Here is a 115,796-nt window from a genome sequence, read left to right on the forward strand (position 1 = left end):
GCCAATTTTGATTGCCTGTTACTGAGGTTGTGTGTAAAGCTGCAGCAATAAACAGGACGTGCCGGTTCTACCCTGCTGGCTGTATGTTTGGCACTCCTGCCTTAGAAGGCCAGTCTCTTATATTGTAAAAGGAGCAAGGTGTTCTGTGTGTGTAAGTTAACTTGTGATGTAGCAGGTACACATGTCCAAATCTCCCTTCCAGGCTGCCTGAATGACTGCCTTGCAGCATGCGGTTTGACTTACGGTGTTCTCCCTAACTGATATATAACTGCAGTACAACAGCAGGTGCAGCAGGATCTGCTAATGTAATCATTTTTGTCCTTTCGCTGGGTGTGAATCGTAATGCATGCAGCGGTATGCAGTGGGAATCAAGAGTGAAATTGTATTCCTAAAATATTTCCCCTAGGTCATATATAATCTCAGCCGGTATTTCACCTGGAATATTGTGGGCTGGATTTTGCAGGTACTGGATTTCTTCATGCCTCAGCTTTCTGCAGAATTCAACATTTTGAGGAGGGAGAATGATGGAGTAAGTGCTGTTAATTAAAGTGTGAAATGAATGAAATATGTTGGCGAGCAGCATGGCGAAGTTAGCTTTTTTATTTTAGGGTTCATTTCTGGGATTTGATTAACTGTGAAATATTTCTCCCATTTATTAAGTGCCAAAGGCATGAATTTCTCTTTGTTCAGTTGAAAATCACATTTTCAGACAGTTGCCCAGTTCCAGGTTCACCCATTTCTCAGGGATGGCAGGGTACAGCTGACAACATACTGCGCAGCAGATAAGATGGCACCTTACTCTGTGAATCCATCACCCCATAAAGGCCTTCTGGAACATTGGCCTGGGTTTTATTCAGTTTGTATGGTCCACTGCAGAATGTTCAGCATGGGTTCGCATGCGTAACTTTGACTGAACAATACAACAGACTCACCATGGATGCAGTTTCCTTTATAGCTCAGTTACTGGAAACTGGAAAGTTTGTCAAGAACTGCATTCACAGATAGGAACGCAGCGTGAGTTTCAGAGCATCTGATTCCATTGGTGGTTGTGTGTCCAAAGAAAGGTCTGTGTGAGCAATAGGTGCACCTTAAAGAAGCTGAAATAGCTCACCAAAAGGGGTGTCTGGATGTTTGTAGACGTAAAGTGTAGACATCTGTGGAGGCATGCTTCTTAATGGATATCTCCAAATAATAATTTTAAGGACTGAGCCTAGAAGTGGTCACCAACATATATAGTTATTTTATTAATAATATTATTGTTTGTTGCAATGCAAATATACTGTATAGGGTAACTTGGAGGCCCCTCCAGTGTAAAACCTATGTTTCAAATTATGGGGGTTGCAAGAACGAGTTTTCAGTGTGAAAATCTTCTTCTACTTTTAAGTGAAAATGTAAAGCTACACCTTTGGAGTAGGACCTACCTCCATAACAAGGTGCAAAAAACTCCCCTCGCCCTGATTGTGGGTCAGAATGCCCTTTTCAAAACAGAATTCCAGACAGTCTACCTCTCCTGGAAGTCCATAGAAATCTTCTAATGGCTAATCATCTCATGTCTAATAAGTTTTTATATAGAAGCAACCACAGCGTCAGCAACAATGGGAAAGGAATAAGTTAACAAACTGGGTCTTATCTCAGAAACAACCCCATGTCTTTTACATCAGTGTGTAGCAGTAACCTTGATGCTATAGATAATGTAAACAGTAATCACAGGCAGGCTGAATGTCAAAGTTTGAGTCAACATCACCCCGCTTGACTTTTAAATGGCCGCGCACACACTACTGTCTCTGTTTGGGATTTGATGGATGGCTGTTGATATCATCCTGAGCTGGTTGCCCTCGTGCTGCGATATTATATCTGCATGCATTGAATCATTCATCAGGCAGGAAGAGAACCTGCTTCCCCATCAATCCTACAGGAGCGACAGAAGAGCACATGAGTGCTGTTCGCATGTATCACCTTCATGCTGTAACACTTGTGTGCCTTAGGAATAAAACCTCAAGGAGAGAATAAAGAGGGCAGCCGTTCTGAAATATGGTCAGATGAAATTCTATCACAATTGTTTTGAATAATTATTCTTGATAGATAGTTTTGTAGTGGTGTTATCATGTGTTATAGAATGTAAAAAAAAACCTCAATTGATTGATTTAACTTGATTTAACTTGTTGACATCATTTGAATGTCAGTTTTTACACTATATTAACATCTCAGTAGAAATGGACCAGTAAAAATGCCAGTAGAAAGGGGGTTTCATCCTAGAGCTTTATTTCTTAATCCAGGTATGCTTACGCTGCAAATTATGTACCTTGTGGTCAAGTGTAAAAGCTGTTTTTGAGTCTGGGAGTGGTGTCGGGAATCAATCTTTGGTCCTCCTGAATTGGTTATGAGTTCGCTTCAAGCGGACTCTGCTTCGGTCTGCTGCGAATATGAAACTATCCGCTCCCATTGCCACATTTGGGGGTTGCGTTATTGGTTTATTGTGTCATGTGAATGCTTCAACTTAATGCCTGCATGGTTAAAGACCTTCTCCTGCGAGAAAGGCTCTTTGTTTGTAGGTTTTCCTGCATTGTGAAACATCATGACTCCAGAAAGTGCTGCTTTTCACTGCTCAAGTGTTTGTATTCTCAAGTTTGATCCCTGTTAATACCACAGACATTCATGGCTGGGAGTCCCAGCCCACCCCCTCCCTTTTACCTGTACATTGTTTGTACCTTGGAGAAACTTTTGACCTTCTGACAGTGTAACAAACATTTGGACAGAAAACACAACAGAGCCCATTCCAAAAGGCTCTTGAAGCCACCGGTTTGTTTATTAAACAGTAAAATAATTGTGGAAATACAGATGATGGAATCAGTTGAAGTTCAGCAGTCTTAAAATCCACATTACATCATTGGAGCAAGTAAAAAGCCTCAAACAGACAGCTCTCCCAAAACCCTGGACTTAAAAAATTTTGGAAGACATTTTTGAGTAACTGATTTATAAAATTCTGCAGTGCTTTGTTCTGTTCTGTTCAAAATTGCAGAATGCTGAATTGGCCCAAAATCAAAAACAGTGTGGAAAATGAATTTAAACCTCGAAGTCTAAAGCTGCCTTGCAACCTGCTCCATCGGCCTGTCTGCAGAGAATAACTGTGATCGTGTAATGGCATTTAAAAACCTGTTTAAATAATTTATAAGCTCCATTTTTTTATATATTAAGAATGATTCAATATTTTGTTTACTTCTTTAGCATTTAAAGTATACTGATGTCCCAGCAGTAATCACATAGTCATGCCCTCTCCCCCATCCCTGCTGCCCTAAATATTATTGCACTGAGAATATCCTTTCTAGTCCACCTTCAGTACAGCTTAGATTTTTGCAAGATTCGAAGGCTGTTTGGCTGTTCCAGGCATTTCTCCCTCTAAGTTCATAGGGAGACAAGTCTCTGAGTGTCAAGACACCTATATAAAAAGCCTCAGACCTCAGACTCCAGACTAGACACTCGGCCCCAGGGCTTTGGCACATAGGGACTATTCACCCTTCGCGCCACCAAAACCTGTCTGCGGTCCCTGTTCCCGGAAGAAGCTGGTAACGTGTGCATTGGCTGCAGTGGTGGCTCATCACGTGAGCGTCCAGCACCCTCGTAGCCTCCAAAAGCAGTGTTTTGGTACATTACAGGCCTGCTACCTAACCGGGGTACCAGGGCGGCATTATCCGGGCAGTGGTTGACGCAAGGGAACAGGTGGCACATGTCTTTGGAGTGATCGTAGAAGTGTGCAGGTCCTTGTGCCACTGGACCCACATATACTGGAAGGTCAGTATATGAGTTCAGGTAGGTGGAGTAATGTCTGTGCACTACGGTTGAAGAAGACCGACGAAGAGCTGCTGCATTCTGGAGAATCGCCTCCCGATATGAGGGAAGGCGGGTGGACTGAGAGTGCTTGAGCTTGTGGGGCTTGTACGGGTAAGAACCCATGTGGGCTGGGTCCAGGTAGGCCGGTTCTACTGCCATGTTGTAGCAGAGGTTGTTACCGGCGCTAGCGTACATCTTTGACGGCTTGGGATTAGCTACCACTACACGAGGGAACAAGTCAGGCATGGTGATGCGAGTGGAGGACGAAGCAGAAGTGGAGGGTTTTTCATCAATATGCCGGATCCTGTCACCACCCCATGTGGCCCTGAGGAACGAGGCGCGGCGGTTCAGCTTCTCCTTCCCCAGCAGAGGAACGTCATCCATTTCTGGTTCCAGGTAGGATTTCATGCAGGAGTTGCAGCTGGCACTGGGCCTCTGATAGTGGCTTCCCATGCAAGGTGTGGTATGTGCATGGTTATCCAAGAGGTGATTGGCTCTAAGTTCAGCTAGGCAAGACGTTGGTTCATCGTAGTCATTCCTGCGACGAGTTTCTGGGGACGGAGCCACGTAGCTATGAGACCTCTTCTTGCGACCCAAACCTTCGCCGTACAGTTTCTGGCTCTCAGGAGGTTCCTGGTGTTCTACGTAGATGTCAGGGACATGGAATGCACGGTAGGGGAAAAAGGGGGAGGTTGTTTGGTGGCAGGCCTGGCTGTCCATGTACAGCCTGTTGCTGTGGTGGGGTTTCGGAGCTGTTGGGGGTGGTGGGTCCCTCATAGCAATATGGGGACTGCTTAGGCTAGAAATAGGTAATGTTCGTTCATATATATGATGGTGACTGGTCCTTGCAGGTAGAGTGTAGCGTAGTGGGGTAGGCCTTGTCACAACCCGAGGTTTATCAAGTAAGGGCTGGGTGGTGCTATCTCCATAATGCAGGGGGAAAGTAGGAGTCAGTGCTCTCTGGGAGTACGGTGTATGGTTGTCTGTGACACTGGAGATGTAGGGCAAGCGGCCATGACTAGAATCAGTGCTTATCAAGCGGGTTGGAAGACAAGGCTTGGAAGGATCTGGACCTCGGCGGCTCCAGTTCTCAATGGTTTTAGTGGCATTGTCCAAGGAGTTCTCCACTCTGGCAGAGGACACAATGTCCTTGGCTGTCTTGAGCATCTTCAGCATGTTGGCCTGGGTGTAATGGGTGGTGGTGACATCTGGGCTCTGCATGCTTCCATTGTGGTCTGTATCCTCAACGCCATTGAAGCAGCTGTATATGCCCTGCAGAGGAGCAGTAGGAAAAAATTTACCTGCTTTCAAACATCTAGGACTGTGTCTATGCCTTTACAGGTTACATAAAATATGCATTACTATTATTTCCACCATGGCTTCATTGAATTAGATCAACCATGGTGATTTATTTTCTTTGACTGTATCAACGTTTGGACTGTGCATTTGACAAATGATGCGTAGATTTATCTGGGGAACTGACAGATGCAAACTACTGCTGTATAGAAGTGCTTGGAACCTTGTGTGAATTAAAATAGTATTTATTATATCAAACCAATAAAAAGAAGCTGACCATGCAATTATATTTTTTCCGCTATCTTATTCTGTTTAATAGATACACTTTCAAATTCAATCTCACACTGGAATGCCTAATCTAACATTATCTTTGTCAGTGTTTCCAGATGATACTCTTAATGAGGCTATTAATATTCCATTTTGAAAACACAACAGTGCTGAGAATCCCCCCAAAAAAGCATATGAGCATATTTCATTCTCTTTTTATTGTGTTCAAACATTTACAGTATCCATGACTTTTGTAGTTGGTATCTTGTGAGCTAGTTTGAAGCACAGCGCATGCTTCTAAATTTCTCCTGAATGCCTCCAGCCAGGATGTGGCTTTGTTCAATTCCATCACCAGCTTACCTGATTTAACATAATTATGCACTGATTTACTAAACTGGGGGTTGGATGATGACTATAACATGTAACATCAATGCAATATTTGCTTGTTAGATTCCTTAAAATGTCAGCTGGTTCAAAAAGAACTAATAACTAAGCTTTCATAAGCTTTCATATGAAACACTTTTTCTTACAAAGACGTTACAAGGTGTAAGTTTAACAACCACAGAATATCCTATATCTTATAAAGCTATATCTGGGAATTGCTGTGGCTCCAGGGTCAATGTGCACTTCTTGTTTAAAAGCTTTTGATGTTGCAATACCAAAGACTAGCTTGCAAGCCACAACATAGTAAAAAAAATATCATCGATCGATCAACTCGACATAAAAAATGTGAGTTTATTCCTTTTCACTAGTATTATTGTAACATAGCTAGATATTTCTTCTAAATCCTCGCTTTATTATTTGGTTATTAATCCTGTTATTAATGCAGAAGCTACTATGAATTATTTGGTAACAGTTCAGCAAGCAATAGAGTCCCACAGGGTTCTCTTTTAGGATCTATTGAACTGATGTTAATTCTGAGCTTAATGCAATTTTGGGGATGAAGAACTTATAAGTTATAAGACTAATAAAAAGAGCCCAACTAGCATAAAGCACTCACTCTGCTGATGGCCAGTAAGAAGTCCAGGCGCTCAGACTTGCGTACAGAGTGGCGTAATTTCCAGTAGAGCAGGTGCTCCCAGGCAAAGACCAATAGGCTGAGGCCCATGGCCACTAGCAGCATGTAGAACACTCCTGCCATGTTGTCAATATCCAGCTTGGAGCTCATCACTTCTTTCTTCTCGTTGCGGCAAATGCCAGTCAACCACACCGTCTGCAGCTTCTGAGTGTCGCCTGGAACACAAATAACACAAATACATTCCTGTCAGGAAATACTGTCCACACACTGAAAACAGGAGAGAGAAGGGACAGCAGCCAGTGCATTGTTGACAACTAACTGCAAATGACTTCCTTTATTCCATTAAGTTCCATGAAAGTTCTCTTATACTGAACCCTTTGAACCCTAGGTTTATTATTCTGTTGTTAATCCTATTATTAATGCAGAAACTATTAGGAATTATTTGGTAACGGTTTCCCATATTTTGTGAATCCTACAGGGTTCTGTTTTAGGGTCTATAAAACTATGTTATTTATAAGCATAATGCAGTTATGAGGCTGAAGAACTGAAGTGTGGGCCAGTGTATAGGGTTTAAGAAGTTTAAAATTAATTTATTGATTTTTGTGATGTCATGAAAACCAACACAATTACATATTTCTGCTTATTCAGCCACAATCATTTAGCCCCGCCCATTTATTCTGACAATAAAAGAGCTGCTTTTCGAATAAGGGCTAATGGAGGGCAGCCAATTCCTTAAGGGCCCAGTAATAAAAACAGCAAATTATGACCATATATGGTACAGAAACCATATATTATGACTGGAAATTTCCAGGGGGAAAAAATCAGTAACACACAACACATAGACTCTGCATGGAGAACTGCAGTATCACATTCTTTGACAAAAAAAGTAACTGTGAGGTGTGATCCAAACTGTTATATAGGGGTTACCGTCGGCAAGGAACTGAAGGAGAGCAAGGTCAATGGGCCGTTTCCAGCGTGAGCCCTTCTGTAAGGCAATGCCGTAGCCAGTAGTTGCGAAAACCTTGCCACTGCCGATGGTTACCAGCTTACAGCCCTCATCTTTACCAGCCATGTAGTTGAGCACAGCCGCATCGTAGATGAAGGCATCAAGTTTGCTGTTTGGAATAAATTCGAATTCAGGAATCTTACAGTGTTAACAATGGGTGAAACATGTCCAGCAAAAGAAGACATGAATGTGAATATGTACCCAGTCTTGAGGCTGTTAAGAGCATCCTCCACGCCCTTCTGGTTATATTTGACCATGTGGGAATGCATCTCAGGATAGTTGCTCCTTATGTTTCGCTCTGTGCTGCCGTTAGGCACTGTACCAAACCGGAAAGGTGGATACTGCTCCTGTGGTTTCTGAAACTGAGGTTGACAAGATACAAATGAACACATTAGAGGGACAAACATGGGTTTACTGGGGAAGGTGAATTGACCTCTTTTAAACCTGGAGTTTCCAGCCTGGCTTTGGTTGAAAATGCTGCACTTTTGGAGAAAGATTGATTTTGCACTCTAAGCTGGATTTCTGTACATGGATTTACTTTAAATGTACTTTTTGCCTTTTACTCTTTCATCCAAGGATTCTCAGGATTCTATCTCTCTGTATTTCATATGTGACCTGCAAATCTAAACCCAGCCAGTCGTGAGAATTTAACCGGCCTTAATCCTTCCAGCAGTAGGAGAGGAGAAAGAAAACTAATATTGAGATAAAAATCAGGCTGAAGACAAGTTGGTCATTATATCTCCAGTCTCTCTGCCCCCAAGTGCTACTCAGTCAATTAACTGGTCAGCTAAGGTTACGCTCTCAATAATTTCTCTTCTTGTTAATTCCAACACCCGAATCTCTGATTAGGCCACACAATGAACACAAATTAGCTCTGCTGCAAGGCCAAGTGTTCCAAGCCTTTTCAATATTATGTTCTCTTGCCTTTGTCCCTACTTAAGATGAGCTCATTTCTTCTTTTTCTTAGTTTGATTTTATGCAATTTTGCTCATGTTCATTGCTCTTGTTCCCGTGTCTCTAATGCTGCTTGTTTTAAGCTCTGTGTGCTTGTTTAACCCTTAAAAAGCCTAAAGCCTAAGTGTTATTACAAACTTCTATTACCAAAGAATAGCCCCACCAGTTTGTACAGGGGCAGTGGTGGCTCAGCGGTTAGAGCGTCAAGCTATCGATAACAAGGTTGTGGGTTCGATTCCCGGGCTCCTTGAGCAAGGCCCTTTACCCTCTCTGCTCCCCGTGCGCTGGAGTGACAAATACATGCACCTTTACTTTACAAAAGTCCCTGTAGTTACGGTAAGAGTAATACACTTTAGTGTGTAATAAGCCTTGGAGAGTTAAGGTGTAAAAAGATGAGAAGAGTATCTAAAATGCTAGTTTTACTTTGTGTGCTTGTTTAATCTTTGTGCTCAAGTGATGTGTTTCCCTCATTATTCGCTAAAACAGCACGGAAAGGTTTTGCTTTGCCTCTGATCATTTAATCACCCCGTCACATAACCTCAGTAGAACATTTCTGGCATAAACTTCAGTGCTGATTTATATTTATGACAGTGTAAACAAACTTTACTGTCTTTATGAGGCTGGAGTTATTTAATAGCTTCATATTGGAATTTCCACCTTAAATAGTTTGGAAGCTATGAGTGCCAACATGTAATTTAGGCGCAGTTTTAAGGTGGAACATCAGCTTCATACCTCAGAATAAGGCTAACATGGCAAACTTCACATTGTTTATATCTTTAAAATTATGATCTCAAACTTTTTATATCAGTCAACTCCAGGCAAGCCACGAGCAGAGTAGTCAGAAGTGTCACTACTTTATAAAAACAGGCAAAAAAAACAAAAAAACACAATATTCATGATCTGGTCTTGTCTGTACAGTTACTGCCTACTGATGCCCCACATCGTTCTACAGCTGCCATACAGCTGAGCTACTGAGTAATGGTCACATTGTCACTCTGTGTAGACTGTCACAGACATACAGGAGTCTCTTGCGAAAGGCTGAAGCACTTATACTACTGGATAGGCTTGACGCTGGGCTAAAGTTTATATATATTTAACAAATCAATGCAGTGCTTATCTGTCAACACGTACTCTAGCCCCACAATCAGTAAGCTGCTGTTACAGTAAACATGCTCAGCTACTGAAATTGTTAGAAAGTTCAGAGTATGAAGTAAGAGAGTAATCTGGAATATTAAACCCATGTCTCACAGCACTGTCTTCGCCTTAAGGCTACATGCTCATCCTTGAGCCATTTGTTTTAATGCTATGCCGGCAGACTTCCCTAGGGCCTAAATACACCCCAAATAATCAGCGGCTTGAGTTGATCACATTGTACCCTTGGGGATGATTGCTGTCATGTGGAGAGTGTGATGGAAGTGCAGCTCATTTAGTTTGGCCTCTTTGATTGTGCTACGAGGCATGAAACATTCAGATACTGTTCTTAATATTCAAGCTATGTACTGGTACAGATAACATTCCCGTCTGCACTGCATCACTGGACATTGTTGTAGAACTGGACATTATGTGTGCTGTATAAGAATGTATTGATTTAATTTATTGTTGGATTAGCTGTGTTTTAATTTCAGCTCATTTTATTAAGAATGAAGATCCTTAGGGCACATAAACTTCCTAAGGACATGCATAAATGCAGAGGACACATTTCGCTGTACAGTGTACACTGTACAGTGACAAATACATGCACCTTTACCTTTACCTTTATGTTCTTCTGTATAAAAGCCTCTGCACATTTAATAACTCTAATCGCCCCTCTGTCAGGCAAATATTACTTCACAGTAAGGCTGTCTCTCTCTCTCTCTCTCTCTCTCTCTTTCTCTTTCTCTCTCTCTCTCTGGATAAAGGGAATTTCTACTCAATACAGAACGCAGAAGGAATCTGTAATGAGTTTGCAGGGATCGTAATGAGGGATGGCCAGGTTGGTCTTTTTCTCTGAAAAGTTCATAATCCTGGCATGCCAAGAGCAAAATGTCTAGAAGTCAGGGCTCACAAACGGAATAAAAAATCAGTCAGTTCTCTCTGAGCAGAACCAATATTTTAACGTTTCTATTCTTGTGTTCCAGTCCCAACATACCGCTCTTAAACTAGTTAGGGTAAAGTGAAAAAAACAATACATTTAGTACCTTTTGCCTATTTTAGGTCAAATATAATTAAACAGGTTTGGAAATTCATAATTTGAATGTAAGACATAAATAATAAGCTAAAAATGGAACATCAAAAATTGCATTATTTCTAAGTAACTGACGAGTTCCTCCTGAACATTGAGAGCTGTGGTGTTTATGGGATTTTAACTTCCGATTTCTTGACATGCAGGCTGTTAGACAGTTGCTCCACTCCACCAGCTGTGAGACCACATACATAGGTTGCGTCCAAGCCAGATTTACTCAGAACTTTCATTCAGATTTATATAGTGTAGTTTCACAACACTGAGTGGCACAGTGCCTGCTCATTATGTGTCAAAGGTTTGCTGCTCTATGGTCAAAAACCTCCAAGTCTGGGGACATTCCCCTACAGACATGAATAAACAGTAAACACAGGAAAGGTGGGGATACACAGACAAGTGTATCCACAGGCCACGCAAGTGGCCTATGCCCGTGAGCTTTATACTTGTGCGATGGCGTGTCTGACTGGGCTACCGATGACTGGATTATGGGAGCCTTGAACCATTGGAGCCTTGAGCTAGGCCCCATCACCCTCACTACCCCCCAGGTGCCACAATGAAGACTGCTCCAGGTGCTCACTGTGTGGTGAATGTGGTAATTGTGGATTTTGGCTTCCTACAAACAATGGTGTAAATTTCTGCAAGGCACGAAGGAGAGAAGATGACAGTAAAGATGGTCCATACGGCCATTGAACCGATTCAGCTTTCTTAAAAACAGTACTACCAGGTGGACCAATCACAGTTGTTGCTGTCTGCATCGCCGTGACATGTAGTTACATTTCTGGTTAGGTGTGTATTAGGTTTTGGCATAGGCTATGCAGCTTCACAGTACCTACGCCATGCTTACTACGCTGATTCTAAGCAGAAGCATAAATTGGCTTTAGGTTGAGTTAACTCTCAGTAAAACACTCAGTAATCAGTTTCTTTTTCTTTTTAAATTCATCTGACTTTACATTTTATGCAGTACAGCAATATGGGTTTAATGAAGTACTGCAAAGTGAACCCTTTTGGTGCCAAATGATATCTTAAGTTCTTAAAGGACAATATTCAAAACATCATAGAGAACCATTTAACCAGGTAAAGAACCATTCATACATTCAAATGTCATGATTTGTTTTTATATAAAACCATAATGCTAACAGGAGAACCGTCGAAGAACATCTTCTATAAGAGTGAAGAAGTAAAAATGCCTCTTATTGGATTTATGGGATCCAACACATGGTTGGATGGTATTCTGATCATTTTTGCAGCCCTAGTTTTCATCAGTCAGGTTCCTAAGTTCTTTAAAAAGTAGGCACATTTTAATGAATTGAGACATCGTCAATATTTCATTACCCCCCACAATTCAGGAAAAATGCAGTTAGCAAGATTCTCTAACTGTTTACTGCCTTCTAAATTCCATTCTCCTCTGCCATCCATGATTTATACACAAACATAAATATTTAATTTTCAATCAGGGGATGATTTTATAGCTACTGGCAGTCTGTTGATGTTTCGAAGATGATGTGCAATTAATTATAATCTTATTAAACTACCCCGCTCCGTTTTAAGGACTTGAATTTGTGTAGATGGAAAGAGACAGTTACAAGTAACTAGCCTCCCTGTACTTACCTTTTTGTCACTCAGTCCAGAAACTGTGTCTATGTACTGCTCCTGGATCATGAATGCTGCCAGGTTGGCTGTGTAGCTGGCCAGGAAGATGACAGCGAAGAAAGCCCACACCAGTACCATGATCTTACTGGTGGTGCCCTTGGGGTTCTCAATGGGGACTGAATTGTTGAACACAATCCCCCAAAGCAGCCACACTGACTTCCCGATGGTGAAGGTCGGCCCACCGGGATCTTAAATGAAGGAATTGAATTTTGTTAATATATTATATAGAAACAAAACATCAACACTACATAAAACTCTTTTATAGACCCAAATTCGCTGCAAGCCCACTTGCCCTTTTATTGTAAATTAGTTAGTTCTGAACTCACAAGCTGATTGGTTGAGAAGCATTCTATCTGTATCACTCTGCTGACGAAAAAGACTGGCTGAGCTAAACCGCCTCTGGCTGAACTAAATACATCCACAGTTCTATGTCTCAGACTCTGTTCGTACCACAAAAGGTGAGCCTTATAGTATCAGCAGTTATCTTGGACTGCATACAGGGTTCAATGGGTACCTTAACAAACCTCCACTTGGTCTGTCCTTTTGAAGATACGGAATAAATGATGAAATTAAAACTTATTCAGTATGAAAAAAGGGCTTCTTTGAAAATGTTTGTTTTTGGAGTAAAACCTGTAGTATTTTAAAAAGTTAAGCTGTAGAACAACACAGCTGTGATGATCTACGGTAGGACCAAACTCACAGCCCTGATGTTACTCCTGATAACATATTCCCTCTTATGTTCTATTGCTTAACTTTCTCATTCAGTAGACCAACTTTGTTTGTGTGAATTTCTAAAACGACAGAATTCTTTTAATTCAAGATGTGTGTGTGAATGTGGAGAAACACCACATGGTCCTGAATATAAAATATTTTTCCAGTTTCTATTGGACAAACAAAAAATGTGATCAGCAGATATTAGTGAATTAATAAACTTTATGACAATGTTGATTTCCCATTATTTCAAAAGATTGCTTCTCTGAGCTTGTGAACAATAGTTGTCTAGACAGTTTGGTACCTACTACTTAAATAGAAATACTTAATACTTATAGTGGTTTACAAACACATATATATCTCTGAGCTAGCATAATTGCATAAAATGCTGAAATTAGTTACTAGTGCCACAAGTGGGCTCAGCAAGTACAAGCCTATTTTTGCCCATTCCAGTCTTCATACTGTCTGTTCATTACTTAATAAAAAAACAAAAATAAAACATAAAAAACATAAAAAGACATATTTTAGTGCCAGCATAAAGAAGTGTATCACTAAAACTGAAAAATATATGAGAAATATATAAGAGACATCTTTACATCTTTGGTTTTATCTAGATCTAGGTGGGCTTTCGGGAAGGGGGGTTGCACTGTGCATTATTACTAAGCATTCATTGCTTATCTGTACTACATAGTTTAGTGCTGAATTTAAAAGCCAAAAAAGGCCACTAATGGTGACTGAAGTGTTGTAATTTTAGACCAAATGTTCTGTTGTTAATCAAATCTACAAAAATGGCCAGACTTTCTGTCCCAACATTTGGAGCCAAAACATTAATCAGAGGCAGAATGGCCTAACTGGGACCTGCTAACTGCATATGAAAATGACCTTTTCAATCAGGTACAGGTTAATGTCAGGCCAGTCATTTCAGATTGATAGTGCTGCTTTAGGTTCTGATGCTATCTTTGACAGCTGTCCCCATTTCCACAGTGTTATCATGTGTAGTGAGCACTCACCTTTGGCACTAACCAGGCTGCGGTTGTACCCTACAGGACTGAAGTACTCAAACACGAACACGGTCACTGCCACTACTGTCAGACACATCACAAACATCATCACCCACACTGCAGGGCTGTAGGGTTCTGAGAGACAAAGAGAAGAAGCGAAGGCTCATGACCGGACGAAGTGTGCAGAGTTGCATAAGGATGATATGAGGAACTCTGCTTCAAGTGGACAAATTGAAATATGAAATAATCCTATTCGAAGAGGCTAATTTTTCTAGCTAATTTTCTAGCTAATTTTTCTTCTCTAGCTAAGTTGCCAGCTCTAAAACTGCTAGCCATATGTGAATAATGAGAGTTCAGTCGATGGAACTAAAATAACTTGAACCTTAAACACTATCAAGCCAGTGAAGTGAGTGGGTATAAGCTGGGTCTTAGCTAGGTACTAGGATATAGCTAGCTAAGAATTATAACTAAGAATAGACTAGGTGGCTCCTGTGAGCCGTTGCTGTGCCATAAACAGCCAATCAAAGCAGTTTTTTTTTTCCCACACAAAAACGTACACCAGCTGCAAATACGGCTATGTGTGGCTTAATTACACCACAAAACTCCCCATGTTCTTCGCAGTGTGGGGGGGGGGGCTGTGCAGTTTTGACCACATAGGAGATTTGTTGAGTAGCAAGTGTTCATGTTTTAAATGAGAAAAAAGGGGAACAATAAAGTTCTTACCCAAAAAGGCAGAAGGAGAGACTGTTCCATTGCTCCGGGCCACCATCACACTGATCCCTGTCTCCACAAACGGCACAGAAAAGTCAATGATCTCAGAGCGCTCCTCGTTTATAGTCAGAGACCCAATGGCCATGTCTGCTCTCTTGTAGACCACCTTAATAAGAGAGAAACAAGACATATTTATGAGGTGCTCCAGAACACAGAATACGCCTACTGATGTATTAATCTATCAATACAGGCATTGATCTGTTGTTCTTCTGCTAGTTTGAAGTAAATTAAACTTACACTGGTATTTTCTAAGTACACTTGCAAAAACTCAATATAAAATATGTTAAAAAGACATTGAAAGACTGTCTCACCTCTCCAATCATGCCATTCCAAATGCCTCGGACAAGCTTTCCATGTTTGCCGTTGGTTACCAGGTAGAGATCATAGGAGAACTTGATGTTGCGGGAGAGTTTCTTCAAGATGTCAATGCAGAAACCTTTACAGCACAGTTTGGTGTATGGCTCAGTATGTCCAATGATCCTACAGAAGAAAGAAAGGACATTAGTGTCAAAGTTTTTTTTTTTTATTTTAAACAAAACTATACTCATTCACAGGAGTGTCCAGATACTTTTTTTATGGTTCAACCTTAAAAGAAAAACAAGCCAAGAAATAAATCCACCCTTAGTACGAACACTGCACAGGCCTTATTTTAATCTGCTCAATGATTTACTAAATCATAGTGCCACATGTTTATGGTTTCAAATTCAATTGAAATTTAAATAGATTTTAGTTTTTAGGTATTATCATTTGATTGGTAGGCAATACAGAAAGTGGCTAGCTCAGATATTGTTAGCCATGTGTGAATAATGAGAGTTCAGTAGATGGAACCGACAGAATGTGAATCTCAAACAGTAGTGTGTCAGTTTTATGTCCTCAAAATGTACAAAAAGAGGCATTCTGTATACACGCTATTAGGGGTTGCCAGTTCAGCACCTTATTTACTAAGACCTGTCAGGCAAATGCATACAGAAGCAACTTATGCAACTAATGAACATATGAGCAGGGCTATATAACCCCTTGTTTTACATATAGTGTTTTTCATCTGTCAAAATTAAGACTTATTTTCTCTGCTTTTCTCTTTTCTTTCTATTTCTCAAGATTAAAAAAGTTATTTCTCTTCTGTGATTCTCTTATGTGATTGATTTTAGATTACTTTAGGAAATTAATACATTTCAGAAAAAGAAGTAATTATACAGAAGTAAATTTAGGTTATATAGGTTCACAAGCTTAAACGTTATACTGTATTTCACATTCATTTTGATTTAATCTTCTAAAACTACCTGCATTTTTGTCTGAGCTGAACTTGAGCTCCATGACAAAAGCATCTGGAAAGAGTGTGAGGTTGTAAAATCTCTGTTTTGTTGCACTGAGCACGTCCTGGTCTTTTCTTTTTTTTAATATATCTGTGTTTTGAACTTGTGGTGAATATGAGCTTTTTTGTGTGCAGTGCACTAAAGGCTATTACATTTCAGTGACAGAAGCCACAGCATACACCAAATGACAAACAAAGCCAGAAGAGTTTAGTTAGTATAATTTGGAAAAATCATTATTTGGGTTCAGTAAACAAATGATTTAGGTTCAATGTTTTTTCTTATGGCCCCTAAAACTCTTTTTATTGCTTATTTACATTTATTACGTACTAAAAAAGGTCCATTTTAGTCCCCGAGATGCAAATAGGGTAAATGTCTCCATAAAGATACAAAAGATTCTACATTAACATTCCCAGGAGAAATGGGCATATTATAAAGAAAAGCTACATAAGATAAAAAGCTTGGATTTGAGATAGAGTGTGTCATAGCAATACAACTTAAAAACTTAAAGCGTAGCCTTGTACCCTAAAAGGGCTGCTGTAACCTATAGCCAACATATTAAGAAACTAGTTCAAAAGCCTCAAACACATGTTAGAAAAAATGTGCTTTTCTATGCTGGACCAATGTATTGAATCCACCAAATCTATGTTTTTCTATTAGTACATAAGTATTTATGACTTATTAAACTCTATTAAGACCATTTAGGTAGATTTGGTAAATGTTTATGTATTAGGTTAATAGGTGTAGGTTAATATTGTTGTGTTGTTTTAGAGGTATTGAAATCTCTCCCACCCTCACACATACATATTTCCGTGTTCCTACAACTTAGGCCTACTTAAAGCTCCCTGGCCACAACATTCTAACCACGGTGGAGGCCTGTGTGTCCACAGTGTCCTCTTTTTTTTTTTTTTTTAACAAAATATAGTCACTCTATGATACAGCGCTATTGACGTTTGAAACACACTACTGTTCATACGTTTTTTTGTTAAATTCATCACACACACTCACAAAAAATGCAGAATTAGTTAGATCACATCCTTTAGAGATCAGAATGATTAGACCAATGACACTGTGAAATTATTATTAATGGAAAAACAGTCGGGCTCAAGTGAATACTCTTGTTGTAGATGCTAAAAGGCCTGCATTTGCCAATCATATTTAAGAAGACTTAAGACATTGAGAGAAAATATGGTCTTTTCTAACATTACTTTCATGTGGTTTCAACTTGTTATCAAATGGTTATCTTAATCCTTTGTTCTCACCTTTTGTTACCCTTCGCCTGCCGGCCTAAAGTGGTCACTCTAATAACCCCCAAAAGGTGACAACAATCAAGTGAGCATACCGATGACCTTTGATGTGTGATAACCCTCAACCCCCCCCTCAACTTCACCCACCTCCTACCCCTCTTTAAAGTGATAACTATGACCCCCTATTGTTGATACTCCAAGTGACCTATCCTTCATCCCCCTCCTACCCCTCCTTAAGCTCCTCTTCATCAACCTTTCTCCTCCCACAATTTCCAATGTTTATAAGGCCCTCTCAAAAAACCCCTAATCAGACTGGGTTGACCGTGACCGATCGAGTTGTACATCTCTGTGTGTACCAATAAACTCATCAACACTGAAGATCCAGTCTCCTGACTCCTGAATCTGTCTCCTGGACGCCGGATTTCTAACAATATATTTTTTCTTAAAACCTAATCTTGCCATTTTTACAATGTTTCTGACATTCATCAATGTTTTCTTTTATGGGGATTGTTCATTTGATGAGGACAATGGGATCCAATAATAGAAGAGCAGAGCTGTGAACAATTCTGTAGTTTAAAAAAACACATCATGAATCTGATGAAGACTTTTTGTGAGGACTTTTCTCAAGAACAAATTTAAGACAATGTGCCAATTTAGTAAACAATCACACCTATTTTTAACACCAATCTAATTCTTGGAATGATGTTGGAAAGTGTTAGTAAACCTGGTCCTTAGTGTTTAAACCTTTTGTGCAGCACTGGTTCAACCACAACCACAAGTCCTAAGGCAAAGCAGAGTTTTATCATCATCATCATCATCATTTGCGACATTCCACAGGCTGGTTTGCTGATTTGTCATTTGATTCTTTTTGCTGTGCTTCTGCTGGGGAACGAGTATAAATTAGGCTGTTTTGTGTGTAAATGTGTGGAATGGCAGAGGAGCCATTGCACGCTGGCTGTGCCTCATTAACGACACACTGTTTACGAGGCTGGGCTCATGTTACGTTGATTATGAATCTGCAGTGCATGACTGATGGATGATAGGAATCAAATGCACTCTGAACCAATAGGCCTGAATAAAAGAACCGCCAATAATCTCCATTCAAATGGCCTGGTGGCGCCAGTGGAGGCATACTGTTCTTTCTGTGGAGGAACGGCGAATGGCATCATGTTCCAAAGCTGTGACGGAGCACCTTCCACTACGGTTATAGCTCAGCTTTGGCTGTGTTTCTCTCCTAACCTTCAAGCGCATATTCACACACACACACACACACACACACACATATACACACACTCTGAGTGCCAGAAACTCAGTCAGTAGCGTAGAGGAGGGGAAAGAGGAAGACGAGGCAAATGGAAAGAAGCAGAGATGGACGGATAGTGGCAGAGTGCGAGAGGATGGGTGACGTCAGCAGTGGGCGGGTGGGTACCGGGCCATCGCGGCAGGTCCTCGTGTTATGTCACAGCTACAACAGATGGAAGGACAGCCGGGCCTGGCCAAAACAAATCCGACGCAAATTAATCACCAGCAAACAAAGGCAGGAGAGCAACTCTGGATTACTGCACTGGCTGATGGAGGGCTAACTCGTGCTGGATAAAAGCTGCTGCAGTGCTACAGCTGCCTCAGAGGCCTTCATAATATATATATATGTATCCATTGTTTTACTGTCAGTATCTCTTCATATTACTCATTCAGCCCTATAACAGTCACATTAAGAACATACATTTGAGTTAACCAGTCGGTTGACTTGCCCAGTTAGGGTAATTCTAGGCATGAACTATGAAGCATTACAGAGGAGTAATACAATAGAACTATATATAAGAGCAAGAACAATATAATCAGGTTTACTGGGCTAAATAGAACATGGACAAATATGTCGGCACTTCCATCTCAGTTATTTATGCTAGGATTTCTTATCCTGTGTGAATCAGCCATACATTTTAACAGATGTCCAGTAGTAAGATTTTATTACTATACCTTCCCGTGTAAAAGTAATCTCATCCGAATAGGGCTTTAGACACTAGTTAATGCAAAACCAAAATAACAACTTATGATTATGCAAATTATTTTTTTTTTCAAACTTTCCAAGTATTGTAACTACGACTTCTGCATCCAATTAGCAAAAATCTTTGATAAATGCTCATGCTGACCTACTTTATATGCAGTTGACTTTAACAGGGAAACGGTGAGTGAGCAGCCTGGGCTTTGCGTTAAAGATAGAGAGAGCTACGGTGGGATAAGAATCAATTCTAGAGCTTTATTGTATGGATTACTGGGACGTGGTGAGTGAAATGTCCTCCGGTTTCACAGTAACAGGATTATGGGAGCTGTAGCAGGGAGACCAAACAGTTCTCAGTTGCAGCACTGTGATAGCAAAAACGAAACGAATAGCATAAATTATTCCATCATGCAACTTAATCCTTTTTTACATATGACTCTATTACAAAATTAATACCAGCAATGTTTGCATTTTGTCAACATTCTCATTTTATTTAATATCTTTTGTCTTAATAATTATAAGTAATAAGTAATAATTCCTTTCTGGCCTGGTTTATTCAGCCTTGCATGCAGTGAGCCGATGGTGCGTTTCAGTGTGTGAATGGTGAAGAGGCTTTGCCCCTGTGCTGCAGGTTAATTGGCCATCATAGATTACAGCAGCAGGGTTCCAAACCAGCTAGCAGATTATCAAGAGAGCATGAAGGCATGTGTGTGTGTGTGTGTGTGTGTCTGTTCATTAATGAGAATAACCCAAATGATTGTGTTTTTGGGCACGACTTTAGTCCTTTTACCATAAGGACTACCATATTTACCAGATTTTGGCAGTTAGGAGGTATGGATCAATCGGATGTGTGCTAATACAATGCCAAGGAAGAAAGACACCAGCAATCACCAGTTCTGAAAAAGGTTAAGTTCATCATTCTTCAGTGAGAAAGATTATTTACAAGTGGCAAACATTCAAGACAGTTGCCAACCTTTCCAGGAGTGGATGTCCCAGCCAATGTACCCCTAAAATCAGAGACCCTACAGAGAGCTAGACCTCAGACTCTACAGGCCTCAGTTAGCATGTTAAATGTTGACGTTCATGACAGTACTATGAGAAAAAGACTGAACAAGTATGGCTGGTATGTTTGGAAGGGTTGCCAGGAGAAAGCCTCTTTCTAAAACAAAAAACATGGCAGCACAGCTTGAGCTTGAAAATTTGCATCTGAACAAACCACAAGACTTCTGAAACAATGTCTTTTGGACAGACGGGACCAAAGTGGAGATGTCTGGCCATAATGCGCAGTGCCACATTTGGCAAAAGCCAAACAGAGCATATCAGCACGGACATCTCATACCAACTGTCAGGCACAGTGGTGGAGCGGGGATGATTTGGGCTTGTTTTGCCGTCACAGGATCTGGGCACTTTGCAATCATTGAGTGAACCATGAGCTCCTGTTTACCAAAGTATTCTATTGTAAGGCGATCTATCCCACAGCTAAAGCTTGGACAATAATCCCAAGTACTCCAGCAAATCTACAACAGAATGGCTAAAGAATCAAGGTGTTGCAGTGGCCCGCAAAGAAAGAAAGAAGGCTTTGCATAAACCTCAATAAACCGAAGCAATATTGTAAAGAAGAGTGGGTCAAAATACCCCCTGATAAAGACATTCAGAAAATGATTACTTTAAGTTATTGCTGCCAAAGGTGGTTCTTTAAGCTGTTGATTCAGGGGGTGCACTTCATTGTTTTTTGGTATTTTTTCACTTCTTGATATGTAAAACCATAGAACTTTGTTGTTTACATGACTGTAAATGATCTTCTTGTTTGACTGGTTTATTGCATACTACACACTGAAAAACTAGTTAGTATTACAAATTAATATGCAATTGGGACGCACCCAAGCTGTGTCCAAAACTTTGCCCTATTCACTACATAGTTCACTACCTTGGGCTTCCGCCATTTTTTTTTTTGTGAAATATGCACTATGCATATTGCACTATAACAATCCCATAATGCACTGAAATATATATTATAAATACATAATGTACAGACAATGTACACTAAATGGACATACCCATTATCCATCCCAGTGTTTGGTTTGAAGATTCACATGTAGCTTTTCTGAGGAAGGCCGGCCACCAGACTTTACTGTCGCATAGCAATGGGCTCATGATGGGGTCAACAATGTTCACTACCAGTAGCGCTCTATTCAGTGATCTAGATTTTCGCATGTAGGGGAAATTGAATAGGGAGCAGTTTCTAACACTGCTCCAGTGTTTTGCTTGATAGTGTTTTGGTGCTTGTTGCCACCCTAGTCCAGTCTTTAGTGTTCCCACCGGTGCCTCATTTGTAGCCCTGTCCTCTATTCAGGTTGTCTGTCAAGTGGTTGTGATGTATCTTCGTCTTGCGCTGTTATTGACTGTGTACTGTTCTCTGTTAACTGCCATACGTTCCTCCGTTCTAGACGCTCTAATGAGAAAATTTGCATTTGCATTCTGCCTACTCACCATACTTGTCCCAGTACTACATATTATTTCTGAATATTTAACATTGTATTGCTTGTTTGCATCACTTTTGTTGTGTAATGGCTTTAACTGTAGCTTCTACTGCAGACCTGTTGGACTTTAGAAATTGAATTAAATTTTGAATCAATATAATTATCACTGTGAAGTATATTATTAACCCTGGTAAGCAGCCCATCCCCTGGAATAGGTGAAGAGAAAATGTGTTCCAGACATACAATAGACAGAAGAGTGTGAGTGAGTGTGTGAGTGTGTGAGTGTGTGAGTGATGTGTAGGCAAAAGCAAAGTGCTCTAATGACACATCACCTTGTAACCACCCCCAGACCTCCAGGCTAATGAACTGTGGCATCATGGGGTGGGCTTAATGGGTCGCATTAAACACACTAACACACGAGGCCTAGTCAATGGAAAAGAAAACAAGCAAAGAAAACGAATGAACTACTGGGCGTTAATGAGCGACTCCCTCTGACCAACTTGGTAAACATGCTTTTCCCCTGTCAGTATCGCACCACCTGCCAGAGATCAGCTCTGACGGTTAACTTTGGCTCCGAAGGCAACTTAATGTGGCTGCACACAATGTGTGAGAGATTCTGCTTCCAAGACTTGTCACCATGCAGCTGGAGGGGGTCTCACGTGAGGCCATTTGGGCCTGGCAGAAAGCCCTGAGAGATCCACTCTTCTGTAATAGAGTTAATTGGCTTATGTGTACGTTTGTCTGGGTGTGTTTGTAGGCAGACTGAGAGAGTCCTAAGAGGTTTCGGGTTTTTTTTCTTTTCTTTTTTTTCTTTCACTGAAAACTGAGGCTCCACTTTAATCAACTCTGCTAATTATCACCCTGCTCTCATCAGGCAGCTTCAGAGTAGTGGGTTTTTTTTATCTCTGATTGTAGCTCAGAGCCAGCAGGCACCTGAGAGCGCTTTCTACTCAGGAGCAGGTGTTTAGAGTTCCTGAGCTGACTGTTACGGCGGCAGCGTGGCTATGGTGTAAAATGGTTATGGGAAAGACGGCTCAACACATGCAAGAGGTTTCAATGAGAACAAAGCCATCCAGTCTCAAACGTTAACAAAGGCACTATAAATTACTGTGGATATGACTATGTCAATATGCCACAGCTAGCATGATATGGCAGTGTCAAGAGCAGTATGGCAAATTAGCTTGAGGAACCTGGGGTGCTGCCAATGATATTGGGCCCAGAAATTCTGCCAAAATACTTGATTAATGCATGTTTTAGGGTCGAGGGACTTTAGGAGCATTCAGACAATGGCTTTTTAAATTCACTCAAGCCTCTTTCAAGGTTGTAAACTGCAGATTTAGGTTGAAAAACATTCAGCTTCTCTGCTATGTGCCTTAAAAGAGAGCCGTCTGTTATCCACAGCCGACCATTCACAATCAGCTCTTCTTTGGTCAGCTAGTTTGAGGGGTTTTCGTACCTCCAGATCTGTACAACACTCAACACTCCAACATTACCAATATCAGAACATGGAAAAGAGTTTTCAGTTTATTACAAGTTAGGACCAGCACAGTTCCTGGCCTCCAGGACTCGACTTGATGACCCTGGCTCTTATGAAAAGCTGAAGGTTTGATCATTCTCACATGAAGTCATAGAATTAGTAGGAACAATGAGCACTTTTATACATACACGTTTATCTGGGTATTTAATGATAATTAAACAAGAAAGGGTCATGTATGACTTCAGCTGGCTGTCTTTAAAAAGGCCCAGCTATTGATCTGCACAGTGATGAAGACCTAGTTCAACAAATTGCTGCACTGTAACAAATGAGTAGTTCTTTGAAAAACATCTAGTGAACTACAAAAACCTACGGCTCAACTTCCTTAATGCTATTGGAGGTGCCTGTAAGTAACTTTTGGGATTCCTCAGCATGAAATCTGGTTCTTTAAAGAACTATTTTGAACAAGGTTCCTAGAGGATCTTTAGGCTACTATATTTGGCTCCAACTATGAGGAACTTCTTAAATTACCTAAATGAAATAAACTTTAGCTCTTAGCAAAGGCTTTCATTCTTAAGAAAAGGTTCTTCTAAGAACCTGTTCTTGAAAGTTTCTTAAAACATTGTAAGATCTTCCTCCACAGGTTCAAATTGAAGAATCTCCAAAAAAACCCTCAAGTTTCTTGTCATTTTAATAGAGTGGGAAGACTTATGTGTGCCCAGCTGACACAGCCAATGCATAGCAGGAAAATATAGTGAGGTCTAGATTACAGCCAGGAAAGTGGAACAGTTATGTAAAATGTTTGGTTCTCAGTTTTCAATTTTAGCAAACGTAGCAGAAGGATATTATGTATATAAATCAGCACTTTTATCTTATTGTAAATCTGACAACAGTGAAAACATTGTGTACTTTTATTGCATACAGCAATAAAAACATGGAGGCACACAGAAAGCACCAACTCAACATGCCAAGCTATTTCACTATGTGCAGCATGAACGTTTATAAGTGTTCGGTTTTAGACCTGTAAAAATGCCCAACACAGCAATGCCACAGTGGACTGGCCACTAGGAGGTCTGTGAAACAAAGTTAAAAGCTACATGTGTGAATGCCTGAACATTATGGTCAAAGGTGACCCGGTAATAGGTTTTTGATTGAAGGGCTTAAGATTGATCTAAAAACTGGCCTTAAGAGCATCATGCTTGTGCTTATTACATAATTCATTTGACATCAGCATCTTGCTATTCTGAATTCAGATAATGTCATTCCATTGATGTGTTTACTATTACTGGTTAGAAAGCTTTCCAGGTTTTCACTTATACTGTACTTGCCATACACTTTCTAAAAACGCTGTTAATAATACACCAGTGGCCTCTCTCTCTCTAATGAAGCCTCCGGGCTCCAAATAGAGATGCTGTGTCTTTCCAAATCTGTTAAAACCATGAAGCCCAAAATCCGAACAAAACACTGGTGCCTGTTTCAAATTAGTATTTTACCGTGACACTCAGAGATAATGAATATATGAGTAAGTGGTCATTCCTATCCATTACTGTCACATTATATTGACTGTGTCCTCTTGCTCTCACAACTAATTACTACTGCAACTCACTCAGCGATAAAACCTCCCAGTGGAGTCCATGCCTAGGGAGCTTAAGCCAAGTGGTGACATGAAGATTTCTTTTTAAGCGTTTTTAGGGGTGTTAAGAGCTAACCGAGTCAGCATGGAATTACAGATAATGTGTGTGTTGTGTTGAATAATCAATCAAAAATGATCCAGAATTCAGGAATAGACATTTTTCTTTAGTTTTTAAGCCAGGGGTGAGCTATTCAGCCACATTTAGATGTACAGCATAAAAAAAATTCATAATAATAATAAAAAGAAACAAAAAAAAAAAGTGAAAACAGGTAAACTCTAGGTTGCTGTTGCAGTGTTATTTAATAAACACCCATCACAGTTCATCGCATCGTGTTATATGATGTGGTTTACAGCCTTCATTCTAGAGCATGGGTATTTAATTGGAGTTCAGTAAGGTCCAGTTAGAAGAAATTTCATCAGGCCAAGGTCCAGACTGTCAAAATTTCTAACCTGTGTTATGATTCAATGCTATATCCTGTATACTGAAGTAGCCTAATAGTTCTATCAGCTTTTTATGTCAACAACTGAAAGACAAAACAAATTAGAAATATCATTAAATATATTTTAACAATTGGGCTATTAGATCTTTTATTTTCCGTGCCCTCAGTTCAGATTTAAGTGGCTATATTTGCTCAGAAGATTTGTGTTTTGTTTAGTAGTGGCGCTTCACGTTGCAGCTTTTAATTAGCACCACAGTTTCAGAACATATCAGACATGCTGGTTTTGTGGGAAGAATAAACAAATATGCCGTGGCCCATTCCTGGCTGAAAAGTCTGAAAAAAGCAAGCCATCTGAATTAGCCTTTCTTTGACTCAATTTATTCTCTGATTACTGCTTCTCGCTTCGTATCTCACGCCCTGTTCCCAAATCTGCACAACCGAATCTGGCTGAGGAGCCCCTTTGGTGATCTTATTAAGCATGCGATTGGTCTGTGAGTTTACTGCACCGTGAAGCCTGTTTCGTGAAGTCCGTACCTGTCAGGTCCACGTCATCGCGCCCTCCCCCGGGGCGGACTTGAGCAGGCAGGCTCCCTTAAGGACTTTTGTTATATTTCTGTTTTTGTATCGATTCAGTGACTCGGTTCTTGTTCATTTACATTCATGTGTGTTTGGTTCAGTTCGTTTTGTTCACGTGTGTTTCTAGTTTGCCATGTTCGTCATCTCTTGGTTCCTGATACAGATCTTGTCGAGATCTGTATCAGGATGTATTTGTATGTATTCTGTTTGTATTATTAAAGTACTTGCATTGGACCCATCTCTGCAAGTGTTCATCCCTCTGTGTCTGGCCTAACCCACCATGACAGTACCGTAAAGACAAGAAAAGTTCCACCGTATTCCTACCATATGTAATAGATTGTTTTCATTTTTTACTCGAGTATCTGAAATAATGATATTCATAATTACTTACGTCTCAGTCTTGTTTGATTGGCGTCTGCAGGGCACAGTGTTGCTGAGGCATGTGCCTGTGATGGGGTCCACAGCCTCTACTATCACAAAAGGCCTCTCTTCGAGTGTGGCCACTGTCAGATGACGGTTGTCAGACACTGGCTCCATGTACGTTCCATATCGTGGCCAGACTGGGTAGCGCATCTGTAAAATTCCTGATTCGTAACGTCCTACCTGCAGAGTCAGAAGGAGACAAGGATTTAGGTGAGAGGCAGTTTATAAATCCAGGTACTATTCTGTGCACATTTTTAAATTTCCAGTGCCATCATTCTGTACAATTTATTCATTTTTCTGCATCAGGAAAAACATATTTAACAGAACAGAACCCGCAACAACTAAATGTACTATCATATATCTAGTACTGAGTGTGTCCACCCTTTACCTCCATCACAGCTTCCATTTATTTTAGGAGACTGGCTATCAGTTTTTTCTGCAGAAATAAATCTACAGACATATTTTCCCCACATCTCTACAGTTCAGTCTTTGAAGACATTTCTGCTTCTCATCATTAAAATAAGCTCAAACACATTCAACAATGTGACTGGACTGGACTCTGGACTCTGGGGTAGTCAGTCTGTTAACAGCAGTTCCATGTGCAAATGTTCTTTTTTGTCTGTTTCCTTTTTTCAGTAAGAGCTTCAAGGTCAGCTTCACCTTTCAGACTCATGGAGTTCAGTTGCCTTCTCATGTCTCAAGGTAGACAGAAACATCTATAGTTTTTTTTTAGATCTGAAGCAAGATTCAAACTTTTGTCCTCTCTTATAAAAATGAAAGCGTTAAATGCGATGTATCTGAAGGGGGCCAGTTTGGTGGTCTACCCAGTCTGTCCCATTTTTGTTGTATCCATTAATGAACTGAACAGGCAAGCAGCTTTAGTTTTACTGATTCATTACATCTGTCTACTGTCTTCCCACAACATACAGTGCATCCCTAAAATGCAGAATGTTTTTGTTCCACCTTAAATGGTGCACAAGTTACAGAAAAAGAACTCTCTCAGGACGGACCAGAACCATTTTTGAACTATAGTTTAAACTCCTTTTTTATATCTAAAACAATCATATAAAATAGTATATATATATATATATATATATATATATATATATATATATATATATATATATATAATATAAAAATAAATCCAATAAGTACAATTTGTACTCAATTGTTGTTTTTGTTTCTTGGTGTTGTTTTTTGGTATCTAATATTTGCACAGTACTGTATGTATGATTCAATATGTGCGCATTATAACTGCATTCCATCCATAGTCTACATGATAAAATGGCTAATCATTCTACAGTCAGTTTAACAGTAACTACAGCACCATGGATAAACACAGGTAAACCTTATTGTTATGAGTAAACACAAGCTGTCGGTTGCTAATTCTGCAGATCACACCACCTGCATCCCTGTAGGCATTGACTTTCAGAGGTGTATTTCCTCTCTCAAATCATAATTAAAGATTTTGTTTTCATGTAGTGCAGCGGAGGGCACACTGCAGAAGACCCATCTCTTTGTCTCCATCTGCTTCAATTAGCGACTGTTTACTCTTTGGCCATTTCGTATGCATCATGCAGAATTAAGCCTCTACGGTTAATTTCCTTTTTGTTGTGGTGACATGGCAAATGAATGGATGTTTTTTTTTCAGTAGATCCTTGTCAGAACATAAGAGTCAGGAGATAAAGAGTGCTGCACATTAGCTGTTGTTGACTTTCAAAATAATGATGCCACATGTTCTTAAGCACTTGTCAGGGCAAACACTAAACACCCTGGTATCATTAACAAAGTTAAACATATTTAGATTACAAGTGTTTGAATAATTTATGGATAACAAGAAAATCTACTGTAAACTTTATTCTGGGACACAATGACGGGGTTCTGCTTGCAGATATGTGACTTTGTGGCTAATGGAGTGATCTTTTTGTATAATTGTATTCATTATATTTTCCTGTGCTTGTTCAAGGACATAATAGCATACATTGATTGGCATAATGTTTTCATCAATATGTAGACCACTAGCCAGGGAAAACATGCAATAAAAGCCTAGAGAAGGAAACTAATTAGCCAGAGACAAATCTTCCAAGCAAGAATGTCTGTATTATCCAAATCCTTTGAAACATTGAAGGCAGCAGAAGTTTTTGGAATTCAATTTTAACCCCCTGTCTACAAGGCTGTCTGAATAGGCACGTCATATATTCATACATATATTCATAGGTACTTAATAATGTGTGTAGAAAAGTGGTAAGTCCGTATTACTGAATAGCTTACACCGTGCAGCAATAACATTAGCCCCACTGACAAAAATACAATTATTATCTGCATCTACAGTGGTGTCTGTCAGAGGGTGGGATATATTAGGCAGCAGGTGAAAAGCCCATTTTTGAAGGTGGTGTGTTAAAAGTAGGAAAAATGGGCAAGCAGAAGGATCTGAGCCACTTTGACAAGGGCCATAGACTGCAATAGACTGCATGGTCTTATGGAGTTTTGCCTTCCATGGAAAGAACAACCAGTGAACCGACAACAGGGTCATGGGGACCTAAAGTTTAGACACCTTGATGCCATCTACAGAGACCCCACCTCACAACTAAGGACTAGAGATGCACTGATCCGATATTAGGATCAGATATTGGTCCCGGTATTAGCAAGATTAGCTGCATATTAGCTGGATCGGGTATCGGATAATTAGGCTGATCCATGGAACCGATCCTTTCACTTTAATTTGTTGGTGTGAGACTGCAGTAAATGTTTACATGTTTGCAATTTTTGATTAGTGCTTGTATATTTGACCAGGTTACTTACTTATTCTCAGGTTCAGCTAATTTTAATATGAATTAGGCTAAATATTTCAAAATAAGATTGATTACTGATTGTATGTTTGACAAAGTGAAGCTTCTCCTTTTCAGTTTTGTCTGATACATTTGATTTATTTCCATATATTTTAAGAAGTTTGACTTTTTTATTTTGAATTTGAATGCTGTGTCAAGGTCCTGAACCATTGTTTATTTTAGTGACAAAGAAATAGCAATTTAGTACATTTATAGCTATGTGTTAATTTGTTATATTTTGTTTTACAAAGTTAGTAAAGTAATGTTTAAGTCAATCCTGATGTCTTAAGTCTCTCCCACATGGTGAGGTATACGGTTTATTAATTCAACAATGGTATTTGATCGGTATTGGGTATCGACCGATATGCGAAGTTTGTGTATCTGTATCGGTATCGGAACTGAAAAAGACAGATCAGTGGATCCCTACTAAGGACCATTTCTGAATACTAGTGTTTGCTTTTAACTTCTACTTAAATTAAACTACAATACTAAATCATCTTGGATGTATTTAAAGTTTATAAGTAAATGACGTAATATTCAATACATCATTTTTTTACATGGATAAGTAACTTAAGAGAACTGCAGTGGAATCTTTTTGTTTTTTCAAGTACAAAATGTTACCAAGTAAAAAGGTTACTGGAAACTGTATATTGGAGTAAAAGTAAAATACTGTAAATTGGAGTAAAACTAAAAGAATTATCATTTGATTATCCATCAGTTTTAATTACATTCTTGTAACAGAGTGAATATAACACTTTTGCTTGTTTGAGATTTTGTCATTTTTATTTTTCTAAAGCTATAATTATGTGTACAGAACAAAAATACTGTACTTAAGTAAAAGTATCATTTGACCCTCAGTAAAAGAGTCAAAGTAGAAGTCCTTTATTTAATTTCTGCTTGAGTTCAAAACCAGTGTACTTTAAACATACTTAAACTCAACCTAAAAATGTAAAGTAAGTTAGTTTATGTCCTTGGTCATTTTGTTTACTATTCTCTTAATGACTTCTGATGTGTGGCAACATAGCCTTGGACAAAGAGAAAGGAAAAATGTATTTTGTAGTAATATCACGCTATGTTTTCCCTTCCACCTATCACCCACAAAAACACCAGTCATTACGTCCATTTGTGGCTACATGCACAGGCTTTAACGACCAAGGCCAGATCCCTGGAACAATCCCCCTCATTCAATATGAATGCTGATGTGGGGTAGAAGGCGGTAAGACTACCATCCAGGTCAGACTCAGCTCCCCTTTTTCTTCCAATTTGGTGCTACCAATGAACTCCTCCTAGCGCTAGCAGTGCTCCTGACACTAGAAGGGTACGGACTTAACAAACATCACAGCCACTGTCTCTTTACAAATTGTTGCCGATGCGGCTTTGCGGGGCAGCTGACACGCTCAGAAGTAAGAGTCCGGGTCATCAGCTCCGCCACACCAGCCAACAGATGCCTGTGGAGGCCAGCATCGCTTCAAGAGTGATGAGAGGAGAGAGCACGGCCAATTGTGCTCTCTCAGACGTCAGGCGCTGATGGCAAAGAATATTGACTTAGGCTACTGATAATCAGTCAAGCATTGCTTTTTAACTGTTTAAAGCGACTTAAGCTACTATATAAATAATGAATAGTTATTATGAAATGTAAAAATATGAATTACTATATACATAATAATAATTAACATATAAAATAAAAAATATATAAATAATTAATTAATATTAAACATAAGTAAAAAAAAATCAGATCTGGTGGGTTATCTTTGCACTGCATGCACCAGAAAAATACAAAGTTTTATATAATTCTTTTTTTTTTAACGTTTTTTTTTTTTTTTACAAATTTAACAAAGTTACAAATTTAAAGGCAACTCTGTGAATTATGTTATGTGGTTTTGATTATTTTCTTTTAAATAATTTCTTAGAAGGTATAAAGAAATAAACACTCTTTTCATTTCAAGGCAATTCCTGGAAATTATTTGATGTTTCAGGCTTGACGTTTCAAGCGCTCCAATGTTATTCAGTGCTTATGCATATGTTATGAATGGCACACCGTGCTGTCACGTTTGAATGGTCTGATGTGATAATCACCGGTGGAACAGGAAATAACTCAAACAGCACTTTCTGCACAACAACAACAAAAAGATCTAACTGCCCTGAGATTTCTTCTGTATTGATTTATCTGCTTGTTTAGCTCAGAGCAGCTTATGGGCCTTGTCTAAGAGCTCAGGAGCCTAAATCTCATCCGAATGCGCTCAGATGAAACAGATCTGCGCCCTGTGGCTTGTTAGCGGCCGTGCTGCTGGCAGAATTAAGCTGCTAAGGTCGCCTGCAGGGCAGCACTATCAAAAAGCCTTCACAAGCAACATGCAGTGCTTATCTGCAATACGCATAGCCGGCGTCATGCTTTAAGAATAGGAAAATGACGACGGCTGAAGTTTGTTTATGGCGTCGCTTCTCTAAACTGGTTTTTGCTTTGGGGAATTTTTGTAATCAACAAACAAAGAGGATTCGGACGGCTCCTGTGGAGTGTGGCAGTCTGGTATTTTTCGCTTGACAACAGTTGCAAACATGGATGTTTGAAAGTTGAAAGCAATGTTTTCTCACAAAGGCAGTGGGATTTGTCATGTTGGAGAAAACGGTAATTGAGTTTGTCGCCCTTAGAGTACATATCAGAAGGCCGTTATTGAGCGAATCTTTTGTCCGTGCAATTTTTTTCTCCTTCTAGAAACTAAACTCTCCATCCATCTGGCAGTGATTAAAGATCTTATAGCAATCACTCTGTATGTCTGCCTGTCTGTCTGTCCATTCATCCACAAATTTTATTTTACTGTGAAAACACGTTCAGCAGGAAAAGTTGAAGCCTTTGATCGCATTCAGCGAGAAGAGCATTATTGAGGTCAGGATGTTGGATGATCACCACCCCACCTCATCCCCGACTCCTCAGTTCATCCTAAAAGTATTGGCACTATCATTCCAGAGAGCTCAATGCTGGGAGGTTTTATACCCATCTAGCCCATGTCTGGCATTAGACATGGTGCCAATAGATTCATCTTTATTGCTCCAGGGAGTCCTATTCTATTGGCAGTACTTCTCTACAGGTACTAGACAAGCTGTGTGTGTGCGCATTTATGTGCATCTATGTCAGCAATGGGTGCAACTTAAAGTAGCATTCGTTAGAAGGAGTGTCCATAAACATTTGGACATATAGTGTACAGCTTGAGCTGTGACTTGTACCAAATGCTTTTATCCTCAGATTCCCCAGCCTTTTTAGGAGAGGAGTAAGAGTAAGATCCACGTAAGTCGTAGGGTTACCAGAACCTTGTGGTAAAGGAGTTTACCCTCCATTTCCCCAAGTGGCGCTGTTCAGTTGTTGATGCTGTGCATTATTAGGGAGCTGTCAGATGATGGGCATCTCAGAGTATATTCTCAAGCAGTCTGGCAAAACATATCGCAGACTCTGTCTGTGGCCGTTATGCCTATAGATGAAGCATGTATGTGACAATCTTTCCCCTTTCCCTAATGGTAAGGTCGGTTTCACATTTGAGTAGCCGTTAGACAGATTACATTTCTAGTTCCCTGATCAAATATCATTCAAACCAGGTGGCATTTTTAAAATGATCCATCGTCTTCTGTCTGTAATGTTAAATGGAGAGCTGCTTGCTTACAGTGCCTTGATGATTGCCCCTTGCAGCCATACTTGTTTTACTTCTTTAAAAAAGAGGCTTTTTTGAGCTATCATCATTAAACTGTAACAAGATTTAACCTTAGGCCTTGTAATTATACTGACAGACTTTTTTTGACTTTGGCCTTTTTTCAAGGTTGTTCAGCCGCTTCTTTTCAACATTTCAGAATTTCAGAAGATCAAACACATTGTCATAACTATTAATAGACAGAAAAATGCCTAGAAATAAGCCATTTATATCTGAGTCCCAATGGAATGAGCATTTGAAAGACAAAAACCTTAAGAAATAGAACATTGCTACCTAAAGGTAACCAAAAGTGTGGTGCACATACAACCTTGTTTTTAAAATGTATATTTTGACTTGTAAGTTATGTAAATTTATTTTATAGAAGAATTAGTTTCATCTATTTCTAGTTATGCTTGTTTATTTAATGCCAATTGCTCCTGTGCTTATTGCAAAGTCTGTCTTTTGTGTTTTGCAATTTTTTTGAGTTTTTTTTCTCAGGTTGTATGAGTAGGCCTACTTTGACTCTGACTACCTGTGTTTTGACCCCTGCTGTATGAAAGGACTGGCCAATTGACAAAGAAATAATGTCTTAGGCCTGACATTACGGATTCTGAGTCTAAATACAGCCTTATATATATTTGTAATAGAACAGCATTTACATTTATTCATATGTCAAAACATTTGAAATCTAGATGTAGTTCGTTTTATAGGGAGTAAGCAGATGTTTGAGATTCAGCCAGAAACATACAAGCATTGTGACAACGACAATTTTTTTTCATTTTCTACTCAATTAAAAAGGCCAATAACCCAATCCCCCTTCATCTGAAATCTGCTATCACTAGGAGGGTGAAGACTAGCACATGTCTCCTATGACATAGGTGAAGCCAATCACTGCCTCTTTTTTGAACTGCTGCAGATGCAGAATCATTAGGCAGCCTGCGCGATCAAAGAAAAGCGAGACTCTCCAACTCTGATACAACAGATGCCTGGTGCTGACCAACAGCACACTATGGAGGCATCTTGAGTCCACTGGACCATTTCGAGCCCCAGTATCAGCATTTTTCTAAAACTGTTGTCCCTGTCCACACGACAACACCTTGGAGAGTGTTTTTGAATAGCTCTGTTTCCAGTGTTTTGTGTGGACGGTAGGCCTTACTGCTTTAACCCCTGAACACTCCAAGGTGTATTACAGGGACTTTTGTATAAACTGGTGGGGTTATTCTGTGGTAACAGAAGTTTGTAATAACACCTTTGGATTATACTATATGATTTCTTTGGGGGTTTAAGCTCTCCTAAGTCTCAGAAATGAGCAAATTGGGCAAGTTCACAATTAGTAGTACAAATAAATAAACCTACAAGAAAAACTGAAATTACAAACCTTTTGTCCAGTTGATATAACTATAGAGGTAGAATAAATGCATTTGTGTGAATGTGATTAAGCCAAATCATAACTCAGCCCATCCTAAAACCACTGTAATGCCCAGCCTTAAATGATGTATTACTCTTATTATCCAACAAAATATGATAACATTAATAGATAATAATAAAAATAAGCTATAAAAAAATGATAACTAAACAACATAGTTTGTTAACAGTAGGTTCAGGTCACCGAGCAACACAACAACTTTGCAAATATAGAATTCGATCTATAGATGTGCTCATACATATGTGTATATGAATTATTTTAATACTTTAAATAAAAACAGTTTCACTGTTTCATAAATCAAAGGGCCCTTTCTGTCTTGTCAGTGTTCCAGTTCTCGGAGAGAGAGATGCAGATTAAGACATGTGCTGCTTTTTACAGCCTTAAATCAAAACGGAAGGCGTGAAATGGGACCAGCCTTTCCGTCTTACGCTCATTCTCCTTCTTCCACTCTCATCCGTCTGTCTCTCTCTGTTTAATATTCGCTCCGTGTGCCTGAGGTTGCTTTGCCATCTTTTTGGAAAAGAGGTGTCATTGAGAGACGATGCTGACGCAGTTATGAAAAACGAGTCATCGTCAGCTGTCAGCCAGACCGCTTTTGAAAAGAGTTATCCGGTGATTTACCTGCCTAATAAATTCCCTCTGCAGCGGGAGGAGAGTGCGGAGTGAGGAGTCGCTGGGTAGGCCGGCACACAGAGAGATAGATGTGCCAGGAAGATACAGAGAGCTGTACATCTCTCAAGTGAGCCAGAGACAATGAGTCCAGAGAATGGACTCTGCCCCAAGCGACACGGCAGGAATGAAAACTGAGATGCTCATGGATCTGCCATAGAGATCGCCAGCCGAGGCTGGAGTTCATTTTCCTAAACGTAAAAATGCTTTAGAACTTGCAGTGAGGAACTCAAAGTACATCAGTGTGTGCTGGCCGGCTCTCTCTGCTCCAAAAAGGGTTCTTTGGAGCAGCGCGCCTGCAGACGATGTTAAGGATTTTCAAAAACTGTCACAATAACGTCTTGTGGTCAACAAAAATGATCCCAACCCGATATGTTTGTGACCTGTCCTGTCCTGTCCATGTGCCCATATTTTAAAAAATCCTTCTTAGAAAAAGCCAAAAAAAAAGAACACACAGAATTCTTCACAGCTCTGCTCTTATAATGATAGATCCCATTATTCTCGTAAATTGAACAAATGGCAAAAAAGAAAACATTGGTGAATGTCTTAATGTGAAGTTCTCAATGACTCGAAATGTAAGTATTGCTACAATCATTTTAACATGCTAGAAGCCCACTGAAATGACACTGCATGAACATCAGGCAAGTACTGAACTTTAACACCAGCAACAAAAACTGTTCTCCATTCCAGCCAAACATACAACTGTCAACTACCAACTTCACTTGACAAAGCTTGCTGTTCGCGGAAGTGTTAGCTTACGTGTAGCAAAATTGACCAGATTTGGGCCTTATTCACCATCAGACTAATTTTCTTCTTAATCTCAACAGTTTTTATGAAGATTTTGATATCATAATTTGGATTTGTTCAGTTGACAATGACCATATCATTATGAGAGCATTGCTGAACAATTCTGCAGAAAACACATCATATAGACTTTTTCTTAGGACTTTCCTCAAGAACAAATTTAAGAAAATTCTTTCATGAATGAGGCCCAATATTCCCCCCTCACTCTAATCTGTCTGTTTCAGTCTTACAGAAATGAAGCTTAGGCCTTAGGACTTCATAATATGGGCATGACACCGACTACACACAACACAATATCAGTGGCCTGTCTTTGTCAGTCTCCTCTGTAACTATAGTACCTAAATAATGACTGAACACACACTGATAGTAGCTCATTAGGCATTAAGAATATATGGCTGTGTGATTTGAATTCAAGACTACTTGAATGGAGGTCTCAGGATGAGACAGGAATGACAAAATGCCTTAGCCAACTTAACATAAGTTTCACATTGCTTAGGGGTGCCACAGAAAGAATGTATCTTGTATTTTAAGTTGTTCTTTGACATAGAATTAGTATCAACGCTCAGATATAGCTTTATACGTTTATTTACAACCCTGTTAGTTTGCCCCAGAACTAAACAAGCTGCTTTTTCTTTTATAATGGGCTTGTAAATATTCAATGGGCTCTGCACTGACTGGCTGGTTTACAGTAAGGCAACACGATGGCTCCCATAGAAGCCACAAAGCATAGCATAGCGTAGCTGTACTGTTATCACTGTAACATGCACATTCTATGTCCTGTGGTACATAGTGGACAGTGTTGCTGTCCTCTCGGTGTGGTGAGAGAATAGAGAGCCAAAGCTGTTGGACTAGAGTTAGAGTTTAGCCTAGTGCAGTTACCTGCAGTGCTTTCCCGAGTGGCGCTTTTTTGAGTGGTGCACCCCTGAGACTTGTTAGCTAAGCACAGCTACCCGATCGGTTACCATTTTCTGGGCATTGCTATTTGGGTCATGATCCAAGGTTTGAGTAGAAACCTGTTTTTCTTGTAGAGTCTGATGGTTATGTGTTGTTGTACAGTGTTACTGATGACCATTTTGGGTTATGATTGTGTAAAGAAAACTGACAACAAGTAGCAAAACAAGCGTATTCTCCAGAAATGTGTAATGTATTTGCCCATGTTATAGGCCCAATATAGGCCTTGACTTTCGCTAGTGAGCTGGTTGTATGTTAATTTTCGGGGTTATGAATAGAATGGCTCAGGGCTGTTACATAATACTTCTGGTTGTGCTGGGTTTTCTTCTTAACAAAGAGGCAACAGTGTTCAGGGTTTACAGCATGTCACGTCCATGTACAAACATCTCATTATTTACTTATGCAGAGGAATGTACAGTTACACATGCACCTTCTATACTAGGGCACTTGTATGGTTTTGTGGTATTGCAGCAATGAGGCAGAACTATTTCCACTAGCTTTCCTCAGGAGGGCAAATTACCCAGATTTACATGTACCAATGCTAACAGAATTTAGCAACTGAATTCTATTATACTGCCATATGCAAAGGTTTGGACACCCTTGCTTATATAATATATATATATATAATATGAGAAATAATATATATATATATATATATATATATATATATATATATATATATATATATATAGCATAAGAAATAACTGTGCATTAACCTTTGTAAATGCCACATTTTATGTCTTTTCCAGTTCCATGTGAAATGAAGCAAAGAAACAGTCATTGTGCAATAAAATGTACAGCAGTGTGTTCAGCAGTGTGATCAGCAGTGTGCGGAGCATTTAGGCATCAGATTTCCAAGTACAAGGAAAGAGGCCAAATGTACCGTCTGTGGTAATCAGCTACACAGATTAGGAGAACTCTGGAGTATTCCCAAAAGAGTTACACAGGGATTGATGGAGTGCTGGGGGTTGTCACTTATTGTCACTGTGAGTCAGTCTTCACAGGTGACAGGAAAAGACCAGAGTTATCAATGACAAAGTGACAGCAAACAACTTGATGGCTGTTTGAGGCGGGTGAAAGATGTGACTCCAACCCCAAAATAATAGATTTTGTTGGATAGATTTGCTCATGGCGTATAAATCACAGCTGAGACGCCTTCGCTTTTATCAGTGACTTTGTGAGAGGGATGGTCTTGAAGTGTTTGCTTGTAATAAAACAATGCTTTACTGCTGACAGTTTCACCTGTATGAAAAATGACAGAATCATGTGAACACCAGACGAATCTTCTACATAATAGTTATTTTAAAATAACAGTACATTAAGAAAGTGTGGGAAATAATTGAACCACAGATATAGACATACATTTTTCATTCAAAGGAACAAGAAGTTCTAAAAGATCGTATGGAATGGCAACCTGTAGGCCCTACATAAGAGGATAAGCAGAAAACGATTGTCACTGCTGCTCCTATGGAAGCTTAGCATAAAGCTTAATTTCCTGCTAAACCAAAAAAAAGAATTGATGGGGATGATGTATTAAATTTATGTCTGGATAAGCGCATCAGCCAAATGTCATATATGTGCAGATTCTGCAAAGTAAAGTGTAAGACTGGTTTACCATATTATCATCTAGTACAGTTTAAAGCTGCCTAATTTAAATATGCATTCAGATGTCAGTGATAATAAATGACAAACATGTTCTATGTTCAGACTAATTGACATCCATGTTCAATTCCAATAATAATAATAATAATAATAAGACTGAGACTGAGTTTTAAAAGTGCATGACCATATAGTGCTCCGATGAGTCTATATTGTTTGGGCAGTAACTAGAATGGTTTGTGGGTGAGATATGATCCGCCGTGTGTCAAGCTTTGCCCCATGTATTCAAATCATTATGGCACATCCCTCATTTGAGGGCTTTGTTCTATATTTCATGGTGCCTTCCCTCCCCCACTTCACAGCACCACAGAGGCTGTCCTCCATATCGACACCTCACAGACCTGATTTAACTCTGCTCCACATCCACAACCTGCCAATTACACAACCCAACCTTCAAATGGAATAAACCACAGCTAAAATAAATAGGGGCCAACCTTAAGGAAAACATCAATAGATTAATAATTACTTACATACAGCTCAAGGCTGTGTTTGTGAGGAGCTAACTCTTAGCCACTAGCACGGACATGGACTAAGTCAGCGCAATATGGACAGCATACTGGCATGCAGTATATCAGTGGCAAACTGTGAAATTGGGTTTGGGGCATAAATGTCAAAACTCTGTCAAGTAAATGAGGAGGGGGGGAGGGGGAGTGTGTCTACAATAATGTTAATTTCTTCTATTTCAACCCTGTGGGATTCTAGTAATCCACTAGAAGTCTCGTAGTCCATTCGAACCAGTACAACACACACTAACACACCACCACCATGTCAGTGTCACTGCAGTGCTGAGAATGATCCACCACCCAACTAATACCTGCTCTGTCGTGGTCTCGTGGGGTTCTGACCATAGAAGAACAGGGTAAAATGAAGCTAACAGAGTATGCAGAGAAACCAATGGACTACAGTCTGTAATTGTAGAACTACAAAGTGCTCCTATATGGTAAGTGGAGCTGATATTATGGGCTGAGTTCATTCCAAACCAGGGGTTAACATCTGAATAAGCTGCATATATGACACTTTACTTGTACACCAGTTTAACAGTGACTCTTTCAGTAAAGGGCTTTTGCACAGACCTACTGCTGCTGTTTTCCATGTAAAGCAACTGACTGAAATCTGGTTAAGCTAATGCCCAGAAATCATTAGGCCTACTCTGGAAGCCCAGAGCATTCTGAGGGTTGCCCACTGCAATTCATTCACGGGTATTTAGTTCAAAGCATCAAAACATTCAACCACCTGCCTAATATGCTGTTGGTCCTTTACATTCCACTCAGAAAAGATTACTCCGAAGATCTCTGAAGGTGGCACCTAAGCTTTAGCAGTAGATCTTATAAGTCCTGCAAGTTGCGAGGTGGAGCCACCACAGATCAGACTTATTGTTCTGGCATATCTCCCAGAAAAACAGTTTACCCGACCCCCATGTGATGTAAAACAGGATTCACCAGACAAGGCAACCTTCTTCCATTGCCCCAAGGTCTTGTTCCAGTGCTTGCATGTCCACTATATAGGCAGGGGTTAGCATGGGTCGACGGCTACACAGTCCCATATGCTGCATGGTGTGATGCAATCTGCGTTGTGACACAACCCAACCATAACCCTTATAAAAATTTCTGTGACTTCACCCCAGTAGTCCTTCTGTCAGTTCAGTCCAGATGGGATAGCCTTCCGTCCGATGTGCATCAGTGAACCTTGGGCACCCAACACTCTGTCCAACCCAGTTTTTCTTAGACCATCATCGGTCATGTAAGGAGAAATGGGCAGGAATGAAGACCTGAGCGATATTGACAAGAGTCAAATTGCTATGACCAGATGACTACCACCGAAGTCATCTGTGTGCTCCTGGTGATTGGCTGATTGGTTGCAGAGCTTATCTACATATTTAACAAGTATCCTTCTGTAATGCCACACAAACCTTAGATATGGGAAATGGTTTTTGGTTTATATCCAAGATTTACTGTATTTTCAGCTTATGTTCTTGCTAGTGATATGTGATGCAGCAAACGTGCCACCGCTCCTATAATAATCAGTGTAGTCTTTCACACTGTTTATTCAAACAATACACAGACAATAAATACATCTGTGGATTGTATTCCATTGCAAGAATAATAGAAACCGCTTTTGCCCTGGGTCTGATGTGACATAACAAGCATTGCACACATGATGCACCAGTTCTGCTACATTACATGCACTGATAGCTAGATAGACAGAAATACAGACCTCATTCACAGCTGTAGAAATCACATGTTGGCTTTCCCTGCACATGCCATTAGGAATTTGTCATTAGTCTAGACTTTTTTATCGTATCTGACTGAAACTCAGCTAAGCTACTTGGTAAATGTGTAAAACTAACATGCTACATGGACGAAGCAGAGTAATGGCTTTTAGGACCACTAACCAGATACAGTACATCACTCAGCCCAGTACAGTGAGTATCAGAACACAACACAAAGGCAATTAGTCCATCTCTACATATGGCAATGGTAATAAATCATAAGTGACATCACTCTGGTCTCAGTGGAGAGCAAAGTTATATTTGAAATGTTACACCTTTACATATTATACATAAATAATATGATCATATCCTTGAGACCAAGAGTGGGGATAAGCAAACGTCAAGTGAAGTAAAACACAAATCTAGCAAATTCACTCACTATATTGGAGTGTAAATAAAGACTGTACTGTTATTGAGTGTCAATATAGCAAACACACACAGCATTTACATTTACAGCACCTGACAGATGCTCTTATACAGAGCCAGTTGTCTTACAATCATGTTATGCAGTGAATGCAATATTAGAAGTCTTGCTCAATAACTCTTTTTAGTGTAGCATGCTTTGCTTGCCCAGCCATGGAACCAAACCTCAGTCTGCAACAGCTGCAAACCTCAGTCTGCTAGGACTTTTCCTAAACCACAGTACATCTCCTTGATGGCATGGACTGAAGCCTAAATATGACATTTTCTTTTAGGTATATGAAAGTCTTCTGAAGCTCACCTTGTCCCATTGCCTCTCACGGTCCAGCGTGATGATTATCATGGATGGGTTCACCAGATATCCATCACTGTTGAAGGAGAAGTCTGTGTGCTCCCATGTCACGTTCAACATGTGTCTGTGTAAAGGAACATGGACAATGAGATCTTAGTGAAGGTTTGCTAAACGCATGCCAATTTAGGTTCTTTACCAAGCTTCACTAAAGCATTTAGACTATTGACTATACTAGTTTAGACCCATTAAAATGGGTTATGATGGAGCACGGCTATGAAATGACTAATGGGCTTAACTTTAACGTTCACATTACAAGAACATCCACAGGACTGGAGATCTGTTTCTGACATTCATCCACACTTTATATAGAATCATTAAACCTCAATGATGGAATAACTATTGCATATAGTTCTTTAACCCCCTAAACAGCCTATGTCTCACTGGTGGGCCGAAAGTGTTATTACCAAAGAACAGCCCCGCCAGTTTGTACAGACGTCCCTGTAGTAACAGAGTAATAAGTTTGGTACACCTTTGACAAGAATGTAGGTTGAAAGAGGGATCACGCAGTTTTTGCATATTTCCAGAGCGTCCCAGTGGGACTACAGTCAAGTTCAAAGTTTTATTTGTCACATAGTTACATAGATACATTTACAGTACACTTAGCAGTCCACTGCAGGATAGTATAATAACACTAACATAGCATAAGACTATAAGTAACAGCATCAACACTACTTTTACACTAAATACAAAAAAAAAAGTACAAATTAGAGATGAGTCCAATGGAAAGTGCAAAGTGCATGTACAACATAGTGTTGTGCAATGAGCTGGAAGTAGTAATTATAATAATAATAAGTAATATGTTCAATAAAAAAGTCCTGTGTATGTGTGAATTGGGTGGAGGGGTGTACTGGTTGAGAGTCCAAAGAGCTTGTGCAAAGAAACGTCTTCTCATCCTCTCTGTGTTTGCCTCAGAGAGCGAAAGCACTTCCCTGATCGCAAACAGGGAGAACAGTCCATGGCTGGATGACTGAGGTCCTTTACCATCCTCCTGGCCTTGGTCCAGCACCGCTTGCTGTAGATGGTCTGCAGGTCAGGGAGCTCGGTCCGAATGATGCGCTCAGCTGAACACACCACCCTCTGGAGAGCCCGTCTGTCCTGCTTTGGTGCTGTTCCCGAACCAGGCTGTGATGTTCGTTCATCGTCAGGATGCTTTCGACAGTGCAGGAGTAGAAGTTCTGCAGCACCTTGGAGGGCAGTCAGAGGTGGTACAGACGCTGACGGGCCTTCTTCACCAGGGAGTTGATGTGGCAAGACCATGACAGATCCTGCGGGATGTGAGCCCCCAAGGTGCTTGAACTTGCCCATTCTTGCTTTCTCTTTCACAGACTTGCAGATTAGAGGTGATAATGCTGAGCACTTCATTAAATTATCGTAAAATTATTGAAAGTAAAAAATGAAGTGAGTTCGAGCAAAGCCTCTTAGAGCATGAGGAGACTGTGTCGCCCAAAATTCGCAAAGTTAGTTTTCTTACACTGTAAAAGTGGGTCATTCACTGAACCTAAACAATTACTTGATGTAAAAGTTAAGGTCAGACCCCGATCAGACCCCTGCAATTTATCCAGAATGCAGCGGCACGGGTCGCCTTCAATGTTCCTAAATTCAGCCATGTCACTCCACTGTTGCGTTCTTTTCACTGGCTTCCTGTAGCTGTTGCCCGCATGAGATTCAATGGCAATGGTCAAAAGCCGATCTGCACCAAGAGCCCTTCGAGCTTCAAGTATGGCTCGGCTCGACCCGCCATCCCTCAAAATCCACAGAAGACAAGCATCCAGGCTTTTTTCTGTCCTGGCACCAAAGTGGTAGAACGAGCTTCCCCTTGGTGTCCGAACGGCCGAGTCGCTCGCTGTCTTCAAACGCAGACTGAAGACCCACCTCTTCAGAAAATACTTGGGTGAATAGTAGAATGCTCTCCTTACTGACTTGTGTTTAGTAGTGTCTTAACTTAGAGGTATATTTGAATTATTAGTCTATTCAAACTAGCTGAGGTTATTCTTAAGTAAATAGCAAAGCACTTTTGTAAGTCGCTCTGGATAAGAGCGTCTGCTAAATGCCTTAAATGTAAATGTAAATAGTTCAACATTTGGAGTTGCTGCAAGCCTGGTTTACTGTCAGTGGACCTCCCTGTGCCAAAATTTAAGACAGGAAATGATAGGAAATGAGTAACTATTGATAATGATAATGAAACATTATATTACCCAGCTTTATGATGAAGGTATTTGCTTTCCAATAGTACTGATTTAAATTTCACTGGAGGGACAAAAAGATGCTCATGTGCTCTGCTACTCAGAATCTCACAGCAGAAACAGATAGAGATTCAGATGCTGGTGCACACTGGACAGCCTATCCTCTTGTGACTTTTCACCTCAGTATCCACGAACACACTGATCCCAGCAGCAATGAGAGCCCCCTGGGTAATGTGAACATGGTTGTGTGTCATCTGTATGCAAAGCCTGTGTAATCTGGTAATCTGCTGTAATCTCATTAACAGGTGAAACGACTAAATCAGCAACTCATTAATACCAGACTTAATTACACGTGATTCAGCCCGCTGCCTGTTGGTGAGGGTGAAAGTGATGGGATTATATCTTCATGCTCTACATTATAACACAGAACAGCGGAGAAAAGCTCCAGTATTAGATACTTTATACAAAGACTAACAGCTCAATATTAATACCTGGCACTGGAGACAACACAAGTTTAATTAAACATTAATAATAATGATTTCTTACTTTCAGCTCAAACAAGCAGAGAAATGCAGCCTGAAGCATGGATTCTACGCTATGTTTTTTTTTTTTGATGAATGTCTCTGTTAAAAGTACTAGGTGATGTAATTATGGCATTGATTTTGTAATGGCATATATACTTATGTAATTATACTTAGCAAACCAAAACTAATTACTGGAGGGGTTACTATGTCTCTATAACCTTACAGACTGACTGAGAAGCATACATACAACAAAGCAAATGGTAAAATACATGACTGCAAGGGTCAAAAAGGTTAATTAAATAGACTATTAGACTATAATAGACTATTATACTGAAGACGACCAAAGACTGTGAGATACTGTATGGAAAGTGTAGCCTAACAGCAAATATTACAACAGCTATGAACCAATTGTTTTGTCTCTGAGTACAACCTACATTAAGCCACCTTAATAAGCACATTTTACAGGCTGCGTGCCTCCACTGATGTGAACGTGAAAGTGTGCACATTAGCATATTCTGTTGTTCTAGTAAGGTTGCTAAGAGAAGCTTGGTTTACTCTCAGTGGCTTTATTGTGGAGCTCCCTGTGCCAAAAAAGCAGCCAAGTAATGTGGCACTTATTTTAAAGATCATGTAAGCAAATAATGTAAAGGCCTTGTTTAACCTTGTCACAGTAAAATTGTAAAGTGTCAGCGACCTCCAACAATAGTCAGCTGCTCAAAAATCGTGTAGAGTGAACCTGACATTACAGAAACGTGAGTTAAAGATCACCTCTCATGCTTCCTCTGCCCAATAAATGGAAAGTTGCTATGCCCTAATTTCCATATTTGTCATGTCATCGCATCCGATTTACAAGCTGCCTAGTATCAGATGCTATCAGTTCTTTACATCTTAACCAAACAGACTATGTGCGTATTTCAAAAGACCTAAACCTAAAGGAGGAGGAAACGGCAGATTAGTGACTGGACCTTGGCAACACTGTTTGTTGCCACATGCACAGCTCATTGACCTCTATGTGCTGCTCTGCCTCCTGGAGCCGAGGAGAGCTCCAAGTCCCGTGCCTCTCGCAGTTCTGGCAAATCTCTTCTATAGGAAGTAGCTAAGGTTTGTACAAACAGTTGCCAGATTTGCCTGTAATCTTTTTTTTTTTAAAGAACTCTTTAGAAAGGTCTGAAATGTCGCTAAAGCTAGCGTCAAAATTGCTACATTGGCAACACTGCAATAAAGCAATGTTGAAACTGAACTTGTGTCACTTTTCATGTGGAATAATAGAGGATATTAGTATATTATATTAATATAATCCCACTGACTTATACTTTAAATATTATTAGTTTAAATATGTAGAGATCCTAAAGCAAATGCAGAACCCTTCATACACACACACACACACACACACTCTACCCACTGTTTCAGTATTTCTGTGACCTTGACTTGTGCCAGATTCTCCATTTCGCTCAGTCTTCTGTTCTCAGCTTCCCTTTGGCTGATTAAAAAATATTCAGACCAAATAGGATTTGCTCGGTGTTCCCTGCCACAGATGGCGCCAGATTGCTCTTCCAGGCTGCGCTGGCATGACAGGGCACATCTTATCATTCTATATTTCTGCCTCTGATCCCTGTGCCTAAAGCTGGGTGTGATACACACAGCATGGTGGCTTTCAGAACAGAGTGTGTGCTACAACCTTTGGCTCTCTCTATCAGCAGCTCTATCAGTTTAGTTTAAAGCCTGTACATGTTTCGCTCCTCTGTGATGGGAGAATGTGGACTGATCCCTGACTCTGAATGAGAACTAGTAAATTCCCAGATAAAGTCCAGAGTAAATGGTTCCACTGTCTGGAGAAAATGAAATTTATAGCCCAAATTTATGGCTTCTATCTAGCTGCCCCACTTTATCTCCCCCTCTCTCCCCCTGATTCTCTCTCTCTCTTTCTTTTTCCCCATCTCTCTCTCTCCCAATGTTTCTCCTTTTCTCTCTCTTCCTACTTCCCTTCCTCTCTTCTTTCCCCTCTCCTTTTCTCTATTCCTCCCTTCCCTCCCCCTCTCTCTCTCTCTCTCTCTCTCTCTCTCTCTCTCTCTCTCTCTCTGTCTCCCTCATTTGCATTTCTTTCTTTCTTTCTTTCTTTCTTTCTTTCTTTCTTTCTTTCTTTCTTTAGCTCTCTTTCTTTTTTCTCCTCTCTTTCCCTCCCTTCCTTCTCTCTTTTCTACCTCCCCTTCCCATTCTCTTCCTCCTTCCCTTTCCTTCTACAACAAAAACAGGACCAGTTGCAGGTTTCCCAATACTTTTACCCATATGGTGTAGTTAAGATGATAATGATGATGATGATGAAGATGCTCATGGCTGTAAATATGAAGGCTCACTAGTTTGCTAGTCTAAAAGTAAATTAGCCTTCTAATGAATTCAAACAGTTTAGCTATGCTTATATTATTAGATCTGTCAAAATAGTAAAAAAAAGAACCAATAAGAGTAATGATAAAGGTAAAGTAAAGGACTTCAAGGACTTCAGAGAATTAATAATGATTGATCTGAACTAAAACCAATACTGTCTGTTATTTATAGTTCTTTTAAAGGCAACATGATCAGGCCCCTGTTTATTACTTCTATATATTGTTAAGTTTTGGCTACAAATGAAAGGCTTACATTTACCTAGTCATGCTGTTACATCTCTTTTTATCAGTGTGTCAGAACACTTTTTGTTTTTTGCTAAATAATTTCAAAAGGCATTCTATTAAAACATGAAGGATATGAACACATACGCACCCTGTGTAGCTCTGCTTTTATAGAAAACATAAGACGTTTTCTAATTATCCATTAATAAACAATTCAGCTGAAAATGATGAACATTACAACTAACCCTGTAGGAAGGGTTCATTTTAACAGAATGAGGGGTTAGTGCTGACAAGTCTGGTAAAATGATGATTGCACAATTAGTTTAATATGATTGTCATTTGGAACCAGCCAACCTTTTAAGCTAAATACATAAAATATCTTCATCAGAATACATTAGTGAAGTGATTAGTGAAACGTGGGATATAGCTAATTTGTTCTTTACCACAGAGAGGAGGAGTTTTTATCAGACTGCTACAAGTTGTGTACACTATACACTGTAAACAAATAAGGCAACTATATACTGTTAAGTATAAATTATATATAAATTCCTTGAGAGTGTCTTCATTTTAAACCTCTTAAGGTGCTTTGAAGAACCTTCACGTAACTTTTTCCTTCTAAAAACCTTAAGGTTCCTCTACAGGTTCCTCAAGAAGTTTATACTTTTCACAGTGCATAACTGTGGAACCGTGTACATTTATGTGTCCAAGAAAGAATGGAAATGTACATTTACCCAGAACAGTGTTTTTATGTAGTGTAATTTCACAGCTCTGAAGCGGCACAGCAGACTGCAGTGGGAAGATCAGAAGTTTAAATACTAACAAAGGCTCAGCACTACACTGTCAAAAGCCTTTCTGTCTGGGGATCATATGATAGGGGATGTTGAAAACACCCAATGACATTTTACAGCCAACAAACTGCAGCTCATTTACTAGTGTAAATCAGTACAGTGTGAGACTACAAATATAATGTTGACTAAACTGAAAACTGTAGTCGGCACCCTGTTCTTCCCTATCTGATTTATTAAGTGTCGCTGATGAAAGTAGTACTACTGATGACTACGTCATAATGATACCCAACCCTACTGCAATGTATACAAAATCCTCTGTCTATTTTCCCCATTCCAATACTCACTTGAAGAGCGTGTCGTTGGTGTCTGGTCGCAGTGGAGTCTGGCAATCTGTGTGTCCATCAGGAATAAAGCCTTTCTGCTTGCGGAAGCTCTCCACCGCTTTCACCACGATGGCCACTCCATCCCTCACCCTGTTCCTCAGACTCATCTTCCAACGATCAGTGATGATGCTAATAAGCCCTACGGGAAAGCTGTCTGGCGGGGGGATGTTGGGGTTCCCCACTGCCAAGCTGGGGATGATCCAGATGTAACCAGGACCCAGCAGGCCCACCTCCTTGGCCATGGAGAAGAGGTACTGGGCTTCGTCGTGGGAGCAGTACACCAGCAGCACCTGAGCGTCGATCTGCTGCAGCAACCGGCGAGCGCGGAGGTCGTTCATGCCGTCTGCCGACATGTCAAAGGTCAAGACATCCTGCAGCTCCCACAGGAAGTAGGATGTGTCAGTGAAAGAGCGGATGTAGTCCACAAAGGCCTCGTAGCCAGGATACTGGCTGGTCACCACCACAAAGCTGTCCCAGTTGTACTCCTCCATCACCTTGAACATGCCATTGATCTGCTGCTCGATGGAAGAACCCAGCTGCAGGAAGGTGGAGCCGTCACCCTGAAGAGGAGTGAGTGAGTGTGACGTTAATAAGGGTTGAATTAAACCATTGATAATTGCAATCCAATCTATAGTGGTCAAAACCTTAGGCAGTGTTAAGTTGTGTAGAACAGGTTGCTCAGATGTTGTCTACCATCAGTATCATGTGTCTCTATATAGTCAAACATTAAATGTAGCTGCTGCTACCACATTAATATTAGGGGTGCACCGATATTACTCTTTTTTCATTTGAATACAATACTGATACTTGGCTTGTGTATCCAATACCGATCCAATACCATTTTTTAAACAATACACTATATACCTCATCATGTGGGAGAGACTTAAGGCAACAAAAGTCAAACAAAATATAACAAATGAACACATGATGATATGATATGATATGATATAAATGAACTGAATTACTAAGATTAATAATGGTGCTGGACCCTGGCACAGTGTTGCCTGGGCTCAGGACCTTTATAGGCTGGGTTAACACACCACGCTACACTTCACACTGCCTTTTTATTCAGCTGCATTAAAGTATACCTGTAGCTGACATGTTTAAATGCACACAAACAGCTTGTTTAATCTCTATGGAAAAGCACTCCTATAAAATTGGACACTCTGGAGCAGCAGTGTTTGGAGAACATGAACCTAAGGGCACCATGCAAAATAGCCAGTGTCGACTAGAGGGGTATAAAGTCCCCCAACATAAAAACCTCTTTCTAATACACTTGATTTTGAAAGAAACGTTGGATTAGCAGTTGTGCACAAATCTTTGGCCATATAGTGCATATTGACTACATTTAAGATTTAAGTATTCCCTTACCAAAATGTGATTTTGCTGTGTAGTGCACAATTAGTGATGTGCTTAATCTCAATTACTGGACTCTATAATTAGCCTTTTATAGCTTCATAAACGTCCAACCTATTAAAATTTACTCCCTAAACCCTGTTTGCTTGTTGAGCATGATATTGACCGTTGGCCTATCTGACAAGACATTAACTATTCCCATATTTCAGTTAAACGTCAGACATTGGGTGACATGTTGTGACCATATGATTTCATGAACCACATATGATTGTTTTGGAAATCAGCTGTGGCCTGGGGAACTCAGGTCCTGCTTTTGGCTGGAGGTTTCACTCAGACCTCCACCACCATGTCAGCATGTTCACAGTGCTCAGAAGTCTTTCCCAAAATGCTATTTCACTGTCACGGTCTCGTGTCCTTCACAGAAACTTCTGGCGCATTCTGAAAGTAGGCTAAGTCAGCTGATGAAAGTGGAAATGAGAGACCTTCTGGTTTATTCCACCCGGTATGCATTGACCCCTTTCAATGCTCTAAAAATCACAAAAGCTTTTCTCGCTAAGTGATCTTTGTCCTAAATATAAAATGTTCAAAGGATGAATTAGAGGAGCAAGGAGCAAGATATTGGAGTGTATCTGTGACAGTGTTCAGATACATTTTATTATTTCAATGCTTTTTGTTTGTCCAATTTTTCTGTTTTCCTCCCCAATGTGGAATTTGGTACTGCCAATTTACTCTTGTTTGTAGCTCCTCCTAGGACTAACAATTCCCCCAACACTAGGAGGGTAAGGACAAAACACATGTCTCCTCTGACACAAGCTAAGCCAGCCATCACCCCAGGAGGAAAGCCAACCAGCTCCAACCAGCTCCGCCCCCAAGCACCACAACAGCTAACGGACGCCTGTGCTGGCCAGCATCCTTTTAAGAGTGATAAAGGGAGAGAGAGCCATCTACCCACCTGGAGAGAGCAAGGCCAATTGTGCTCTCTCAGACTCCTGCCACTGATGGTGCCCCAATAAATCCTTTTTGAGAAGTGCTGCTAGTTTGACACAGTGTCAAGTGTATAAAGAATATGGAGTTTTTGCTTGTCAGCACTATCAGACTCCTTAATCTGACTCTTAAGTGAGTCAACAAGCGAGAATTTCTGACAGAGCTCTATTACAGTGTTTTATAGTGGCAGATGGCAGTTTTGTTGCCTTGAAAATGAATTTGAACATGTCCAGATGTTTTTCAATGACTCTTAATGTACTAGTTCATGTTAATATTCACATTTACAACTGGTGCACAAATGTATCACACTCTGCCATTAATATATAATGAGTTGTTCAACATCAGTACATTAATAAATAATTTCTAGAAGACTTGCTGTGATGTAGAACAGTGATGTATGTTCTGTGATTTATTTAAAGTGTTTATATATTAAATATTTAGAACCATGCACTACATTTTCAAATGTCAGTGGACACCCTTTCTAATACATTTATTCAGATACTATAAGTTGCACTCATTGCTGAACTCATTGGCAACTTGCCTAATGCCATGGAATTGGCTTTGAGCTGTGAAGCAGTAGAACTGTATTCTCTGGAATGATGGTGTTCAATCCAATACTTTTAAGATGGGTTGGAGAGTTGCGGGTGAGGTGGGGTGGAGGCAAATCAACACAGCGATGCTCCAAAATCTATTAGAAAACCTTATCTGGACAGTAGAGAAAGTCACTCCAACAAAAGCAGTATAAACTCTTTTTTTAATATCCTTGATTTCTGAAGATACCATGAATGAGCAGGTCTCCCAATACTTTTGACCATAGAGTGTATGTAAGTTTAAACCCATGTAAACAGGTGTATAAAGTGTGTGTTCTTCAATTATAGGCTGTTTTTTTTTGCAACAGTGGCAGTAAGGTTGAACATGTTTAGAATTAGTTTATATTTCCAAAGGCCTATAAGTGTGTCAGTCAAACAATGAGGTGTGTAAGAAATGTATATACTTACATAGTTTTAACAGTACCACAACTTGGTTAATTATTTAATTTTATCATATTTCTAAATGTGCAAATCTTTCCTATATACACCTTATCAGTTACATAAACGCGGCTGCATTTCCTATGTCACGGATGGAATGGGTGAGAGCCATGGGCCTTCCCACTGGATGGCAACACCATCAGGATTGAATGCAAGACAAGGTCTAAGAGGCCCCTGTATAAATCTTGTGGAAACAATGTTCGTCTGGCATCAATAAAGAATCTGATGTAATCTGATGCAAACAAATTCCCGCAAACCCAGTTTCATTGGCAGCTATAGAATCCCATGCCACAACAGTGCATTCACCATGTTTGACAGATGATATGGTATGCTTTGGATCATGAACCCTTCTTTCCTTATCCATATTCAAACTAATCTATATTTAAATGAATGAAAACATCTCTTGATTGTAGACTTGACATGTTGGGAAGGGCTTGTTTCTCACAAGGAAAGAATTCTGTTATCATTTACTTTGCATTCTAATGTTACGTAAATGCTGAATGAGAATTAAGGTTTAGCTATTTGTTGCCATTATATGACATTATGACTTTAACTACAGTATCTTGGTGGAAGAGTGATTTCAAAACAGCTGCAACACTGAAGAGCCAGAGAATTGCTACATTTGATTATTGAATGGTCATATATTGTACGCAAGTTAAAACCACACTTTCAATATATGGTTGTAATGTGAGCTAAGACATATGACTATGAGATGAGACGTCTCTGAGAAATTAGGCTGAAGTCCTGGACACCTTCTGAGGGGGAGGTGATGGGGTCTGAAATCTTCATTCAAAATGAAAATATTTGATGAAAGAATGGAGGAGCTTCATGTGGCGTCATCCTCTAAAACCTTAGCTTTTTCGCAACTGCTTTTAAAGCAAGTCATTTGTTTGGCATATGTAAAATAGAAACCATACTTGGTTGTTTGTCAGGGGTTCTAAGGTCAGAGCTAGGGACACTTAAGCTTAATCTGTGAAGGTCTTGCGGCTGACCTTTTATTTCCTTTAATCACAGCTTTCTAGGACGAACTCTTCAGGATGGCCAGACTCACTGAGTGTGGGGAAAACTCAATCGGAATAGGCCAGCACTCAGAGATAATAGGAAATGCAAAGACAAATCACTTCTGACCTCTTTCGGAATCAGAAGAGTCACTATCTGCTGCAGGCCGGTCATGGTGAATACTGAAGAGATAGCACAAAGCACAGATGTACCATTCCTTCATCCCTCCTTGCCTCTGCTTCTCTCTTAACTACTGTAGTCTCAGTGAGCAATCACCATTGAAACAGCAGTAAAATCACATACTTGCCAGGTTTGTACATACTGTTATACACTGATTATTATTATAGTCTTTCATAGGCTATGGGCTTGTTTCTCAGACTCCTCCTTAATATATAAAACTTATTATCGTAGTGGCTAGAGGGGTAAATCACCTCATAATGATTTGATTTAATTATGATTCTTTAGGAAATTATTCAGTTCATGGGATCATAGTGCACTGGAGGTGGAATAGACAGGGGGGTTGCAGCTAGCTCAATATTTAATAAGTGTCTGTTTAAAAAAAAAAAAAACTGATCAAAATACATTAAAAACAACTGAATGGTACATTTCCTTTCACAGATTCTGGTTTATGCTTGGAAAATGTAATGATAAACCATTTTGTATTGTGATACATGTGACTGTAAACAAAATGCAACAGTAGCAACTGATTTTTAAATACTCTTCAAATACTCTCCCATGCTGAGGAAATGTATTCAGTGTTGCACTTCATCCAGTTTAACCAGATTAATGACACTGTTTGTAGGGAAACGTGCAGAATCAGTGTCCTTTAAGCACTGATGATATCCTTGATATGCTTAGAAAAGCATAATGTGTATAAGAATAATGCAATTTATCACGATACGATCAAATATTGTCATATCGCCCACCCCAAAATGGAACCTAGAATAATTATTTAAGAAATGATTCAATGCATTATCAGATCCAAGTGCTCAGCAGACATTAGGAACATGGGTTTCGCACTCAACTGCACATTCAATAGGCTGCCTGCACCCCCAGCCAAAAAAAACCCAATAAAATCAAGATTCAAATAATATCTGTAAGGGAGTAATGTATTATTCATGTCATGTCATAAACTTGTCGGCAACAATTTCTATGACAACTGGCCTTGACTTTACTGTTGATTTTTTGAAATGTCGAAAGTTCCCAAGGTTTATATATATGTACAGTGAATAACATGGTACAGCAGCTTATTAAAGCAACAATATGTAGCAATTTTACTTCAAAATAATAGCTTTTGTACTATATAACTTTGGTGGAGTGTGCACAAGACCTCTCATGAGGACTGCGCACCACTGCATAACCCAGTCCTATTTGGGTAAAATCCTGTACTATTACTCTTCCACCTCAGTCCACAAGCTTCCTTCAGTTCAGAGGCTGGTTCTGTATTTTTCAGCTCACCAACAAACAATTGTTCCTAGCTGTCCATAGTGCAATCTGCATTTACGGCAGCAGCATAAAAGTACTGTAGGGGGAGACCTGGACTTAAAAATACCAACTGTCACATAATGCAGCTTTAAGATTTTTTATGCTTATCAGAGTTTAGATATTCTAAATCTGGCTTATACTGAACCTTGAGTTAATTGATTGCTTTCATTGAAGGGAAGGGCACTTTGCATAATACAGCCACAATATTGAGCACTCCCAATTAAATTTCATACCGTCAGTTGTCTCTGTCTGTTCTCAGTTGTTATTCATTTGACCTCCTCCTTCCCCCAAATATTCAAGTCTCTCGTACACCCCTGATGGCATCTCAGACATCACCATTAGATTATATTTTGTTTAGTTTTTTTCATTTAAAAAAAGAAGAGTGTACACATTTTAATGCTACTATAATTGGTTATAGTAAAGTTCACCATTCCTAGACTGACTTAACTGAATAAATGTACCACCGGCCTTGCAATGTAGTCCAGGGCTGGTTCCAGGAAATGGACTCTATATATAACCTAATCTTATCTTTCTATCTATCAGGTTCACTAGCCTCTCCTCAGAATGTGTGTGTGTGTGTGTGTGTGTGTGTGTGTGTGTGTGAGTGTGTTGTGGCATATGTGTTGCCCGTGACTCACAGCATGCAGCAGCTCATTCCTTGGCACTGCACTGCCCTTCCTTACTCATTCACTGCGTCACATGTTGTATCTAATGTACATCCCCTAGGACACTGCAGAGACACTGCATTAAAGCCACTACCACATGCTCTATCACTGGCAGCTCTATCACCGATATACCAGTGTTGATAGCATGCCATGACAGATGTCAAGTAATATAACAATGTCATGTCTCTTTTACTGGTAATTCTTATAACAGGTACTGTGACATTTTATTAATTAACATGACATAAAATATATAGATATATGTAATTATTTTAGCAGTGGCATCGGCACATGTGAATTAGGTGCAGGAACGGAGCCTTGTTTGTGTTTACATACCGGTCACTGTATGAGGTCATCCTGTCAGTCACTGTATGAGACACACCTCAACGCCCCATTACTCCACCCTCATCTCCTCAACACGCCATTACTTCGCCCCCAAATTCTCAACACCTCATTACTCCACCCCTTGCTTCTCAACGTCCAACTACTCCATTCCTATCTCTTCAATGCCTCATTACTCCACCCCCATCTCCGTCTGTTTGGCTAAAACAACATGGAGAAACCCAGTCAGTGCCTGTATCGTTTACACTTTTAACTCCTGTAATCTGTAGAATGTGCTGAACTGTTTGAGTGGCTGATTTTCTATCACTTAGAGAGCTGAGTAGAGAAACGTTTTGATTGAAATTCTTTCATTGAAATGTATGTAGTACTGGTCAGCTAAAGCTAACTATGCTGTCTAGCTAACACAGGTAGTGACTAATAAACAGTCAGCATGCTCCACTACTCTTACAGCAGAAAGCTGTTACAAAGTGACTTCCAAGTGTTTCTAGGTTTGTAACATGACTCCACAATATATTGTTTAAGCATTGCCATCGCAGGAAATGCAATGTCCAATTACATCAAATGTGTCATGTTACAACTTTTTTGCAGTGTATACAAAATGAAAGTTCAAACTGTTCTCATTGCCCATGACATATCTGCTAAATATAAAAAAAAAATACTCCCATCTTGGATTTCTGGAGACATCTGGTGAAATCTGATGGAAATGACCACATTTTTAATCACAGGATATACTTATCTCACGCAGCCCTGGTTATAGGGGTATAGGTATAATTTCACTATCAAAAAGCTAAATGTTGCAGTGGGCAGTGCTGCATAACAAGGTACAATGCTGACACCATCACACAACTACTTAACCACCAGAGCTTGTTGTTTCTTAAATCCTCTAATGTAATATGAGACTATATTTAATAGACATATTCTGTCATGGCTCATAACAGGGATGTGGCCAATCAAGGCATATTTTTAATAGATCAGGTATTGGATATTTTAGTCCCAATCCAGTTCTGATTCTTTGTTTTAACCACATATTCAGAACGTCATCTGGTGTCCTCAAGGCAGCATTAGTAGACATTTTTTCCAGATGGCAGCAGAAAGGACCTTCTTAGAAGGTAAATAAAAGAGGCTAATGCTATTGCTCATACACACAATCTATAGAAACCTTCAGATATGGGAGTTTAATTTGTAGCATATGTGGGGAGCATGATTAGATGATAAGTCTCTCTGATAACGAAAGATTGGAGGTGTGTTGTGTGTTCAACTACTTGAGCTTCTTTTTTCTTAAATCTTGCCTAATACTCCCTTATTGTAATGTTAGACTAATATTAATAGATATATTCTGTCACGACAGATTCATATGATATTTGTCATAAAATTATGCATAGTTGCATTATAGCATGGTTATGTCAATATTACATAGCAAAGTAGGGTACGTTATGAACTACAGTGTATAAAGTATATTGTTTGGTGCTTCAGTTTGTTTAAAATACATCAAATCAACTGAACAGTAAGCTCCCTTCCTTAAATGATGGTTTCTGATGGCTTGAATGGAATAGTTTAACCATATATGCTAATATTGCTAAGAATTAATGCATGCTAGTAGGCACTGATTAGCATGGTGTTAGCTGAATACTGCTAATTGGTGAATACTTGCAGCTATTTATATGATGGGAGTTATTGGATACAATTATTATTGTTATTATTATCATTATTATTACTGTTTTACAAATGTATAAAGCTTTTTCTATCATATTACTTATATAAGTAATAATTTAGAGAGACATATGATCGTTAACATGCACTCTCTCTTTAGCTCTGTCTATCTCTGTCACAATGACGAGGGCACAAGGCCTTGGAGGTTGTTAAGAGCTGTTTATGTTTTTGTAGGAGACTGACATGTTCTGCTAAAGACTGTTATCATGACTCTCAAAGATGGTTTTGATGCATGAGGACTAGTTATTCAGGGCTATGGAGCAGAACAACTAGATGGCCCAAAAATACTCTCATCTCCTCACCTTGCCTTTGTCTCTCTTTTTACTTATGTTTCTTTTTATTTATCTGTAGTATAAATATTATTATATACCTGTAGATATTTGTTTATTTATTTATTTATTTATTTATTTTTGAATATCTTTTAAAATGTAAACTTTTGACTCATGGTCATCTTTTTGTCAGGCTCTCGTTAAGGTCCTCATAAGTTTGTGTTGATTTATGTTCAGTTGGGTTTGTTTGTTGTTCATGAGTTGCACCTGGGACTGGGAGCATTTAATGAGCTCCACAACAGCCACTCGGGGCCATGGTATCCTTAGATCTCCAGGGATCTCCTTGACTCCCCACGTGGTGACCCCGGTTCTAGGCAGTCGCTCCTTACTCAGGTTTGGTTTGCCTCATTTTCTAGTCAGGCAGCTGGCTCTCTAGCTATCTCCGTATGTTCACAGAGCAAGGCTCTGGATCTAGTGTTCTGTCATAGTCAGGAGTATTCGTAATGTAATTCTATAGGCAAGTGAGGTACGTTCGCTTCCTGTTCATGTTCCTAGGCAACCTCAGTTCTAGACAGTCTCTGCTAGTTCATGTTAGGTTGGCCTCGTTTTCTAGTCAGGCAGCTGGCTCCCCAGCTACCTCCATTGGTACACAGAGCTCGGCTCTGCCCTCAGTTTATATCTGCCTTTTCTGCCCAAGCTAGGCTTGAGGCTTGATGTTTAGCCCCCCTTTTAGTTCTCCCCCTCGTTATTCACTCATTTAGCTCCCTGTTCCTCCCAGTCCCAGGTTTGTTGTGTTCGCCCTTTTGGTTGCCACGTTTGTTTTTTGAGTGTTCATCCCTTCCTCCACTTTTCACATTTTGACAGACTATCATTAGGACTGGGAGTTCTCACATAGTTTCAAGATCTCAGGCATGCTGTGGTAAACTATCCAACACATTGTTAGCAACATCAGCAGTATTTGCTGAGCCATTGCTTTAAAGTATACAGTAGTGTGTAGATGTTTCATTTTAAAAGAAGCAATACAGCAACAGACCCTAGCAGCCTCACCAAACCAAGCTTCGTGATGTGTAGATAGTAGAAGATAGCGGTATTCAGTAAGCAGTTAGTGAGTTTTATCTGTACTGCCCTGTGCTAACAAGTTAAATAATACTAGAGTTACTATCAAGCTGTGCCACGTTGAGAAAGTTGGTATTACCATTTCATTTGAGGGTTTCATGAGACGTGGATTGTATTAGATGTCTCAGAGCAGGAATGCTAATATAAGAACTAGGTTTTTCTTTCATGCACTTCCCTAATGAATATGATTATACAGTCTGATCCTGGAGCTTTTATTCTAGGACATTTGATCCACTGAGCACTGACGTGTATTGACCATGCTGTTTCCAGGCCCTGAAGTTGCCCTTCAACGGCTTATCAAATGCAATGTATGATAATTAGGCTGTATTTTTGGTTGACAAAAATATACAGAATGAATTAAGCAATTTAATTCCTATATGTGGGCAAAAAATATAATATGATATGTTAAACCCCATAACACAGAAAGGCTTATTACACACTAAGGCATATTATTCAGTAACCACAGGGATGTATGTAGAAACTGGTAGGGCTATTCTTGTTCACAGGCTTTTTAGGGGTTAAAACACAGATCCTAATAGATAATTTAAAGCTAGCATTTTTACATTCTTTTACAGATCTTTTACATTCAGTCAAGTAGACCAATAGAAATGCTCCAAAATGACTTGGAATTAAACCTTCTTACTCAGACTTCCATAGAAAGTTAGGTTTGCGAGACACTGACAACATGTTTGATGGTGTGTGAATGAAATAGGCCTTATTACATGCCATGCTGGAGTTTGTGTGCATTGTAATGAGGTGGGAGTGGTACTTCTTTTACTTTGTGAAGGTCAGAAAATGTCAGCTGTGCCGCTCAGGAGCCGATTCTAAATCTCTTTTTAATGGAACATGCAGTTAGTGGGAGTTGTGGAAGTAATGATCACGCTCATGATATACACAGAAGAGCTTAATGAAATCATATTGTCATATTGATCACTCTGATCATACACACTAAGGCAAATGGCACTGACACACACAGTCCTTTCTACCTAAAGATTTAACTATGTCACATGTAGAATGCATAATTATATATATATATATATATATATATATATATATATATATATATATATATATATATGTGTGTGTGTGTGTGTGGTGTAATCATAAATAACTGCCCTTAACTGCATTCATTAATGAACACACACACCCCCCACACACACACACTGGGAATTGTGCTTGTGTGTGTAGAGTTAGAAGATGAACTGCCCCAGTTTCAGTCGGGTGTTTTGGCGCTGCTTATTGTCCCAGAAAGCTGGTTTCTCTCTCGTCTCGTGTCTCAGGGGTTATAAGGCCAAATGAACGGAGAGTGTGACCCAGTGAAGAGGAGCCCCCCACACACAGACACATCTCTAACACATTATCCCTCTCTCTCTCTGCAGAAGAGTATCAGCCTGAGCACTGTGGTATAGCATTTGATCTGATGCACACACAGAAGTAAAATACTGATGTATGGAAAGGTCAATGCTTTCTCCACTACAGCTTGGTAAACTCAACGAGTTTCACACACTGATTTTACTTAGCTAAGCAGAACTGTCACACCAGCACGGCTACAGTAAAACAAGACAAACTTTGTGTCAAAGGAGCTACCTAATAATACAACCACTCTGGTTTCCAGCACTGAAGAAAGCATTCTATTGAGCTTTATCACAGTCAATCATTAAATTTTTGCACTGTTTAACAGAGTGCTTGCTGCTCATGTGGAAAGCAGCCTGTGATGAGTTTTGCAAAGCAGAGAAGGAGCAGAGCGTTTCTTTATGTTCACTCTGCCTCACATCTCTGAATGAACAGACCAATAACCAGCACGTACTGAGCTTTGTTCTGGAGGAGAAAAAACACAGCAGGTTCAATTTCTTTTAGTCAGTCCATGTAAACATTGGGGACATTAGCATCCTGAACACCACAACTAGCAAAAAGACACAGCCTCGTATTTCTACATTAAAGAACTCACCAAGACCCAGCGCTGAGGGGTCTGTTTCTCAAGATTGCTGACATAACCTTGCTGATGACAGTTTGCGTGGATGTTGGATGAATTAACGTTGATCTCTGAGTTTAGCATTTTTAATCTCCAGCATGAGTAGATCTGTCCCAGTGTTCAGCCCTGTGTTTACTTCAGTTCAAATGAGCTCTCGTTTCATTGGTTGCCATATTAAAATGGGACATGGTGTGCAGAGTTTTCAGCTGGAGTTGAACATTTTTAAACTGGATGGATGGAGTGGAAACTGAGTTTGGTTGAATTATGGATGTATTTAGAAAAGGGCAGTAGCCTCAGCCATTGATTACAACATGACCGGAAGCTGTTAATTAATGAACACGGAAGTGTGATAATGGTCTACTGAGCTTTAACTGGTCTTAATTTGGAAATGTTGAGAGCAGTTATTTATTATTACACCCAATTATTTTCACACCCAATTAAGATATATAGACAGATTGTTGCAGATGGATGATAGATAGATAGATAAATAGATAGATAGATAGATAGATAGATAGATAGACAGACAGACAGACAGACAGATAGATAGATAGATAGATAGATAGATATATAGACAGATAGATAGATAGACAGATAGATAGACAGATAGATAGATAGATCCAAACTATGAATAAATGAAACATGTTTAATAGCTTGTGGCTGTAGCAGAGCCGAGTGTTCTTCTGTCTGTTCACACAGTAGTACTGTAATGATGTTTTTCTCATACAACCAGATAAACAATACAATTCGTAACTCAGCAGTGAGCGGTGCAACTGCACATTGACACAGTGCTATCATGACCCTGAATTTACAATGCAGCGAAGCAAAGCCTTTTTTGGTCCACCTCCTATTGATTTCTATGAATACCAACAGGGAGGGTTTCCGGCAGAGGACTGTGGGAGTGGTGACGGCACGAATGAAGCTAAGAGAGTGTTGAACCTTTCTCAACAAAATGCAAATGAGAAGCAAGTTGCACTCCGTGAAGGCCAATCAGCGCTCTGCAGTAAAGGGTTTTGTCATAAGTCAAGCCCGGAGTCAAGTCACAGACTGAAATCAGTGAAACTAAATGACACACCCCAAAGCAGCCAACAGATGACGAAGCAAATGCATCACTTCGCTGCAATGTAAATGCACCATGAGTCTAAGCACACTGTTCAGATTTGCTGCTTTGCCGCTCCAGTTTGCCACCTTGCCACAGTGCCCAAACGTCATACACACCTAGTTTGTTGCTGACCTTTCCAAAGCGTTGCCAATGACTTCGGTTTGACGTGGTTGAAGCCTCTTGCTTTCAGAGTTTGCAGTGACCAAAGTGCAAAATGTTTAGCATTTGAAAGCTCTCCTAGTTTTCCTCAGCCAGGAAGAGACGTGAATCCTACTCAGCACAACATGCATGTCCTCGGGTTTAATATGTGGTTAGCAAGCTGAAGAGATTGTATCCAGGTTAGCTTCTATCCCTGCCGCACACTTGCTTTCCCAGCCATGATTTTCATTTTAAAAAGAGGAACCACAGTTTTTGAAGTTCTTGGTATGTCAGTATTTTTCGGCGGCAGTGTCCTGTAATTATAAATGCCATGCATGTACACAACCAGCATCTCCTGTGTTAACATCCTCAGTGCATGCTTCTCTGAAAAGATTACTATCATTGATTTATCCAGTGTCTGAGCAGCTAGCGGCGTGACTAAATCATCGATCAATGATTGACTGGCGATGGAGAATGTGCTCTGGCTTCGTTCTGAACACAGAGCAGATCTATGGACACTTGTCTGCTGAATGATTAAATCCCATACACACCCTGCGAGAGGAGCAACGCGACTCGGACGTTTTCCACAGTCTTAAATTGGATTGCGATCTCTGAATGATAAAAAGAGGCTGCAAAACAATGACTTTCTCTAAGCTTAGCCAAGCTTCTTGTCTTGCTTTCCCCTTTTTAAGCAACAATGGATGACTTTTTAGTGCGTTACCTTCAGCGCAGCATGAGATTAAACCTGGCAATGATGCTGTATTCTAATTGCTCTAATCAGCATAGTAATTGAGCAAAATATCCCCAGGACAAAATGGGTTTATAGGCTAATTTTGCTCTGCTTCCCTTTGCTGCGGCAGGCCTGTGGTAATCAGGGAATGGCTTGAGAAATGGATGAAGGCACAGTGTTGGCACAGATACTCTGTCCACTAGCCTGGACTTCTGCCCACTAATCAATCATTATTCGTACCATTTTAAGCCCATCTGAAGTGAACCCCAGCCTTGTGCAAAGTGCGGGCAGAGAGAAAAAGGTATTAAAAAGCTATCACTTCACTGCTATGGAGATGTATAGTCACATGGTATATCTGCTTTTGGCTAAAGCAACCCCATTCCTTAACTCATAGAAATGGTGCCGTCAGTTTGTTGTACCACTTGAGGCAACATTAGGTAGCAATTTTACAGCTTTAAAATCATGCTTTACTGACTGTAGGGAGGGAGTAGGGAGAACGGCCTCTCTGTCATTGCCACACCGGGCTTAGTATGCCGGCTAACTGCACTACGTTACTTTGATGGAGCTGTATGAGACCTCTTGCAAGAACTGCATAGGTCATATTTGAGTCATATTTGAGTTAAGTCCTGTACTATTACTCTACCACATTAGCACAAAAATACCAATTTGCATACCGCTGCTTTAAATGTAAATAGACAATTATCTGATTAGTATATGTAAAGTTATTTAATAGAATAGTTGTTGGCAGCATAAGGACTACAAGCATCATTCGTAATGGTTTCATAGGAGACTTCACGGTAGCTCTCTTTGGGTGAAGCTTTTTTTCTGGACCCTGATCTGTTTGCGCCTAAAGTTATATCTTGGCTGACTGTGAAAGCTATTTCTAAACCCTGGAGCATTTCAGATTATTGATCCCTGGTCCTCCTGAAAGTGTTGGTATGAAAGCTTTAGTATGGGAGATTGGTTCAGGATTTTAATAGTCGTTACTCCTCATTTAAGGAACAGCAAAAATGGTTAGACTCGGATGGCAATTAACATGAAAAACACGGTCCTTGTGCCCTTCCTAGGCAGCTACAAATTGAAAACAACTTCCTGCAGAGGGACACGCCACACATCCAGTAACTGCTGTTTATCACTGTTTGAGTGTCAGAGGCCTGCCAAAGTAATAATAGAGGTATGAGTTTACTGACAATTATGAAAGGCCACTTAGAACAAAATTCATACCTGACTCTCTAACTATCACTCACTATCAAACCTACCAAATCTATAATTCCACTATCACTATCAATCAACTACCATTATTATCAAATTTATCCCTTTTTTTTGGGGGGGGGGGGGGGGGGATTGGGGGGTACCCTAAGCTGCACAAGTAGCACAGATGGTCCTGTGTTTGTGTGGTTTTCTGTGCAATCTCATCCTGCACTATTTTAAAACCGACAGCTGTTGGTCGCTGTTGTAATGTGATGGTAATTTATGATATCATATTGTCATATTGCACACATCCATGCTTCCTTTTCCAGGCCATTTAGCGACCATTCTGCTTTTGGAATGGAAATCAACTGGATTTGATTTCTTTTCTTTTTTCTTTTTTCCTTTTTTTTATACTAATGTCTAATTTAAATTTGCCACCACAGGAATCACAGTGTATACCTGTATTTGTGTATGTTTGGATAATCAAGCACACTTCTATGCACAAAATGTATTGTTTAAATTGTTCCTTTGTTAAAAAGTTCCTTTGTTAGACCCTGCTCGCGCAACTCAACTTAAACAGGTGTTACATTATTAATAGAGGCAATAGAGGCAAGTAGATTCATATACAGAAGTAGTGACACTCGGGGGCCTGCAGAAGAAGCTTAAAGACAAAGCTGCCAAAAATGGATTATTTGGAGAGCCACTTTTGGTTCTCTTTCAGTTTTATGTAGCATTCAGCTGAGTGGTCTAAAGTTACTAACTCAAGTCTGTAAGGACCTTGGAAATGAGTCAAGGTCAGTGTTTGTCACAAATCAAGTAAACTTTACTAGACTGTTTTTATTGTGCAGAGATAACGGTTTCTCCTCTTGCTGCTGCTCTGGCAGGCTGGCCAGCAGGGTGGCTGCGTGTGAGGGAGGGTATTAATCAGAGTGAACCTGAGACAGCTGTCATAGAGCCACGGGGTCTGGCCATGCCAGCCACTAATGAGAGCTGTGCCACATCAGCTGGATCTTTCAACGCCAAGCCTGGTGCCTCAAACACTTAAACACAAGCTTGACCACTCGGTCACTGCCAACAAAACATAGGCTACGGTGCGCGCTGTCGGAATGCACACGGTGGTATTTCAGAGGCATTTCAACTAAAGCAGTAGTATGAATGATGATTATATTACTAATATTGCCAAACACATCATCTTGGCTGACCTGTTTGTTGGCCTGTTTTGCAGATGTGCTCCATAAAGTCATCCCTGACAGTTCCTACTAACAGTAGCTAGCACTGTTCTATCTCAGTAGTGTGCTACTATAGAATATACAGTATATAAAAGTAGGAAACATTTTTTGGGGGTAAGGGGCTACTCTGACTAGGCCTGTGACAATATATTATCCCAGAAATAATTTTTTTTTTATTCAGTGAAGTTATACAACCTTTAAATAATTACAGCTTTCAAATGCAGCTCTGAAACAAAGACTATTTGGGCATACTCTTCCAAATGGTCTGGCTAGAATTATGCAGTTTTTGGAAAAAACCCCAATTAGCCTTGAGTGAATGTCTTTACCATTTGCAGTCTGCTCTGTGTGTCCACACTGCTGCCACCAGGGAATAATGTCCATTAATGGTGCGTTGAGGCAACCAGATGGGGCTCTGAACACTGTGTTTAAAACAAAGAATCAGATCGGATTGGGATTAAAGTAGCCGATACCCAATCCAATAAAATATGCCTGGATCGGCCCCAGTCCCAGTTCATTGGATTGGATCTCTGTGAATTTCTTGGGCGTTCTTAAATAAAGTTATCTGTATAAATCTGGTGATTGTGTTGTCCATAATATCACCTGAACGTTTTCTTAATTGTGGAAATGTTTATTGTCTTGTTGGTAAAATGTGCTGGTGTCACATCTTTTCTGTGGTTATTCTCAGAAAAACAAGAAATGAATCCTTCAAACACGTCCAAACCATGGCTAAACACCAATTTATTGCTCATGTATTAATTTCAGCAATTCATTTTGCCTGCTAGTGTACACACAGAGAAAACACTAATTATTGTTTTCAGTAAGGTTATTGACATCTTGTTAGGTGCTCAGAAAAGTGTGAGATTTGTTTAATTCCCCCTCCAGCACACTCAACTTAATAAATGTTAGGGATGTTGATGTGGCCTTAACATGGGCCACATCTGGCATCTAGCTGCGGAATAGATGTAATGAAGTACAAAAGGGATGACAACTGGCCAGATGTGTTTTCTGGAATTTGTTTTTACTAGCTCTAGCTGTAAAAACTAGTGGTTGGGTGGTGGGTCAGTTCTAACAGTGATGGTTTAGGGGTGTCAAGATGCTGCCTTCTCACCGCTGACTATATTGTAGAATACCTAATATAAGTATGGTTTATATAATAATAATAATAATTTATCGTAATTATCGTAAGGATGTTTAATTGTACTGTTGTGTGTATATATATATATATATATATATGAAATATTGTGATTTTTTCCTGTAAAACTGCTTTAACATGATAAACAAAATATCTACGCTCTGGCAACTGCATCTGACCCACTTCTTGACCAGCATTCTATGTGGTATAGGATGCCAGATGTGGCCCAGGTTCAAGCAATAACAACAGTGCTTATCTGGGTTAATGAAGTAGCTAGAAATACTGGGCTTCCTAAAGGGGAGCTTTGGAAATGATTAAGCTAACACACTCACACACTCAAAATCCAGAAGGGAATTCTCAGGATCTCCTAGGCATTTAGAGAAGACGTAATAGTATTTGCCAATTAGAAAATACATATCTGTAACTCATTTTTATATAATAGAATTGTGCTCATACATAAACCCTTATTAATAGCAGTGCTAGTCTTTGTTTTTTTTAATAATTAAGACAGCACCCCACAAACCCAGTACGGGACTCAAGAAAATGTACCACAAGATTACATGCACGGCTACTTTCGCTATATTCAAAGTACTTTTAAAGACTAATGCATCAAATGCAGTTATGTGGGTTACATTAACAAACACATAACGGACATTAGTACTGCTAATGTCGTTTTATACCAAGGTAATTACATACTCCAATCACATTAGCACCACCTGCCTGATATGGAGTGGATTCCCCTTGAGCCGCCACAACAGATCTGACCATTCAAGGCATGGACTCCACAAGACCTCTGAAGGCGTCCTGTGACATCTGGACACCAGCAGACATTAGCAGCAGATCCATTAAGTCCTGAAAGTTGCAGGGTGGGACCTCCGTGGATCGCATCAATGAGCCTTTGGTGCCCATAACCAGTTGTCCCTTCTTTGGACCCTTTTTGTACTTTTGGTACACTCCAGTTGTTTAGCCATCACAGTTTGGCTCTTGTCAAAATGTCTGAGATTCTGACACTTGCCCATTTTTCAAGAACCAACTGTTCACTTGCTACCTAAAATATATATCACCCCCTGACAGATACCACTGTAGATGAAGATAATCAATGTTTTTCACATCACCTGTCAGTAGTGTTAATGTCATTGCTAATCGGTGTAGAACAACATTTAAAGCATACTGCTGTTCATGTCTTTGGCTTTTTTTTTTATAATTATTATAATGTTCATATTACATCAAATCAATTACAACAGTGGTGCTGAGAAATCAGATTATTAGCAAAAAACTGTCGATGTAATGGTGGAAATAACCATGCTTTTATGTTGAGCCCAATGAATTTTGGCTGAGGACAGTAGTGCTACATTTTGAACTGCAATATGGAAAACAGTACAATCTGGATTTTTTCCCCATCATACTTCATAAAAACAACAAATGAACTCTCCTATTGGTTAGGACTTCACAAGCAGAACTGATTTACCACCAATATAATTATGAACTGACAGTGAAAACAGTGTGCAAATCAGTTTTGTGAGAAAAAGCATCTCTACTGGAGCCTACTGGAAGTCCTAGATATGTCATTACCTGTGTCTGAAAGCATGCCCTATTCACTATCCCCTACTATCACTATATAGGGCACTATTATAGGGAAAACATTTTGTTCAAGTCAGTGAATGATTTCAGACAAGTCGATATGTGTGAGGTCAGTGCTGTGCGACAACAGAGTGCATCGCATCCACATGATAAATAATATTCCTCAAAGAAGGTGCGCAAACCAAACAAAACAATGGATTATGGGTATTCCATGTAAGCTAGTGTACATAATGTGTACCCTATATATTACAATGTATTTGTGGAGTTGTTGCAGTGCACTGAAAATTTGGCACTACGGCACCACAAAACGGCGGAACCCCAAAGTAGTGCACTATATATTGAATAGGGCACAGCTATCGTCTGTGAAGGCAAACAGTAGTCTAACCCATATTTTAGACAATTTTCAGACTTTTTAGAGAGTTTTTTTTATGACAGCGATTGTATGCAACTACAGGGTGTTTAATCTAGAACAGTCAAAAAGTGTTTCGGTGCATTGTCTGTTTTCCCCCTAAATTATTTACCTGTATTTTTAACATTTAAGCTAGGGCACTGCTAGGTTTTCTTTACTTATCATGATTATGTTCTGAGTGAAAAAAACTGTATGCATTGGTTTTATGGATACACTGGATCACTTTGACAATCCAACACTCCTCTGAACACAAGAAAAGACGTCATTTATTTACATAGGTGGAGCATAAATAAAGCAAATCATGCTGCATAAACTCTTCTCCCTTTCACAGCTTTATTTACTTTGTAATTTATTATGGACTATCAACCGTTGCAGTTGCCAAGTTGGGATAATTATGGGGTAAATGACCTTTGGGAAGTATATTAAACTGCAAATGACACTTCACAGCCCCTGAGAAACAGCACAGATGCCCACAGTCCCCATCATAGTTCCAAAATCCATTTAGCTGCTGGACAGGGAAGCAAACTCCAACAACATATGGAGGAGAATAAGGAAGGTCTTATTACCCTAGCAGCTGTTAAAATCTAATAGACTAACACAGGCCAATAATATCCAATCTCCTAGGCCTCACTTCACAGAGTATTCTGAGTCTATTGTACAACATATCAATCGATTGAAGTGCCTGCAAGTTAAATACCATTCACGTGCGTTATGAAATTATATTAATCCCATTAGATTTTTCCTTTTTTATAAAATCAATTAAAATTAAATTCTGTCTTGTGCACACGTGCTGGACTCTGTGCCTCTGTGTTCTGAGGCTTCAGAATAAATTTATTGCAGTGGTTATTAAAAGTCATCCCATTTGACCTTGCTAGAGTCAGACTCTGTGACTGATTTGACCGGGAAAATTAACAAATGGAACTGGAAGCCTTTGCCATATCCTTTCTCAGCCCACCAGTGGGTTCTGTGATAGCTATTGTTGCCACACCAATACAATGTTTTGGACGTTTGACATATAGTAACAACGTAGTTTAGGTCAAAATACCTAAACATAGAGTATTTACTTACAGTGAGTCCAAGAAGTATTTGATCCCTTGCTGATTTTCTTCGTTGGCCCACTAATAAAGACATGATCATTCTATACTTTTAATGGTAGATGTATTCTTACATGGAGAGACAGAATATTAAAAAGAAAATCCAGAAAATAAATCTAAGGAATATATATTAATTGATTTGTATTTCATGGAGTGAAATAAGTATTTGATCCCTTAGTATTCATTAGCAGTTCTGGCTTTTACAGACCAGTTAGACACTCCCAATCAACTTGTTACCTGACCTGAAGCCACCTGTTCTCACTAATCACTTGTGTGAAAAACACCTGTCCACAGAATCAGACAGATCACACAGATTTCAAGTCTCCAACATGGGTAAAACCAAAGAGCTGTCACAGGACCTCAGAGTCAGAATTGTTGACCTTCACAAAGCTGGAATGGGCTACAAAAAGATTAGTAAGGTGTTGGATGTGAAAGTAACAACTATTGGTGCAATTATCAGAAAGTTTAAAGAGTATAACATGACAATCAACAGACCTCGGCCCGGTGCTCCAAAGAAGATTTCGCCTCGTGGGGTGGCAATGATGCTGAGAACAGTCAGAAATCGTCCTGCAACCACTCGGCAGGAGTTAGCAAATGACCTGAAGGCAGCTGGGACCACAGTTTGCAAGGAAACAATTGGCAACACTTTGCGCAACAATGGATTCACATCCTGCAGTGCCCGAAAGGTACCCCTGCTGAAGAGAGCACATGTGGAGGCGCGCCTCAAGTATGCCAATGATCATTTGAAAGATGAACCAAGTTATTGGGAGAAGGTTTTGTGGTCAGACGAGACCAAAATTGAACTTTTTGGCCTCAACTCCACCCGCCATGTGTGGAGGAAGAAAAATGCTGCCTATGACCCCAAGAACACTGTGCCCACCGTCAAGCATGGAGGTGGAAGCATAATGTTTTGGGGGTGTTTCTCTGCCAAGGGTACAGGGCTACTTCACCGCATCACTGGGAAGATGGATGGAGCCATGTACCGCACAATCCTGAGGGACAACCTCCTCCCCTCTGCCAGGGATCTGAAAATGGGCCGTGGTTGGGTCTTCCAACATGATAACGACCCTAAACATACAGCAAAGGCAACAAAGGATTGGCTCAAGAAAAATCACATTAAGGTCATGGAGTGGCCCAGCCAGTCGCCAGACCTCAATCCGATCGAAAATCTATGGAGGGAGCTGAAGGTCAGAGTTGCCAAGCGACAGCCCACCAACCTTCATGATTTAGAGAGGATCTGCAAAGAAGAGTGGGCCAAAATTCCCCCTGGTGTGTGTGCTAAACTTGTGGTTAACTACAACAAACGTCTCACCGCTGTGCTTGCAAACAAAGGCTTTGCCACTAAGTATTGAGTGTGTTTGGCAAGAGGGATCAAATACTTATTTTCCTCATTGAAATACAAATTAATTAAAATATATTCTTTAAAATTATATTCTGGATTTTTGTCTTGATATTCTGTCTCTCCATGTTAGAATATATCTACCATTAAAAGTGCAGAAGGATAGTGTCTTTATTAGTGGGCAAACAAAGAAAATCAGCAAGGGATCAAATACTTCTTGGACTCACTGTATATACTACAGCATCTTACTTATTGTGTATAATGGTACGCGTCCACTTGCCACTTCACCGCATCTCATGCCACCTCACTTCACTTGCCACCTCATTGCATCCTTTTCATTTCAATGGAGAGAGCTGCCACATGCACACGGCGCATGTCGAGTTGCACTGCGTCGACAGCAGAGTTTAACTTCATACAAATGATTAGGCACCAGAATACTGTGTCTAGCCATTCGGGCAAGAGTAGGTTGGGACATCATACATGCATCACACACAGGCCAAACATCTTGCACAATATTAATAAAATAAATTAATAAGGATAATAACAATAAAACAATAAAAAGATTAGACCTGATTAGAAGTATTGGTTTTTATTTCAAACTAGGCTACAGTTTAACCTATTTAAAAATATGGATTGGCCCTACAATGGGAAAACTGCATTTACCTCAGCCTGGCTAAAAAGTTTGCTACATGGAAATTACATACCATGAAACACTGTTGAAAATAATCTGGCGAAACCAAAACAGTGCAGTAAAACGGGCCAATTCCGCAACCCCCAAACTTGTATGTAACATTCTTGACTCAATATAGTTCCACCTCAACTTACATAAACCAAGCCCACTAGTGAAAGCCTAGTCAAAGCTTGTGAAACAATAAAATGTGACAACGACTTCGGAAAACTATGGTGTTGTTGATACTGGAAGGCAGCATACAATCTCCAGACTCTGCTAGTTATAGGAGTATGGGTTGTTTCTTAAAACAGGCCTTATGACCGTGTGCCAGTACTTACAAAAGGTGTTATCAAAGCCAGCACGCAACAAAGTGAAAGCCTGGGAGGAGCAAATGATGATCCGTGCAGGGCTATAAGCTAATGCTAGCCGATGCTAGCTAATTGCTTCTACTATCTTGTGTCTTCAATGGCCATGCCCTCGAATAGAAACTGGAATACATTAGATGACTACCAAACTGCAGAAGGACCAGCTTATTAATTAGAAAATATTTTGGAGAAAGTACCAAAGGAGTGCATGGGGCTAAAAGCTAGCTTACTAAAGCTAGCTTGCTAACAGCATATCGTGATGAGAGGACACAACAAGAGGACAGCAATACTATGCTGTGAGACTCTGTAACAGTGTTTCTTCTTGGTTCTTGATTCTGAAGTAAGAAAGGGTTGTGAATAGCCTTGGTAATTGATAATTGAGCATTTTTTTGCTATCCAAAGTCACATATTTACTATTTATTCTTTGATGAAGATTGCTAAGATTCCTCATTAGATTGAAAGACACCTTCGCAGCTTTTGCTACAAAAGAAGATTATGGCATTTTTGGAGGGCCCATACTCACATACTGGGCTCATGCTAAAAGCAGCACTCTCTGCTGTGTGTTAGCCAATGTGAGTCAGTAGTCTGCTTCACCTCCTCATAATTAAGTCTGAATGTATGTTGTGTGGGAAATCATAGGGCTGTGCCCTGGTAATACACTCTGTCTGTTGTTCATATTTATTTATAGGGATAAAACACTGGAAGGTGGACGCGAGCGTCTGCTCTCCCTTTCCGCTCCATTTAGAAATCGAACATGGGGGGCTGCTCATTGCAATGTTTCATAGAGATGTGGAATAATAAGTTTGCCCCTGAAGCTGGAACCTCTGAGAAACTTAAAGCAATACCACTTCATGTAAAAGCAATTCTACATTACACATGTCTCCCATTTTATTAAATGGCTTTACAGTCTGATGATGTATCGTAAGTAGGGATACAATCACAAATCATAGTAGGGTTTATATGAGTGTGAAATGTGAGGGTGGGGTTGCACATATAACATAATTTGATATATAATATATATATATCAACTTTATATATATTATATGGCATATAGTGCCAGAAACCACATAAGCAAGTTTGTATGAGATTACTTTTTCAGGCAAGTGTCAGATGATGCAGGGATGCCGTTTTTTACATGGCTAATTAGCATGCTGTGGAGTGTCCACTGTTTTGCTACATTTGTCTTATAGCTCTAGGAGAAACCTACCTCAAAAAGAAAAACAGCCTGGTCAAGCTGGTTAAGCTTAGCTCTTGACCAGCATAGGGATCTTCCATGAAGTTAGTTCGTTAGTTAGTTCTACCAGTGTGACCAACCTGACTCAAATAGTCAACCAGTGTGACTAAGCTAGTCGACCATCATGACCATCCTGGTCGACCAGCATGACCATGCTGGTCTTCCCTGCATGACCAGCTTGACCACACTGGTCCACCAGTATGACCAGTTTGACAGCAAACATGCACAAAAACCTTATTCTGGTCAACCAGCTCAATCTGCTTTCGTCCCACTATAGCGTATGTTTTCACCTAGATGACCAGCCTTTTAACCTTCAGAAGATCAGAAGCCATCCTAAACCATCTGAAATTGGCTATAATTAAAAGCTGGTCTTGAGCTGTATTTTTCAGCAGGAAAATAAAGCAAACCGTGGTTATCAACAGTGTCTTGGGTGACCAGGTCTAAATTAATATTTAAGGTATGGGGGGAATAATGTATATTTGATTTCATGCCAAACTGTTTTTTTAAGAACTCAATGAAACAATTTAGGTCAAATTATATTGACTATTCCTGGTTTCACAAATGGTCAGAAGTGGTTCTCTAATATTTATAATGTAATTTGTATTGTAATTTAACTCTATATCTGAGTAGTTTGACCACACTGGTGGGATTATGAGATTATGAATGTGTTTAAAGTGCCTAAACTTAAACAAGCTGCTAGGATATGGTTTGTGTGATGTGTTTAAATGAGTTGCTCAGGTGCACATCATAGCAGACAGCAGAGGGCATTATCGGTATTCTTTTGAGTCTTTGTCCCAGTGCCATAAGTCACTGAAGATGGGGCAACCAACTGAGCTTGTTAACGATAATGACAGTAATGACTCTGTTAATTATCACTATAAGTGCTTCAGTTCTGTGCTGAAAGGAAGATTTTCTTTAAATGAATGTTTTGCTCACCTTGCAGGGAGTCACAGATCTTTCACACTTGAAATCTCTCATTACCTTTTTACTGTAAGTCAACGCTTCTATGATAATGTGACCGAGATTGTTCTCCATTTGTTTACCTGCTGCCGGCCAGTTTCCCGATTTGAATAGCAGCTGCAATATAAACCACGTCCAGTGAGCGTTATCTCAGTGAGCTCAGCATAGCCAAGGTCAGGAGTTTCCAGTCCCGGAGCTGGAGTAGCCCTGCTCTGCATTTGCTGCTGAAACACTTTATCCCTTATTTAGTTATTATTTTTTATTCCTTTTTTATTATTTATTTAAAAGGATTTTTTATGTAGTCAGACACTACATGGAATAACACTATTTTGCATTCACCAACAGTTTTCTTCACTAAAGATCCCAGTTTGGAGATATTTTTAGCTCCAACAGTGACTAAACTGTATCTGTGGAATTCATCTGGATCATCTTTAAACAACAGTAGACTAGTGGAAACTTGTAAGCCAAAATCAATTCTTAGCTCCAGAATTGTTCTTGCTTATCAGCTAGAGAGAACAGACACTTTTTGGTATACTTCAAATTATAATTATTGTTGGTAGAATTTAAATTATGTCATAATTCAAAACAATGATGTCACTTCTTGGTTCAAAGTATGACCTAATCCAAAACCATGGCGATTTAAATATGATCTCACCAAAACAATGATGTCACTTTTTTGTAGAGTTCAAATTATGACCTCATATAAAACAATGATGTCAATATTTGGTAAAGTTTAAATTATGATCTCACCCAAAACAATGATGTCACTTTTTGGTAGAATTCAAATTATGACCTCATATAAAACAATGATGTCAATATTTGGTAAAGTTTAAATTATGATCTCACCCAAAACAATGATGTCACTTTTTGGTAGAATTCAAATTATGACCTCATATAAAACAATGATGTCAATATTTGGTAAAGTTTAAATTATGATCTCACCCAAAACAATGATGTCACTTTTTGGTAGAATTCAAATTATGACCTCATATAAAACAAGGATGTCAATATTTGGTAAAGTTTAAATTATGATCTCACCCAAAACAATGATGTCACTTTTAGGTAGAGTTCAAATTATGACCTCATACAAAGCAATGAATGCTTCTGCACTCAAAAAAATATGCAGCATGAAATGTCTTTGTCCCACTTTACCTCATGTACCACTGTAATGTTTGCTCTGAAGTGTTACCTGCTGAACCCACCCTAATCAACAAGCCCTTCTGGAGCTGAGAGGGATGTGTTGAGCAGCAAAACACTAAAATATACAGGGCAAGTGAGGGAAATTCAGGGCCACTGGCCTAGGTCACCACTCACATGGCAGAGGTACACAGGCTGCTGTCTAGGCAGCTCTGGCATCAAAGACCAACTCTGACCTTGTGTGGCAGGACGACTGCAGATCCCCCGCTGATGCCCACAATGGGCACGGCCGTTTGAGTGGAGATGAAGTCCAGTATCTGTGCCACAGCCTCCGAGCCGATGTTGTCCTCAAACACCACCCCATGCACCCTGTTGGCTGCCAGTGTGTCGCAAATGCGCGTCAGCAACGCCCGTGGGTTGGTGTTGTTCACCAGCACGGTGATGGGGTTCACTTCTAGCGGCAGATCCAGGAAGTTCTCCCGGCTCAGACGCCCCTTTATCTCTAGCTGGTAGGCAGAGCCGCTGAACACCACGGCCACATTAACGGTGGGCTCGATCATGGTGAATGGGCGGCCCTGACAACAGGGCGAGGCGCAGAGCAACAGCAGCAGCAGCAGCAACAGCGGCGGCCACAGAGAGTCGCTCAGGCTGCCCAGACGAACGCCCATCTCAGTCGCCTACTGCCTGAAAAGGACAAGGGGAGAAAAAGAGAAGGGGCAGAAGAGAAGCAGGGACACATCAGCTTCAGACTATGTTCACATTACAGGATTAAAGTGACTGATTTCTGATTTCTTTGGCAAATATGTGTCAATGCGTCAATGTGATCGCAAAATGTGATCTTTTCCAAATCAACTATTCACATTTAGAAGATGGACATGTGTCAGCACATATCACAGTGTAGGCCAGCTGCAGCTACCTTAATAATAAAATATCCACATATGGGTCTTGTATGGACAAATGTATGTTCACACTAATGAAATGTGAACCATGAAGACAGAAAGATCAAATCTGGGTCATTAGGTATGCGGTGTGAATATGTCCTTAAGCTATATTTGGATTGGATCAGTTTATCAGAGGGACATCTGTAATACATTCTTTCCTCAGTGATAAAATGAGCACAGTTTGAGCAAGTTTAGGACCCAGATTTTTTAAAACATTTTTACGCAAGGCAAAATTGTCTTGGAAATCACTAGGATATGCATCCGACCAGGTCTAAAATATCAGACCAGCACAGTGAGCAATAATGGGTCTTTCAACCTGTACATTTCTAAGAGGAGGAGGAGGTGGAAGAAAACACAGACATGGCCGATATGGACGGAAATCCCAGTGGCGCTCCTGCAAAAAAGGAATAAACCCCATGACCTCATGTACACTTAATCCCGCCTGAATACAGCCTTAGATTAAATGTTTTTATTCCCATGGTTAATTACTGCACGACATAAGCAATGGAAAGAGAAACTACAGATGGGCATAGTGTTATAATGTTGTGATAATCCCAGCCTTCCCTGCCTTTTGTTTTTAATCGGCCTTTACTTATGAGCAACCTTTTAGGCCCATTTCTGCAACGAATGAGTATATAAGGGTCCATTAGTGGCTCAGGGATGAAGTAAACCGAAGTGGTATTTTTAGAGGCAGGCACGTGCAGAGCAGGGCAGCAGCCAGGTCGCCCCGTCTGCGGACAGCAGCTGCACTCTGCCCCACCACTCTAAAACTGCACAGCTCAATCCAACAGATGGTGGGCACTGTGCAAATAAAATCTCTCTGTTTTTACAACAAATGGAGAACATGGGGATTTATGCCCCCATTCCTTTGTGTTTTTTTGGTCTCGGTTTTTACAGGGCAGCCTGACTTAATTTTCCAAATGAAAAAAAGTCAACAGGCCGCCAATGGTCAGTGTTATGGTGCCAAGAAAGTTGTGAGCGGTTTGATTTCCACCGCTGTAGTGACCCTCGTGTCATGGCTTCTATAGATAAGAACCTAGTTGTGAACGTGAAAATGATATTTCCTTAAACTGTCATGTGATATCTGAGTGTGTATTAATCTGTCAGAATCTTTAAACAGTGTTTACACAGAGTTTAGAGCTTTAGTTGTCAGATTGAGGGAAGGCCAGACCAATGCTAACCAAATTTACAGTGTGTTGTAGGCCAGACACAGCATAATCCCTGTAATCCCCCTGTAATCTGTCGATATCACGATATCACCTTATCAAGTGGTCTCATGTGACAGGGAAGCCCAGTATAATTCCCCTATAGCTAGGCCAGCCACACAATCCAACGACAAGATCTTGCTGTTGTAATGGATTCCAGATTTCCTTTGCCTTGTCTTTCAGACTTAGCACTTAGGAGTTGCAGTTACTGCAATATATATATATATATATATATATATATATATATATATATATATATATATATATAGTCAGAGATGTATAGTGAGGAGGTAGAACTACTTCACTACTGTACTTAACTACTAAAATGCTGTATCTGTTCTCTACTCCATTACATTGTAACTTAGTCATTCATTGCAACTTACATGCATTCATTAAGTTTTATTAATATTTTACCGCTGGACTTCTTCCTGGATGCTACTGCTTTGTATTCTCTCAGTTTTTCAAGATATTGTGAATACCAGTTAGATTCGCATATTGGCCATTTGCCAGTAAGTGATTAACCCTAACATAATCTTTACTTTGGCTGACCTTGCAACACCATAAGCTGCAAAAACTCTTCATTAGCGAGTAAGAGATAGTTAATTCCTCCTTGGAGCAGCGCGACGTGTCGTACATTCTAAAGAAACGCTTGACCTTGCACACATTCAATTACAGCTGGAGAGGAGAGCAGAGGAGGATATGTGAAGGTCGGCTTCGTGAGGGATTACTGTAATAAAGCAAAGCACAGAATTCAACAGATCAGCCCAATGACTCATCATCGACTTTATCAAATGCTTTGCTTTTGTCAATATGGCCCATTTAGCTCAGGTGTGGCAAACAGATACACAAGGCCCACTATAATGCCAATGAATCCGATTACTCCACATCTAAATGAGAAGAATGAATAGGATCTTAGGATAGCATTCAGGATCATGATAATACCAGTCTTTAAGCCAGCAGCACAAGGTACTTAGCAAGTATAGAGAAGTATAGAGAACACGACTTAAAGCCTTAAAGGCTCTACCATTAGTAACAGGGAATTTTACAGGGGGGGTTAAACATTCTTCTCAAGAATGGTTGGTGAACAAGGCCCATGGAGTTTCCAGTTAAAATGCTATGCCAGCAATCATGCTGTTGCACGTTGTTGTGTTGTATGTAATCAGTATTAGGCGGGTAGGAAATACTAACAATCAAGAATTTGGCAAGACAATATCATTAACTTGACTACTGCACAAACAAACTGTCCCACCTGTCCCAAGTATACCCACTAACATGCATGCGCTACACATTTGAACACATTAACAACATAAAATAGCTGTTTGTTATCAAGAAAGCATGCATTTGTGGGCAGAGCTTGGATAGGTCAGTTGACTACCCTCAAACAAGTACAGCCGTTTTCCCATTTCCCAACAGGAATACTGGAATTTTTAACTGCGTTTAGACATAGCCATGTCATGTTTGTGCTCTTTAGAGATGTAATCCAGTTTTCAAATCCATGAGTATCAATCCGTCTCTCTCCCTCTCTTTAAACTGTGTCAATCTCCCTGCCTATCCCCAATTTCTGTCTGTGGGAATTTTCCAATTTGTGACCTCTCTCTCTCTCTCTCTCTCTCTCTCAGCTCTTTCTGAGTTAGGGCTGGCCTGAGAGCACACAGAACCAGATTAGATCAAAGCAGGAGCGGTGGCAGCTCCAGCCTGGCACCCGACAATCCCCACGCTGCCCTCTCCTCTCCCTCTTTCCTTCTCTCTCAACTCCAGCAGCAGTTTTTATTGGGACATGGATGATTATTGTTAAGAATGAGGACGAAACAGGAAAAGATCAGCATCTCTTTTCTCCCTCAGCAGCAGAATCTCAATGAACAGGAGTCCAGGCCTAGCGTTTCTTAAGCTGTGCTGAGGAAGTGCTTAACACCCTCTAGTGGAAGAGATGGAGAGCATCTGAAGTAATGCAGCACCTCAAACCGAGGAATGAAGTGTTCTCTAACAAAAAAAGGCAAGGCAGATATTGTAACTACTGTGCAGACGGAGCTCAGAATTGAGATGAGTTTTGAGTGAATGAGACACTATTAAAAATTCAATGATGTGAGGGTTTATGTAGAAGAAATTCAAGAGATGTTTTAGTCACCCTGTCAAGGTCACTTATACTCATATTGCTTAGATTCGAAAAACCTTCCCTCTGTCTTTTATTTACTTAAACTGAATAGAAAATACTGAGAGAGTGCTCCACCACACTACCGTCTGCCACCATACATCCCCTTATATCACCCTAGACATTTCCCTTTCTGATTCCTAGGACTGTATCTCCTCTCTTCCATTTCCCTCCATCTGTCCTGACTTAATACCGCTCACGTCTCCAATAACCATGCATTTCGATTGTAATATCAAATGAAGCAAAAAAAAAAGAACGCAATATCTGGCCAAAGCAATAATCCAGTAACCCGAAAGCGCTTCTCTCCCTCTCCCTGTATTTGACATATCAGATGAAGTCAAATTGAATACGAGTTTTATTGCACAAGAATTACAGCATATTACAAACTTTTCTGGTACTAGCTTGCAGGGGCTAAAAGCAGTGAGAGTGCTATAGGCATCACCGAGCACTCTGGGAGTTTCAAGTTCTTGTAGCATTTAATAGCTTCAGGCACTCTGGGTGATACGAGATATGCACAAAATATGGAATTGCTAAGATCACACTGTTCTATATTCAGATAGAAGGGTGTAAGCATGACCATGGGTCTTCAAAAATAAGGGCTGTAAAAAAGGGTTCTTTCAAACATCTGATGGCATACAGGACCCACTTGTAGTTCCCTCAAAAACCTTTCAGTTATGTAACAAAATCATTATTAGACTCAAAATTCATTTAATAATATACACCATATGTCCAAAAGTTTGTAGACACCTGCTCCTCCACAGTTACTTTTGAAATTAAGGGTAACTATAGGGAGTTTGGTTTCCTTTTGCTGCAGTAACAGCATATACTCTTCTGCAAAGGTCCACACTAGATTTTGGACCATTGCTGTAAGGATTTGATAGCATTTGGCCAAGAGACCATTAGTGAGGTCAGGTACTGATAAGGAATGATTAGTTACAGATCAAAAATGCCACTCAGACTTATCCCAGAGGCATTCTAGAGAAGTCAGTTCCACTGCTCCACAGCCCAGTGCTGCAGGGCCTTATACCCCTCTATCTACTGGATGGCATTGGACACGCTGACTTTAGACTCATGCATGGCTGCTCCAGAACGTCCTGTTATACCGGCACTGCTTTGCTATGGTGACTAAACAGGCTGTGCATGCATAACCAAATGCCTGTGTCGGGAATGGGTGCAGCGTAAAGTAGCTGAACTCACTCGTTAAAAGGAGTGTTTGAAAACGTCTCTCTGTACCAATAAGAATTAAACAGGTTGGTTTTGTTATTGTGCCTTTAAGATTGGTACATGTAAATGCTGCTCTGCTCTGATTGGTTGCCCTGTATCGTGCCTCATTCAAAAACCAGGCTGAGTGAATAGGTGGAGCTAAACTGCCGTAGACTGAATTGGTAGTTACGGTACATGTCCACTGCACAAGGCTCGTAATTCTCAGACCGCTCCCACCGCCAGCACCTTGCTGCTTGAGAGATGTGTATGTCTACAACATGCAGGACCTGAAGGAACACGCCAATCATGAAACTGTTATTTTCAAATAGATTTCAAATAAATATATCCTCAAGTACACTACTCTCGTAAACTTAGGTCTAAAGGACTTTATGACTTAAATATTTCTGTGAAGTCACATGGATTTCCTCACAAATTTGCTGCTTTTTTTTTTTAACTGTACTCGACTATAAATATGGAGATTAAACATCTCTAAATTTGCTACTCCATGCACTGGAGAAAGAAGCTGTAGAAGCTGCTGTTTTATCGCATCACCCACACTGTATGGACTTGGGGTGTGAACAGTATGTTTGGACATTTTATATCTCTATAACTTTTATTTACAAGAATATTTGTAAGAAGTATTGGTATTTCCTGATACAGGCCTTCAACTGAACAAAAATCATCACTTGAAAGGCTCTTTAGGGAACCTTTGGTGGTTCTTTCTATAGCAGCGACTTTAGCAGCAACTTTTGACACCTTTATTTTTAACACTATGACACACAGCAGAAGGAGTGGGAAGACGGATTCGTTTCAGACGGAAGACGCGTCCTTCTTGATCTTGTCCCCCGAACACGACATCCTAAAAGCGTCTCAAGGATCTTTATTATTGTCACATCCCATCAGGTCAGCTCCATATTTGCATCTGCACTGCTGACCTGTGACACGGGCAGATCTTTACACCAAGGCTTTTGCGTCTGCCTGTCAACAGATGACCTCCAGCAGTGGTGTCCGAGCCTCTGGTCTGGCTGTCCGTCACAACCTCTGACAGCCACGCTTCAGATTTATTCCTTTTGTCTCTGATGAAATGATCCCCAGCGTTATGGCCTCATGATAAAGTTTAGTAATGGCCTGTCACATCCATGCAATCCATCCTCCCCATTCCTCTCTTCTCTCCCTCCGTCCCTTCATGTCCATTCCCTCCAGAATCCTGTTTTTTCCGACAACATCTGTCCTGATTTATCTCACACCCTCTGACCCTGGAGGGGGGCGCTCATCAAACTGATACACTCAGTAATATTAGTTTCCCTCCCTGTTTCTATTACGGCCCTTGTCATAGTGTGTACGGTGGCACAGGGTTCAGATGTATAGCTTTCAGATGTGCTCGTAGTGCTAGGTTCACATGGTTTACATGACAGGTGCTAGATATTGGCTCTGTAGTAAAAATAAATAAATAAATAAATGAGAGCCAGATTTATTGAAGCTGCTTCATTGAAGTGACTGGAACATGACGAGCATATCAACCAACTAATATCCTAATAAACATGTTCTAAACTCGCTAAATGCTATAGTCAAGCAAGCTCTCTTCTTCATTTGTTCTAGTTCTTTACAATCTGATATATAATCTGATCTCTGTGTTTATATAAATAATACAACCACACAGTTTATATAGGATGTGCAGTTAATTAATATTGAAGTAAAATCCCTTTATTTTTAGTAAAAGTTTTTATAGAGAAATTCAGGTCTGATTGATTTAGTTTAGTAGAGACTTAAAATGCTTAAAATGACTGTTTCATAGTGTGTTTAATATCTTATAATCCAGCCTGAGTCTCCTCCCTGAACTTTCAGCTCCCAGCTCCTTTAAAACACTGCAGTCAAAGCACTTGTGTGTCTGTGTGTAGTGGTTCACACTCTGGACTGATATCTGTTCATGTTTGTCTCTGTTGTCTCTGTCAACTACTGATGTGAAGCAACTGTTTTACAGTGAAGTGAATGTGCTACAATTCGGGTTTCTATAGCATAGCTTTTCAGTGATAGTTTCATATATTATGTTGTTTTATGTCCCACTGTAAAATAGCTCCACACTGCAGACTCTAAACTCTTTTATTTACCTTCTGAGAACAGCCTAACTGCTGCCAGCTGAGAATAATGTCCATTAATGGCGTGGTTAAAACAAAGAATCTGGATTGGAAATAAAATAGCTGATACCCAAGCCATTAACATATGTCTGGATGTTATATATGTTTATAGCTCCCTATTAAAAAACAAAGACTTTTTCTCACAGGGTGTTATTTTAGGCCCTTCCATTCCTAAACAGTCTCTTCATATAGACACTGTCATGGAGAAGCCATATTGTCTGCTTTAATTACTGTTGCAAGCTCCAAAATGAACATCTGTCACACTCAAGTGCATGTCTTAGTTTGATATATGTGACACTGGTTCCTAATAATAAGTGATTTGGCAGAGAGCCTGACCCACAGCATGGGTGAAATTAGGAATTTATCTCTGCAGTTTTACACCCCTTAGAGAACTGTCCTCAATTGGACCAAGTGACCAGCTGAGCGGCGCCTTTAACCCTTCAGTGTGGCTAATGGGTCAAACCCAAGCACAGTTCAAGCTTTTAAGCCTTCGACTGTGTAAGACAGAGGTTAGACATTTCCAGATGTGACTGATGCTTGTTCATTTGCCTTTTATTCGGATAGAAAAAGATGTTATAACATGTCCAATATTATAACTGCCACAACACATTTTCCGACCACATTCAAACTATTTCACATTATTCTGAAAAAAAGTTCTGCTTTTGGTCCCTTTTCACTAGGCGTCTTGTCGACTCTTCTAAAATCTTTAAATATCAAACAGTCATTATGGTAAAATGCCAATAGAGCTCTTTAAAAGGGGGTTCTATGGAATTTCTTTAGTAAAGGCTTCTGTATTGAACTGTGACAATTCAAGCAACCATTTGGATGCTAAATGTTCTTTGTCTGGATCGGTGGAACAACCTTTGCAAAGGGTTCTTTATTGATCATTTGAAAAATGTTGTATTTTGTAAGAGCAAAAACAATTTTACTTGTTACATTTGTCTGCAAGTTAAAAAAATATTTACATTCAAGTTTATTCTCCATGTTTTGCTCTTGCACAGGTTCCTCGTCTACCATCCTAATTGGTTGGCACACCTCCCCACACTTCTGTCAATCAATCAATCAGTGTTTGGTTGTCACTACTCTTAAAACTAATGAAAGTCACTGACTGAAGATGGGCTCCACCCTGTTGTGTATGGAGAGATGTGATAGGCCTGTGTAGAGTAAGGCTGCTCATTGGTAATGCCAGCCTTCCCCCCTTACAGATCTGCAAGGCTGGCAGATTCCCCACCAAACTGAGGCACTTTGATTGCATACAGTAAAAAATTAAAACTTGTATACTGCTGTATATTGATTCTGGAGCTGAATAGCTGAGCACCAAAGGCAGGGTTTAACAAGATATTGACATTAAAAACTATATATATATATACACACACACACATATAAGCACAGTAAGAATATTCATGAGTAATGCAAGTTTCTAAGAGATGTTTTGTTAAATATTTAGATTTGTACACCCTGTTTAATCACATATATGACTGTAAGAACACACATTCTGGGCACGTTTCAGTTTCTGGCACCTGAAGAGCTGCAGCATTAATAAGGAGCTGCTAAACAATGAATGAATCCCAACAAAAACAACTGTACGTGATGCAAGTACTGAATGTTATTCATGTCACTCTAATGTCTCTGCAGTGTTCTGCATCAGCTGCCTCCAATCAAGCCTCTCTTCAAGTGACAAATCAGCTGTAACTAGAGCCTTTAACTGAGAGTGTAAAGTAAAAACTGTGGGAAGGCCTGTAAAAAGCCTGCGCTAGAAAAGATAGATGGGCATTCTGTTCATTTTTGCTATTTGGCATATCAAATCTACTTGAGAGCTAATAGCTCCCCTTTTGGTAAAACTTCAGGCTGCCATAGTCCAGATCACCAAATGGAGTCTAAGTGTACATTTGCATGATACGTCTTACCTGACATTGCACGTCCTGTGATGTAACTTTTGTGCTTGTGCACATTGCAGTGAAAGTGCTCAAATGATTATTGATTGTTGTTGCTTAGTGGTCAGTAGTCTTTTGTCTACACATTTTGACTCTTACCCATAATTTGATTTAACATACTATTACCTTGTACTTTTTGGCTGCCCACCATTATGGTGCTCCATCTACTGTCCACTAATGAGTTTGTATATAGCATACTAGTGCCCAGATGTGTGTAGTTACAAATTTAACTAGCATGGTAAAAAATAACTTCAATCTGATTACGATAGCACATCTTAATTTATTCTACCTTCCAATGATACGTTCTTATTAAATTGCTTGCCAAGATAATAGCAAAACTTGTACTGTCTGAAAAACTGGCTAGCGGAATGACTAGCTAGCTAGCTAGTTCAACAAACAATAAGTCATATATGTTGACAAGTTACTTTATAAAAACCTTTGTAATTTCATATCAGATAGCCTGGATATTTCTGAGTACTGTTAAGAAATTGTTTTTTGTCTTTTGTTTTTTGTTAAGCTTAGCAGCAAGGTTTGGTATGTCGGTAGCTAGCTAGTAATCTACCTGGTCTTGTTACCCTGTAAAAAAATGTAAAAAAGAAAAAAGACGTCTACGTTTTTTCAGCCATATCTATTAAAAACCCACCTCACTACCCGCATTAAAGAGATATGTGTTTATTTTTACAGGTAATGTAGTACAAGTTGGGTTTAGCTAGCTAGCAACATGTTTTAGTTAGAAATGTTAGCTAGCTAGCTATATCTGTACTTGTTGACATTACTAATTTTCATGGTTTCTTTACACAAATGCATCCTAAAATCATGTAGGATGCTTAACATAGGTTTAAAGGTTAACAGGTGTAGGATGACTTATATGACAAAATGAATAAAAGGTCATTTGTCAAGGGATGCAAATGTAGCTAATAGTCTCCAGCTGTTCCAGATTCCTTCCCCAATACACAGGGCACAACAAAACTTCACAGCTGAATAATGTTCGTTCATAGAATTCCAGATGTCCCGTTTAATCCCCAAAGTAATAAAGATTTTAGATAGGTCTGAAATCTTTATTACCCAATTAAGATTTTGACACAAACATATTGGATCATCAGATATTTTTACATCAGCCAAACAACTGCTAAACTGTGTTTTTACAGTGTACAATGGACTAGTGTTGTATGCAATGGACTGAATTTTACAATTAAAATAAATGATTTTAAAGCAGGTATTGCATTACACCCAAAAGCAAGCAGTTGGTTGCATTGATGCTGATGATGGGCTATATATTGGGGAGGCAGAAATGAAAAGGTTTTTGAACATATTGACTGATTGACTGATCTTGTGACAGACAGTTGATTCGCGTAATGGACATAACATAACATAAGAGCAGAAATCATCTGGGAATAAGTTTATTAATCATTTATTTCATTTGATTTCATTTTAAAACATTTTATGTCACAGGTCAGAATATGACGTTGCATGTGTCTGCCTGTCTTAAGCCCTATTCAGATTGGATTAGTTTATCAGGGGGACTCAGTGATAAAATTCTCTTACAGGAATAAAATCACCACAGCATCAGCGAGTTTAGTTCCTAAATGTTTGCATCTCATGGTCGCATGATTACACTCTATTTGGTTGAGAAAAAAATATTTGTTCCCATTTCTGTTTCATGAAATGGAAGGTGTTTAGTAGTCTATGTGGTAGAGGATCTCTCACGAATACAAAATACAGTGTGTAGCAGTGATCAAGATCTTTTTTTCTCAATGTGAGGCAACATCTGCCTGGAAAATGTGTATAAACATGTTTAAAATGATCAGACCATAAATTTGAACCATCTGCTGGAACAGTCTAAATTTTTCAAAAATGATCAGTGTAGTACTGAATGCAAAAGTGGGCTTGTGTGGGTTTAGGTTTTGTTAAGTTAAAGCAGCATTATGTGAGAATTGATATTTCTTGTTTCTAGGCTCCCCCTACATCCTAGGACGTGTAAATCACACTTTTAGTCACCCCTAAAGGACAAGCATTACACATGCATTTTTGGACAGGCTGAGAGATATAGAATCATGTGGACTAGCGCAGCAGAGTTATATTACCTTTTTCACACAAACGTGACTTGTGAGTTCTTGTGAGATTTGTCCTGCCTGCTTGACCAAAGTTACATAGTGCCGTAAACGGTTTGCCGAGCCAGGATTAGCAACAATAGAGGGGCTGTTCTCCAGATTACACCTCAGTGGAGCATCAGCATGATTTCGAAGCTGTTACTTTAAGGTACAAATGCTACATAGTGTTGCTTTAATGCTAAAAACAGGGAAAGCAATGCACTGAAAATGCTTTCTTTCTATGACAGAAAACCTCTTGTAGGTGATTCTGCCTTTTATGAAATTTAATCTGGCATTAGAATAATAAATGATGGATCCATTCCATCATAGAAAGAAGCAACAATGCAGTAAAACAACAGTTTTATGTCTGACAGGGCTGTAGACAGTTTCTTATATTTGTGTTTACATGAGCATATTATGTTTGAGGGTAGGTGTGCTGTTATGGATGCGTTGTTATGAATGTAACTAAGCTAGATACTTTACACCCTTAAAAAAGAAGTTTTACAAAGGGACTTGTAAAATGATTCTACATGAAACCACCATTAGAAACTGGTCACAGTTTAAAATCTTTAAATATAGTTTATATAAGCCACGCTCTTAGCAGAAAAAAAGTTTCTATTGTACTCATTAGTGATATGCATTATATTATCATACTAGTTCTTGCCAATACACAGCCCTATCTGTTAATTGCTAAACTGTGCTAAACACTGGTCCTCCAGGGCTGGAGTTGAAGAACCCTGTTACAGAAAATACTGTGGTAAAAAAAAAAAGTCATTTTTCATGTAATGTTGTCACTCACTTGAGGCTATTAATGTTGCCTTAGGTATCAATGCCGAAACAAACACAGTTAGTAGACTGCTGAAGTCCAAACTTTGGTATCGATCCAACACTAGACGGCAATCAATGTCCAAAAAAATAGTCGAGTAAAGTAGTCGATTGTACATTGAGGAGGCACAGAAGAGTTTTGACATGCTGTCTGGTGGTCTATTTTCCATAAACACTTTGCACAAGCTCTCCACCTCACTAAAGCGACAAACCTTTTTTTTTTTGCATAGTCAGCAAAAATGACGCTGCATCGTGTCTGACAGTAATGACCTTTGAAAGGCTGCAGATTACACTGGCATTGTGGGTTTATAGTGGTGCCAGTAATCCATTTTACTCTATGTACTCTGTGTAACTCCAGCCTACCTGGAGCTTACATAGCATTGCGGATATAGCTTGGTCATTCTGAGTGGTTTTAAGGCTCTAACCAATATGTGCATATGGGAAAGGCATTTGTGTTTGTTGTGGAGCTAGAGATCAGGATAAGACTGTAAACTGAAGTCGTAGAACCCTTTGGCTTGCAAGGTCAATTGGGCTGGGCATGGTTATCTGAGCAGGTACACTGTTGTAAAAGACAGCTACACACTACAGCCGCTGTGTGGTTAAACAGAATGGTAACATGTGGAGCAGGTTGCAGTTTGGGGGGTCATGGTGGAAACCGCTGTGGAATTAACTCAAGTAGTGCACATGCAAATGGCATGATCTGGGACCAGCCCAGCTTTTTTTATTGTTTCTTTTTTGGTCTAGGTGGTTGGCAGGTGGTTGATATGGTGTTGCTAGGTGGTTGCTATGATGTTGCTAGATGTTTACTATGGTGGTGCTGGGTGGTTGCTATTAAGTTGCTTAGAAAATGTTATAGTGTTGCAAGGCAATTGCTGTTGTATCCCAGATAGATTGCTATGGTGTGTCACATGGTTGCTAGCGTGTTGCCAAGTGGTTGCTCTGGTACCCCATGTGTGTGGTTGGGTGTTACAAGTGTGTTTCTATCATCATTATGTAAGAAGGGTGCCAAAACTTTCCATTCATAGTGGAAAGTACATTACATTCATTCCATTCAAATCCTATTTCTACGCAGACGCAGTGCATCCCATTAAAAAGATGTATCCAGACCGAATGACCTGAAGGGATGTGGGATTAATTACGTGGCAAAAATAAACAAATAAATAAATAAATTAAACATTAATCATGCTTATATATTGTGGCAAACATATATAACATTCTTTTCCCACTTTAGGGTCTAGAATAATTTGCCACAGGGTCTCATATGAAGGGCCCATGTTCTACACTTTTCATATGTTATGAAATGGTATGTTTTTCCCCCTGGGGTCCAGCTATAACATCTGCATGCAAACAGCATCACCGGAAAAAAAGCATTTTCTGTACCCTGCTATGTTGGCCAACACCAGACCAGCATAAACTAGAATGTTGTGTTTTGAATAGTAATGTCCGATCAAGTAATTTTCCCCCTCTTAATGCAGAATATTAGCCGATACCAATCCGACCTCTGTGTTTGTACAATTAATACAGCCACACAGTTTAGATAAGGTGTGGTCATGCTGATTAATACTGAAGTAAAATCTCTTTTTTTAATACCTTATAATAATCTGTTGTTGTTTGTTGATTACTGATCTGAAATAATTGTTTTATAGTGGGTGAATGTGTTGTGATTTGGGTTTCTATAACTAGGGTGTGTCTGTTAGCTACTTCTGAATATCTGGTTTAATAACAAAGAAAGATGCACAGTTCTCCCGCTGGCAAAACAGGGCATTTTAGTGATAGCTTTATAAAGTTTCAGATATTATGTTTTATATTAGTTTTCATGTCCCACTGTAAAATAGCTTCACACTGCAAACTCTAAACTTTTAAGAATACCTTCTGAGAACACTCCTCAGTGGTCCCGGCTGGAAATGTTCATGTCTGCACCTTGAGGACACCACTCTGATCCCAATACATTGGATTGGATTAAGACATCCCTAGTTTTGAACACTGGTATGCTGGTCTACCAGTACCACACCAGCACCAGACCAGACCATAAACCAGCATTTGTTGTATTTTGAACACCGCCATGCTAATCAACCAGCACCAGGCCAGCATAAAACAGCTTAGACCAGCATGCCATTCACGCTAATCTATACCATTTTGTTCAGTAAGGCATCCAGCTCCTTGATTTCCAAAAGGTGAGGAAAAATTCCAAGTTTTCCATAAGCTGGACTCTTTAAGCTAGGACCGCAGGCATCTTTGTGTCAGAGAACTGAAGCAAAGGCGAGAATCAGTCTCAGCTTTCTTGTTTCTTTCCTTTTATACTCGTCAGCCTGTCAGTTTCTTCTATTTTCAGCAGTGGACAGAGCGACAGACTGAATACAGAACAAGGCGCGTGATCTAGTGTACACAGTGAGCGGGACACTCATTCCACAGCCAGCGTGCCGCGAGCTCCTGCCATGGCAGTCTCTCACACAACACTGGAGAGATTTTCTCACCTGAGAGGAAAGTTGCGATTTTTTTTTTTTTTGCACTGGCTGATGTTCAGTCAAAGGGGGTGATAGAGCCTGGTGGCTGTGGAGCAGCCCTCTTATCTGTCAAACACACACATCTAACACAACTTCACTCACATGACCTTGATCAGTCTGTGTGGTGGCTGATCAACCTGCACAGTCCTAAGCCTGTGTTTGTGTGTGTGCGCGACAGCGAGGGAGCATGTTTGGATATTTAGCTTGTGAGGACTGAATGTCCCCCAGACTAACAGAAAACATGAACCCTTTTTTGTGTGTGTGTCACAGGGACTTTTGCCTTTTCTTTGTGTTACTGAGGCTTAGGATAGAGCTCGCGACAGCTTTCAGAGTCAGAGGTGTTCACAGTGGTGGTGATGGAAACCACCATGTGGTGGTGATGTCAGAAGCCAGATGTTTAATGCCTTTAAAATTGACCTCACAGAAAGCTGTTGATGAATTCACCAGTTGGTGTTGGTGGTGATGTGTAGTGGATAACAATACTGATCTCCAGACCAGGGTTTGATTCTCTTTCTGGGTCTCTTGCAACCCAATTCGCATCCCCTTTTTGCGAGCAGGGGATGCAAATCAGGTAGCCAGTAGCAACCTGTGCTGCCCACAGATGATCAGAAAACAGTTAGTAAGGCATTTAAATGTGACAGTCGTGTCCTGTTAGACAGGAGGGTACGTCATTGTGTAGATTAGCTTATGTTTGCTAGCCAGCAATACTCTACCAGATGTTACAGATATATATAATATGTCATTTATGTTAGAAGTTAAGCTGACAAGCTCAGGATGTTTTAATGTTGGTTGATTCCGCTGGCTCTCATTTTTAGGCAGATAAAGAAAAAGTCACACTTGCTGAGTTATCTATGCTGGCTAAACATGCTATCTCTAGCATTAGCTGAGCAGGAGGACAGAGTTAGCAGGTGAGGGCAGTGATTGACAGCACTGTTGCTACCCGATCTGCATCCCTTGGACAGTTCGCACTGCACATCAATGAACTGGGTAGCGACAAGCACGTCACACTACACTAATAAGAGTACTTGGGCAAGACTCCTAGCGCTACTTTCGCCTACCTGTGTAACGTGGTTAAAATTTGAGTTGATAAGTAAATGTCGTAAATGTAAAATAATATCTGATATTTGAGACATTGAGAACATTTAAACAAAGGCCTTGGGGGTCATTTTTTTTCACTGAAACTTGTAATTGAAAATGTTTCACAGTGGAAGTGACAGGAATTAGACGCCTGGTAAACGTACATTACAGGAAGCTTTCATACAGAATATTTACACAAGTGCTTACAAATAAGTTGTAAGATGCCCGAGACATTGTTTTATGGCTTTTAGCTACATCATATTATTAAAATCCATTCATGACAGAGACATGGACATGCAAGGCATTCTAAGCAACATGGACGCTTCAGAGAATATTCTACTAAGAGACCCTAATGCTATGCCAACATTACCTCGACCAAGTCCTCTACTTACAAGCCTATCATGCTGATTTCAGATGCTGACATTTTATCTTTTCACTCCTTCCTCCATGCCATCACCGCCACCCCAGGGACAGGGGCACTGCCAGGGATTTTGGGCCAGATTAATAGATATTACAGTGGACCCCACAACTAGAGCTGAAAAATTTGACATCACAATATTTAAAGGCGTTTTTTACGATATACGATATTTATCACAATATTCCGTCATGTAGACAAAATGCACCAAGAGCGTAAAATTCATATAAATTCTATTAAATTAGACTGAGTACACTCTTTGTAATGAAATGTGCAGTTAATCAGTGCTCTATAAGCACTGAAGATATTCACGCTACACTCTTAAAAGTATATTGTGTACCACAATAACAAAACTTATCACAATATGATAAAATATTGTCATATTGGCCAGCTCTACCCACAACCTTAACAGTTCTGCCAAAACCCATGCATGTTTGGGGCCCCTGTCAGTGTCACAGGCTCTTATAACCATCCTAATTTGTCCCGCATATGCCCAGGTGGTTGGATCCACCCCTGCCTTTCATGAGTGTCAGGATCTGCATGGGTGCAGATGTTACAAGACCTAAGCCGATGACAGAGCCTATGTTTATGATTCTTTTTTTTTAGATTCAACACTATTTCTACCAACAATCACTCAGGTGATTTTGGATAATAATAATAATAATAATAATAATAATAATAAAAATGCCACATGCCACCTCTGCCCTGTTGTTCTATTGGTCATGGCCTACAATAATGAAGATGTCAATCTAAACATCTAAGCAATAATCTGCTAAAATGCTTACATAATTTTAGATATCACAGCATAATCAAACCCTTTCCCTCCTCTCAGTCCGGTCTCATATTGCATTCTTTGCAGAACACGCTTTGATTGTGTGTTAGTTCTCCTCAGGACGGCTGCAGAATATCAGCATTGTGGGCACATTTGGCAGATCTCCAGGGGGAATTGTTTCTAATTAAACAAAATCTGAATTTTGCATGCATTTGTAAACAACAGAGTTGGATGCAGTGTTGTATCAACACGTACCATTCATTCAGCAGTCCTACATGTCATAAAAACTTACATTCCCATACACAAATGTGCAAATGGACACCCTTCTAACAAATGCATTTAGCAATTTTATGTTGCTTTCATTACTGACACAGATGTGCAAATGCACACACACACACACACACACACACACACACACACACAGTATTCCCAATAGAACAGGACTCTGGAGCAGATAAACCTGTACCTGCTGGCACCATGCCTAATGCCAGATGTGGGCTAGAGAGGTATAAAGCCCTCAGTATTAAGCTGTGGAGCAGCTCGATCTAATACTTTTGGAATGAGTTGGGGATCCTGACCTCATTAAAGCTCTTGTTGATAAATGCAATCAAATCCCTCACAGCAATGTTCCAAAATCCAGTAGAAAACCTTTCCTGGACAGCAGAGACAGTTGCTCCAACAAAACCAGCATACACTCTTTTTAATACCCTTAATTTCAGAAGAAACAATTAATGAGCAAGTGTCCCAATACTTTTGTCCATTAAGTGAATCTGTTCATTCAGCCTACAGCAGTTTAGCTTCACCTGGTCATGTTGAACGTTATAGGAAGTATTCCAGCCTGGACTACTTTTTGAATGTGACTCAATGCAGAGCAGCCAATCAGAACCGTTCTTTTACATAAATCGTTCTTAAAGGCACAGTAACAAAATTCTAATTCTAAGTCTAAGGGATAAGGAGAAGACCGTGGTAATGTGGAAGTTAAGTATGGCTGTTCCTGGTACCTAAACGTAGGTTCAATCAGTCAATGTATTGAAAGCAAGGTTATTGAGGTTATGGTTAGTGGAGATATTTAGTGGAGAATATTTAACAGTGATGGACAGTCAGGAATGTGTGGAATGTGTGATGCTGTCCTTAAAGTGTTCTCTGTCATGAGTGTGGCTCTAAAATCTTTACCATTTCATTAGGCTGGTCAGCTCTTAGTGGCCCGCTGTGGAGCGGCCCGCTGACGAAGCATCCGCCGGAGCTGTAACACATCGCTGGAGGTCGTTTGTGAGAAAGAAGGAGACAGTGTGAAAGGTGTGAGAGCCAGGTGAGACACAGCACTCCTTCATTAGCAAGTCAAACGGCGGGGTGACAGTTTTTATAGGCAAGAAATGGAGCCCTTGCCTGAGTGGCCAGTAAAGTAACATTTGATGGCTGTGCAATGCCCTCTCATTCACAACAATGTCATTTCTGTCCTCGGTGCAATCTTGGCTTATTGGCGTGTGTTCAGCTCAGATGCTGGCCTGAATGGTAATTGCCCTTACGTCGGCAGCAGTGTGGTTGTCCTGAGTAATGATACCACAAAGGCAATGTATTTCGGGCCATTTCACCGCATGGAAAGGTAAATGCTATACCTATAAGCCAAATCATTTTTCCCAATCAATCTGCAATCAGTGTCCTACACTGATGTGAACCACTGTGTGTGTGTGTGTGTGTGTGTGTGTGTGTGTGTGTAAAGTAGATATAACCAGAGTTAGGCAGATTACTTTGTAAAAGTAGTGATGGGTGAATACCGAATATACTGTCCTAAAAAGTGTTTAGTTATAGTCAATAAAAAGTAGTGTATTCATAATGCAGTGTTGTGATAATTAAAGTTCCGATGTGATATTTTCAGTTCATCAGAGTCTGTAAACAACAACAGCCTGCATATTATAACTATAGAAATGCACAAACAGTGTAGTAACAAATAACTGATTAAATGTCAGTCTATTATACACCATATGTCCAAATGCAGTATATGTCCAGACACCTCTTTTATTGATTGCTTTTGGCTACTTTAGATTGCAACCACTGCTGACACACACAGCTTGTCTAATCCCCATAGAGTAAAGTTCTGCCAATAGAATAGAACTCTCTGAAGCAGATGAACATGAACCTACTGGCACTGTGCCAAATGCCAGGCGTGGACTAGAGGGGTATAAAGCCCCCCCAGCAATGAGCTGTGGAGCAGTGGAACTGTGTTCTCTGGAATGATGGATGGTGCTCCAGGTGGAGTGGTTACCATCCAACATCCTGACCTGACTAGCGTTCTGGTCACTGAATGCAAACAAATCCTCACAGCAATCCTCCAACATCTAGTAGAAAGCGTGGACAGTGTCTCTACAGTCCAGGGAACTGTAGAGACACTGTTATTAGACACAGCTATTTCAACAAAAGCAGGATACACACTTTTTATTACCTTTGATTTCAGAAGAAACAGTGAACGGGCAGGTGTCCCAATACTTTTGTCCATATAGTGTAGCATTATATTTCTGTATTATCTAAATTTGTATTGTGAATTAAGCAGATGCACGCTGAATGTGATGGTTATCTTCTCATATTCTCGTAGCAACATCTGCAGATGTTTCTTCAGATTCAGATTTTTTATTTTGCACCATAAAGGTAACTTGACTACTGATCTATGTGAATTATATACATTGATATTCGAAGAATATCAAGAACTAAAAGCAAGGGCTATCTACACAATGTAGATAGCTTTAACATGGGGTCCCAAAGCAATGATCAAAGAGAGCAGTGCGTATCTCCCTCATGAACTATAAAAACAAGGAATGTTTGAGGAATTATAATTCACAAATTCACCCAAATGTATCACAGATGTCATGCTAATCAAAAGCCTTTTCCATTTTTGTTGTGTTTAATTCTGAGAGTTGAGTCTGGCACAGCCTTGTTTAACTGAACTGATATTTTTGCATATTTTGTCAGTTAATTGTGTTTTCATCAATTTACCAGTTTATATATGTCATAAGCTGACTACGTATAGCTATATATCATAGCAGGCTACACACCTCTGCACACATTCAGTCTTGAGTGTATTCAGTACTGTGTCGGCATTGCATCCTGTATGTTTACTGTGTCTAATGTCTGTTGTGATTATTATATTTATTGTGTTGTTCTGAGATCATGTTTGCTCATTCATTATGTTATATATCTGCACTATATTGGGTCTGGTCCTAGTTGCACCATGATGATTCCTGGAGGAATGTAATTTCCACTGTGTACTCCAGTGGAATGACAATAAAAGCCTCTGGACTTCACTAATTAATACAGATATAATGAATATAATATAATAACATATTGAGATATTGAGCAAATCTTTTTTTCCAAGCAATTATCTGCAGACACCAATTCTGATATTCATCCATCCTTATTTTTTAGCGCAAACTCAAATGTATAGGGTTGTGTTTGCTCTCTCCTACTGTTTTACTGGTGCATTTTGTCGGTTCCTAAAATGGAAAAATCGAAAAATATATATAAGTATTGAAATGTCATATTTTGGCCATATTTTTTATAAGTGCTGCATTTGATCATGATGTCATCATGAATATGACCTCATTAACCATGATGACATTTTAAAACCAGTATTCCAGTATTTCTTTCTTCCCATTTGTGTAAAAGTAGCTAAATGTGTGCACATGCATGTGTGAGTGCAAGACTGTGTGTGTGTGTGTGGTCACCCTGCTGTGTGGTGGACCGGTCTTTGCCATGTGGAGCCAACATACCCTGGGATCAATGCATCTGTTCTGTCCTCACACGGAGCGCAGTCACCACTGAGCCGGTCAGCCTCTCTGCTTAACTCTTTACTAACCTACACCGTTTCGTACCACACACTCCGCCTGCCACAATCAGACTGCACAGCAACATGGACAGAATAGTAGTACTGCGATTGTACTATATTTTTACAACCTGCAAATGTCGGCAGTCTGTAACATGACTTATCCAATTGAATCACTGAATCACTATCATTGAATCACAAATCTGGAGCTGTGATTGGTCAAGACTTTTACAACGCTGAAAAAAGAAAAAAACATTGTACTTTGCATAGAGGCCTCATTTGCATATCACAGCCATCTGTGATGTCAGTTTTGCAAAGGTTAATATTGCACTAATGATAAATTGTGACACACTGTGTAGCCCTACCTCCACACCTTTCACCTTAATGCCTCGCCACAAGCAACGCGGTGTGTAATGAAGTGGCTAGAGCCATGTGTTACAGCCATTTCCACAGCTACAGGTTCTCTACCCCGGACAGTATTAACATTTTTTTTTTCTCTTGTGGCCTTTTTGCTGGAACTGTCCGGGCCACTTTCTAGGCTAGGCTACACACAGACACACACACACACACACACACACACACACACACACACACACACACACACAAACACATATACACAGCCTCGGCAGCAGAAAATATGCATTTTGTGCTGAGAAAAGAAGCTTTTGCTCATTTTCATCTGTGACGGAATTGCATTTTGTACGGAGGGGAAAAAGCAGCCGCTATGAATAATGTCCAGGTATGGTAGATGACGGGTGACTTAAGGAAGATTGTGTGCATTCGCTTGTGTGGGTGTGTGTGTGTGTGTTGGTGTAGGAGGTGCCGGTGGTGTCGGGGGTTGGGAGGGAGGGTTGAGCAGTTTCTAAAGGGCTTAGAAAAATTGGCCTAGAACTGCCATAAAGCTGTATGAAATGATAATATTGGTATTGTACAGGGTCATACACTATGTACACCAAAGCCTTGTGAGGAGAAAGGATTTTGGCCTTAACTTTTACTTTGACTGTTGTCTGAGCCTTTCAAGTGACCTTGGCTGATATGAGGACGTTGTGGGCCGAGCCGCCTGTAAAGCTTATAAAACGGCAGCAGTGTATAATGAATGCTTAGGTTAGATGGTGTAGAACATTGTGTTCATTGGGATGAAAGCATTTTCGAAAGGTCTAATAATTAAAACGTGAGATTTTACATCTTTGCTTGCTTGCTTTCTTCCCCACATTGTCCATTACCCTTTCATTCAGCCCTTATTTTCTTCTCCATCTCTTCCCACCTCATTTCTCCTGCTCTTATTAAAAGGCAGTAAAGCAGCCTCAGGTAGACCACAGAGCGTCCACAACGGGCCGAATGCTAAACGCATCAGTATGCGCTCTGGCTTGAGTAATAAGTGGACTCAACAGTAATTACTGCGGGCTGTCACTGACTTGCTCTCTGAGGAGATCAGCTCACTTCTCAGTGGCAGTCCAGCCCCCTTTTTTCCCCCTTCAGTGTCCCAGGACAGCAACTTTAAAGGAACACTCCACTGTTGTTCGATCCAATGTCTATCTGCTGCCTTCATAGCATATGCTTGATCACCATTGTCGATAATTTGGACGTGCTTATCTGTGCCCCCAATTATAAGTGTTGTCCCCAATCACACTTATAATGGAAAGCAATAGGCAGTTGCTGAAACGCCTTCTGATTGGTTTCTATAAGTGTGTTTTGGGTCTGGAAATTCAAGGATATTATAATCCAAAGTGATCAAACATGCGCCACAGATTGTTGAAGATTACATTGGACAACAGTGTTTCCATTTAACTGATTAACTTTAGCACTGCAGATTAGATGGATCCCTCAATCTGTTCCTCAGGCTGCATTTCACCTCATAAAGATAGAGAGCGATAGAGAGATAGGGAGATAAAGAGCGTGTCCATCCAGCAAGCCTGTCCCAGCAAGTGTCCTACCTGTGGATGAACCTGCACAGATATAGCACCTGTTTTACACCACAGCGGGGACATTTCAGCACTGTACACACATACACACACACATGGGCAAACACACACAACCACACAGGACCATCTATCTCTGCACTTGACTAACAGCTACACAACCCAGGGATAAAAATCTGACACGTCTGCCACAACAAACACACACACACACACACACACACACACACAGACACAAATTTCCCGTATGCTAACAACAACAACTAATAGGAGTAAACTGTTGACTCTACCCACGTCCCAGCAGTTAAAAGTGAAGGTGATCAGTCACTTACCTGCGACGGCAAGCCGCATCCAGCCCAGGCTCCTGACAGCACATTCCTCCTTCACACTCTGACGTCCTGTTTCTTCTTTTTTTCCCTCTCTCTCTCTCTCTCTCTCTCTCTCTCTCTCTCTCTCTCTCTCCTTCTCCCACTCCCTCTCTTTCTTTCCTCTCCTCTGTCTCTCTATGCAGCTCGCTCGCTCGCTCACTCACTCTCTCCAGTCTGCACTTGTTTGAGCCTATTTCAGTGTGGACACTGGAGCCCGCTGTGTCGGTGGCATGGTTTCGAGCAGTTTGGCAGAAGGTCACATCATCTTGCTCTGCGAGGGGAGGGAGGAGAGAGAGGAGGAGAGGGGAGGAGGGAGATAGAGCGAGAGTGAGGATAGCCGGGAAGAGAAAGAGATGGAGTTAATGAATATAAATGGAAATGTGTACGTTGGAGGACAGTTAAACACAATACGAAGTGTGTGTGCATGTGTGTGTGTGTGTGTGTGTGTGTGTGTGAATAATGCTCCTCAAAATCAAGGTTCCTGAACGGATCTTGGTTTGGAAGAACCTTTCCATTAGGGTCTGATAATCATTTTTTGATTTTTCTAATCATTTTTTGATGTCCTTTTTGTTGCTATACAGAACCTCTGTTTGAAAGGGTTCTTTGAAGAACCATTCACAACAGGTCCATCGTAGAGAAGAGCCATTTATGCATATTTTGATTTGTCACTTTTACATAGAACTGCACAGTTTACTAAAGAACCCCTGGAGAACCACGTTTGATGCATTGAAAGATTTGTTAGGCCAGTAGTTCTCCAACTAGTTCCCAGGGAATCCCAGATGATCCATGTTTTTTGGTGGGATTTTTGTCAGAAAAAAAGCAGAAACCACAGCCATAGGGAACCAAATGTGGTTTCTCTGTGGCGTCGGCCCATTGAATTTGAATGAAGTTTTCTAAAAAAGTGCTCTCACCTCTTATGTCTTATAGACGTCTGCATCAAAACAAAAAAGTCCAAAAAGTGCCCAAGAAACGTACCAAAAGATCTCCAGCAACGGGTGCCCTCAAATTCTTTTCTAGTTGAGAGATTTATCCTCTGTTGTCCCGTCTGAAAGTTACCGAGCCTTGAACAAGGTCCAGAAAAGAAGCCCGAAGTGTCTTGAGGAAGGTAATCAGAAAAAGGAAGGTGATCTGAAAATTTCAGTTAGTCTGTGAAAGAGCCTGAACCTCCGGGTGGCCTCGTTCACCTGTTCTCTCCTCATATGTCAAGTGTTGTCCCTCCATTAAAGCAGGGTTGAGGTGTTGTGGAGGCTGGCACACAGATGGCACGGGCTGAAGCCTCTTGATTTGACAACTCCTCTACTGTGTTCCTTCGTAGGGGAGCGTCGGCTTCAACGCGAGTTTTGAGGTGTTTTTTTTTTACTCACACAGAGTTCTATTTGAGGACAGTCAAATCTGTGCAGTTAAGCTCAGGACCCAAATAGAGTTCTTTCGATGTCTCTGCACTCGCTCTTAGTTGTACATGTAGATGGTCATTGTAGTTGTAGTGTGCCGTCCTGGCCTCGGGATTACTGCGTCCAGTTGTAATCCTGCCTCCTCCTGCACTCCATGTCAGAGCAAAGGCTTGTGAGCCGTAATCATTATGTGGTAAGGATTTATCCTGCGTCTGTTTCTCTCTCTCTCTCTCTCTCACACTCTCTCTCCCACCCATCCTGTTATCTCTTCTCCCACCCCTTGCCCCTCCCTCTCAAAGAAGTACCACCCTATATTACTTCCATTTCGAAATCCTTTGATCATTTAGCATTTGATTTTTCTTCTCGTCTCTTCCTCTCTCTCTCGCCCTCTCTCACTCTCTCTCTCTCTCTCTTTTTTTTTCTCAGGCTCGTCTGTCATTCTCATATTATCCCGTCTGTCCTCCCTCTCCTTGCGTGCCCTTGCAGGACATCGTTCATCAACAGGTCCCGCAGAAAATGCTCTATTAGATGCAGTCCAGTGGGAAAATATTTTTCTGGTATGAGTTTTTCTATTTTTTCTATTTTTTTCTATTTTTTTTTAAGTTTGAGGTCTTGAGGACTAAATTTAACACAATATAAGGTCACATAATACTGTGACTGAAAGAAATTCCTGAAGCAATGGGAGAAAGAAACAAAGGTACTGAATCATATCAGTCTGGAAAGGATACAAGGCATTTCATCTAACATTGGTAACATTTTCCCAGTAGTGTCTCATACTTTTGACGACCACTATCCTTTCGGAACAATGTTCTGTGGACTGATTAATGTAAAGTGGAACTTTCTGGAAGACAGGGGTCCACAGTCTGTCTTTTTTCAATTTGAAACTGCGGAGAAACCTCTTAAGGTGCTTTGAGGAACCCTCAAGGAATATATTTCTTCTGAAAACCTTTTTTTGAGGGTTCCTCAAAGCATCTTAAGAGGTTTCTCCATGGTTTCAAATTGAAGAACCTCCAGAAGTTCCACAAGGAACTTTTTCCAGTGAAGAAGCAAAATGATTGAATACCATATCGAGACAGACTCCACAAACTCTTACTTGTATGAACTCTGATCTTTGAACAATATTGATCCAAAAGTTGCAGTGTCATTATTGCTGCCTTTAACCTCATACTTGGATATTACCAACGAAGGTGGGGCCTCCATGAATTGCATAATTGAGCTTTAGGTACCCATGTTTCTGGTTTGACAGTTGTCCTTTCTTAGACTACCTTTTGGTTGGTACTAACCCAAGACCTGCCTGATGTTTTAGACATCACATAGACGTTCTGACCCATTCGTCTAACCATCACAATTTGGGCCTTTGGCTCAGATCTTCACATTTGTCACATCTTCACATCTTTCCTGTCTCTAACACATCACCTTAAAGAATGCACTGCTCACTTGCTGCTTAATATATCTGTATTCCCTGACAGATGCCACTGTAGATAAAGTAATTCAATATTTTTCACTCCACCTGTCAGTAGTGCTAACGTTATGGCTGATCCGTGTAGATCCACACACAGAACCCACGCTGGGCTTCTGCCTGCACATCTAAATATTTTCTTTAGGAAGTTCTAAGTGGTCATCCTTGGCCTCCTGTTTCACTGGAGTATAAATAAGAGGTGACACAAAGGTCAAACACCCTTAGTCATCTGTCAGCATGAGGAAGATTTAAGAATGCGCAAAACAGAAGAGGCAAAAGGTTACTGATCCTCTTAAATCAGGCAACAGCTATAAAAACTGCTTCACACTTAAAAAGAATCATGAACCATTTTTGAAAAAGAGATCAGCAAGTATGAAGAACCTTTTAAAGATTTAAAGACCCTTCGCATAATGTGATGGTTCTATACCAATGTTGAGGTTCCCCATAGAATATTTACATTGCATGGAGGTTCTTTAGATGGGAAATTCCACTTGTGGCTGAATGTTCTCTAGGTTTCTTTGAGTTTTTAAGATTTGTTTGTGTGAACGTGAAGCTTTTTACAGTTTAGCCTAATATACAGATTTGACACTGATTAAATATCTTGTTTTCTAGAATCTTGAAATGCGCAAGTGGCAAAACACTGTAACAACTCCATTCAACTAAAATTTATTTCTACAGCAATTTACACAACCAATAATGTCACAAAGCAGCTGTACAGAGGTCCAGGTCTGAGCCCATTTTTGGCAAGACAAGGGCGACATTAGCAAGGAAAAACTCCATCAGATCAAGAGGAAGAAACCTTGAGAGGAACCAAGGGGAATGCAACTTCCTCTAGACGACGCCAGATAGGAAATAAATGAACAACAAGAATGAATTTAAAAAAAGAGCTGTGGCAAAATGTGACATCAGTGCCATTAATGATGAAAATGTGAGTGAAATGTGAAAGTCTGTGCAGATAGACAGCCACTGTTGGTCACTGTTGTTGGTTGGTTGCATCTTAGGGTCATCCACCCTTTAAAAACTACATTAAGACCATTGTTTCTGCACACTATGCCTTCAATCACAATCAATAATGTTTCCTTGAGGAAAGACAGAAAGGAGCTATGTTTGGGGCAGATGTGGCCTGAAGATTAGAGACGCAGGCTTGAGACCAGAAGGTTGCCAGTTTGATCCCCTGGACGATTCGAAAATGTAGATGGGGGAGTGAAGGAACAACACCTGTTAGCTCCCTCGACATTGACATGCCAAAGGCATCTAACCCCCTATTGCTTTTTGGGTGCTGATGTGGCTGACCACTGCTTTGCGTGAGTGTGTGTGTGTGTGTGTGTGTGTGTGTGTGTGTGTGTGTGTGTGTGTTGACTATAACAGATGAACTATAACAGATTGGGGTGTTTTGTGCTTGGTTTTGAGTACTTAGCATTGTCCTGCATATCCTTAAAGCTCATGACTTGCACATCACATTAGCGATAGTTCTTCTACTACTGCTGTTTTGGGATCTGTTGTGTTACACTATATGGACGAAAGTATTGGGAAACCTACACACTGCACCAACGGGAGTTTTTATGATTCTAAATCCATAGACATTAGTATGGAGTTTAAGCTGCTCCTTATTGGCAGCTCTAACAGCAGGTTTAGAACTCTGCAGTTATTGAGTCAGCAGAGGATTGGGGACTTTTATGCACTATGTGAGTGCAGGGGCACTCGGCGACCCCACTCTGTAAATTTTTACATGGTCAGGCACTTAGTGTCTGAGTTACTGTGGGTCCTAAACGCCTCCGCTTTTCAATAATACCACTCACAGTTGATGGGGGAATATCTAGAAGGGAAGAAATTTGACCAACTGACCCATTCTTTTACAACTGCATGGGTAGGTGCTTGATTTTATACAAATTTGCCAATGGATTTAATGAATAAGAGGTGTTCCAATATTTTTGTCCATACATATCTACATATCTGAGTGAACCAGAGTAGGATGAGTTCCCCTTTCAGGTTTTGGTTTCTTTCTGAAAGTTTTTTTTTTGCCACTGCCACAGTTATTTTTCTATTATAATGTTGTTTTTGTTATAAAACACTATAAATCATGTTTAACTGAATTAAACTGAATTTGTCCATTTGTGAGCACACTTTTGCCATGAACTAGCTAACTGCTAGGATAGCTAGCCAGCTAACAGCTAGCTACCACATGGCTAACGTATTTGTATATTTGAATTTATAAAATGAAATGAATTTATGAATATAGATAAACTGAATGCCACATCCCAACAATCAGATCCTTCTCTCATCCGTTTAGTGTTTTGATCAGTTTTCAGCTTTTCACATACAAAATAATGCAATTATTCAAAGTAAACAGAAGTTGTTGTTTTTCACAGCTATATAATAGTTTTGCACAAAGTTTTTTTGTCCAGATGAAGTTTATTAATTAAGGGCTTAATATATAAGGCACATTTGTGACATGTTTTTGAGATTAATTTGTGTGTGTGTGTGTGTGTGTGTGGGTTATTTTGAGGCTACATTACTCTCTTGTTTTCAGGGCAGGATGAAGAAGATTCAACAAAGACTTTTTGTTCATCTAGCTGCACTGGCAGTGCCAATACTTCTGGAGGGCACTGTATCTGTCGGCGGTTGCTGATGTGCCAAGGCGTAATGCTTGAATGTTAATGGTGATTAGTTTGGGCACAAATTAACAGTGATTGCAAAACACAGGGAGCGACACACGGTAAATGACAGTGAAGGTGGTAATTATCAGCTGCAGTGAGGTATAGTTTTATCCATATCAACTCGCTCTTTCCCACCTCCATGCCGTGCCCAGCATGATTAATTCTCTTGGCCTCGTGGATGCGGACACTTTGTGAGTGGCTAATTTTCTGGCCAGAGAAATACATGCCAGGAGAGAAAATGCTTCCAGCTATTGATTACGTGTCAGAGATTTGGGTTAGAGGAAAGGAAGCTGGAGCAATGACACAAAGCAAAAGAACAATTTACTTTTTTGGGGGGAAGGGCTATAAATAGCCTTACCGAACTGCCATGGATCCTATTTTGCGAACACTTTGATCCTGCAGTCACATTTAAAAAAAAAGGCATCTAGTATAGCCTAATCTTATGTTGGCTTAGTGTTAATGATGGTTTGAGGTGTTATTTGCTATAGAAACTAATAGAAGTGGAATGGAAATGAATGTATTTACCTTGACATAGTTAAATAATGAGAGTTCTGTACATGGAAATGACAAACCATAAACCACAAGCACTGCTGTGTCTTCACTCAAGAGAAAATCATTGCAAAAACACAGCTGTAAGCCGAGCCTGATTCCATAACCCCAACAATGTTATGTAACAGTCTTGACCCATTAGATTTACACCCTCAGCACATACATACATCCAGCCCACCAGCAAAAGCCTTTTGACAGTTAAACAGCTGCAACACAGTAAAATACAACAGCCACTTTGGGAGAGTATGATGTTGGGTATGAGGCCTTTAAGTACAATGTTTACATTTAAGGATGCAATTTTTAACATAGTGGAACCTTCATACCAAGTCTGCCAGTCTGTTTTGCCTTCAGTGCTCTGCAACCAGGCCTAGAAACTCCATAGCTCTCATAAATTCCCACCTTTTCTCCTTCTCTGCTCCCTGTCTGCGTCTGCTCTCTTTAATTTCCCTCCTCCACACAAGTGCTCATTAGCGAGGGAAGCTATTGTTGGCGGTTCTCATTTGTTTGGTCCCCCACAAAGCACGAATTCCACTTCCCGACTGTAGGGGGAGCCCTGGAATAATAATGTTTTTTTGTTGTTTTTGTTTTTTACTTTTTAGAAAGGTTGTAAACTACAAGATTTTCATACAACCGTCAGATTCAAATTCTGCCAAAAAGTGAAATACGTCCAAAAAATGAAGATTCAAGGTTTTGGTGTGATGGCAACGACCATGACATGACATTTTTTGTTATTCCTAAACATTAAGACAGCACTATTTGGACAGTGTCCATCCTTTCCATCATGTCCCACATTGCCCTTCACCAAGGACAAATGTCCTCTAACATAATCTCACCTCACAAAATCAAGAAAAGTACACATTATGTGAGAGCACCAGAGAACCCATGCAAAGCTAATAAAATGCATGCGGGCAGGAACATGGCGCTTCAGTGAAGATGTATGCTAAAGTGTTTTGCCTTGTTCCCTCCTCCAATCACAGGGTAGCAGTATTAAAAACCTGAGGGGCCTGCAAATGATTTCAACCCCCCCCCCCCTTTCCCACTACACACACACACACAGGCATGAACAATCGCTCACAAAGCCATTTTCTCTGCTTCACACAAAGACACATAAATAGCCCTCACCTCACACATTTTCTCGCACTTGAAAATGGTATTCATGAACAATAATTGTGGGCAGTATTGCTCTGCAAACAGAAGAGATGGAGAAAGTGCACTGCTCCTGGATTAACTATACTCTCATTACACACACGCAGGAGTTTAATGAGAGTTCAGGTGCAGGAAAAATAGACATCACATCCAATAAAGATCTCATGTAAAGCTCCTTCTCAGCCTGGTCTTGGTTAAAAACCTCTGGGTGATGAATCTGAAGAACAGCATGGGGTTTTATGATCCTGTCACGTCTGCACTGAGAAATCTTGGTCATGTCACGATGATGTATGCTCACCAAAGGCTTAAGGGCGTATTCTCAATGACCTCATCAATCACAGAGGTGATAAGCATCTACAGTGTTGCTTGTCACTGCTGATCAGAGTGGTCTGATGTTTGGCTTTGGCTAATTGATGCACAATCGATAAGCAAAACAGACTGACCAATAAGGCAAGAGCTAATTCTGCACTGGAACGAGATATATATATATATATATATATATATATATATTTTTTTTTTTTTTTTCGGGGGGGGGGGGGGGGGGGGGTCCAAATTATTGACTCTAACGATTGGCTCATTAACTCCTGCAGTCTGGGGGGCCCTGGGTGGTTCAGCGGACTAAGGCTGTCACTGTGATCAGAGGGTTGCTGGTTCATATCCCAATAATGCTGCAATTGGCCTTGCTCTCTCTAGGGTGGGTAGATGGTGCTATCCCCCCACATCACTCTAGTGCAGTGTTGCTAGCCAGTGCGTCGGAGCTGAGTATACAGCACTTTCCTCCAGGCGTGTTGGGATTTACATACAGTGGGGAGAACAAGTATTTGATACACTGCTGATTTTTCAGGTTTTCCCACTTGCAAAGCATGTAGAAGACTGTAATTTTTATCATAGGTACTCTTCAACTGTGAGTGATGGAATCTAAAACAAAAATCAAGAAAAATACATTGTATGATTTTTAAATAATTAATTTCCATTTTATTGTGGGAAATAAGTATTTGATACACCAGAAAAAGAAACTTAATATTTGGTACAGAAACCTTTGTTTGCAATTACAGAGATGAGACGTTTCCTGTAGTTCTTGACAAGGTTTGCACACACTGCAGCAGGGATTTTGGCCCACTCCTCCATACAGATCTCCTCCAGAGCCTTCAGGTTTCGTGGCTGTCGCTGGGCCACACGGACTTTAGGCTCCCTCCAAAGATTTTCTATTGGATTCAGGTCTGGAGACTGGCTAGGCCACTCCAGGACCTTAAGATGTTTCCTACGGAGCCACTCTTTAGTTGCCCTGGCTGTGTGTTTTGGGTCGTTATCATGCTGGAAGACCCAGCCACGACCCATCTTCAGTGCTCTTACTGAGGGAAGGAGGTTGTTGGCCAAAATCTCACGATACATGGCCCCATCCATCCTTCCCACAATACGGTGCAGTCGTCCTGTCCCCTTTGCAGAAAAGCATCCCCAAAGAATGATGTTTCCACCGCCATGCTTCACGGTTGGGATGGTGTTCTTGGGGTTGTACTCATCATTCTTCTTCCTCCAAACATGACGAGTGGAGTTTAAACCAAAAAGTTCTATTTTTGTCTCATCAGACCACATGACCTTCTCCCATTCCTCCTCTGGATCATTCAGATGGTCATTTGCAAACTTCAGACGGGCTTTGACATGCGTTGGCTTGAGGAAGGGCACCTTGCGTGCACTGCAGGATTTTAATCCTTGACGGCGTAGAGTGTTACTGATTGTTTTCTTTGAGACTGTGGTCCCAGCTCTATTCAGGTCATTGACCAGGTCCTGCCGTGTAATTCTGGGCTCATTCCTCACCTTCCTCAAGATCATTGATGCTCCACGAGGTGAGATCTTGCATGGCGCCCCAGACCGAGGGAGATTATCCGTTATTTTGCATTTCTTCCATTTTCTAATAATTGCACCAGCAGTTGTTGCCTTCTCACCAAGCTGCTTGCCTATTGTCCTATAGCCCATCCCAGCCTTGTGCAGGTCTACAATTTTATCCCTGATGTCCTTACAAAGCTCTCTGGTCTTGGGCATTGTGGAGATGCTGGAGTCTGACTGATTGAGTGTGTGGACAGGTGTCTTTTATACAGGTAACGAGTTCAAACAGGTGCAGTTAATACAGGTAATGAGTGGAGAACAGGAGGGCTTCTTAAAGAAGAAGTAACATGTCTGTGAGAGCCAAAATTCTTACTGGTTGATAGATGATCAAATACCTATTTCCCACAATAAAATGGAAATTAATTATTTAAAAATCATACAATGTATTTTTCTGGATTTTTGTTTTAGATTCCATCACTCACAGTTGAAGAGTACCTATGATAACAATTACAATCTTCTACATGCTTTGCAAGTGGGAAAACCTGAAAAATCAGCAGTGTATCAAATACTTGTTCTCCCCACTGTATTTACAACTCCTGCAGTCTGACTGAGTACTTGATTCCTTTAGCTAGTAATCTAATTGAATACTTGACATGTGTACTCTGATTGGCTAGATTAATTACTTTATCTGATGTATTAAGTATTTCTGGGCTAGGTGGATTCTTCAATCTAATTCGCTGCTTGATTGGTGTGCTCTGATTGGCTAGATGGACCATTTCATCTAATTGGCTGTCTGATTGGTGTGCTCTGATTGACTAGTTGCAGTCTATACTCTGATTAGCTAGTTTAAGGCTGTGCTCTAGCTATATCGTTTCATTTGAATCCAGGGCACCCGGGTCAAAATTCTATTATTGCTGATAGTTCAGTAAACAGAAGATAAACAGAGTGCAAAAGGAGAGAAGCACAATGCAAACATTTGAGTACCCCAATGGATTTGAGCTATTAGATCTTAAAGAGCTATGGCCTGTTCACTGTCGTCTGTCGTGGTGTTCTTGGAAGGACTTCTTCTTGAAAGGAGACTCGTGACCACTGTCTTTCAATTGCAATGATGAAACATTTTATTTAATAGTACAGTGTGGAGAGAGCCTGCCAATTCTCAGTGCCCCTCTGCTCTCTCTCCCTAGACAGAGGAGCATCTCACATTTTATACACTTCTACAGGTCATGTGTTGTTGCACTATTTCCATATATAGGATGTCACTGTTTAGCTCCATGAGGGGTGTAAATCAATTGTCACATATTATGTTTGTTCAGTTCATGTATGGCTTTACCAAATTAGGCCTGGGAATGGTTCATGCTCTCCCATTTAAGGCTAACCCATGGGCCTTACCATATTGTCTCTCGACTCCATACCATTCCTTTAGATCTATAAATACCTGCCAATGTACATACACTACACGTCATTAGGAAAGGTCAGGTGACAGACATTTTATAGTTTTACAGTTTTATAAAAACTCTGACTCTTCAGGCCTTGTTTCAACAATCAGCAGCCATTAGCTCCTCTATGCGGATGCCTGGCCCTCTGGATATTAAAATAATTGATTCCACAAAGCAAAGCATAACCTTCAGTGAGCCGTTTCCTTAAGAAATTTCAGTCTTCTACAGGAAAGGTCAAGTTAAGGGGTTGAAGACCAAAACACTAGGATTGCTAGTGAGGCTAATGCATGCAACATGGCACAAGAATCTTGCATGGAGGAAAATCTCCCACAAGAAAAGACTTCATGTTCTAAAATCTGATGATGGCTGAGCCATGTTTAAATACTTGATACAATACTTGAAGTGAAACATACACTATACATCCAAAAAGCAGTACATTTTTGACACAGACACAGTCATTGCTGACACTGATGTGCAAATGCACAACTGTAGATAAGTACTGCCAATAGATTAGAACTGGCAAACTCTGGAGCAGATAAATATTTCGGCACCACAGCACCATGCCTGATGCCAGGCGTGGGCCAGAGGGGTATAAAAACCCCCCAGCATTGAGCTGTGGAGCAGTGAAACTGTGTTCTCTGGAATGATGATGTTCAATCTAGTACTTTTGGGATGAGGTGGCATTGTGATCAAAATACATCCTGACCTCATTAATGCTTTTGTCACTGAATGCAGTCATATTCGCACAGCAATCCTCCAAAATCTAGTAAAACAGCCTTCTCTGGGCAGTAGAGACAGTTACATTGACAAAAGCAGGATAAACTCTGACATAAATAAACAATGGATGAACAATAATTGAGCAGGTGTCTCAATACATGGTTGTTTTTTCATAGGCTCAAAATGCTAAATTTAATCTAACATTTATATTTAACATTAACATATGATAAATCTGTTGAATAAAGTTTTACAGAGTAACTGCACGCCTGTGCAGTGACATAAATACCAACCAACATAGCTACTGACATTTGCCACCATGACTCTGTGTGGCCAGTTCCTGATCCTGACTCATTTTTAGCTTTCATTCATCACGATCGAAGCCACTTGGGGCAGAAATTTATCAACCCCTAGAGAGCCTTGCAGTGGTCAGTGTTGATTGTGGCTGTTAGCACGTCAGCAGTAGCTGCTGGCGACCCTGAGGAGATTAGCGCTGGTGTTAGCAGAGTGACAGCAGAGGCCTTGCAGGAACAGGTGGGCGCGGGGCAGAGGAAGCTACACGTGTCAGGATGGAAGAGAGAGGGAGAGAGGACCATATGTTCCCTCTGCACGGCTTGGCCGCAGCATTTCGCATGCTCAGAATCAGAATCAGAATCAGAATCTCTTTATTTCACCAAGTATGTTACCCATACAAGGAATTTGTCTTGGTGAGAGCAACACGCATGACAAGTAACAAAGAAACACAGAACACAGTCTTAAACTAAAGGAAAATGACACTAAACAATAAATAGGGTAGGGGATAAATTAAAAAAAAGTAGAAAGTACTAAAGGTAATAAAGGTAATAAAGAGCTGAAAAATATATTTACAGAAAAGAAAAGGACATCTGTACAGGTGTGCAAATAGTCATAGTGCAAAATAGGCAGAGTGCAAATAACTGTTCAGTCCGGTTTGGTAGCGAGGTGGACGAGCGCATGAGGACCATAGCTAACAGAAAGACACGGTAAACAGAGCAAAAGAAGACTGTGACAGGACGCTGGCAGTTCTGGCATGTGTGCCTGAAGTCCTGATGTCTGAGTACACACTCTTCCGTCTGTCGGAGCGAATCTGTTGGTATTATTAGCCGTGCTCTTGTGACAGAAACAGGGAAAAAGGAGGGAAAGGGGCCAAACTCAGCGCTGGCCAGACCTCAGGGGAGCAGCCAAATATAGCCAGACGTCTCTGAGTATTGACCAGAGGCAGCTCAGCTTACGTCCTCAACCCAGCCTTTCCCTCCAACTTCTACTCCACCTCTTTCCCTCTCTCTCTCTCTCTCTCTCTCTCTCTCTCTCTTTATACATTTCTTTCTCTCTGTCCTCTGGCACTTCCAACCTGCTGCTGTTTTCATAAAGATCATGGGTTATTGCATCCATTGACAGACGGAGTGCGCCACTCCATCCTGTATTGACAGACCTACCTGTTAGTAATGGCTTTCTTTTTTAGCTTCCCTCTTTTAGGTCGGGTCAGGTGGAAAATATCCCTCCTGTGTGGCGTGTATCATCACACAGAGTGGCCCTATCGACTATATTTAGTTCACTGAGAACAGTCTACTTCTCCTGTTGGCAATTACAGGTAATGAGGCTATTTCTCCATGCCTGCCCTTTGCTGGTGTGTTTAGTGCGTTTTCAATTTTGCACTTGCATGACGCTTTTGAGGAGTGTGTAAGTGTTCCTGTGGGGTTTACCACTATTATTTGCACATGCCTTTTCCCCACCTGATAATTCTCATGTGAGTGAGAGTATGGAATATTTTTCATTGGCCTCTGAGCTTGCCATGGACTACACTGGACTACTCTCCCACAGCTTTGGAGATGATCTGGTGTCAGTAGCCCCTGGGAGAACTCTGTGGCCTGTATTGAGTTTCCCACAACATGCTGTAGGATTACCTCCTGTTGTGGTGACTCGGGTCACCATTACCATCATTTGCTTCCAAAAGTTATATTGCCTTAGTTTAACTAAGACTATAATATTGATTAATAATATATTTGGGCTAGATATTATTTAATGGTATATATTACAAAACATATGATGAAATATAATATGATTTATTAGTGTTTATTATGTGTAATCTTTTTTATCTCGGTCTTGGCAATTCCCGGTCTCTGGACATATGAGGTTTTGTATGCTGGGCTATCATGAATGTCAGAGCAAAACTTTGGATTTTCAAAATTGCATTGCTCTTTAGAGGAGGCGAGAGAAATCATCTATACCTTAATCATTCTTACCTATACACTACCAGTCAAAAGTTTTAGAACATCCTCCATTTTTTTCCACTGTCAGTGTTGCATGGCATTGCAAGCCTGTTTTACTTGTTTTGTCATCTTAGTGCTGACTCTCTTACTGTCCCTCCTTCTGTCAAATCTGCAGCTCCAAGTCTTCTCTTCACAGCTGAAGCTGAGACTTGGCCCAGTGTTAGGAAGTGCTACCAGGTGTTGTCATGTGAGCTGCCTATCACACAAGGTGTTGACTCTCAGAAACTTGTCCTCTGATGATGTTGTAGACGTGAGTCTGTCCTTTTCGTGTTCCAGACCTCTTCAGTTTTCTCTAGTTTTAAAGACCTAGTTTTAAAGACCTTTTGTCCTCAAAACATTCTGTCTTCATTTGTAATTTCTCAATAGACAGAGCAACACTTTTAGGAGATCAATATGCCTTCCTTTATGATTGCACAATGACAGCGAAATACAGCGGTGCAGAGTGCCGCAACACAGTTCTACACTGATTTTATGTAGATAAAGGGATTATTTAGAGATTATTTACATTAGCTGCCAAAGCCTAATTTACTTATATTGCAACAGACTTGCTATACGACTTCCCTAAAAAGGTTTGATTAAAAAGGTCCTTTTTTCCCCCACAATCTACATAATTTTTTTACAAAGTTTTTAAGTTCATTTTACTCAAAAGCCCAGAAGTTTGCTGCCTAACTTTGTTCTAAATGAGGTCACAGGACTTTTTACCATTGTAAGTTATTCAATGGACTATTTAATCTCGAAAAAACAATGGGGAAATTGGGAGTGTTTGAAAACTTTTAACTGGTACTGTATATATAAAAAACAAAATAATAACTAAACTAATTTGGTTTATTCATCATGAAATTGTCACACAATGAAAACAACAGTTGGTATTTTAAATTGATGTAGAAAATAAAGAAGAAAAAAAAAAGGGATGCAAGGGGTACTGGTCAGTTGTGACCAGTAGATGTTGCATAGAACCGAGCATGGAAGGGAGTCATCGCCGTGTGTCGGTGTTCATGAATTTTCTTTGCGTAGGTGTGCTTTGCTGTTTCTGCGCATACATCTATGTCATAGCATGGTACATAACCCTGCACCTTATCCCCACCACACACATTCAGAACTGAGTGCTGTGCCAACTTGCACTGTCCTGTCTCTGTACTGTGTCTAATGTCGGTTGTTTTTTTATCATATTTATTGTATTGTTCTGGAATTATGATTCCATGTTTGGACCTTATATATTTGTACTGTATTGTTTCTGGTCCTTGTTGCACCATAATGGGTTCTGGAGCAACGTCACTTTGCTCCACTGTGTCAGTGACAATAACAGCATATTGACTGGGCTTGACTTGACAAGTTGGTTAATGCCCAGTTCATAATTGTAAGCAAATCAAAAGTCAGCACAGCGTCATCATTTCTCTGTATCATCTCTCTTGCTAATATCTGAAACTCCTGTATGCTATGTAGGCCAGATAGCACTTATCAGAGATGTGTAGTAAGGAAGCAGAAGTACTTCACTACTGTACTTAAGTACTAAAATGCTGTATCTGTTCTCTACTAAAGTATTTGTTTATTTTACTTCACTACATATTTTGGATGAGTTGAATACTTTTACTCTATTAAATTGTTTGTGCTGAATCATTACTTGTTACCATTATAAAAATGGTAAAAATCATTTCAAACCCACATTATCACCGCCAGAGCACTAGCAGGCACTTTTCCCGGGTTTGATTAAGCGGCATCAACATTGAGCAGAACAAGCGATTAAGCCGTGAGCATGCATGCTGCCGTTCTTCCTTTCACCCCACTGCAGCAGTGAGGACACTAACACTAGAGCTTTGTTAGTTTATTCCGAGATGGAAGAACCACCCATCTTCACCACCTTCAGATACTTGTATGTGGCCTAATGGCCTGAGATCTTTCAACTGTAGTTTAGTTTACAGAGTTAAGCTCAGTGTTTTAAGCTGCTCTCCTTACTTGGCTTTACATATGAAACACTTGTATGTGGCAAGTTGCCGTCAAGTCTGTTTGTTTAGAGAGTTAATTAAAGACTACATGTTCATAAACGCTTCTTCATGCTTCAGTCCTGTCCTTGTACAACAACTTTACTTTACTTTACTTTCAGTACTTAAGTAGTACATTTTAGAATAAACTACTTGCAATGCTTAAGTACTTCTACTTAAGTCTGGAGCTTAAAGAACACTTGTACTTTTACTCAAGTCTGGGTCTCTAGTACTTTCTACACGTCTGCAAGTGACTGCAAGATTAAAGAGCATAAGAGATCATAGGACATCTTTATTTAGAAGAGTTTTCCAACCATTGCTCAGTGTTAAGACAACTACAGTATATCAGTATCTTCTCACTAGATCTCCACCAATCAACAGGAATGCAATGTGATCTTCACTGCCTATTACTACCAATACTACTTCCTCACATCTTCTATAGATGGTCTACAGACTTTATAAGAAGAGGACTAAGAAACTATTAATGTTTAATTACCTCTATTTCTTTTAAGATCTAAAATACACAACACAGGATCCCACCGCCTCATAGCTTTGGTCTCTTCCTCTTGTTGCTACTTCATCTCATTGACTTCTTTAATATACCAGGGGTAATACACTGTCTTTGCTGCAATAATAGCCTTTACTCTTCTGGGCAGGCTTCATGCTAGCTTTTGGAACGTTCCTGTGCAGATTTGCTTGCATTCAGCCACAAGAATTAGTGATTAGTTATATACTGATGTTGGATGAAAGGTTCTAGATCACAAAATGCAGCTGCAACACATCCCAAAAGTATACAGTGGAATTCCAGGTACACATCACTTCAGGAAACACATTTGCACTGCTCCACAGCCCAGCCCTGCCCAGCACAGCCCAGCTGAAGTTTGTTTTTAGCCCTTTAGAATAAGGAATTTAGGTTCATGTGCAGCTGCTCCAGATGGTTACATTTATGGCCACTGTATGACCATGCTGCAAGTCTTAAAAAGCTTAGAAAGTGAGCAATTTGTGGCGTGAGTGTTCAGGGCCTCACAGCTTTGTTCCTAGCGTTAGTGGCCATGTCTGATTTAGCTTTCATTTCTGCTTTAGCTGCCCACTAGTCTTAGTTTAGATTTACAACACTGAGCTAGTTGTAGACTTTTCCTGTCTGTGGAACATTTTAAATGCTGTAAAGTCTAATGCTTTATAGTGCATTCAGAGTCAATTATTTAAAACTGTCTGGTTCCATAAAGAATCAAAATAACCGATAACCTGCAGACACACCGGCCCTTTGTGGATAATATTAGACACGTCTGCTGTAGAAGAACCACTTTTGGTTCCATAAAGAACCATGTCTGTAAACGAGATGGTTCTTTAACACTAGTTAGAAGAACACAGGTAGAAGAAGACAGAAGGTTTGATTGCTGTCTTCTCTGTGCTCTCCAGACTCTGTATAGATTTGTCCAATTCCACCATCAGCTCTCCTGATTTACTTTAACCTGCTGTGGCATGGTGTTGCCCTCTGGCAACAAACCACTTTTTTGGATAATTACATCTCTTTAATCTCTTTACACTTTTTATTATTTATTTTCTTAATAGAATGTCATAGACATTCAAGTTAGGGGTTAGGGGGCTGGTGCAATTCTTTCAGGACCCAAAACCACATGCGACATAGTGCCAGCAATGTTTTTCAATTGCATAACTTTCATAAATAAACTATTTTCATTTGTTGCCTCAGGGCAACATTATGTTGTTAGACCACTGTTCTTAGGGCAAAAATGCTAAAGCAGTGGTTCTCATCTCTGGTCATTGGGACCTTGTTTTTTCTTTAAGCGATGCCAGGAACCAAAATCAAAAACCTGCACACCGGCCCTTTGCGGATAATATTAGATATGTCTGCTGTAGAAGAACCACTTTTGGTTTGATTGCTGTCTTCTCTGTGCTCTCCAGACACTGTATAGATTTGTTCAATTCCACCATCAGCTTACCTGATTTACTTTAACCCGCACAGACAGACATGTCTTGGTACAATAAAGGTAGGGGTTAAAATGGGTTTGACATTGTATCTGGGGCTGGAGCAATCCTTTCAGGACCCAAAACCACATGGGAAATAGTGCCAACAATTAGTAAGATATAAAAAACTTTCATAAATAAAAATATGAAGATGTTCTTGGATATGTAAGGAAGCAAATTTGGCTATTTTCATTTACTTATTAAAACAGTGTTTTTATTGTTTGTTTGTTTGTTTGTTTTGTTTTCATGTGTTAGACCACAACACATTGTTGTTGGGCAATAAAAAGCAGTGGTTCTCATCTCTAGTTCTCATGTCTGGTCCTGGGGGCCATGTTTTTCCTTAAGCATTGCCATGAACCAAATTTGGTTCTACAAAGAACTTTACAATAGTTCTTTACAGAACCAGAAGAGGTTCTTCTATAGCATCACTCAAAGCACCTTCATTTGTAAGTGTATGTTGTTAGAATGTAAAAATGTCTTCTGTATAACACTTGATTAATTGTGAAAATGTATTGTAAGATAGGCGTAAGATAGATAGTATCATCTTCTGCAGTACAACAGATCATTACAGACACTTGCTGGTTTGATTAGCAGTCTCCCCATGTAGTCTGGTCTCCAACAGTGTCCCTCTCTTCTAATGTCCTTCTTTCTCTTCCTCGCTGTCTCTAAATTCACCCCAGTCACACACTCGCTGGGCAGTGTGTAAGCAGTGGTGTGTCACTCCTACAACTTCACACTCAAACTGAGATTTGGGATTATGATGGTCTGACTGCATTTCAATGTTAGTGTTATGCTGCCCTCTACAGGCAGATATCAGAACAGTCTGAGTCGGATTAAAGGACTAGTGAGGAGTCTAATTTTACACAAGTTCCCCTTTGCCCCAAATATAGCCCATCAGCCAAAACATGTTTGCTGTCTGCTGAGTTTGCATTGAGACTAAGAGGCTAATA

General features: G+C 40.2%; 1 protein-coding gene across 1 annotated transcript; it reads right to left on the reverse strand.

Annotated features, from left to right (window-relative positions):
* Nucleotides 1-2,804: 2,804 nt before the first annotated feature.
* grin2ca (glutamate receptor, ionotropic, N-methyl D-aspartate 2Ca) lies at nucleotides 2,805-97,458 on the reverse strand. Its single transcript, XM_072694474.1, has 13 exons — nucleotides 97,382-97,458; nucleotides 74,306-74,753; nucleotides 47,800-48,398; nucleotides 41,307-41,421; nucleotides 26,271-26,482; nucleotides 15,032-15,200; nucleotides 14,673-14,826; nucleotides 13,959-14,084; nucleotides 12,196-12,425; nucleotides 7,617-7,777; nucleotides 7,337-7,524; nucleotides 6,392-6,624; nucleotides 2,805-5,100 (listed from the first exon to the last, which is right to left on the reverse strand). Exons 2-13 carry the CDS (start codon nucleotides 74,735-74,737, stop codon nucleotides 3,451-3,453), a joined length of 4,269 nt encoding a protein of 1,422 aa, XP_072550575.1. The 5' UTR covers nucleotides 74,738-74,753; nucleotides 97,382-97,458; the 3' UTR covers nucleotides 2,805-3,450.
* Nucleotides 97,459-115,796: the final 18,338 nt, after the last annotated feature.

Source organism: Salminus brasiliensis, chromosome 12 (assembly GCF_030463535.1).
Source record: "Salminus brasiliensis chromosome 12, fSalBra1.hap2, whole genome shotgun sequence".
Classification (NCBI taxonomy): Eukaryota; Metazoa; Chordata; class Actinopteri; order Characiformes; family Bryconidae; genus Salminus; species Salminus brasiliensis.

Coding starts and splice junctions, on each gene's coding strand:
- grin2ca (XM_072694474.1), bottom strand. CDS start 74,737: ATGGGCGTTCGTCTGGGCAGCCTGAGCGACTCTCTGTGGCCGCCGCTG. Junction 14,085..14,672: donor CTCTCCTTCTGCCTTTTTGG/GTAAGAACTTTA, acceptor TTTGTCTCTCAG/AACCCTACAGCCCTGCAGTG. Junction 7,525..7,616: donor CTTAACAGCCTCAAGACTGG/GTACATATTCAC, acceptor TATTCCAAACAG/CAAACTTGATGCCTTCATCT.